This window comes from Ranitomeya imitator, chromosome 7 (genome assembly GCF_032444005.1).
Source record: "Ranitomeya imitator isolate aRanImi1 chromosome 7, aRanImi1.pri, whole genome shotgun sequence".
Lineage (NCBI taxonomy): Eukaryota > Metazoa > Chordata > Amphibia > Anura > Dendrobatidae > Ranitomeya > Ranitomeya imitator.
The window spans coordinates 63,630,158-63,774,336 of NC_091288.1; the positions used below are offsets into that span (position 1 = coordinate 63,630,158).

Consider the following 144,179-nt stretch of genomic DNA (forward strand, 5'->3'; position numbering starts at 1 on the left):
CAGACAGCCGTAAACGGCGCTGCAAGGCCCAAAAACCCCCCACTAGGTTATCCTATGTAGTGTTTTTTCACTATTTGGCTGGAGACGGGTGGAAAGACACTAATAGGAAATTTTAGAAAAAATGTGCAGCAGGCTGCACTATGAGCAAAAAAGGACAATGGATAGAACTGTATGAGGCAGTGTGAACCCCCGCTGAGCGGAATACAACCTGGTATATGGCTGCACTCAGACTACAGAGTGAGCTGCACACACACACACACACACAGAGACCTTGCAGAACGCTGTTAAAACAGCGCTGCAAGGCAAGAGCAAGGTGAACTGAACAGTGAACACAGCGTTTGCTAAATTAGCCTTGGAAAAGCAAAATAAAGCAATTAGCTAACTCAACTGGCCCTCAGTTAGAACACAGCGTCCTGTCCCTAACTGAAATCACAGCAGAGTGAGCGCAAAATGGCGGCAGCGTTTTTTATAGTGCAGAGTGACATCATTTCAGCAGCCAATCACAGCCTTGCTAGTACTTACATGCCCACCATGCTAAACAGGATGTGCCCACACTTCCATTCATTCCTCATTGGCTGCTGCGTGCAGTTTGAATTCTGGGAACTTCCGATTCCGGTATCCGATACGCGGGAAGCATCGGAATTCGGTATCGGAATTCCGAAACCGCAAGTATCGGCCGATACCCGATACTTGCGGTATCGGAATGCTCAACACTAATAATAATATTGGTTTTTATTAAGTTGCCTAATAATTCTGCACAGTAATGGTTACCTGCACAAACAGATATCCTCCTAAGATAGCCAAATCTAAAAAAAAAACCACTCCAACTTCCAAAAATATTAAGCTTTGATATTTATGAGTCTTTTGGATTGATTGAGAACATAACATAGTAACATAGTAACATAGTTAGTAAGGCCGAAAAAAGACATTTGTCCATCCAGTTCAGCCTATATTCCATCATAATAAATCCCCAGATCTACGTCCTTCTACAGAACCTAATAATTGTATGATACAATATTGTTCTGCTCCAGGAAGACATCCAGGCCTCTCTTGAACCCCTCGACTGAGTTCGCCATCACCACCTCCTCAGGCAAGCAATTCCAGATTCTCACTGCCCTAACAGTAAAGAATCTTATTGATCAACAACATAGCTGTTGATCAATAATAAAAATAATCCTCTAAAATACAACTTGCCTAATAATTCTACACACAGTGCAGATATCATTTACAGTACACAAATTTATGATGACAGACTGGTACAGAGGACCCTGTCCTTGCGGACTTACATTCTACATTCTAGAATCTAATATATCTACCCAGCTTTTGAACAATCCATGAGGGTGAGTTACTATATGACAAGAGTATACTGGTGAACTGAACACAGACACTTTTCACACAGCATATGGTGCACACATAGTAAACATTTGTCTGATATTTCAATCGCATCCATACACGCAGTACTTCTGTACTTTCTCGCTCCCCACATCTTATGAAAATGCTCTAGTACCAATGGAAAAAAACATAAATCACATCTATTTGTGAAATCTCTTGCTTGGCTCACTATATCCTCTTATTCATTTCCTATCTGAGTACCAGGTTGCATACAAAAATGAGCATTTATGTTCACATAGATTGTCTTCACATGATTTTTCCCACTTCGCTACAAAATCACATACCGCCAGACCTGAGAACAGACAGGGTGGCGGTGTTAGTTTGCTCCTTTCATCACAATGTGCTTTCCAGGTCATCCCCCTGGTTCCCTCACTTACATTTCCTTCCTTTGAAGTCCACGCTGTCAGACTCTTTAAGCCCTTCTCCTTGCGAGTGGCAGTTGTTTATCGCCCTCCAGGCTCCTCCTGCCAGTTTCTAGATGACTTTGCCACCTGGCTTACTCACTTTCTATCCTATGACATCCCCATCCTCATCATGGGAGACTTTAACATCCCCATCAATGATCTCCTCTCCCAATCTGCCTCTGATCTTCTTTCTCTAACTTCTTCATTCGGCCACTCACAGTGTACTAATTCTCCTACGCATGAGGATGGGAATACTCTGGACCTGGTTTTCTCCCATCCCGGCTCGCTGCACAACTTTAGTAACTCCCCTCTCCCGCTTTCAGACAACAACCTTCTTTCCTTCTCTGTCAAGAATTGTCTCCTCACCCGGAACACCCCCACTTCCACACTTATCGGAATACACGTACCATTAATACACAGCAGCCTACGGACAATCTCCACACATCTTTATCCCCATCTCCTCCCTCTCCTGTCCAGACTTAGACTTAGCACTGTCACACTTCAATAATGCACTGAAGAATGCCCTAGATGAAGCAGCACCTTCTACACGCAGAAAGACCCGACACAGACAATGGCAGCCCTGGCACAGAATGCAAACACGCTTTCTTCAGCGCTGCTCAAGGTGGGCAGAGCGGCAGTAGAGAAAATCTCACTTAGCAGAAGACTTCATCCACTATAAGTTCATGCTCAAAACCTATAACTCTGCCCTTCATCTGGCCAAACAATTCTACTTCACCACCCACATCACCTCACTATCCAACAACCCAAAATTACTTTTTGAAACCTTAAATTCCCTCCTGAAACCTTAAGTACAGGCCCCTATCACCAACCTCAGCGGTGAGGATCTGGCCACTTATTTCCTAGAAAAAACCACATCCATCAGGATATCTCAGCCAAATCTCCTCAGTGCTTGGATCCCCTTCCCTGCCGCACCTCAAGCTCACTATACATCTTTGAGCCTGTTTCAGAAGAAGAAGTTTCCAAGCTCCTCGCTTCTGCTCGGTCGACAACCTGCAACAGTGACCCCATTCCTTCACATCTCCTGCAGTCTCTCTCACCAGTGGTCACTACTCACCTGACTAAAATATTTAACCTCTCTCTTTCTTCAGGTATCTTTCCCTCCTCATTTAAGCATGCCATCATAACCCTTTTACTTAAAAAGCCATCCCTGGACCAGAACTGCACTGCTAACTACAGACCTGTCTCCAACTTTTCCTTCATCTCTAAACTCCTGGAAAGCTTGGTCCACTCCCGTCTAATCCACTATCTCTCATATAACTCTCTTCTCGACCCCTTACAATCTGGTCTCCGCTCTTTACACTCCACTGAAACTGCCCTCATTAAAGTCTCTAATGATCTAATAACAGCTAAATCCAAAGGTCATTGCTCCCTGCTGATTCTCCTGGATCCCTCTGCCGCATTTTACTCTGTGGATCACCAACTCCTCCTCACTATGCTCCACTCTATAGGCCTCAAGGACACAGCCCTCTCCTGGTTCTCCTCCTACCTCTCTGACCACTCCTTCACTGTTTCTTTTGTCGGCTCCTCTTCCTCTCCTTGTCCCCTTACCATTGGGGTTCTGCAGGGCTCAGTCCTAGGCCCCCTCCTCTTCTCTCTATACACTGCCCCTATTGGACAAAGAATCAGCAGATTTGGGTTCAAGTATCATCTCTATGCTGATGACACTCAATTATACACTTCTTCCCCTGACATCACCCCTGTCCTAATTCAAAATACCAAGGATTGTCTGCTGTCTCTAACATCATGTCCTCCCTCTATCTGAAGCTAAATCTCTCCAAAACTGAACTTCTTGTGTTTCTCCCCTCTACTAACCTCACTCTACCTAACATCGAAATTACCCTGGAGGGTTCAACCATAACTCCCAAGCAGCATGCCCGCTGTCTTGGGGTCATTTTTGACACCGAACTTTCCTTTACTCCCTATATCCGATCACTCACTCGCTCTTGTTACCTGCATCTTAAAACCATCTCCAGAATCCGACCTTTTCTCACCTTTGAAACTGCTAAGACTCTTACTGTTGCTCGTATTCATTCTCGTCTGGACTACTGCAACTCTCTACTGATCGGTCTCCCTATTACCAAATTTTCTCCTCTCCAATCCATCTTGAATGCGGCAGCCAGGGTCATATTTCTGTCCAGCCGCTTCACTGATGCCTCCATCTTGTGCCAGTCATTACACTGGCTACATGTTCGCTACAGGGTCCTGTATAAACTCATCTCTCTCACCCACAAAGCTCTCCATATTTCTGCACCACCTTATATCTCCTCTCTCATCTCTGTCTATCGCCCTACACGTGCCCTCCGTTCTACAAATGACCTAAGACTAACAACTCCCGTAATCTGAACCTCGCACCTCCGTCTCCAAGACTTCTCTGGTGCTGCACCAGCTCTCTGGAATGCACTTCCCCAGACTATCAGGCTGATACCTGGCCCCGACCTATTCAGGCACGCTTTGAAAACCCATCTCTTCAAACAAGCCTACCACATCAACTACTCAGCAAACTAACTTTGCCCTGTTCCTTCCTTCCAAATATTATTCTGAATCTGCACCCTACTATTCTTCTGTCTCCACGCCCTCCATGCACACGATAACTGCACTTGATACTTGACTATTGCACTTAAACACATGGGCTGTTGACTGGATCATGCAGCTTTATATGAAAATCCCTATTTACTAATTGCCAGACCTGAAATAACAAGCACTTTTCACCTATTGTGTCCCCCCATTTGCTTGTAGATTGTAAGCTTGCGAACAGGGACCTCACTCCTAATGTCACTGTTTAAATTGTCTTAACTCGTACCAAATTTATTGTTTGTACATGTCCCCGCTTAATTGTAAAGTGCTGCGGAATATGTTGGCGCTATATAAATAAAAATTATTATTATTATTACTTATCAATTAACAACTGACAAGGCACCAATAAACTACTGAGCTAATATAATTAGCTAGTAGTGTTGAGCATTCCGATACTGCAAGTATCGGGTATCGGCCGATACTTGCTGTATCGGAATTCCGATACCGAGTTCCGATATTTTTGTGATATTGGAAATCGGTATCGGAGTGTGCGGTGCGTATGGTTCCAAGGGTCTGGTGGAGAGGAAACTCTCCTTCAGGCCCTGGGATCCATATTAATGTAAAAAATAAAGAATAAAAATAAAAAATATGGCTATACTCACCCCTCCGAAGAACCCTGGCTGTCACCGCTGCAAGTGTCCGCCTCCGTTCCTGAGAATGTAGTGAGTGAAGGACCTTCGATGACGTCGCGGTCACATCAGCGGTCACGTGAGCGGTCAGGTGACCGGTCACCTAACCGCGACGTCATCGAAGGTCCTTCACTCTCTGCAACTCTCAGGAACGGGGGCGGACACTTGCAGCGGTGACAGCCAGGGTTCTTCGGAGGGGTGAGTATAGCCATATTTTTTATTTTTATTCTTTATTTTTTACATTAATATGGATCCCAGGGCCTGAAGGAAAATTTCCTCTCCTTCAGACCCTGGGAACCATCGAGGATACATTCCGATATTTGTGTCCTATTGACTTGTATTGGTATCGGGATCGGCCAGATCCGATATTTGCCGGTATCGGCCAATACCATCCGATACCGATACTTTCAAATATCGGAAGGTATCGCTCAACACTATTAGCTAGCCAAAGCAGAATAAAAGTAATAAAGAAGGAAAGACATAGAACAAACATAGGACAAGCATAGCATAGCATAGCATAGCAATCCTATAGTTTGTAAACTTGCGAGCAGGGACCTCATTCCTATTGGTATCTATTTTGAACTGTGATTTTTGTTATGCTGTAATGTCTATTGTCTGTAGAAATCCCCTCTATAATTTGTAAAGCGCTGCGGAATATGTTGGCGCTATATAAATGAAATTATTATTATTATTATTATTATTATTATTATAGCAGAGCAGGATCAAGACAATGTAATTACAACCCTCACAGTATTAACAAACATTGACATCGTTACAAACAGACAGAAACCCTTGTTATAGATACAGACAAAACAAATGATGGAAAATCATCGCACTTCATAATGAAACAAAAACAATTGTTAACAGCACTTAAACAACAGACAAACAAGAGACAACAAATAACACTTTTTTTTTCTGTAGAACTAACCTCAGGCATATCTATTCTTGGGTACCTAGAGATGGGAGAAATAAATCAGAGAGAAATACTACTTGTTGTCTTTCCAAAATAATCTGATCTTTATTGTCTGGGCTGATCTTTTATAGTGCAATATCAGAGGAAATGAAGCGTTACATAATAATTTGGCAAAAATATAGGTTATACAATGGGTTGTCAAACACCTCCTGGGATACAAGATAGATTACATGAGAAAATGTTGGGGTACTTCCCGCATGTCAATAAGTTCAGGTTCAAAAGTTAAAGTTCTCTAGAGAATTTGGCTGAAAACATAGAATTTTTGGGTTGTTACAGACCATGTCGGTAAATTTGACAAACAACAACAACACGTCCTTGACAATTTCTAGAAATGAAAAACTGACCGCTGGCCATATGGAATGTCCACACATTGACAGATGATAACTGTGTTCATAGGTCAAGCTATTTCCAGGTATTTTAGTCAGAACAGAAATTAACTATTTCTTTCACAATGCCCCTCTTTTTACCATCTGACCTACCTTGACCTAGTTGATCCCTTCCTGTCACTCAGGTCTGCAAGATAACCCTACTTCACAAAATACATTGCTTGTCCTGTGTGTATCATGGGATACCAGCCCTGCTGCGCATCCATTCAGATTATACTAGTGATTCAGAGCCACTATCCCTTCCTAACCCTATCTTTTAAAAAGTGCTAAATGAGGGAATATTATGTATATATATATTTCTATGTCATAATATAATAATGTTTTATTAATATATTAAAATATGTGTTAGAAAATAGAATATGGTTTTTATTTGTTAGTATAATTCATAAAGTCCATATTGTCAATGAGTCTTTGAGTTCTCTGCTTTTTCTTTGTCTTTTATCAGACCATCGGCCTTCCGCAGTGCATACTATAATCAGCCAAATCCACTGAAGTTTGCTTGTTGCAGAATATGCATTCAAGTTGAAGTGCAGTTATAAGGATAGTCATCACGTGGGTCTGCTTTATCTCAGAGTCAGTATCAATTTTAGATTTACTTTTACCTGGAAAACATTTGCAATTAGAGCTGAGGTTTTCTTGAAAAGCATCACAAATAATTTTATCATCTCTGCAATGATCAATATCACAAAAAACTGCCTGAATTAGGAAATGAATTACTTCCAGATATCCATCCACCTATTCCTTTGAACAAATTAAAGGGATTTAACCATGAGAGCCATTTGGGGAGGGCTAAATTATCGAGTGAATCAGATTTTCGCTCCCCTTCCTTTATCAATTTAGCTTGTTCTATATCATGAGAGACCCTCATTAGTCCGGTGGGATCTATGTAGTGACAGCAAGCTGGTCCTACCACTTGACAGAATCCCCCTTGAGATGCTGTAAGATAGTAAAGCACCATAGAATGCTGTTTAGTAATAACTATAAGCTGCTTCATACATGCAGATTCTACATTAAGGCCATCAAAAAGGTAATCAGTTACATTGTCAAAGATACCACCCAGTTCCTCTATCATCTGAGCATTTCTTATGGTTCCAAACATATCACCCAGAGGGCCAGTTAAAACCATTCCTGATTTAAGATACCATGGGGTGTGCATTAAATGTTTTTCCCGTGGAGATGGTATACTGCGCTTGGCTCTCATATGGCTTGGAATATTACTATAAGGAAAATCTTTTTCCTCCCACACTCAGATTGCTGGTTCTAATCTAGCCAATGTACATGCACCTTCAGCCCTTTTGGAATCCATCTATATGCATTGCTACCACATACTATGTATACTCCCTTGGGTAATTCAAATTGAAACTCATTAATAAGAGCGATTGCTATAGAAACTGTAAGAGAGCAGGAATGAGGGATGCAGTGATGAGCAGGAGGCAGAACAAGAGTTAAAGTGCTTATTACAAGGGATACTCCATGTAGGGAGAGAAAGGGTTAAGGGGAAAGTAAAACTTGATTGAGTGTCAGGGTAGGAACAAACGGTTATGAAACTGGTAAACTTATCAGACTGACGGTTTCCAGGCTGTGGAAGCTTGAAATCCCACGGTGGCGCCATAAGTGATGCGTGAAGTCTCTGGTTTGTTCTTGATTGAAGGTGATGCACTGCCTCGCGACTGAAGCAGCGTATCCTGATTCTCTGAAGTGAGGTACCGGATTACCAGGGCGATGTCCACAAGGTGAAGCAGTCTCTGACACTACCGGAAGATGTCTCCGTACAGTGCTGGTCATGGGAATGAAACTACCCGGCTCTCGACAATCCTTCTTGTCAGTTTTAGGCCGCGCACTCATGGCAGTCAGTGGAACAATGTGGGTAAAAGCTTCTGTAGTGGGAGTGAGTGGACACACGAATTCACGTCCCTCACGTTCAGTGTACGCAGAGTCTGAGAAGCTGCAGCGTGGGCCTGTACTATTGCGTTAGTCCCACTGAGAGTGAGTCAACCAGCTCCTCTTTAGCTCTGACTTCCTGCCAAGTGTCCTACTTTGCCGCGCACCGTGCCTTTTATCCCTGACACACCCCCTACAGTCGAGTGCAAAGGTCTGTCCGGGTTGGAAAGCTCTCCCCCCAGCAACAATGGTGACAGCCCCGATAGTACGGGAACTGGCATGAGAGAAGCATTCCCGGCTATCTTCCTACATACCCCTCTACTTTTACTCACCATTCCACTGGCGAGTGTTCTTGTTAAGCGCGTGGGCAGTCTTCTTTCTCCTGTACAGTCTGATGCCAAATAAATTTATCCTGATTGTATCGATTGGGGGATATTTCAGCTGTTGTTCGTTGGAGCGCTGTAAGTTAGAAGGAGTAGTTGAGTCACCTTGGGTGGTTGAGTCAGGTTGCATGGGTGAGGGCGGCGGGGCATCCGTTCCCCCTAAAGCAGGCTCTTCAGGGCCTTCGGCTACTGATATTTCCTGTGGCTGTGGCCATTCTGTTTTTACTTCATCTTCACAATCTACCACAACTAGTGAGAGTACTTCAGTCACATTGTGCACCTCTTCTACCTGATCTGGGTCCTTTGACAGAGGGCCGAATGGTCCGAATTCTGATGGACTATACGGGTAGCGAAATTTTCTTCCCCTTCAGGCTGGTTTTCATAAACAGGCCCCTAGGAGCTGATTCAGCGTTTAAATTGATATGGGTTCTTCTCCCTCCGGTACTCTAGATTATCTCGTGGGCGTTTTTCTCGTACTAGTACATGGTCCCCAGCTTGGAGTTCTACCCCTCACAGCAAAGTCTTTTCTGCATGTTCAATTTCCTGAAATCCGGTGCGCACCAATCGATGTAAAGTTTCTAAATGATGGCGATGTTCTCAAACCCAGGTGGACACCTGTTGTGAATTCTGCTTTTGGGCTCCCTCCGGTGGTTGTAGGTGGTAATGCAGTTGTCCCTGGGCTGCAGTCCTGGACAGGTGTATCTGCTGATTGCAATTCTGACTGGGGTATTTAGGTTTGCAGGATTCATTAGTCCTTGCCAGTTGTCAATGGTTCTTGGGAGGTGTTGGACGTCTGTCTGGTTTCTCCTGCTTAGCTGCCAATTCAGCAAAGATAAGTGTCTGTTTCTTTTTCTATGGCACACATGCTGTGTGCTTTATTTTTGATTGTATTTCCTGCTCTGAGTGTAGGATTCTCTGGAGTTGCAGATATACGTTCCACGTCTTTAGTTAGATGGAGGAATTTTTTGTATAATCTGCTGTGGATATTTTTGGAAGGGTTTTTATACTGACCGCACAGTACTCTGTCCTATCCTTTCCTATTTTAGCTAGAGTTGCCCCTTTTGCTAAATCCTGTTTTCTGCCTGTGTGTATCTTTCCTCTCCTACTCACAGCCAATATTTGTGGGGGGCTGCCTATCCTTTGGAGATCTGCTCTGAGGCAAGGTAGTATTCCTATTTCCATTTATAGGGGTATTTAGTCCTTCGGCTGTGACGAGGTGTCTAGGTTTTGTTAGGCACACCCCACGGCTACTTCTAGTTGCGGTGTTAGATCAGGATTTGCGGTCAGTACAGTTACCACCTACTCCAGTTATAATTTTCATGCTGCTCCAAGGTCACCGGATCATAACAGTACAACTGGTCCATAATGAGTTAAATGCATCTCAGAAGAAGGGAAAAAAGGTGTTGAGCCATTTTTTTTTCTGCAGTCTGCTTTGTCTTCTCTTCCCTCTTTATCTATGGGTGGCTGAGGAGTCTTGTGCTAGCATGGATGTTCAGGAATTAGCTTCTCATGTAGACCAGCTTGCTGCTAGGGTACAGGGTATTTCTGATTATATTGTTCAGACTCCTGTTTTAGAACCGAAGATTCCTACTCCTGATTTGTTTTTTGGTGACAGGTCCAAATTTTTGAGTTTTAAAAACAACTGTAAACTGTTTTTTGCTCTGAGACCTCGATCCTCCGGTGATTCCATTCAGCAGGTTAAAATCGTCATCTCCCTGCTGCGTGGCGATGCGCAGGATTGGGCGTTTTCCCTGGAATCTGGGTATCCGGCTTTGCTTAATGTAGACTCCTTTTTTCAGGCTTTAGGATTATTATATGATGAACCTAATTCTGTGGATCAAGCTGAGAAGACCTTGTTGGCCCTGTCTCAGGGTCAAGAGGCGGCAGAATTGTATTGTCAGAAATGCAGAAAATGGTCTGTGTTGACTAAATGGAATAATGATGCTTTGGCGGCAATTTTCAGAAAGGGTCTTTCTGAATCTGTTAAAGATGTTATGGTGGGGTTTCCCACGCCTTCCGGTCTGAGTGATTCTATGTCTCTGGCCATTCAGATTGACCGGCGCTTGCGGGAGCGCAGAACTGTGCGCGCTGTGGCGTTGTCCTCAGAGCAGATTCCTGAGCCAATGCAGTGTGATTGGATTCTGTCTAGAACGGAACGACAAGGATTCAGACGTCAGAATGGGTTGTGTTATTATTGTGGCGACGCTTCTCATATCATTTCAGTCTGCCCTAAGTGGACAAAGAGGATTGCTAGTTCATTTACCATCAGTACTGTACAACCTAAATTTCTGTTATCTGTGTCCTTGATCTGCTCATTGTCATCATTTTCTGTCATGGCGTTTGTGGATTCAGGCGCCGCCTTGAACTTAATGGACTTTGAGTTTGCCATGCGTTGTGGTTTTCCCTTGCAGCCTTTGCAGAACCCTATTCCTTTAAGGGGCATTGATGCTACACCCTTGGCTAAAAATAAGCCCCAGTTTTGGACACATGTGACCATGTGCATTGTTGTGAATTCTGTGGTCAAGCTCCCTCCTGTGGTCATGAGTGGTACTTCGGCTGGTTCTGTCTATGAGCTTCCTCTGGTGGATGTGAGTGGGGCTGCGGCTTCTGAGTTTCCTTCCTCAGGTGATGTGGTGAAGTCGTTAGGTGCTGCTCTATTTAACTCCACCTAGTTCTTTGTTCCTGGCCTCCAGTCAATGTTCCAGTATTGGTCTTGCTCTCTCCTGGATCGTTCTTGTGGCCTGTCTGCTCTGCATAAGCTAAATTCTGCTTGTGTTACTTTTGTTTGCTATTTTTTCTGTCCAGCTTGCTATATTGGTTTTTCTTGCTTGCTGGAAGCTCTGGGACGCAGAGGGAGCACCTCTGTGCCGTTAGTCGGTACGGAGGGTCTTTTTGCGCCCTCTGCGTGGTTGTTTGTAGGTTTTTGTGCTGACCGCAAAGCTATCTTTCCTATCCTCGGTCTATTCAGTAAGTCGGGCCTCACTTTTCTAAAACCTATTTCATCTCTGTGTTTGTATTTTCATCTTTACTTACAGTCATTATATGTGGTGGGCTGCCTTTTCCTTTGGGGAATTTATCTGAGGCAAGGTAGGCTTATTTTTCTATCTTCAGGGCTAGCTAGTTTCTCAGGCTGTGCCCGAGGCGCCTAGGTCTGGCCAGGAGCGCTCCACGGCTACCTCTAGTGTGGTGTGATAGGATTAGGGATTGCGGTCAGCAGAGTTCCCACGTCTCAGAGCTTGTCCTATGTTATTAGTAACTATTAGGTCACTTGTGTGCTCTTAACCACCAGGTCCATTGTGTTTCTGAATCACCAGTTCATAACAGTGCATGGCACCAGCCCATCAGGAAGATTGTCGATTTCTGGTGTTGCATAATGTGCATGATGCTATCGTGCTGGGTTTTCCGTGGTTGCAGGTACATAATCCTGTGTTGGATTGGAAGTCCATGTCTGTGACTAGTTGGGGTTGTCAGGGGGTTCATAATGATGTTCCTTTGATGTCATTCTCCTCTTCTTCCTCTTCTGAAATTCCAGAGTTTTTGTCTGATTTTCAGGATGTATTCGATGAGCCCAAGTCCAGTTTCCTTCTACCGCACATGGACTGCGATTGTGCGATTGACTTGATTCCAGGCTGTAAGTTTCCTAAGGGTCGACTTTTCAACCTGTCTGTGCCTGAACATACCGCCATGCGGAGCTATATTAAGGAGTCTTTGGAGAAAGGGCATATTCGGCCATCTTCTTCACCGTTGGGAGCGGGATTCTTTTTTGTTGCTAAAAAAGATGGCTCCTTGAGACCCTGTATTGATTATCGCCTCTTGTATAAGATCACGGTCAAGTTTCAATACCCTTTACCTTTGCTTACCGATTTGTTTGCTAGGATTAAGGGAGCTTGTTGGTTTACGAAGATTGACCTTCGGGGGGCATATAATCTTGTTCGTATTAAGCAGGGTGATGAATGGAAAACTGCGTTTAACACGCCCGAAGGCCATTTTGAATACCTTGTGATGCCATTCGGGCTCACTAATGCTCCATCTGTTTTTCAGTCCTTCATGCATGATATCTTCCGGACTTATATTGATAAGTTCTTGATTGTATATTTGGCTGATATTTTGATTTTTTCCGATGATTGGGAGTCTCATGTGGAACAGGTCAGGATGGTATTTCAGATCCTTCGTGACAATGCCTTGTTTGTGAAAGGGTCTAAGTGTCTCTTTGGGGTGCAGAAGGTTTCTTTTTTGGGCTTCATTTTTTCTCCCTCGTCTATAGAGATGGATCCGGTTAAGGTTCAGGCCATTCATGATTGGATTCAGCCCACATCCGTGAAGAGCCTTCAGAAATTTTGGGGTTTTGCAAATTTTTATCGCCGTTTCATTGCTAATTTTTCCAGCGTGGTTAAACCCTTGACCGATTTGACGAAGAAAGGCGCTGATGTGGCGAATTGGTCCTCTGCGGCTGTCTCTACCTTTCAGGAGCTTAAACGTCGATTTACTTCTGCTCCGATGTTGCGCCAACCGGATGTTTCTCTTCCGTTTCAGGTTGAGGTTGACGCTTCTGAGATTGGGGCAGGGGCTGTTTTGTCTCAGAGGGATCCTGTTGGTTCCTTAATGAAACCGTGTGCCTTCTTTTCCCGTAAGTTTTTGCCTGCTGAACGCAATTATGATGTCGGCAATCGGGAGTTGTTGGCTATGAAGTGGGCATTTGAGGAGTGGCTTGGCTTGAGGGAGCTAAGCATCGTATTGTGGTCTTGACCGATCATAAGAATTTGATTTACCTCGAGTCTGCCAAACGGCTGAATCCTAGACAGGCTCGATGGTCCTTGTCTTTTTCCTGTTTTGATTTTGTGGTCTCGTACCTTCCGGGTTCTAAGAACATTAAGGCTGATGCCCTCTCTAGGAGTTTTTTGCCTGATTCTCCTGAGGTCTTGGAATCGGTCGGTATTCTGAAAGAAGGGGTGGTCCTTTCTGCCATTTCCCCTGATTTACGACGGGTTCTTCAGGAATTTCAGGCTGACAGACCTGACCGCTGTCCTGTGGGGAAACTGTTTGTTCCTGACAGATGGACTAGTAGAGTGATTTCTGAGGTTCACTTTTCCGTGTTGGCTGGTCATCCTAGCATTTTTGGTACCAGAGACTGGGTTGGTAGGTCCTTTTGGTGGCCTTCTTTGTCGCATGATGTGCGTTCTTTTGTGCAGTCCTGTGGGACTTGTGCGCGGGCCAAGCCTTGTTGTTCCCGTGCTAGTGGGTTGCTTTTGCCTTTGCCGGTCCCTGAGAGGCCCTGGACGCATATTTCTATGGATTTTATTTCTGATCTTCCGGTTTCCCAGAGGATGTCGGTTATCTGGGTTGTTTGTGATCGGTTCTCTAAGATGATTCATTTGGTGCCTTTGCCTAAATTGCCTTCCTCTTCGGATTTGGTTCCGTTGTTTTTTCAGCATGTGGTTCGTTTGCATGGTATTCCGGAGAATATTGTGTCCGACAGAGGTTGCCAGTTTGTTTCTAGGTTTTGGCGGGCCTTTTGTGCTAGGCTGGGCATTGATTTGTCTTTGCCATAAAGTGAGACTTTGAACTCTAGTAACCTCTCAGTGATGCACTGCAGGAGCAATTGTCTCCTGTCAGTGTGTCACTGAGGGTCCTATAGAGCAGTGACATCACCCGATGTCACTGTTCTGTAGGGGAGATCGTCGTGGGACACTCGCTATTAATTGCACTACGGCGGACAGGTGTTATGTTTGCTAATGACAGGTGTTATGAAGGCAATCCAGAAACACAGTGTGCTTAGCGATCAGAGCGCACACAGTGATCTGACAAATACCCAAAAATACAAGAACGAGCTCTGAGACGTGGAAACTCTGTAGACTGCACACCTGATCCTATCCTAAACACAACTAAAAGCGGCTGTGGATTGCGCCTAACAACTACCTAGGCAACTCGGCACAGCCTAAGAAACTAGCTAGCCTGAAGATAGAAAAATAGGCCTGACTTGCCCCAGAGAAATTCCCCAAAGGAAAAGGCAGCCCCCCACATATAATGACTGTGAGTAAGATGAAAAGACAAAACGTAGGGATGAAATAGATTCAGCAAAGTGGGGCCCGATATTGTAAGACAGAGCGAAGACAGTAAAGCGAACTTTGCAGTCTACAAAAAACCCTAAAGCAAAACCACGCAAAGGGGGCAAAAAAAAACCAACGTGCCGAACTAACGGCACGGCGGTACACCCTTTGCGTCTCAGAGCTTCCAGCAAAACAAAAGACAAGCTGGACAGAAAAAAAGCAACAAAAAAGCAAAAAGCACTTAGCTATACAGAGCAGCAGGTCACAGGAACAATCAGGAGAAGCTCAGATCCAACACTGAAACATTGACAAGGAGCAAGGATAGCAGCATCAGGCGGAGTTAAGTAATGAAGCAGTTAACGAGCTCACCAGAACACCTGAGGGAGGAAGCTCAGAAGCTGCAGTACCACTTGTGACCACAGGAGTGAATTCAGCCACAGAATTCACAACAGACAGGTAGTGTACGGTTTATTATTTTACATTTTTTGCAGGCGCTGAAGTATGGTAAGTATGGTTAAATGAAGAATATTAAAATACTTTTCCTAATGTGTGTGTTTTATTAACCCTTTACTAGTATTGGATTAATAATGGATAGGCGTCTTATTGAACCATACTTACCATACTTGAGCGCCTGCAAAAAACATAAAATAATAAACCGTATACTACCTGTCCGCCGTAGTCCAATTAATAACGAGTGTTCCACGACGATCTCCCCTATAGAACAGTGACATCGGGTGATGTCACTGCTCTATAGGACCTTCAGTGACACACTGACAGGAGACCATGGCTCCTGCAGTGCATCACTGAGAGGTTACTAGAGTTCAAAGTCTCACTTTATGGCAATTGCTGTGTGGGAAACTTTCTCACACAGCAATGCCAAAAGTGAGACTAGGGACTCTTTTTTTTAACAGCGGCGGATGAATACAATGCAGAAGGATACCTTCCTCCCATCATTGTGTTCCTAGAGCCCCTAGAGAGCGATCGCATCAGCTGATGCTGCCTGTTATGACCTGGTGGTCAGGACAATAATGGACCTGGTGGTTAAGAGCACACGGAATGACCTGATAGTTACTAATAATACAGACAAGCTCTGAGACGTGGGAACTCTGCTGACCGCAATCCCTAATCCTATCAAACACACTAGAAATAGCCGTGGATTGCGCCTAACGCTCCCTATGCAACTCGGCACAGCCTAAGAAACTAGCTAGCCCTGAAGATAGAAAAATAAAGCCTACCTTGCCTCAGAGAAATTCCCCAAAGGAAAAGGCAGCCCCCGACATATAATGACTGTGAGTAAAGATGAAAATACAAACACAGAGATGAAATAGATTTAGCAAAGTGAGGCCCGACTTACTGAACAGACCGAGGATAGGAAAGGTTACTTTGCGGTCAGCACAAAAATCTACAAAAAGATGACGCAGAGGGCGCAAAAAGACCCTCTGCACCGACTCACGGTGCGGAGGCGCTCCCTCTGCGTCCCAGAGCTTCCAGCAAGCAAGAAAACAAATTAAATAGCAAGCTGGACAGAAAAATAGCAAACCAAAGAAATACAAGCTGGAACTTAGCTTCTGATGGGAAGACAGGTCACAAGAACGATCCAGGAGTGAACTAGACCAATACTGGAACATTGACAGGTGGCATGGAGCAAAGATCTAAGTGGAGTTAAATAGAGCAGCAGCTAACGAATTAACCTCATCACCTGTGGAAGGAAACTCAGAAACACCCACCAGAGGAAGTCCATGGACAGAACCAGCCGAAGTACCATTCATGACCACAGGAGGGAACAGAATTCACAACAGTACCCCCCCCCCTTTAGGAGGGGTCACCGAACCCTCACCAGAGCCCCCAGTCCGACCAGGATGAGCCAAATGAAAGGCACAAACCAGATCGGCAGCATGAACATCAGAGGCAAAAACCCAGGAATTATCTTCCTGACCATAACCCTTCCACTTGACCAGGTACTGGAGTTTCCGTCTCGAAACACGAGAATCCAAAATCTTCTCCACCACATACTCCAACTCCCCCTCAACTAACACCGGGGCAGGAGGATCAACGGATGGAACCACAGGCGCCACGTATCTCCGCAATAACGACCTATGGAACACATTATGGATGGCAAAAGAAGCAGGAAGGGCCAAACGAAATGACACAGGATTGATAACCTCAGAAATCATATACGGACCAATGAAACGAGGCTTAAACTTAGGAGAGGAAACCTTCATAGGAACATAACGAGACAACAACCAAACCAAATCCCCAACACGAAGTCGGGACCCACACAGCGCCGGCGGTTAGCGAAACGTTGAGCCTTCTCCTGGGACAATGTCAAATTGTCCACCACATGAGTCCAAATCTGCTGCAACCTATACACCACAGTATCTACACCAGGACAGTCTGAAGACTCAACCTGCCCTGAAGAGAAACGAGGATGGAAACCAGAATTGCAGAAAAACGGCGAAATCAAAGTAGCCAAGCTGGCCCGATTATTAAGGGCGAACTCAGCCAACGGCAAAAAGGACACCAAATCATCCTGATCAGCAGAAACAAAGCATCTCAGATATGTTTCCAAAGTTTGATTAGTTCGTTCGGTTTGGCCATTTGTCTGAGGATGGAAAGACGAGGAAAAAGACAAATCAATGCCCATCCTAGCACAAAAGGATCGCCAAAACCTTGAAACAAACTGGGAACCTCTGTCAGAAACGATGTTCTCCGGGATACCATGTAAACGAACCACATGCTGGAAAAATAATGGCACCAAATCAGAGGAGGAAGGCAATTTAGACAAAGGTACCAAATGGACCATCTTAGAAAAGCGATCACAAACCACCCAAATGACCGACATCTTTTGAGAGACGAGGAGATCCGAAATAAAATCCATAGAAATATGCGTCCAGGGCCTCTTCAGGACCGGCAAGGGCAAAAGCAACCCACTGGCACGAGAACAGCAGGGCTTAGCCCGAGCACAAGTCCCACAGGACTGCACAAAAGAACGCACATCCCGCGACAAAGACGGCCACCAGAAGGATCTAGCCACCAAATCTCTGGTACCAAAGATTCCAGGATGCCCATCCAACACTGAACAATGAATCTCAGAGATAACTCTACTAGTCCATTTTTGCAGCACCTGCCGCAAATCAGGGGAGATGGCAGACAAAATTACCCCCTCTTTGAGAATACCCGCCGGCTCAGGAACACCCGGAGAGTCAGGCACAAAACTCCTTGACAGGGCATCAGCCTTCTCATTCTTAGAGCCCGGAAGGTACGAAACCACAAAATCAAAACGGGAGAAAAATAACGACCATCGAGCCTGTCTCGGATTCAACCATTTGGCAGACTCAAGATAAGTCAAATTCTTGTGATCTGTCAAGACCACCACGCGATGCTTGGCTCCTTCCAGCCAATGACGCCACTCCTCGAATGCCCACTTCATGGCCAAAAATTCACGATTACCAACATCATAGTTACGCTCAGCAGGCAAAAACTTTCTAGAAAAGAAAGCACATGGCTTCATCACCGAGCCATCAGAACTTCTTTGCGACAAAACAGCCCCTGCTCCAATCTCAGAAGCATCAACCTCAACCTGAAACGGAAGCGAAACATCTGGCTGGCACAACACAGGGGCAGAAGAAAAACGACGCTTCAACTCCTGAAAAGCCTCTACAGCCGCAGAAGACCAATTGACCACATCAGCACCCTTCTTGGTCAAATCAGTCAACGGTTTAGCAACAGTAGAAAAATTAGCGATGAAGCGCCGATAAAAATTAGCAAAGCCCAGGAACTTTTGCAGGCTCTTCACAGATCTCGGCTGAGTCCAATCGTAAATGGCCTGGACTTTAACAGGGTCCATCTCGATAGTAGAAGGGGAAAAAATGAACCCCAAAAATGAAACCTTCTGAACTCCAAAGAGACACTTGGACCCCTTCACAAACAAGGAATTCGCACGAAGGACCTGGAACACCATTCTGACCTGCTTCACATGAGACTCCCAATCATCCGAAAAGACCAAAATATCATCCAAATACACAATCAGGAATTTATCCAGGTACTCTCGGAAGATGTCATGCATAAAGGACTGAAATACTGATGGAGCATTGGAAAGCCCGAATGGCATAACCAGGTACTCAAAATGGCCCTCGGGCGTATTAAATGCTGTTTTCCATTCATCGCCTTGTTTAATACGCACAAGATTATACGCCCCTCGAAGATCTATCTTGGTGAACCAACTAGCCCCTTTAATACGAGCAAACAAATCAGACAACAACGGCAAAGGATACTGAAATTTGACTGTAATTTTATTAAGAAGGCGGTAATCAATACAAGGTCTCAAAGAGCCATCCTTCTTGGCCACAAAAAAGAACCCTGCACCTAACGGTGATGACGACGGGCGAATATGGCCTTTCTCCAAGGATTCCTTTATATAACTCCGCATAGCGGCGTGTTCTGGCACAGATAAATTGAACAATCGGCCCTTAGGAAACTTACTACCAGGAATCAAATTAATTGCACAATCGCAATCCCTATGAGGAGGTAGGGCACTGGCTTTGGGCTCATCAAATACATCCCGATAATCCGACAAAAACTCTGGAACTTCAGAAGGAGTGGAAGACGAAATAGACAAAAATGGAACATCACCATGTACCCCCTGGCAACCCCAGCTGGACACAGACATAGATTTCCAGTCCAATACTGGATTATGAACCTGTAGCCATGGCAACCCCAAAACGACCACATCATGCAGATTATGCAACACCAGGAAGCGGATATCCTCCTGATGTGCAGGAGCCATGCACATGGTCAATTGGGTCCAATACTGAGGCTTATTCTTGGCCAAAGGCGTAGCATCAATTCCTCTCAATGGAATAGGATACTGCAAGGGCTCCAAGAAAAAACCACAGCGCCTAGCATACTCCAAGTCCATCAAATTCAGGGCAGCGCCTGAATCCACAAATGCCATAACAGAATAGGATGACAAAGAGCAAATCAGAGTAACAGACAATAGAAATTTAGACTGTACCGTACCAATGGTGGCAGACCTAGCGAACCGCTTAGTGCGCTTAGAACAATCGGAGATAGCATGAGTGGAATCACCACAGTAAAAACATAGCCCATTCCGACGTCTGTGCTCTTGCCGTTCAGCTCTGGTCAAAGTTCTATCACATTGCATAGGTTCAGGTTTATACTCAGATAATACCGCCAAATGGTGCACAGTTTTACGCTCACGCAAGCGTCGATCGATCTGAATGGCCAAGGACATAGACTCATTCAGACCAGCAGGCATGGGAAACTGTTGTGAATTCTGTGGCCAAGCTCCCTCCTGTGGTCGAGAGTGGTACTTCGGCTGGTTCTGTCTATGAGCTTCCTTTGGTGGATGAGAGTGGTACTGCGGCTTCTGAGTTTCCTTCCTCAGGTGATGAGGTTAAGTCGTTAGGTGCTGCTCTATTTAACTCCACCTGGTGCTTTGATCTAGTTCTATGTTCTAGTATTGGTCTTGCTTCCTCCTGGATCGTTCCTGTGGCCTGTCTATCCTGCATAAGCTAAGTTTTGCTTGTGTTATTTTTGTTTGCTATTTTTTCTGTCCAGCTTGCTATATTGGTTTTTCTTGCTTGCTGGAAGCTCTGAGACGCAGAGGGAGCACCTCCGTACCGTTAGTCGGTGCGGAGGGTCTTTTTGCCCCTCTGCGTGGTTGTTTATAGGTTTTTGTGTTGACCGCAAAGTTATCTTTCCTATCCTCGGTCTATTCAGTAAGTCGGGCCTCACTTTGCTAAATCTATTTCATCTCTGTGTTTGTATTTTCATCTTACTCACAGTCATTATATGTGGAGGGCTGCCTTTTCCTTTGGGGAGTTTCTCTGAGGCAAGGTAGGCTTATTTTTCTATCTTCAGGGCTAGTTAGTTTCTCAGGCTGTGCCGAGTAGCATAGGGAATGTTAGGCGCAATCCACGGCTACCTCTAGTGTGGTGTGATAGGATTAGGGATTGCGGTCAGCAGAGTTTCCACGTCTCAGAGCTCGTCCTTTGTTTTTGGTAATTGTCAGGTCACTTTGTGTGCTCTGGACTTCAATGTCCATTGTGGTTCTGAATTACCTGTTCATAACAGTACTGGAGGCCCAAAGTACTAATGCTTCTCAATAGAGGGAAAAGAGAAGTTCTGAGACCTTTTTTTTTCTTTGCACTGTGTTCTGTCTTTCTTTTCCCCTTTACATCAGGGTGGTTCAGAACACAGGTGTGGACATGGACATTCAAGGTCTGTTCTCTTTGATGGATAATCTCGCTATAAATGTACAGAATATTCAATATTTAGTGGTTCAGAATCCTATGTTAGAACCTAAAATTCCTATTCCTGAGTTATTTTCTGGAGATAGAGTTAAGTTTTTGAATTTTAAAAATAATTGTAAACTATTTCTGGCTTTGAAACCCCGCTCCTCTGGTGACCCAGTTCAACAAGTTAAGATCATTATTTCTTATTTACGTGGCGACCCTCAAGACTGGGCATTTTCCCTTGCGCCAGGAGATCCTGCATTATGTAATATTGATGCGTTTTTTCTGGCGCTCGGATTGCTGTACGACGAACCTAATTCAGTGGATCAGGCAGAGAAAAATTTGCTGGCTCTGTGTCAGGGTCAGGATAAGATAGAGATTTATTGTCAGAAGTTTAGAAAGTGGTCCGTGCTCATTCAATGGAATGAATGTGCGCTGGCAGCTATTTTCAGAAAGGGTCTCTCTGAAGCTCTTAAAGGGAACCTGTCACCTGAATTTGGCGGGACTGGTTTTGGGTCATATGGGCGGAGTTTTCGGGTGTTTGATTCACCCTTTTCTTACCCGCTGGCTGCATGCTGGCTGCAATATTGGATTGAAGTTCATTCTCTGTCCTCCTTAGTACACGCCTGCGCAAAGTAATCTTATCCTGCGCAGGCGTGTACTATGGAGGACAGAGAATGAACTTCAATCCAATATTTCGGCCAGCATGCAGCCAGCAGGTAAGGAAAGGGTGAATCAAACACCCGAAAACTCCGCCCATATGACCCATATGACCCAAAACTGGTCCCGCCAAATTCAGGTGACAGGTTCCCTTTAAGGATGTCATGGTGGGATTTCCTATGCCTGCTGGTCTGAATGAGTCTATGTCTTTGGCCATTCAGATCGGTCGACGCTTGCGCGAGCGTAAATCTGTGCACCATTTGGCGGTATTATCTGAGCATGAACCTGAGCCTATGCAGTGCGATAGGACTTTGACCAGAGCTGAAAGGCAAGAACACAGACGTCAGAATGGGCTGTGTTTCTACTGTGGTGATTCCACTCATGCTATCTCCGATTGTCCTAAGTGCTCTAAGCGGTTCGCTAGGTCTGCCACCATTGGTACGGTACAGTCGAAATTTCTTTTGTCCGTTACTTTGATCTGCTCTTTGTCTTCCTATTCTGTCATGGCATTTGAGGATTCAGGCGCTGCCCTGAATTTGATGGACTTGGAGTATGCTAGGTGCTGTGGGTTTGTCTTGGAGCCCTTGCAGTGTCCTATTCCATTGAGAGGAATTGATGCTACGCCTTTGGCCAAGAATAAACCTCAGTATTGGACCCAGCTGACCATGTGCATGGCTCCTGCGCACCAGGAGGATATTCGCTTTCTGGTGTTGCATAATTTGCATGATGTGGTCGTGTTGGGGTTGCCATGGCTACAAGTCCATAACCCAGTATTAGATTGGAAATCAATGTCTGTGTCCAGCTGGGGTTGTCAGGGGGTACATGGTGATGTTCCATTTCTGTCTATCACATCATCCACCCCTTCTGAGGTCCCAGAGTTCTTGTCTGATTACCGGGATGTATTCGATGAGCCCAAGTCCAATGCCCTACCTCCGCATAGGGATTGTGATTGTGCTATCGATTTGATTCCTGGTAGTAAGTTTCCTAAGGGTCGACTGTTTAATTTATCTGTACCTGAGCACGCCGCTATGCGGAGTTACGTGAAGGAGTCTTTGGAGAAGGGTCATATTCGCCCGTCATCGTCGCCATTGGGAGCGGGGTTCTTTTTTGTGGCCAAGAAGGATGGTTCGCTGAGACCTTGTATTGATTACCGCCTTCTAAATAAAATTACGGTCAAATTTCAGTACCCCTTGCCGCTGCTGTCTGATTTGTTTGCTCGGATTAAGGGGGCTAGTTGGTTCACCAGGATAGATCTTCGTGGTGCGTATAATCTTGTGCGTATTAAACGGGGCGATGAATGGAAAACAGCATTTAATACTCCCGAAGGCCATTTTGAGTACCTAGTTATGCCATTCGGACCTTCTAATGCTCCATCAGTGTTTCAGTCCTTTATGCATGACATCTTCCGAGAGTACCTGGATAAATTCCTGATTGTATACTTGGATGATATTTTGGTCTTCTCGGATGATTGGGAGTCTCATGTGAAGCAAGTCAGAATGGTGTTCCAGGTCCTGCGTGCTAATTCTTTGTTTGTGAAGGGGTCAAAGTGTCTCTTTGGTGTTCAGAAGATTTCATTTTTGGGGTTCATTTTTTCTTCTTCTACTATCGAGATGGACCCTGTTAAAGTTCAGGCCATTTATGATTGGACTCAGCCTACATCTCTGAAGAGTCTGCAGAAGTTCCTTGGCTTTGCTAATTTTTATCGTCGCTTCATCGCTAATTTTTCTAGCATTGCTAAACCGTTGACTGATTTAACCAAGAAGGGTGCTGATGTGGTCAATTGGTCTTCTGCTGCTGTGGAAGCTTTTCAGGAGTTGAAGCGTCGTTTTTCTGCCCCTGTGTTGTGCCAACCAGATGTTTCGCTTCCGTTCCAGGTCGAGGTTGATGCTTCCGAAATTGGAGCAGGGGCTGTTTTGTCGATTGGAGCAGGGGCTGTTTTGTCGCAGAAAAGTTCTGATTGCTCGGTGATGAAACCATGCGCTTTCTTTTCCAGGAAATTTTCGCCTGCTGAGCGAAATTATGATGTTGGCAATCGAGAGTTGCTAGCCATGAAGTGGGCATTCGAGGAGTGGCATCATTGGCTTGAAGGAGCTAAGCATCGCGTGGTGGTCTTGACTGATCACAAAAACTTGACTTATCTCGAGTCTGCCAAACGGTTGAATCCTAGACAGGCTCGTTGGTCGCTGTTTTTCTCCCTTTTTGACTTTGTGGTTTCGTACCTTCCAGGCTCTAAAAATGTGAAGGCGGATTGTTGTGAGTTCTGTTTTTGGGCTCCCTCTGGTGGTTACTGATGGTACTGGGTGACTTGTGTTCTCTGCGGTCTCTGGTGTCCACCTGTTCCATCAGGTTATGGGAGTTTCCTATTTAACCTGGCTTTTTTGTCATTTCCTCGCCGGCTATCAATGTAATCAGCGTGTCTTTTTACCTCTGCTCCCTGCGTCTGTTATCTTCAGGACAAGCTAAGTTTTGATTTTCCTGTTCCACGTTTTGCTTAATTTTTGTCTTAGTCCAGCTTGCAGATATGTGATTCCTTGCTGCTGGTTGCTCTAGTGGGCTGAAATTACTCCTCATGTTCCATGAGTTGGCACATGAGTTCAAGTAATTTCAGGATGGTTTTTTGAAGTGTTTTTCGCTGACTGCGCAGTTCACTTTTGTATCCTCTGCTATCTAGCTTTAGCGGGCCTCATTTTTGCTGATTCTATTTTCATAACTACGTATGTGCTTTCCTCTCATTTCACCGTTATTACATGTGGGGGGCTGCTATTTCTGTGGGGTGTTTCTCTGGAGGCAAGTGAGGTCTGTGTTTCTTCTTATAGGGGAAGTTACGGTAATCCTTCGGCTGGCGCGAGACGTCTAGGAATCATCGTAGGCACGTTCCCCGGCTACTGCTAGTTGTGTGTTTAGGTTCAGGATCGCGGTCAGCTCAGGTTCCATCACCCTAGAGCTTGATTTGTTTTTGTGCTTGTCCTTTTGTGATCCCCTGCCATTGGGATCATGACAGCGGATGCCCTGTCTAGGAGTTTTGTTCCCGATTCTCCGGGGTTGCCTGAGCCGGCGGGTATTCTCAAAGAGGGGGTAATTTTGTCTGCCATCTCCCCTGATTTGCGGCGGGTGTTGCAAAAATTTCAGGCTAATAGACCTGACCGTTGCCCAGCGGAGAAACTGTTTGTCCCTGATAGGTGGACGAATAAAGTTATCTCTGAGGTTCATTGTTCGGTGTTGGCTGGTCATCCTGGAATCTTTGGTACCAGAGATTTGGTGGCTAGATCCTTTTGGTGGCTGTCTCTGTCGCGGGATGTGCGTTCTTTTGTGCAGTCCTGTGGGATTTGTGCTCGGGCTAAGCCCTGCTGTTCTCGTGCCAGTGGGTTGCTTTTGCCCTTGCCGGTCCCGAAGAGGCCTTGGACACATATCTCTATGGATTTTATTTCGGATCTCCCTGTCTCTCAAAGAATGTCGGTCATTTGGGTGGTTTGTGATCGCTTCTCTAAGATGGTCCATTTGGTGCCCTTGTCTAAATTGCCTTCCTCCTCTGATTTGGTGCCGTTGTTTTTCCAGCATGTGGTTCGTTTACATGGCATTCCAGAGAACATCGTTTCTGACAGAGGTTCCCAGTTTGTTTCGAGGTTTTGGCGAGCCTTTTGTGCTAGGATGGGCATTGATTTGTCTTTTTCCTCGGCTTTCCATCCTCAGACAAATGGCCAGACTGAACGAACCAATCAGACCTTGGAAACATATCTGAGATGTTTTGTTTCTGCTGATCAGGATGATTGGGTGTCCTTTTTGCCTTTGGCTGAGTTCGCCCTTAATAATCGGGCCAGCTCGGCTACTTTGGCTTCGCCATTTTTCTGCAATTCTGGGTTCCACCCTCGGTTCTCTTCAGGGCAGGTTGAGTCTTCGGACTGTCCTGGTGTGGATACTGTGGTGGATAGGTTGCAGCAGATTTGGACTCATGTAGTGGACAATCTGACTTTGTCCCAGGAGAAGGCTCAACGTTTCGCTAACCGCAGGCGCTGTGTGGGTCCCCGACTTCGTGTTGGGGATTTGGTTTGGTTGTCATCTCGTTATATTCCTATGAAGGTTTCCTCTCCTAAATTTAAGCCTCTTTTCATTGGTGCATATAGGCTTTCTGAGGTCCTTAATCCTGTGTCTTTTCGTTTGACTCTTCCAGCTTCTTTTTCCATCCATAACGTGTTCCATAGGTCATTGTTGCGGAGATACGTGGCACCTGTGGTTCCATCTATTGATCCTCCTGCTCCGGTTTTGGTTGAAGGGGAATTGGAGTATATAGTGGAGAAGATTTTGGATTCTCGTGTTTCGAGACGGAAACTCCAGTATCTGGTTAAGTGGAAAGGTTATGGTCAGGAAGATAATTCCTGGGTCTTTGCCTCTGATGTCCATGCTGCCAATCTGGTTCGTGCCTTTCATGTGGCTCATCCTGGTCGGCCTGGGGGCTCTGGTGAGGGTTCGGTGACCCCTCCTCAAGGGGGGGTACTGTTGTGAATTCTGTGGCCAAGCTCCCTCCTGTGGTCGAGAGTGGTACTTCGGCTGGTTCTGTCTATGAGCTTCCTTTGGTGGATGAGAGTGGTACTGCGGCTTCTGAGTTTCCTTCCTCAGGTGATGAGGTTAAGTCATTAGGTGCTGCTCTATTTAACTCCACCTGGTGCTTTGATCCTGGCCTCCAGTCAATGTTCTAGTATTGGTCTTGCTTCCTCCTGGATCGTTCATGTGGCCTGTCTATCCTGCATAAGCTAAGTTTTGCTTGTGTTATTTTTGTTTGCTATTTTTTCTGTCCAGCTTGCTATATTGGTTTTTCTTGCTTGCTGGAAGCTCTGAGACCGTTAGTCGGTGCGGAGGGTCTTTTTGCCCCTCTGCGTGGTTGTTTGTAGGTTTTTGTGTTGACCGCAAAGTTATCTTTCCTATCCTCGGTCTATTCAGTAAGTCGGGCCTCACTTTGCTAAATCTATTTCATCTCTGTGTTTGTATTTTCATCTTACTCACAGTCATTATATGTGGGGGGCTGCCTTTTCCTTTGGGGAATTTCTCTGAGGCAAGGTAGGCTTATTTTTCTATCTTCAGGGCTAGTTAGTTTCTCAGGCTGTGCCGAGTTGCATAGGGAGCGTTAGGCGCAATCCACGGCTACCTCTAGTGTGGTGTGATAGGATTAGGGATTGCGGTCAGCAGAGTTTCCACGTCTCAGAGCTCGTCCTTTGTTTTTGGTAATTGTCAGGTCACTTTGTGTGCTCTGAATTTCAATGTCCATTGTGGTTCTGAATTACCTGTTCATAGCAGGAAACCCCACCATGACATCCTTAAGGGCTTCAGAGAGACCCTTTCTGAAGATTGCTGCCAGGGCACATTCATTCCACTGAGTGAGCACAGACCACTTTCTAAACTTCTGACAATATATCTCCGCTTCATCCTGACCCTGACACAGAGCCAGCAAGATTTTCTCTGCCTGATCCACTGAATTAGGTTCGTCATAAAGCAATCCAAGCGCCAGGAAAAATGCATCAACATCACGCAATGCCGGATCCCCTGGCGCAAGGGAAAATGCCCAGTCTTGAGGGTCACCACGTAACAAAGAAATAATGATCTTTACTTGTTGAACAGGGTCACCTGAGGAGCGAGGTTTCAAGGCAAGAAACAATTTACAATTATTTTTGAAATTCAAGAACTTAGATCTATCACCAAAAAACAAATCAGGAATTGGAATCCTAGGCTCTGACATCGGATTCTGAACCACAAAATCTTGAATGTTTTGTATCCTTGTAGTGAGATTATCCATCCAAGAGGACAGACCTTGAATGTCCATGTTTACACCAGTGTCCTGAACCACCCAGAGGTAAAGGGGAAAAGAGAGACAAAACACACTGCAAAGAAAAAAAAAATGGTCTCAGAACTTCTCTTATCCCTCTATTGAGATGCATTAGTACTTTGGGCCACCTGTACTGTTATGACCTGGTGGTCAGGACAATAATGGACCTGGTGGTTAAGAGCACACGGAATGACCTGATAGTTACTAATAATACAGACAAGCTCTGAGACGTGGGAACTCTGCTGACCGCAATCCCTAATCCTATCAAACACACTAGAAATAGCCGTGGATTGCGCCTAACGCTCCCTATGCAACTCGGCACAGCCTAAGAAACTAGCTAGCCCTGAAGATAGAAAAATAAAGCCTACCTTGCCTCAGAGAAATTCCCCAAAGGAAAAGGCAGCCCCCCACATATAATGACTGTGAGTAAAGATGAAAATACAAACACAGAGATGAAATAGATTTAGCAAAGTGAGGCCCGACTTACTGAACAGACCGAGGATAGGAAAGGTTACTTTGCAGTCAGCACAAAAATCTACAAAAAGACCCCGCAGAGGGCGCAAAAAGACCCTCCGCACCGACTCATGGTGCGGAGGCGCTCCCTCTGCGTCCCAGAGCTTCCAGCAAGCAAGAAAACAAATTAAATAGCAAGCTGGACAGAAAAATAGCAAACCAAAGAAATACAAGCTGGAACTTAGCTTCTGATGGGAAGACAGGTCACAAGAACGATCCAGGAGTGAACTAGACCAATACTGGAACATTGACAGGTGGCATGGAGCAAAGATCTAAGTGGAGTTAAATAGAGCAGCAGCTAACAAATTAACCTCGTCACCTGTGGAAGGAAACTCAGAAACACCCACCAGAGGAAGTCCATGGACAGAACCAGCCGAAGTACCATTCATGACCACAGGAGGGAGCCCGACAACAGAATTCACAACAGCTGCCGTTCTCCACTGGAGATAGTCGTGGGACACTCGTGGATTTCTGCGGATCAGAGAGTATATTGGTTGTTTGTTATTTTAATCTTTTTTACAGATTATACTGGCTTCGGGGATCAAAATGACAAGCAATGGTGAGTATGTACTCTATGTTATATGTACTGTATGTCTGTATGTATGTATTGTATGTAATGTATGAATGTATTGTAGGTCTGTATGTAATGTATGAATGTATTGTATGTAGTATGTATGTAGCATGTATGCAGGTAGTATGTATGTATGTATGTAGCATGTATGCAGTATGTATGTAGTATGTATGTAGTATGTATGTAGTATGTATGTAGCATGTTGAATGTATGTAGTATGTTGTATGTATGTAGTATGTATGTAGTTTTTTTTTACATTCAACACATTAGCCGGATGATGGGACTACTACTGTCCCATCATTGGCTAATGTGTCAATCACTGCCATTGTAGCAGGCATAGCCCGATGGGACTTGTATTCCCATCGGACGATGCCTGCACACCCGCACAGACCCCTGACAGGCCACACAGACCCCCGAGATGCCCGTACAGACCCCCGGCAGGCCGCACACACCCCAGAGAGGGCCGCACAGACCCCCAGCAGGCCGCACCGACCCCCGGCAGGCTGCACAGACCCCCGAGAGGTCCGTACAGACCCCCGGCAGGCTGCACAGACCCCCGGCAGCCCACACAGACCCCAGAGAGGGCCGTACAGACCCCCAGCAGGCCGCATAGACCCCTAACAGGCCGCACAGACCCCCAATAGGCCGCACAGACCCCAGAGAGGCCTGTACAGACCCCCAGCTGGCCGCACAGACCCCCGGCTGGCTGCACAGACCCCCGGCAGGCCGCACAGACCCCCGAGAAGCCCATACAGACCCCTGGCAGGCCGCACAGACCCCCAATAGACCGCACGGACCCCCGGCAGGCCCGCACAGACCCCCCCTCTCGGTCACGCACAGACCCCACACGCACACACAGATGCAGTCTCCGCCCACGCACTGCCCACACTCCATTATAGTGCATCATTGCACTATAGGAACTTCCGATTCCGGTATCCGATATCTTAAAAATATCGGAACTCAGTATCGGAAATCCGATGCAGCGAATATCTCGCTGATACCCGATATTTCTAGTATAGGAATGCTCAACACTAACAACAGTATAATCTCTAAAATGAATAAAAACGCAAAATGCATTGTTACAAATTATTAGGCACAGTAGAATTTCTAAACATTTGATGTTTTAAAGAACTGAAAATGCTCGTTTGTGGAATTTGCAGCATAAGGAGGTCATTCGTAGATTGTGAGCCCTCGCGGGCAGGGTCCTCTCTTCTCCTGTACCAGTTGTGACTTGTATTGTTTAAGATCATTGCACTTGTTTTTATTATGTATACCCCTTCTCATATGTAAATGGCCATGGAATATATGGTGCTATTATAATAAATAATAATAATAATGCTCCCTGAACTAAAAATGTATTTAACTCCAAAACATCCTAACAGGCCAACTTACATGTTAAAGGGAACCTGTCACCCCCCTTAGGTGTTTGTAACTAAAAGAGCCACCTTGTGCAGCACAAATGCTGCATTATGACAAGGTGGCTTTTTTAGTTATGATGCCTGCACACTCTGAAATAATCACTTATAAAATGTGCCCCCTCTTACCCTGAAATGTTCCTGGAGGTGGGTCTTTCCTTGCTAACAGACGCAGCACAGCCGTCACTCCGGGCCTGTGCGTGCCGGGCGCCGCCTCCTCAGCGCTGTTTTCAAATGAGCCGGCCCCTGCGCTCTTTTCTCATGCCTTGGGCATGCGCAGTGAGCTCTGCCCGTCCTCTGTTCTCATTTGCAGTCTAGCTGACTGCGCCTGTGCGGCCGCCCTGCCAGACATCCCGCTCCGCAGTGTCTTCTGATTTATTCACATTGCAGCAGCCACACAGGCGCAGTTACAAACGCCTGAGGGGAGTGACAGGTTCCCTTTAACATAGGAACCCTTCTTTGATATCACCTTCACAATTCTTGCATCGATTGAAGTTGTGAGTAGTGTTGAGCGATACCGTCCGATATTTGAAAGTATCGGTATCGGATGGTATCGGCCGATATCCGAAAAATATCGGATATCGCCGATACCGATATCCGATACCAATACAAGTCAATGGGACACAAATATCGGAAGGTATCCTGTAATGGATCCCAGGGTCTGAAGGAGAGGACACTCTCCTTCAGGCCCTGGGATCCATATTCATGTGTAAAATAAAGAATAAAAATAAAAAATATTGATATACTCACCCTCTGACGCGCCCTGGTCGTCACCGCTTCAACCGCCTTGCTTTCGTTCCGAAGAATGAGCGCGTTAAGGGCCTTCGATGACGTCGCGGCTTGTGATTGGTCGCTGAGCGGTCATGTGACCGCTCACGTCACCAATCACAAGCCGCAACATCATCAAAGGTCCTTAACGCGCTCATTCTTAGGAATGAGCGCGTTAATGACATTCGATGACGTCGCGGCTTGTGATTGGTCGCGTGAGCGGTCACATGACCGCTCAGCGACCAATCACAAGCCGCGACGTCATCGAAGGCCCTTTACGCGCTCATTCTTCGGAACGAAAGCAAGGCGGTTGCAGTGGTGACGACCAGGGCGCGTCAGAGGGTAAGTATATCAATATTTTTTATTTTTATTCTTTATTTTACACATTAATCTTAATCGCGATACCGATTCCCGATATCACAAAAATATCGGAACTTGGTATCAGAATTCCGATACCGCAAATATCGGCCGATACCCGATACTTGCGGTATCGGAATGCTCAACACTAGTTGTGAGTTTTTGGAGAGTTTCTGCTTGTATTTCTTTGCATGAAGTCAAAATAGCCTCCCAGAGCTACTGTTATGATGTGAACTGCCTCCCACCCTCACAGATCTTTTGCTTGATGATACTCCAAAGGTTCTCTATAGGGTTGAGGTCAGGGGAAGATGGTGGCCACACCATGAGTTTATCTCCTTTTATGCCCATAGCAGCCAATCACTGAGAGGTATTCTTTGGAGCATGAGAGGGTGCATTATCATGCATGAAGATGATTTTGCTCCTGAAGGCAGGTTTCTGCTTTTTACACCAAGGAAGAAAGTTGTCAGTCAGAAACTCGATATACTTTGCAGAGGTCATTTTCACACCTTTAGGAACCTTAAAGGGCCCTACCAGCTGTTTCCCCATGATTCTGGCCCAAAACATGACTTCTCCACCTCCTTGCTGACGTCACAGCCTTGTTGGGACATGGTGGCCATCCACCAACCATTCACTACCATCCATCTGAACCATCCAGGGTTGCTCTACACTCATCAGTAAACAAGACCATTTGTAAATTAGTCTTCATGCATGTCTGAGCTCACTGCAACCATTTGTGCTTGTGAACACTGTTTAGGGGTGGCCGAATAGTAGGTTTATGCACCACAGCAAGCCTTTGAAGGATCCTACACCTTGAGGTTCGAGGGACTCCAGAGGCACCAGCAGCTTCAAATAACTGTTTGCTGCTTTGTAATGGTATTTTGGCAGCTGCTCTCTTAATCAAATAAATTTGTCGGTCAGACACCTTCCTCATTATGCTTTTCTCTGCATGAACTCTTGTCTGTGTTCTGTTTCAGTCACAAATCTCTTCACAGTACGATGATCACTCTTAAGTTTTCATGAAATATCTAATGTTTTCATATCTTGACCAAGGCATTGCACTATTTAACGCTTTTCAGCAGCAGAGAGATCCTTTTTAGTTCCCATATTGCTTGAAACCTGTCGCCTGCTTAATAATGTGGAACATCATTTTTAAGTAGTTTTACTTTAATTAGAGTCACCTGGAAAACTAATTATCACATGTGTTTAAGATTGATTTCAGTGATCTATTGAGCCCCGAGACACAATACCATCCATGAGTTTATTTGAAAAACAAAACAATTAAATCTTTATGACACTTAAATCCAATTTGCATAATAATTTGGAACACAGTGTAGAGGCTGAAATTTTTGACCATTCTTCATTGCAAACTAGATTTAGCTCAGTGAGGTTGAATGGAGGCATCTGTGAACAGCAATTTTAACCTGGCTGACTAGGTACAATTGTAACTATTCCGTTTTTTAAAATTGCAATAACTTTTTTTCGAAAAGCCGCAGAGGGCTGAAATTTCGTGACATCTCTGCAGTTTTGGTCCAGAATATATTGGCCAAATATCACAGTGGAGGTATATATGAAGGTACCTCTGCAGCCTAACGTTGTAAAATTATGCAGCCTGACGAAGGTTAAAGTCTAGCCACAGGTTCTCAATGGGATTTAGGTCTGGACTTTGACTGGGCTAGTTAAAAACATGATTATGCTTTAATCTAATCCATTCCATTGTATCTCTGGCAGCAAGTTTAGGGAAGTCATCCTATTGGAAGGTGAACCTATGTAGGGGGATGGGCATGTTGCCTACACTCCTTGAGAAACCTTCATTTAATATTGTAGAGTGTAATGTGTGGTGTGTACTGCGTGATTCATAATATTATGTGATGTTAAGTATAATGGCCACAAGATGGCACTAACATTGTTATAGTCTGTCCAGCACCAGACAGTGAGTAGTGTAAGTCCATAGTTTAACCCAGAGAGGGAGGGTATATGCAGCAGCATCAGAAAGGACTTCCTGGTAGTCAGAAAGAGCCCAGAGTGTGCAGAGTAAAGACTTCAGGCAAAAGGAAGAGAATATATATACCATTGTAGCTACTAAGCATCTGCAGTAAAGAAAGTCAAGTGTTGTTATACTAGAACACATCTTCTCCTATGGAGAAATCAAAGGACGTGTTGCTACAGGATTGAGTCTATGACTGTTGTGGACTGGATACTAACAGTAGCTGTAAGGGGCCATAGCGTAACTCCTTGACCTGTGCGGTCGACACAGAGAAAAAAGTGACAGTAGTATTATACCTCAACCCGTTCAGTCCCCACACAAGAAAATGGAAGCTCCCAATATAGTGCAGTGCGCTGTGCAAAAAGTAGAGGAAGTAACTGAAGAAAATAGTGTTTTCAGGGAAGAAGGAGATGTGTGTGTTCATGTCGCTTGTGGGTAAAGAAATGTCTTTGAAGATAAATGCCCCCTCTCTGCTGTATATAGTTCATATCAAGTTATTCTGCAGTCAAAAGAAGTTTAATTTTAAATGGTGGTCTTCTTTCAGGCGTCCCGGTCCACTAGCCAAAACCTCATGGACCAGGGATAGCATAACGCTACTCAGACAACACAGAGTGAGGTTAAATCAGTGTGGCAATCCTTTATTGAGCCACAAAACAGGCAGATAACACGTAGAACAGTCCCAGCAAAATACAATAATGGTGCACATTGCAGAGTCTCACCCTTCTCCTGATTCGTCGGAATAAATGGCAGCTGTTACTTCAGAGCTTCCAGGGTCAGCTATCCCACCTGTGGCACACAGACACAGAGGAATTATCGACAATCATAGGAAGATGACAGTCCATTCAGGTACAAGGGCAGTTGACCTTAGGGTCACAACCTGGCTTCATCTTCCAGAGTCGACTATCCCACCTGTGGCATGCACACAGAAAGCAGGTAGCAGGCGTAGGAAGATGACAGTCCATTGAGGTATGAGGCCAGTTGACTCGAGGGTCATATCCAGGCTTCTCTAAATATTTCCATGGAGCCAGGTGACCGGTGTTCCCAATCCTGGTTTTCTCCAAATGTATCCATGGTTCAGCAACAGTCAATGGAGCAGATTTGTATTCTTCCAACCAGGGCCGAAGTCTTCTAGGCCAGCATCCTGTAGAATAATAAATCTGTGTCCCTTGAGATGGAGCCATGATGTCTTGGCTGCTGTCCTGTCTCTGGATGTTTGGATGTTTTGGTTGAATCTCTAACTTGCTCTCTCTCTCTGTCTCATAGAGGCATATCACCTCATTTTATGTTTAACAAGTGTCCTTCAGTCCAGCATCACAGATAAGGGGAAGAATGGTGATGACCAAGTTGCCTTGTTTGATTATGTAATCTATTTGCATAGATTTTCCTCCTCCTCACTGACTGTGGAAATTTCACATTAGACCTTGGAAATCAAGGTCCCAGAGTCTGGAGGAAGTGTGGAGATGAACATAATCCAAGCTGCTTGAGGTCTAGTGTGCAGTTTCCACAATCAGTGAGGTTTTGGGTAGACATGTCATCTGCTGGTGTAGGTCAACTGTGTTTTCTCAAGACTAAAGTGAGCACAGCCGTCTACGAGGAGATTTTAGAGCACTTCATGATTACCTCTGATCACCTCGATGCTATGCCGTATTGATGCAGTAATTGATGCAGCTCGTGCCAAAAAAACAAGCCCTCACATGACTCTGTCAGGTGAAATATGGAAAAATTATACTTAACTATTGTGAGGCAAAAACTAGTTTTCGCAATAAAAACATCTTTTAGTGTGTGACAGCATCCAAACATAAAAACGGGATATAAATCTGGTTTGGCTGTAATCGCTCCAACCCAAAGAATAAAGTCGCCTAATCAATTATACCATATGAGGAATGGCGTAAAATATAAATAAGCCCAATTCTTCACATGCGTTTGATTTCTTCATTCTGCCTCCCAAAGGTCACAGTAAGCCTCAGCGCACATTTATCCTGCGCTCCGTACTGAGCACTTACATCAGGGTTTCCATGTAAATATCTGAAATACGTGATTCATTCTGAACCTCTGGCGAAAGATTCCCTATAATGAGGCAGATGGAGGTACTGTGGACGCCATCTGACATGTGATCAGGCAGTGTCTGTCTTTTTAGGTGAGCATAAAAGTGCAGTCAACCACGGTTTTGTGCACTTCTGAAAAGAAAGGCAACACTGAATGGAGGCCGGATAGAGTCCATAGTAACTCTGCTGTCTAATTATAGTGAGTGGATACCTCGGGGGTTTCATCTGAATCACGTCAGTCAGAGATTCAGATGGAAACCCCAAAGTAAGTGCTCAGCGTAGAGCGCTGGATTAATGCGATCCTAAACATTATATAAAATGTTCCCAATTAAAGCTTCAACTCAATCCACAAAAAAGCAAGTCCCCACTCAGGTCCATCATCTGTTAATGGAAATATAGGGGCTTCCACCTTACTGGTAGCAAAAAGTCTCTTGAAAAGCCCCTCAAAAGAAATTCATCAAATTCCTAAATCCAAATGCCCCCTCCCTTCTGAGGCCCAATGTGTCTAAACCACATATAGCCCACGTTTGGCATTTCTGTAATTGTGAGAGCCCGCCTAATTTATAAGTGCATGTTTTCAGAAGTATGAGCTGGGCATAACATTCTAGTCACTACAATGTACTGGGCACTACAATGGAAGTTTGCAATTTTCACTCAGCAACATCCACTGCTGCTTGTTTCTGGAAAACACCCGTGGAGTCAAAATAATCACTACACCTGTAGATACATTCCAAAAGGGATAGAATTTCCAAAATGGTGTCATTTGTGAGGGGATTCTGCTTTTCTAGCACTTAGGGGCTCTGTATGTGAAGTTTGCAAACTATTTTAGGAAAATTTGTGCTCCAGGAGGCAAAAAACGCTCCGTCCCTCCCGAGTCTTTCTGTATGGCTAAGCAGTACAGCACAGCCACTTATTAGGTATTTCTACATTCAACAGAAATTGTGGAATACATTTTGGTGCCATTTTTCCCATTTCCCAGTATTAAAATGAAAAATTTGGTGCTAACACAATTTTAGTTGTAATTTTTTGTATTCACTGCCCAATGGTATAGATTTTTGTGACACATTTTTGGTGTCAATATGATCACTGCACCCCTAGATGAATTCATTGACAGGTTACATTTTTAAAATGGGGTCACTTATTGGTGGTTTTGGTGTTCTGGCACTTCAGGGGCTCTGCCAATGTAACATGACGCCATCAAACCATTTCAGCAAAAACTGAACTGAAAAATGGCACTACTTCCCTTCTGACCTTTGCACTGTGCCTAAAAAGTAGTTTTTGACCACATATGGTTTATCGATGAACTCAGGAGAAATTGCACAACACATTTTGGGGTACATTGTTTCTGCTACCCTTGTGAAAATACAAAATTTGGGGCAAAAAAAGCATTTTTTGTGGGAAAAATTTGATTTTTTTTTATTTTCATGGCTCAGTGTTATAAACGTCATGACTCTGGACAGGATGGTGCCGCCTCCATCCTGGTCAGGTCAGGGTTTATTTTAGTCTGCCTCTCTTTGGTTCTGGGGAGGCTATTTAATGTTGGCAGTTCCTGGATTGTGTGTCAGTGATACTTTCGTAAACTTGGCGTGTGGTTGCTGACCCAGGTTCTCGTCCGTAAACGTTGTGCCTCTGTGTTAGTGTGCCTTGCTGTGTATGACTCGGTTTTGTTCTCTGACTTCTGTCTTTGCATTCTGCTTTGTACTGCTCTGTCTCTCTTGGTTATCAGACCCCTTGTCTTGTCCCTGTTTACTCTTTGTCTTATCCCTAAGGTACTTCACTCCCTCCTGGCTTTTGACCCTCGGCTCTATTCGACTATGTTTTCTGTCTATGCCCTGCACACTGTATGTTCAGTGTCATTCCCTACACTAACGTGCTGTGGCTCTGCCCCCTGGTCACGTGACTGCTCTTTGTCAGGTCCTTGAGTTCGGCATGACTTGTTTCTGCACTCACTACTGCACTCACTACTGATAGCGCCCCTAGGCATTCCAAGTGACACCTTAGGTGTCATGACATTATCATCGACCCATACAATTCTTCAGGGGGGGTTTGTATTTGTTGTGGACCTGCTGCATGCTCTGACTGATCAGGTATCTAACCTCACTAAGATGATGCAGAATCTATCTGTTGAGCAAAGGGCGTTGGTTGCCTCTCACCAACAGGTACAGAGGGAGCTGGCAGATACTGTTAATACTGTTCAGGGTGCCTCTCTGTCTGGCAAATGGGAGGGTACGGTGTCTGATGTTTCCTTCTCCTCTCCTGAACCCTCTATCAAACTTCTGGATACCTTTTCTGAGGATAAGAAAAAATTCCGAGTATTAAAAGAAAGTTGTAAACTACTTTTTTCTCTGCGCCCTCGGTCCTCGGGTGATGAGAATCAAAGGGTGGGGATAGTTATTTCCCTGTTACATGAGGGGCCGCAGTCCTGGGCTTTCTCCCTATCTCTTACCTCTTCTGAGCGAATGTCTGTTGATCGGTTCTTCGAGACCTTGGGTCTTATATATGATAAACCTGATCGTGTGAGACTGGCAGAGGACACAGTTATGAGTCTGACCTAGGGAAAGCGCTCAGCTGAGTGGTACTGTTCTGCGTACAGGCAATGGGCTTCTGAGGTTTCATGGAATGACTCGGCACTCAGAGGGCTATTCCGTCGGGATCTCTCCAAGCATTTGGCCCTGCATCCAACACCCGACTCTCTGGAGGAGGCCATGATCCAGGCCGTCCATATAGACCACAGGCTGGGAGGGAGAGCGGTGTTGTACCACAAGATGCTCCTTTGTTGCTGGGGAAGTCAGAGCTTTCGTCGTCGGTTGAGCCCATGGAGGCGGGGGCTGTCTCCATGAAGGAAAGGAGAGGACACGCCACAGTGAGAAAAAACTCTGCTTCCATTGTGGAAAGCCAGGTCATTGGATTAAGGACTGTCCCTCATGTCCTCCGGATTCTAAGGTCTCTGGAAACAACTAGGTTTGGGTAACTGCTGAGGAGGTTACACAGACCCACAGGTACTTTCTTCTTCATCCTTCAGACTACTGTTAAAGGTGGAATTAGGTGTGAACTATGTTTTTTTCCCTCTTCTGCTTTTGTAGGTTGTGCGTCTTCAGGGACCTTGATTGACTCGAGGTTAGTGGCTCACTGTGAGATAGGGACAGTCAGGTTGGACAAACCCATGAAAGTGACTATTGGCTCAACCCCATTCACCAAGAACGGGATCCGCTCTGTTACTAAAGAGTTTGTCCTTAAGGTGGGATCTGTTCATTTGGAGCATATAGCCTCATTCTGGACAACCTCCCTGCTGGTCTGGTTTTGGGGTTTCCTTGGCTACAATGTCATAATCCAGTCAGTGACTGGGAGGCACGGGAGATTGTTAAATGGGGATCCAACTGTGCAAACAAATGTCTGAATTCTGTGTCTGTGTCATCCGTTGGTCTGGAGGGTATTCTGAAGTACCTGAAGGACTTCGAGGACGTGTTCTCCAAAAGTCAGGTCGAGGGGTTACCATCGCACAGCCCTTTTGATTGTGCCATTGACCTGATTCCTGGGGCTAAATTGCCAAAAGCCCGATTGTATAACTTTTCTGGTCCCGAGTGAAGGAATACATATCGGAGAGTCTCCGCAAGGGGCATGTTCACCCTTCCGTGTCTCCTGTTGCTGTACATAGTGGATGCTTTCCTGAAACGGAAAGTACTTGCAAGCAGCATAATACAAAGAATAGCAGGTTTACCCAGAATCCTTTGCAGTAGGCGGAGCTATGCAAATCATCTCTTTCCACCCCAGTCTAATCCACAGTGCTTGGAACCGCCAAGCGTGCAATGCTGCGGATAAGTTTCTAAATTTACACAGCCAACCAATTCCTACCTGTGGACATGTGTTTCGGGCTTTAGGCCCTCATCAGCACAGGGCTGGAATTGGTTGGCTGTATGGAGTGGGGCTCGGTGAGCAAGCGATACATATATGCTAGCCACCTTAGGGAGAGACCCAAGTTGCGTCCCGCTACATTTAGCCCAACTTGGGTCTCTCCCTAAGGTGGCTAGCATATATGTATCCTGTTGCTGTAGGGTTTTTTCTTTAAAAAAAAAAGAGATGATGGTCTCCACCCATGCCTTGACTTTTGGGAACTAAATAAGATTACTGTAAGAAACACATATCCCCTCCCACTCATTCCTGATTTGTGTAACCAATTGTCCAGGGCCAAATTTTTTTCAAAACTTGACTTGCGGGGGGCATATAACCTCATCCGGGTAGGGGAGGGGGATGAGTGGAAGTCTGCATTTCTCACCTCAGAGGGGTTGTTTGAAAACTTACTTATGCCGTTTGGTCTCACCAATGCCCCTGCAGTTTTTCAGAACTTCATCAATTATGTGTTCTCTGATTTTATTGAGCGGTTTGTGGTAATATAATTGGATGACATTCTAGCTTATTCACTTGACAAGCAGTCACATATTGGTCAACTTCGGGCGGTTTTTCAGAGACTCAGGGAGAACCAACTTTTCGCTAAGCTAGAGAAATGTTCGTTTTTCGCACAGGAACTGCGATTATCTCTAATGAGGGGTTTCGTATGGATCCAAAAAAGGTGCAGACCATTGTAGATTGGATTCAATCCCGGGACCTGAAGGGCCTTCAGCGCTTCTTGGGATTTGCCAATTACTACCGGAGGTTTATTAAAGGATTCGCTCAGGTGGTCAAGCCCCTCACTGACTTGACACAGAAGGGGTTGACATTAAGAATTGATCTGCCTTAGCGGTAGCGGTGTTTTTACTCTCAAAAAATGTTTTATGACTGCCCCGATTCTTATTCAGCCCCACCCATCTGAACATTTTGTGGTGGAGGTTGATGCCTTGGAGGTGGGGGTGGGGGTAGTGTATTTTATAGAAAAAAATTCAGATGCTTTAATCCACAAACAGTGCATTAATGGTAATTAGATAAGACAGAAGCTATGTTTTTCTACTTCTGTAAACCCCCTTTAATAGAGCCATATCCTACTGGCTAGGGTAATGGTAAAATCCAGTCATATATTTAAGAGGAAAGGGAATGCACCATGCAAAACTCAAAATGAAAAAATGCCCCAGAATCCTTATTTGATGGGAAATACAAGTAAATTATAAGGAAGATATGTGACATGAACTGACAGGTCTACCTTTTGCATAACTTATAATAGGATTGCAATACTTCACTCAATGGCTTACCATCTTATTATACTTACTTTTAGTTTTACATAGGATAAAACCATGTTAGTGATTTCATCGGAGGCTGGAATCATATGCTTTTGATATATTAAGGAAAATGCCTTCTTCTTGAATAAGTTGACTGCCATGATGATCGGTGCTTGATTTGAGTGTTGCTAGTTGTAATGTTAAAACCTGTTAAACAAATAGAATTATTATTGCAGTGTGGGAGTGGATAACTTTCGACCATTTTAAAAAAAAAATCACATCCTGTGAACCTATACAAACACATATAGATATATTAGTATTTTTCTAAACTGTAAAAAAAAAATCTTATTTTTTGGCACAGTTAGGCTAAGTGCACACGTTGCAGAATTGCCACGGAAATATCCGCGTCAATTCCGCAACTCCTTCCTCGAGTATATCGAATGCAGAAATGTCATGCGTATTCCCGCTAAACACTAGCATTTTGCAAGCGTAATTAGCTTGCAGAATGCTAGCATTTTCCAAGCGATCTTTAGCATCGCTTGGAAAACTGATTGACAGGTTGGTCACTCTTGTCAAACATAGTGTTTGAGAAGTGTGACCAACTTTTTACTATTGATGCTGCCTACGCAGCATCAATAGTAAAAGATCTAATGTTAAAAGTAATAAAAAAATACAAAAATGGTTATTCTCACCATCCGGCGTCCCGATCTCCTCAGCGGTGCACGCGGTGGCTTCTGTTCCCAGGGATGCTATGTGCGAAGGGCCTGCGATGACGTCACGGTCACGTGACCGCGATGTCATCGCAAGTCCTTTGCACTCAGCATCCCGGGGAACTGAAGGCGCCGCATGCCCCGCTGAGAGGCGGGAGGACTCCGGGGGCCATCAGAAGGTGAGTATATCACTATTTTTTATTTTAATTCTTTTTTTAACAATTATATGGTGACCAGTCCGTAGAGGAGAGTCTCCTCTCCTCCACCTTGGGTACCATCCGCACATGATCCGCTTACTTCCCGCATGGTGGGCATAGCCCCATGCGGGAAGTAAGGGAATCAATGCATTCCTATGTGTGCGGAATCCCCACGATTCTGCAAATTAATTAACATGCTGCGTTGTTTTCCGGAATGCGTTTCCGCTCAGGAAAAAAACGCAGCATGTGCATGCAAAATGCAGATTGCATTCTATTAATAGGATGCTGAATGTAAGCATTTTTTGTGGTTTTATCGCATTTTTATAGCGAAAAAACATGAAAAAAAAATCCGGAATGTGTGCACACAGCCTAAATGTTGTGGTAAAAAAGAAAGAGGGGTGGGCATGGTTTGGGGCTTTCCCCCCGAATGTGCGCAAAACATATTTAGAAGGTCACAGAAAAGAAAATATTATTTCTTAAAAGTACAATACTATAATGTAGTGGAAGCAATTCAGTTCCCACTGTGAGTTTTTGATGTTGCGCATTTTCACTGTGCACAAAATGCAGTTTCATACATATCCAGAAAAAAAGGTTGCATTTATTGAAATCTCTTGCCCACTGTGCTTTTTTTCATGCAGTGCAAACTGACCTACGGTGTGTTTTTTAAACTGTGATTTGTTGGCATTTTGACATGATCAGGGGTAATAAAAGAACAGGCGCCACACCGGCCGGCACACGCCATTGCACAGCTCAGTGACACTTTTTATGGAAGGGAGAGGGTGCTTGCCTATGATTGTGTGTGCACAGTATAATGATTCAGAGGTCCTTTAGTGTCAATACTGGTGCTGAATCTGGACCATCATACTCCATCATACTAATAGCCTTACTAAGGGCTAATTGTTTGATTTGCTGTTTGTATCACATACATTCTGCATTTACTACAGGGAGGTAGAGAGAGTGGCAGAACACAGGGATTGTGGCTGTGCAGTTCGTTGCCAAATATATAGCTGCATTTTTATTTGGAGGATGAAAATATGTAATATATTTTGATCCATCAAGTATTATGTGCTTTGTGTTTCTTTTTTCTGTTATGTAACACGCCAAAAAATAATTGAAAAATGTGTGTGGGTTAAATTTCGTACCCATAAACTATTCTGTGTTCTCTGGAATGTTTTATATATAACACTCCAAAATGGGTTAAAAAATTTGGCACAGTTACATTTCTCAGCCATTTTGATATAGGAAAGATATATATCTTGGTACCGTATTAGCCAGCCGATAGAAAAATAATTAGAATTGAGAATTCTCAGTGGTTGATACCTTTTAATGGCTAACTGAAAAGATGGTAACAAATTGCAAGCTTTCGAGACTACTCTGGTCCCTTCGTCAGGCAAGACTAATAGAAATTCTGAAGAATCACATATTTATGCATGACTGTTAGAAGGAACTAAACAAGTTGGTATCTTTTTTGCCTGACGAATCCACAAGAGCCGATGACCTGAAACCAGAAAGTAAAATAATAGGGACATTCTACATGCTTCCCAAAATCCATAAATCTGGAAATCCAGAAAGACCAATTATTTCTTGTGTGGGTACCCTTACTGAGCAGGTATCTAGATGGGTAGAGGGTATTCTTAAACCACTGGTAAAGGATACACACATCTACATTCAGGACACAACTGACATATCAGCAATAGGTCCTCTACCAGAAGGAACCATCCTGGCCACCATGGATGTGGAATCTTTGAACACTAATATCCCACACCAGGATGGACTAAATGCTTGCAAATTCTTCCTGGAAAATTCAGGGATTGATGCTGATTCTGTAGTGAAACTTATAAAATTCATCCTCACCAGAAATTACTTTGAATTTGACAACAAGATGTATCTACAGGAGAATGGTACAGGCATGGGAAGTAAAATGGCCCCACAGTATGCAAATCTTTTCATGGCCAAGCTTGAAAGCGACTTTTGTCCTCATGTCCCATCAGGCCTCAGGCCTACTACCGTTACATTGACGATATTTTAATCATCTGGACGGAGTCTGAGCCATAGCCAAAGATGTTCCATGAACAGTTTAATCAATTTCATCCCACCATCAACTTAACACACATCTACTCCAGCACTGAAATTTAGTTTTTGGACACCATCATTAGGCTGCAGAACAATGAAATAGAGACATCCCTGTATCAGAAGCCAATCGACCACCCAACATACCTTAAATGGGACAGTTTCCATCCAAAACACATAAAAACTCTATTGTCTACAGCCAAGCCATCAGATACAATCGTATATGTTCCAACCCCATGGATAGAGATGAACACCGTGGTGGCCTCAGAAAGACTTTTTTGAATCAGGGTTACCATCCAAGAACAATTCAAAACCAAATTACAAGAGCAACTAGAATATCAACGAATCACCTGCTACATTACAAAGCTAAAGAAGAATATAACCGGGTGCCTTGAGTAGTCACCTACAATCCAAATCAGGAGGTGCTAAGGGGAACTGCATGGAAATTACAACCTTTACTACAAAAAGATGCCTGAATACAATCCATTTTTCCAGACCCCCCACTACTGTGTTTTAGGCAGCCCCCAAGTCTAAGAAGTATCATTGTCAGAAGCTTCCTGTCCTCTCAATCAGCTGCAGGAACCTTTCCTTGCAATCAGAAAAAAAATAAAACCTGTCCATTCATAATGACCACGGACAAGATAAAGATGCCCAATTCACATCAGGACTACAAGATCCCAGGTACTTTTAGCTGCATCACATCTAATGTGGTGTACTTAATTATAAGTAACAAATGTCCATCTGGGGTCTGTATGTGGGGGAGACAGGGCAAAAACTGAAAACAAGGATGAACTCTCACCGCCACAGAATAAGAGAAAAAAGAATAGATGTACCTGTGGTAAGACATTTTTGTCTCCCTCATCATAGCACCAGGGACATGAGATTACTTGTGTTAAAGGGTAATTTCAAATCTCAGAGAGACAGAAGAGTTTGGGAGTATAAACTGATGATGACCTTTGACACACTCAGTGCAATTAAGGAATTTGCTCCTCAGACCATGTTTGGTCATCATAACACAGAACCAGACCAATTCAGAGGACCATAAGAAATTTAGACTTCCTTATCTATGAACTGTTGCAATATTTATGGACACAACTGTTTATCACTTTCACATAATGGTAGTTATGCTTCAGGTCACTTGCCTTATCTATGGCATTATTCCTGGGCTGTATTGTGCATAAATATGTTGTTCTTCAGAATTTGTGTTAGTCTATGCCTGATGAAGGGACCTGAGTAGTCTCGAAAGCTTGCAATTTGTTACCATCTTTTCAGTTAGCCATTAAAAAGTATCAACCACTGAGGTCTCTCAATTCTAAATATTTCCCAACCATACACTATTGTGTGGTATGGGGTACTTTTCTGTGATTTATAAAACTGAAAAAAGCATTAAACTATTTTGTAGGGTAAAGTTTCTTAGCCATACAGTATTCCATAGTCTGGTGTACATTTCTGTGAAATCTAACACTCCAAAATAAAGAGTTTATAAGTGTAGGAGTACCACTATGATACTTTGTTCACAATATTTGAATGAGGAAATACAGTTGGTGCCTTCAAGGATGTATGGATGACCCTGCTTGTAATTTTTGACAAGATTTGCAGTTAGTGCATAGTCTTTATGAGTCAAGGAGCACCAATACATGAAAATTTGAACAGAATGTGTATGAGGCCCTATTTTATGTCTAATACAGGGTGTATCTAAGTGACTCTGAGTCCCTTATTTTTTGCAGCTCTTGCCTTCCTCATAAATTACACTGAAATGTCCAATCTTTTAATAAAAAAAAATACATTTTGGTTTACCGTATATACTCGGGTATAAGCCGAGATTTTCAGCCCAAATTTTTGGGCTTAAAGTGCCCCTCTCGGCTTATACTCGAGTCACGGTCGGCGGCAGGGTCGGCGGCTGAGGGGGAGAGAGGTCTGAGGCATACTCACCTAGTCCTGGTGCTCCTGGCGCTCCTGGCGCTGTCCCTGCAGTCCCACGGTCTTCGGGTGCCGCAGCTCTTCCCCTGTTCAGCGGTCACGTGGGACTGCTCATTAAAGTCATGAATATGGACTCCACTCCCATAGGGGTGGAGCTGCATATTCATTCCTCTAATGAGTGGTGCCAGTGACCGCTGACAGAGGAAGAGGCTGCGGCCCCCGGAGACCAGCTGTCCGGGAGAAGGAGCCAGGGACACCGGGAGCAGGTAAGTATTGCATATTTACCTGTCCGCGTTCCACCCGCCAGGCGCCTCTCAGTCTTCCCGTCCTCTGGCTCTGACTGTTCAGGTCAGAGGGTGCGATGACGTACTAGTGTGCGCGCTGCCCTCTGCCTGAATAGTCAGTGTGGAGAGACGCCGACATGGGACGCTGAGGAGCTGCAAGCAAGAGAGGTGAGTATGTAATTTTTTATTTTATTGCAGCAGCAGCAGCAGCATTATAGATGGGGCACAGCTTTCTATGGCACATCTATGGGGCAATAATGAACGGTGCAGACAGAGCATTCTATATGGGGCACAGCTTTCTATTTTTTCCCCTGACGAAGCGGCCTTTTTCTGCCGCGATACGCGTTGGGCTCATCTGCCTCCCGGGCCTGTCACGCTTTTGGCTGCCGTTTTCACCCTCCCTATTTCAGGTGATTATTGGGTGATTGGGTTGCACACTGCCCTGTCTGGGGTATTTTTCCTCATGGGACTACGTTGGTCTTTGCCTCTATTAGGAGGTGGCATGGGTTACATCCTTTCCATCATACTCTGATTTTTAATGGTGCGCCTATTCCTGGGCTTATATCTTGCATCAAATAGGGATATTAAGGACCATTTATTTATTCATACTGAGTTTTGATGTTTCTTACTTGTGGTTGTACCCTTGTCTAGTAATATACTTTGATTCTGTGCAGTGTGTCCCAATATATGTATACATCCAATATTTTGTATAGCATTCGTTATTACTTTGGTGCCATATCTGCAGTACATGCAGTGTTGTACAGTAGGGTTGAGCGAAACGGGTCGTTCATTTTCAAAAGTCGCCGACTTTTGGCAAAGTCGGGTTTCATGAAACCCGATCCGACCCCTGTGCGGGGTCGGCCATGCGGTACGCGACTTTCGCGCCAAAGTCGCGTTTCAATGACGCGAAAAGCGCCATTTCTCAGCCAATGAAGGTAAACGCAGAGTGTGGGCAGCGTGATGACATAGGTCCTGGTCCCCACCATCTTAGAGAAGGGCATTGCAGTGATTGGCTTGCTGTCTGCGGCGTCACAGGGGCTATAAAGGGGCGTTCCCGCCGACCGCCATGTTACTGCTGCTGATCTGAGCTTAGGGAGAGGTTGCTGCCGCTTCGTCAGAAGCAGGGATAGCGTTAGGCAGGGTCCATTAACCACCAAACCGCTTGTGCTGTAGCGATTTCCACTGTCCAACACCACCTTCGGTGTGCAGGGACAGTGGAAGCTACTTTTTTTTTTTTTTTCCTCAGCGCTGTAGCTCATTGGGCTGCCCTAGAAGGCTCCCTGATAGCTGCATTGCTGTGTGTACGCCGCTGTGCAAACCAACTGCTTTTTTCAAAGCACAAATCCTCTTGTTCCTTCCTTTCTGCACAGCTATCTTGTTTGTTTGTCCACACTTTTTATTTAATTTGTGCATCAGTCCACTCCTTATTGCTGCCTGCCATACCTGGCTGAGATTACTGCAGGGAGATAGTAATTGAAGGACAGTTCCTTTTTTTTTTTTTTTTTGTGGGAGATTAAGATTGGCATTTCTGCTAGAGTGCCATCCCTGTCTGTGCCATCTCTCACTCAGTGGGCCATAGAAAGCCTATTTATTTTTTTGCTTGATTTGGGTTCTAAAATCTACCTGAAAAAATCACTACATCAATCAGTGGGAGAAAAATGTTGGCCTCAGGGCTTGTGTGCCACTCCTGACTCCTGTGTGTGCCATCTCTCAGTCAGTGGGCCATAGAAAGCCTATTTATTTTTTTGCTTGATTTGGGTTCCAAAATCTACCTGAAAAAATCACTACATCAATCAGTGGGAGAAAAATGTTGGCCTCAGGGCTTGTGTGCCACTCCTGACTCCTGTGTGTGCCATCTCTCAGTCAGTGGGCCATAGAAAGCCAATTTATTTTTTTGCTTGATTTGGGTTCCAAAATCTACCTGAAAAAATCACTACATCAATCAGTGGGAGAAAAATATTGGCCTCAGGGCTTGTGTGCCACTCCTGACTCCTGTGTGCATCATCACTCACTCAGTGGGCCATAGAAAGCCTATATATTTTTTTTGCTTTATTTGGGTTCTAAATTCTACCTGAAAAAATCAATAAATCAATCAGTGGGAGATTAATATTGGCCTTTGGGCTTGTGTGCCAGTCCTAAGCGTGCCATCTCTCTCTCTCAGATAGTGGGCCATAGAAAGCCTATTTATTATTTTTTTTATTGGGTTTATAAATTTTCCCTGAAAAAAAAAAAAAAAAGTGGGAAATTAATATTGGTCTCTGGGCTTGTGTGCCAGTCCTGAGCGTGCCATCTCTCTCACAAATAGTGGGCCATAGAAAGCCTATTTATTTATTTTTTTTTTTGTTTTATAAATTCTCCCTGAAAAAAAAAAGGGAGATTAATATTGGCCTTTGGACTTGTGTGCCAGTCCTAAGCGTGCCATCTCTCTCTCTCAGATAGTGGGCCATAGAAAGCCTATTTATTATTTTTTTAATTGGGTTTATAAATTTTCCCTGAAAAAAAAAAAAAAAGTGGGAGATTAATATTGGCCTCTGGGCTTGTGTGCCAGTCCTGAGCGTGTCATCTCTCTCACAAATAGTGGGCCATAGAAAGCCTATTTATTTTTTTGGTTGATTTGGGTTCTAAATCCTACCTGAAAAAATCAATAAATCAATCAGTGGGAGATAAATATTGGCCTCTGGGCTTGTGTGCCACTCCTGACTCCTGTGTGCGTCATCTCTCACTCAGTGGGCCATAGAAAGCCTATTTTTGTTTTATTTGTTTTCTAAATTCTCCCTGAAAAAATCATTTTATTTTATTTGGTTTCTAAATTCTTCCTGAAAAAAATCATTTTTTTTATTATTTTTTTTTTCTAAAGTCTCCCTGAAAAAAAAAAAAAAATCAAATCAGTGGGAGATTAATATTGCCCTTTCTACTTGTGTGCCAGTCTTGACTCCTGGGTGTGCCATCTCTCTCTCTCTCTCCAATTGTGGGCCATAGAAAGCCTATTATTTTTTTTACCTTGATTTGGGATCCAAAATCTACCTGAAAAAATCACTACATCAATCATTGGGAGAACAATATTGGCCTCTGGGCTTGTGTGCCACTCCTGACTCCTGTGTGCGTCATCTCTCACTCAGTGGGCCATAGAAAGCCTATTTTTTGTTTTATTTGTTTTCTAAATTCTCCCTGAAGAAATCATTTTATTTTATTTGGTTTCTAAATTCTTCCTGAAAAAATCATTTTATTCTATTATTTTTTTTTCTAAAGTCTCCCTGAAAAAAAAAAAAAAAATCAAATCAGTGGGAGATTAATATTTACATTTGTGCTTCAGTGACAGTCCTGCGTGTGTGGCATCTCTCTCATTTGTTGCCACCAAAAACAGAGTGTGTAACATTGTGCCTGATTTTCCTTGCGGTCTCACCCACCTGTAAAGGGGTAGCTAAATCATACTGAAGTTATAGCTCTCCGTGTAAGTTGTGTGACAGCAACAAATACCGTTAGTTTGGTTACGTTTTTAAAACAATGAGGAAGTCTGGTGGAAGAGGTCGTGGCCGGGGGCGTTCATTGTCAGCTGGTAATGAGGGTAGTGGTAGTGGTGGAGCATCAGGTGGTCGTGGGAAAAAAAATATTGCACCTAAGTCTGGAGCTGTGGAGCCAGGTTCGTCGTCTGGCTACACAAGGCCTCGAACGCTCCCTTTTCTGGGAGTAGGAAAACCGCTTTTAAAGCCGGAGCAGTAAGAGCAAGTTTTGGCTTATCTTGCTGACTCAGCCTCTAGCTCTTTTGCCTCCTCTCGTGAAACTGGTAAATGTAAAAGCAGCGCGTCATTAGTGGATGTTCACGGTCAGGGACAAGTCGCTTCCTTGTCCTCTTCAGCAAAAACAACAACAGAGAAGAATGCAGCAGGCGACACAACGGGTTACTCCATGGAGCTCTTTACACATACCGTCCCTGGCTTAGAAAGTGAAGCAGTTAACAGTCCATGCCCATTACAAGTTGAATCTGACATGGAGTGCACTGATGCACAGCCACAGCCAGACTACTATGCTGGTCCTTTGACTCAGACCACAACATTGCCCTCGCAGGGTAATGATCAAGAATCAGACCCTGATGAGACTATGTTGCCCCATCACGAACGCTATACCACCGACCGACACGGTGACACAGACGATGTTGCACACGAGCTACAAGAAGAGGTAATAGATGACCCAGTTCTTGACCCCGATTGGCAGCCATTGGGGGAACAGGGTGCAGGCGGCAGTAGTTCTGAAGCGGAGGAGGAGGGGCCGCAGCAGGCATCAACATCGCAACAGGTTCCATCTGCCGGGCCCGTATCTTGCCCAAAACGCGTGGCAAAGCCAAAACCTGTTGGAGGACAGCGTGGCCATCCGGTTAAAGCTCAGTCTGCAATGCCTGAAAAGGTATCCGATGCTAGAAAGAGTGCAGTCTGGCATTTTTTTAACCCCTTCGCGACACGCGCCGTACTAGTACTGCGCTGCCGGCACTGCATTAGTGCCAGCAGCAGTACTAGTACGGCGCACCGATCACCGCGGTCTCGCGCTGAGCGCCGCGGTGATCGGGTGCGGGTATCAGCTGTATATGACAGCTGACACCCCGCAGCAATGCCCACGATCGGCGCTATCGCCGATCGCGGGCATTTAACCCCTCTGATGCCGCTGTCAGTAGTGACAGCGGCATAGAGGGGGATCGCGCAGGGACGGGGGCTCCCTGCGCTCTCCCACCGGAGCAACGCAATGAGATCGCGTTGCTCCGGTGACCCGGAAGGAGTCCCCGGATCCAAGATGGCCGCCGGACTCCTTCCGGGTCATGAAGTGACCTGGCTAGCCGGCGCCTGCTGAGAGCAGGCGCTGGAAAGCCAGGTAAGCTGCCTGTCAGATCGTTGATCTGACAGTGTGCTATGCACAGTGTCAGATCAACGATCTGATCTAATACAGAGATGTCCCACCCTGGGACAATGTTAGAAAGTAAAAAAAAAAAAAAATAGAATGTGTAAAAAAAAATAAAAAAAAATCCCCAAATAAAAAAAAAAAAAACATTTCCCAATAAATCCATTTATTTATGTAAAAAAAATTAAAAAAAATAAATGCACACATATTTGGTATCGCCGCGTCCGTAACGACCCGCTCTATAAAACTATCCCACTAGTTAACCCCTTCAGTGAACACCGCAAAAAAAAAAAAAAAAAAAACAAGTCAAAAAACAACGCTTTACTATCATACAGGCGAACAAAAAGTGGAATAACACGCGATCAAAACGACGGATATAAATAACCATGGTACCACTGAAAACATCATCTTGTCCCGCAAAAAAAAAGCCGCCATACAGCATCATCAGCAGAAAAATAAAAAAGTTATAGCTCTCAGAATAATGCGATGCAAAAACAATTATTTTTTATATAAAATAGTTTTTATTGTGTAAAAGCGCCAAAACATAAAAAAAATTACATAAATGAGGTATCGCTGTAATCGTACTGACCCGAAGAATAAAACTGCTTTATCCATTTTACCACACGTGGAACGGTATAAACGCCTCCCCCAATAGAAATTCATGAATAGCTGGTTTTTGTTCATTCCGCCTCCCAAAAATCGGAATAAAAAGCGATCAAAAAATGTCATCTGCCCGAAAATGTTACCAATAAAAACGTCAACTCGTCCTGCAAAAAACAAGACCTCATATGACTCTGTGGGCCAAAATATGGATAAATTATAGCTCTCAAAATGTGGTGATGCAAAAACTATTTTTTGCAATAAAAAGCGTCTTTTAGTGTGTGACAGCTGCCAATCATAAAAATCCGCCAAAAAAACGCTATAAAAGTAAATCAAACCCCCCTTCATCACCCCCTTAGTTAGGGAAAAATAATAAAATGTAAAAAAATGTATTTATTTCCATTTTCCCATTAGTGCTAGGGTTAGGGCTAGGGTTAGGGCTAGGGCTAGGGTTAGGGCTAGGGTTAGGGCTAGGGTTAGGGCTAGGGCTAGGGCTAGGGCTAGGGTTAGGGCTAGGGTTAGGGCTAGGGCTAGGGCTAGGGCTAGGGTTAGGGCTAGGGTTAGGGTTAGGGTTGGGGTTAGGGTTTCAGTTATAATTGGGGGTTTCCACTGTTTAGGCACATCAGGGGCTCTCCAAACGCGACATGGCGTCCGATCTCAATTCCAGCCAATTCTGCTTTGAAAAAGTAAAACAGGGCTCCTTCCCTTCCGAGTTCTCCTGTGTGCCCAAACAGTGGTTCCCCCCAACATATGGGGTATCAGCGTTCTCAGGACAAGTTGGACAACAACTTTTAGGGTCCAATTTGTCCTGTTACCCTTGGGAAAATAAAAACATAGGGGATAAAATATCATTTTCGTGGAAAAAAAAATATTTTTTATTTTCACGGCTCTGCGTTATAAACTGTAGTGAAACACTTGTTGGTTCAAAGCTCTCACAACACATCTAGATAAGTTCCTTTGGGGGTCTAGTTTCCAATATGGGGTCACTTGTGGGGGGTTTCTACTGTTTAGGTACATCAGGGGCTCTGCAAATGCAACATGACGCCTGCAGACCAATCCATCTAAGTCTGCATTTCAAATGGCGCTCCTTCCCTTTCGAGCTCTGCCGTGCACCCAAACAGTGGTTCCCCCCAACATATGGGGTATCAGCGTTCTCAGGACAAGTTGGACAACAACTTTTGGGGTCCAATTTGTCCTGTTACCCTTGGGAAAATAAAAACATAGGGGATAAAATATCATTTTCGTGGAAAAAAAAATATTTTTTATTTTCACGGCTCTGCGTTATAAACTGTAGTGAAACACTTGTTGGTTCAAAGCTCTCACAACACATCTAGATAAGTTCCTTGGGGGGTCTAGTTTCCAATATGGGGTCACTTGTGGGGGGTTTCTACTGTTTAGGTACATCAGGGGCTCTGCAAATGCAACATGACACCTGCAGTCCATTCCATCTAAGTCTGCATTTCAAACGGTGCTCCTTCCCTTCCGAGCTCTGCCATGCACTCAAACGGTGGTTCCCCCCAACATGTGGGGTATCAGCGTACTCAGGACAAATTGGACAATAACATTTGTGGTCCAATTTCTCCTGTTACCCTTGGGGAAAAAAAATTGCGGGCTAAAACATCATTTTGTGGAAAGAAAAAAAGATTTTTTAATTTTCACAATGCTACATTCTAAACTTTAGTGAAACAATTGGGGGTTAAAAGTGCTCACCACACATCTAGATAAGTTCCTTAGGGGGTCTTCTTTCCTAAATGGGGTCACTTGTGGGGGGTTTCAACTGTTAAGGCACGTCAGGGGCTCTCCAAATGCGACATGGCGTCCGATCTCAATTCCAGCCAATTTTGCATTGAAAAGTCAAATGGCACTCCTTCCCTTCCGAGCTCTGCCATGCGCTCAAACAGTGGTTTATCCCCATATATGAAGTATCGACGTACTCAGGACAAATTGCACAACAACTTTTGGGGTCCAATTTATCCTTTTACCCTTGGGAAAATAAAAAATTTGGGGCAAAAAGATCATTTTTTGTGAAAATTAATAAAAAAAATTTTTTTACGGCTCTACATTATAAACTTCTGTGAAGCACTTGGAGGTTCAAAGTGCTCACCACACATCTAGATTAGTTCCTTAGGGGGTCTACTTTCCAAAATGGTGTCACCTGTGGGGGTTTCCACTGTTTAGGCACATCAGGGGCTCTCCAATCGTGACATGGGCTCCGATCTCAATTCCAGCAAATCTTGCATTGAAAAGTCAAATAGCGCTCCTTCCCTTCCGAGCTCTGCCATGTGCCCAAACAGTGGTTTACCCCCACATATGGGGTATCGGCGTACTCAGGACAAATTGTACAACGACTTTTGTGGTCCAATTTCTCCTGTTACCCTTGGTAAAATGAAACAAATTGGACCTGAAGTAAAAATTTTGTGAAAAAAAAGTTAAATGTTCAATTTTTTTAAACATTCAAAAAATTCCTGTGAAGCACCTGAAGGGTTAATAAACTTTTTGAATGTGGTTTTGAGTACCTTGAGGGGTGCAGTTTTTAGAATGGTGTCACTTTTGGGCATTTTCTGTCATATAGACCCCTCAAAGTCACTTCAAGTGTGAGGTGGTCCGTAAAAAAATGGTTTTGCAAATTTTGTTGCAAAAATGAGAAATCGCTGGTCAACTTTTAACCCTTATAACGTCCTAACAAAAAAAAATTATGTTTCCAAAATTGTGCTGATGTAAAGCAGACATGTGGGAAATGTTGTTTATTAACTATATTATGTGATATAACTCTCTAATTTAAGGGCATAAAAACTAAGAGTTTGAAAATTGCTAAATTTTCATAATTTCCGACAAATTTTTGTTTTTTTCACAAATAAATGCAAGTCATATCGAAGAAGTTTTACCACTATCATGAAGTACAATATGTCACGAGAAAACAGTGTCAGAATCACCAGGATCCGTTGAAGCGTTTCAGAGTTATAACCTCATAAAGTGACAATGGTCAGAATTGTAAAAATTGGCCCTGTCACTTAGGTGAAAACAGGCTTTGGGGTGAAGGGGTTAAACAACATCCAATTGATCAGCGCAAAGTCATCTGTCAAAAATGTTCAACTACCTTAAGCAGAGGGCAGAATCTGAAAAGTCTCAATACAAGTTGCATGCATAGACATTTAACCACCATGGATTTGCAAGCTTGGACTAACTACCAAACGTCCCTTAAGGTTGTAGCACCCTCGGCCAATGAAGCTAGTCATCAACGCAACATCCCTTCCGGCAGTGTAGGGCCACCATTTTCCGCACCACCTGCAGTATCTGTGCAGGTTTCTTTGCCAGGCCAAAGCAGTCAGGGTCAGGGAATCACCAGTTTCGTAGTAGGAAACACTGCATCTAGGGCACCGGCGGCAACAATACCATCTCCCACCGTCTCTCAGTCTGCCATGTCCACCGGCACCCCCGCTAGTTCCACGATCTCCAGCTCTCCAGTCCAGCTCACCCTACATGAGATTATGGTTAGAAAAAGGAAGTACTTAGCCTCGCATCCGCGTACACAGGGTTTGAACGCCCACATAGCTAGACTAATCTCGTTAGAGATGATGCCCTACCGGTTAGTTGAAAGCGAAGCTTTCAAAGCCCTGATGGACTACGCTGTACCACGCTATGAGCTACCCAGTCGACACTTTTTTTCCAGAAAAGCCATCCCAGCCCTCCACCAGCATGTTAAAGAGCGCATCGTCCATGCACTCAGGCAATCTGTGAGCACAAAGGTGCACCTGACAACAGATGCATGGACCAGTAGGCACGGCCAGGGACGTTACGTGTCCATCACGGCACACTGGGTGAATGTTGTGGATGCAGGGTCCACAGGGGACAGCAAGTTTGGGACAGTTCTGCCTAGCCCACGGTCTAGGAAACAGTTGGCTGTAGCCGTTCGCACCCCCTCCTCCTCGTCCTCCTGCAGAAGCGAGAGCTCGTCCACAGACCGCAGTCGCACAACTACTCCATCCGCAGCTGCCACTGTTGCACACCAGGTCTCCCATTATGGGGCAGCTACTGGCAAACGTCAGCAGGCTGTATTGGCTATGAAGTGTTTGGGCGACAACAGACACACCGCGGAAGTTCTGTCCGAGTTCTTGCAGAAAGAAACGCAGTCGTGGCTGGGCACTGTAGATCTTGAGACAGGCAAGGTAGTGAGTGATAACGGAAGGAATTTCATGGCTGCCATCTCCCTTTCCCAACTGAAATACATTCCTTGCCTGGCTCACACCTTAAACCTGGTGGTGCAGTGCTTCCTGAAAAGTTATCCGGGGTTATCCGACCTGCTCCTCAAAGTGCGTGGACTTTGCTCACATATCCGCCGTTCGCCCGTACACTCCAGCCGTATGCAGACCTATCAGCATTCTTTGAACCTTCCCCAGCATCGCCTAATCATAGACGTTGCAACAAGGTGGAACTCAACACTGCACATGCTTCAGAGACTGTGCGAACAGAGGCGGGCTGTTATGTTTTTGTGGGAGGATACACATACACGGGCAGGCAGTAGGATGGCAGACATGGAGTTGTCAGGTGTGCAGTGGTCGAAGATTCAAGACATGTGTCGAGTCCTTCAGTGTTTTGAGGAATGCACACGGCTGGTTAGTGCAGACAATGCCATAATAAGCATGAGCATCCCCCTAATGCGTCTGCTGATGCAAAGTTTGACGCACATAAAGGATCAGGCGTCTGCAGCTGAGGAAGAGGAAAGCCTTGATGACAGTCAGCCATTGTCTGGCCAGGGCAGTGTACAGGACGAGGTAGCGGGCGAATAGGAGGAGGAGGACGAGGAGGATGATGGGGATGATTATATTTTTAATGAGAAAGCTTTTCCGGGGCCACTGGAAATTGTTGGCGCGGCAAGGCCGGGTTCTGGTTTTTTGAGGGACACAAGTGACGTGGATTTGCCTGAAACTGCCCCTCAACCAAGCACAACCGCAGATTTGAGAACTGGAACTTTGGCCCACATGGCGGATTATGCCTTACGTATCCTCAAAAGGGACACATGCATTACTAAAATGATGAACGATGACGATTACTGGTTGGCCTGCCTCCTTGGTCCTCGCTATAAAGGCAAATTGCAAAATATAATGCCACATGAGAACTTGGAACTAATATTAGCATCCAAACAATCAACTCTTGTTGACCGTTTGCTTCTGGCATTCCCTGCACACAGCGCCCGTGATCGTTCTCACACGAGCTGCAGGGGCCAGCAGACCAGAGGTGTTAGAGGGGCAGAAATCAGAAGTGGCGTTGGCCAGAGGGGTTTTCTGACCAGGTTGTGGAGTGATTTTGCTATGACCGCAGACAGGACAGGTACTGCAGCATCAATTCAAAGTGACAGGAGACAACATTTGTCCAGTATGGTTGCAAACTATTTTTCATCCCTTATCGACGTTCTCCCTCAACCGTCATTCCCATTTGATTACTGGGCATCCAAATTAGACACCTGGCCAGAATTGGCAGAATATGCATTGCAGGAGCTTGCTTGCCCGGCAGCTAGTGTCCTATCAGAAAGAGTATTCAGTGCTGCAGGTTCAATACTAACAGAAAAAAGGACTCGTCTGGCTACCCAAAATGTAGATGATCTAACCTTCATTAAAATGAACCACAACTGGATTTCGAAATCTTTTGGCCCACCTTGCCCGGCTGACACCTAGCTTTCCTATGAAAAGGTCTTGCCTGTGGACTATTCTGAATGACTTTTCCAATCTTGTAATTTTCTGCACCTGATTGTCCAGCATACGACATGTTTACACCTCACTAAATGGCCAAACTCCCCACACGGGGCCGTGGTATCGCCACTTGGCGCCAGCACCCGTGAGAGTGCTGTTTGTCTGAAGAGGTGGGTGTGCCCGCTTTTGGTCGACGGCACTGCCACTGGGTCCCTCATAGTACAATAAAGTGTCTCTGGCGGTGGTGGTGCGCACCCAACGTCAGACACACCGTTGTAATATGAGGGGCCCTGGGCCTGTACCGCCGGCCACAAGACAGTTCCCCCCCCCAGCTCAAACAGTGCTCTACCACTTGCAAAATTATCTCTCACAGCTCCACCAATGTTTAGTCTATGCGCTGACATCCTTCAATGCCTGGCACTGACAATACCATTGTATTGACATTTTTGTTATGTTAGGCCTTCGAAGCCTGTCTGCGGTCCCTCCTTCCACTAGGCCTCCACTGACCATTGTACTGCTGCCCGTGTACCCCTGGAACCAATTTTAAATTGCCAACAGCCCTATTTTTTTATGTTAGGCCTTCGAAGCCTGTCTGCGGTCCCTCCTTCCACTAGGCCTCCACTGACCATTGTACTGCTGCCCTTGTACCACTGGAACCAATTTTAAATTGCCAACAGCCCTATTTTTTTATGTTAGGCCTTCGAAGCCTGTCTGCGGTCCCTCCTTCCACTAGGCCTCCACTGACCATTGTACTGCTGCCCGTGTACCCCTGGAACCAATTTTAAATTGCCAACATCCCTATTTTGTTATGTTAGGCCTTCGAAGCCTGTCTGCGGTCCCTCCTTCCACTAAGCCTCCACTGACCACACCACTGCTGCCCGTGTACCCCTGGAACCAATTTAAAATTGCCTACAGCCATCTGTTATTATGTTAGGCCTTCGATGCCTGTCTGCGGTCCCTCCTTCCACTAGGCCTCCACTGACCACACCACTGCTGCCCGTGTACCCCTGGAACCAATTTAAAATTGCCTACAGCCAGCCCAATTTTTTTATTTTAGGCCTTCGATGCCTGTTTGCGGTCACTCCTTCCACTAGGCCTCCACTGACCACACCACTGCTGCCCGTGTACCCACGGAACCAATTTAAAATTGCCTACAGCCATGTGTTATTATGTTAGGCCTTCGATGCCTGTCTGTGGTCACTCCTTCCACTAGGCCTCCACTGACCACACCACTGCTGCCCGTGTACCCCTGGAACCAATTTAAAATTGCCTACAGCCAGCCCAATTTTTTTATTTTAGGCCTTCGATGCCTGTGTGCGGTCCGTTCTGTCTACTACTACTACACTGACCAGGCCACTGCTGCCCGTGTTCCCCTGGAACCAATTTAAAATTGCCAACAGCCATGTGTTATTATGTTAGGCCTTCGATGCCTGTCTGCGGTCACTCCTTCCACTAGGCCTCCACTGACCACACCACTGCTGCCCGTGTACCCCTGGAACCAATTTAAAATTGCCTACAGCCATCTGTTATTATGTTAGGCCTTCGATGCCTGTCTGCAGTCCCTCCTTCCACTAGGCCTCCACTGACCACACCACTGCTGCCCGTGTACCCCTGGAACCAATTTAAAATTGCCTACAGCCAGCCCAATTTTTTTATTTTAGGCCTTCGATGCCTGTCTGCGGTCCGTTCTTTCTACTACTACTACACTGACCAGGCCACTGCTGCCCGTGTTCCCCTGGAACCAATTTAAAATTGCCTACAGCCATGTGTTATTATGTTAGGCCTTCGATGCCTGTTTGCGGTCACTCCTTCCACTAGGCCTCCACTGACCACACCACTGCTGCCGTGTACCCACGGAACCAATTTAAAATTGCCTACAGCCATGTGTTATTATGTTAGGCCTTCGATGCCTGTCTGCGGTCACTCCTTCCACTAGGCCTCCACTGACCACACCACTGCTGCCCGTGTACCCCTGGAACCAATTTAAAATTGCCTACAGCCAGCCCAATTTTTTTATTTTAGGCCTTCGATGCCTGTTTGCGGTCACTCCTTCCACTAGGCCTCCACTGACCACACCACTGCTGCCCGTGTACCCACGGAACCAATTTAAAATTGCCTACAGCCATGTGTTATTATGTTAGGCCTTCGATGCCTGTCTGCGGTCACTCCTTCCACTAGGCCTCAACTGACCACACCACTGCTGCCCGTGTACCCCTGGAACCAATTTAAAATTGCCTACAGCCAGCCCAATTTTTTTATTTTAGGCCTTCGATGCCTGTCTGCGGTCCGTTCTTTCTACTACTACTACACTGACCAGGCCACTGCTGCCCGTGTTCCCCTGGAACCAATTTAAAATTGCCAACAGCCATGTGTTATTATGTTAGGCCTTCGATGCCTGTCTGCGGTCACTCCTTCCACTAGGCCTCCACTGACCACACCACTGCTGCCCGTGTACCTCTGGAACCAATTTAAAATTGCCTACAGCCATCTGTTATTATGTTAGGCCTTCGAAGCGTGTCTGCGGTCCTTCCTTCCAATAGTTCTCCACTGACCAGACCAATGCTGGCCGTGTACCCCTGGAACCCAGCTGAAAGTGCATGTAGCCTCCTTTTTTTCTTTGTTTTATATTTAGAAAGCCCAGATGAACTACGCTGTGCAACGGTTCAAGCTACCCAGTCGACATTTCTTTTGCGAGAAAAGCCATCCCAGCCCTCCACCGGCATGAAAAAGTCTGCATTGTCATAGCACTCAGGCAATCAAACAGTAGAAAGGTGCACCTGACAAGAGACGCATGGACCAGTAGGCATGTCCACAAAAAGTTACGTGTCCATTACGGCGCACTGGGTTAATGTGTTGGATGCATGGTCCACAGGGGACAGCCTACAAAGTCTGTCTGCAGTCCCTAATTCCAATTTTCCTCCGCTGACCACACCACTGCTGCCCGTGTACCCCTGGAACCAATTTTACAGTGTCTACAGCCTAATTTTGTTATGTTAGGCCTACTACGCCTGTCTGCGGTCCCTCCTTCCAATACTCGTCCACTGACCACACCACTGCTGCCCGTGGACCCCTGGAACCTATTTTTAATTGCATAGAGCATCCTTTTTTTAATAGTAAGCGTACAAAGTCTGTCTGCTGTCCACTATTGAAATTGTCCTCCACGTATCCTCAAAAGGGACACACGCATTACTAAAATGATGAACGATGACGATTACTGGTTGGCCTGCCTCCTTGGTCCTCGCTATAAAGGCAAATTGCAAAATATAATGCCACATGAGAACTTGGAACTAATATTAGCAACCAAACAATCAACTCTTGTTGACCGTTTGCTTCTGGCATTCCCTGCACACAGCGCCCGTGATCGTTCTCACACGAGCTGCAGGGGCCAGCAGACCAGAGGTGTTAGAGGGGCAGAAATCAGAAGTGGCGTTGGCCAGAGGGGTTTTCTGACCAGGTTGTGGAGTGATTTTGCTATGACCGCAGACAGGACAGGTACTGCAGCATCAATTCAAAGTGACAGGAGACAACATTTGTCCAGTGTGGTTGCAAACTATTTTTCATCCCTTATCGACGTTCTCCCTCAACCGTCATTCCCATTTGATTACTGGGCATCCAAATTAGACACCTGGCCAGAATTGGCAGAATATGCATTGCAGGAGCTTGCTTGCCCGGCAGCTAGTGTCCTATCAGAAAGAGTATTCAGTGCTGCAGGTTCAATACTAACAGAAAAAAGGACTCATCTGGCTACCCAAAATGTAGATGATCTAACCTTCATTAAAATGAACCACAACTGGATTTCGAAATCTTTTGGCCCACCTTGCCCGGCTGACACCTAGCTTTCCTATGAAAAGGTCTTGCCTGTGGACTATTCTGAATGACTTTTCCAATCTTGTAATTTTCTGCACCTGATTGTCCAGCATACGACATGTTTACACCTCACTAAATGGCCAAACTCCCCACACGGGGCCGTGGTATCGCCACTTGGCGCCAGCACCCGTGAGAGTGCTGTTTGTCTGAAGAGGTGGGTGTGCCCGCTTTTGGTCGACGGCACTGCCACTGGGTCCCTCATAGTACAATAAAGTGTCTCTGGCGGTGGTGGTGCGCACCCAACGTCAGACACACCGTTGTAATATGAGGGGCCCTGGGCCTGTACCGCCGGCCACAAGACAGTTCCCCCCCCAGCTCAAACAGTGCTCTACCACTTGCAAAATTATCTCTCACAGCTCCACCAATGTTTAGTCTATGCGCTGACATCCTTCAATGCCTGGCACTGACAATACCATTGTATTGACATTTTTGTTATGTTAGGCCTTCGAAGCCTGTCTGCGGTCCCTCCTTCCACTAGGCCTCCACTGACCATTGTACTGCTGCCCGTGTACCCCTGGAACCAATTTTAAATTGCCAACAGCCCTATTTTTTTATGTTAGGCCTTCGAAGCCTGTCTGCGGTCCCTCCTTCCACTAGGCCTCCACTGACCATTGTACTGCTGCCCTTGTACCACTGGAACCAATTTTAAATTGCCAACAGCCCTATTTTTTTATGTTAGGCCTTCGAAGCCTGTCTGTGGTCCCTCCTTCCACTAGGCCTCCACTGACCATTGTACTGCTGCCCGTGTACCCCTGGAACCAATTTTAAATTGCCAACAGCCCTATTTTGTTATGTTAGGCCTTCGAAGCCTGTCTGCGGTCCCTCCTTCCACTAAGCCTCCACTGACCACACCACTGCTGCCCGTGTACCCCTGGAACCAATTTAAAATTGCCTACAGCCATCTGTTATTATGTTAGGCCTTCGATGCCTGTCTGCGGTCCCTCCTTCCACTAGGCCTCCACTGACCACACCACTGCTGCCCGTGTACCCCTGGAACCAATTTAAAATTGCCTACAGCCAGCCCAATTTTTTTATTTTAGGCCTTCGATGCCTGTTTGCGGTCACTCCTTCCACTAGGCCTCCACTGACCACACCACTGCTGCCCGTGTACCCACGGAACCAATTTAAAATTGCCTACAGCCATGTGTTATTATGTTAGGCCGTCGATGCCTGTCTGTGGTCACTCCTTCCACTAGGCCTCCACTGACCACACCACTGCTGCCCGTGTACCCCTGGAACCAATTTAAAATTGTCTACAGCCAGCCCAATTTTTTTATTTTAGGCCTTCGATGCCTGTGTGCGGTCCGTTCTGTCTACTACTACTACACTGACCAGGCCACTGCTGCCCGTGTTCCCCTGGAACCAATTTAAAATTGCCAACAGCCATGTGTTATTATGTTAGGCCTTCGATGCCTGTCTGCGGTCACTCCTTCCACTAGGCCTCCACTGACCACACCACTGCTGCCCGTGTACCCCTGGAACCAATTTAAAATTGCCTACAGCCATCTGTTATTATGTTAGGCCTTCGATGCCTGTCTGCAGTCCCTCCTTCCACTAGGCCTCCACTGACCACACCACTGCTGCCCGTGTACCCCTGGAACCAATTTAAAATTGCCTACAGCCAGCCCAATTTTTTATTTTAGGCCTTCGATGCCTGTCTGCGGTCCGTTCTTTCTACTACTACTACACTGACCAGGCCACTGCTGCCCGTGTTCCCCTGGAACCAATTTAAAATTGCCTACAGCCATGTGTTATTATGTTAGGCCTTCGATGCCTGTTTGCGGTCACTCCTTCCACTAGGCCTTCACTGACCACACCACTGCTGCCGTGTACCCACGGAACCAATTTAAAATTGCCTACAGCCATGTGTTATTATGTTAGGCCTTCGATGCCTGTCTGCGGTCACTCCTTCCACTAGGCCTCCACTGACCACACCACTGCTGCCCGTGTACCCCTGGAACCAATTTAAAATTGCCTACAGCCAGCCCAATTTTTTTATTTTAGGCCTTCGATGCCTGTTTGCGGTCACTCCTTCCACTAGGCCTCCACTGACCACACCACTGCTGCCCGTGTACCCACGGAACCAATTTAAAATTGCCTACAGCCATGTGTTATTATGTTAGGCCTTCGATGCCTGTCTGCGGTCACTCCTTCCACTAGGCCTCAACTGACCACACCACTGCTGCCCGTGTACCCCTGGAACCAATTTAAAATTGCCTACAGCCAGCCCAATTTTTTTTATTTTAGGCCTTCGATGCCTGTCTGCGGTCCGTTCTTTCTACTACTACTACACTGACCAGGCCACTGCTGCCCGTGTTCCCGTGGAACCAATTTAAAATTGCCAACAGCCATGTGTTATTATGTTAGGCCTTCGATGCCTGTCTGCGGTCACTCCTTCCACTAGGCCTCCACTGACCACACCACTGCTGCCCGTGTACCTCTGGAACCAATTTAAAATTGCCTACAGCCATCTGTTATTATGTTAGGCCTTCGAAGCGTGTCTGCGGTCCTTCCTTCCAATAGTTCTCCACTGACCAGACCAATGCTGGCCGTGTACCCCTGGAACCCAGCTGAAAGTGCATGTAGCCTCCTTTTTTTCTTTGTTTTATATTTAGAAAGCCCAGATGAACTACGCTGTGCAACGGTTCAAGCTACCCAGTCGACATTTCTTTTGCGAGAAAAGCCATCCCAGCCCTCCACCGGCATGAAAAAGTCTGCATTGTCATAGCACTCAGGCAATCAAACAGTAGAAAGGTGCACCTGACAAGAGACGCATGGACCAGTAGGCATGTCCACAAAAAGTTACGTGTCCATTACGGCGCACTGGGTTAATGTGTTGGATGCATGGTCCACAGGGGACAGCCTACAAAGTCTGTCTGCAGTCCCTAATTCCAATTTTCCTCCGCTGACCACACCACTGCTGCCCGTGTACCCCTGGAACCAATTTTACAGTGTCTACAGCCTAATTTTGTTATGTTAGGCCTACTACGCCTGTCTGCGGTCCCTCCTTCCAATACTCGTCCACTGACCACACCACTGCTGCCCGTGGACCCCTGGAACCTATTTTTAATTGCATAGAGCATCCTTTTTTTAATAGTAAGCGTACAAAGTCTGTCTGCGGTCCACTATTGAAATTGTCCTCCACTGCCCAGAGCACTGCTGCTTGTGTACCCCTGTAACTTTTTTAAGCTGCAGTGAGCCACATTTTTGGTTTAAGTCCTACTACCTGTGTCTGTCTGCGCCACTCAATTCAGCTGTGTTCCTTTGAAAATAGCTGAGCGTCAATAGTCTTGTTTTCAGCCTCTAGGAATTTTAAAACTGCATTGGGGGTACAACTTTGGTAGGGCCTACTAACGGTGTCTGCCTCCCCAAGGTGTGCCCCAGGTTTCCTCTCCATTGCTTCGGTCTTCCGACTCTCGTTTAGTAGTTGTAGAAAACTACACTGCATTAGGCCTACAAATTGGGTATGGGGTGTAGAGAGATGGTGTGTTCCACTCCAAGGTGTTCCCCAGGTTTCGTCCACATTGCTTCGGTCTTCCGACTCTCGTTTAGTAGTTGTAGAAAACTACACTGCATTAGGCCTACAAATTGGGTATGGGGTGTAGAGAGATGGTGTGTTCCACTCCAAGGTGTTCCCCAGGTTTCTTCTCCATTACTTCGATCTTCATGCTCTCGTTTAGTAGTTGTTGGAAACTACGCTGCATTAGGCCTACAAATTGGGTATGGGGTGTAGAGAGATGGTGTGTTCCACTCCAAGGTGTTCCCCAGGTTTCCTCCCCAATGCTTCGATCTTCATGCTCTCGTTTAGTAGTTGTTGGAAACTACACTGCATTAGGCCTACAAATTGGGTATGGGGTGTAGAGAGATGGTGTGTTCCACTCCAAGGTGTTCCCCAGGTTTCCTCTACATTGCTTCGGTCTTCCGACTCTCGTTTAGTAGTTGTAGAAAACTACACTGCATTAGGCCTACAAATTGGGTATGGGGTGTAGAGAGATGGTGTGTTCCACTCCAAGGTGTTCCCCAGGTTTCGTCCACATTGCTTCGGTCTTCCGGCTCTCGTTTAGTAGTTGTAGAAAACTACACTGCATTAGGCCTACAAATTGGGTATGGGGTGTAGAGAGATGGTGTGTTCCACTCCAAGGTGTTCCCCAGGTTTCCTCTCCATTGCTTCGATCTTCATGCTCTCGTTTAGTAGTTGTTGGAAACTACACTGCATTAGGCCTACAAATTGGGTATGGGGTGTAGAGAGATGGTGTGTTCCACTCCAAGGTGTTCTCCAGGTTGCCTTTCCTGAGTTTCGATCTTCCGGCTCTCGTTTAGTAGTTGTTGGAAACTACACTGCATTAGGCCTACAAATTGGGTATGGGGTGTAGAGAGATGGTGTGTTCCACTCCAAGGTGTTCCCCAGGTTTCCTCGCCATTGCTGCGATCTTAATGCTCTCGTTTAGTAGTTGTTGGAAACTACACTGTATTAGGCCTACAAATTGGGTATGGGGTGTAGAGAGACGGTGTGTTACACTCCAAGGTGTTCCCCCGGTTTCCTCTCCATTGCTTCAATCTTCATGCTCTCGTTTAGTAGTTGTTGGAAACTATGCTGCATTAGGCCTAGAAATTGGGTATGGGGTGTAGAGAGATGGTGTGTTCCACTCCAAGGTGTTCTCCAGGTTGCCTTTCCTGAGCTTCGATCTTCCGTCTCTCGTTTAGTAGTTGTTGGAAACTACACTGCATTAGGCCTACAAATTGGGTATGGGGTGTAGAGAGATGATGTGTTCCACTCCAAGGTGTTCCCCAGGTTTCATCGCCATTGCTGCGATCTTAATGCTCTCGTTTAGTAGTTGTTGGAAACTACACTGCATTAGGCCTACAAATTGGGTATGGGGTGTAGAGAGACGGTGTGTTACACTCCAAGTTGTTCCCCAGGTTTCCTCTCCATTGCTTCGATCTTCTGGCTCTCGTTTAGTAGTTGTTGGAAACTACACTGCATTAGGCCTACAAATTGGGTATGGGGTGTAGAGAGATGGTGTGTTCCACTCCAAGGTGTTCCCCTGGTTTCGTCCACATTGCTTCGGTCTTCCGACTCTCGTTTAGTAGTTGTAGAAAACTACACTGCATTAGGCCTACAAATTGGGTATGGGGTGTAGAGAGATGGTGTGTTCCACTCCAAGGTGTTCCCCAGGTTTCCTCTCCATTGCTTCGATCTTCATGCTCTCGTTTAGTAGTTGTTGGAAACTACACTGCATTAGGCCTACAAATTGGGTATGGGGTGTAGAGAGATGGTGTGTTCCACTCCAAGGTGTTCTCCAGGTTGCCTTTCCTGAGCTTCGATCTTCCGGCTCTCGTTTAGTAGTTGATGGAAACTACGCTGCATTAGGCCTACAAATTGGGTATGGGGTGTAGAGAGATGGTGTGTTCCACTCCAAGGTGTTCTCCAGGTTTCCTCGCCAATGCTTCGATCTTCATGCTTCAGGTGGGGGGAGGAATACTAGTTGGTGACGTCACTGGCACAGGGCCTCTCATAGTACGCAAAAGTGTTGCTGTCGGTGGGAGGCGCCCCCGCCGTGCAAACACACCGCTGTACTTTGAGGGGCCCTGTGCCAGTGCCAATGCCAACGAGTGGGCCCCCCCTGCTTGCTCAGGATCACAGCACTTGCAAAGTTGAAATACTTACCTCTCCCTGCTCCACTGCCGTGACGTGGTCCAGATTTACTGGGCCCACTAATTACTTGAACCAGCCCTACCCCCCACAACTTTAGCCAAATGACCCCCAATTTCAAATGCCTTCCAATTATTATAAGGTAAATTACGATTGACAAGCTTCTGTAACAAGAATGGATGTTTTTGCCATTAAAATGGGCAGTGTAGGTGTTTTCCTTGCCTCCACTCACTGCCGACTATGCTCCCCCATTGACTTGCATTGGGTTTCGTGTTTCGGGCGATACCCGACTTTTCGCCATAATCGGCCGATTCCACTCGACTCGACTTCTAAGATAGTCGGGTTTCGCGAAACACGGCTCGACTCTAAAAAGGTCAAGGTCGCTCAACCCTATTGTACAGGCCTTATGTGTGTGTGTGTGTGTGGGGGGGGGCAGTTGCTGTTTGTATTGGTTTTAACTGTTTTTAATTGTGCTTCCAATAAAGTTGTTCCTTTTTGATATGCATTATTGGGGGTGTGCGAATATGTTTCAGTGGCTCCTTTTTCTGTTTGTTCTGATATTATCTTAGCCACTTTGGTTCGCACCCCCATCATTCTCATATGAATATTTGATATTAGAGTGCGCCAGCTTTCTTCTTATGATTTTGGGGCACAGCTTTCTATGTCACATCTATGGGGCAATAATGAACGGTGCAGAGCATTCTATATGGGGCATAGCTTTCTATGGCACATCTATGGGGCAATAATGAACGGTGCAGAGCATTATATATGGCACAGCTTTCTATGGAGCATCTATGGGGCCATAATGAATGGTGCAGAGCATTCTATATGGCACAGCTATATATGGATCATCTTTGGGGTAATAATCAACGGTATGGAGCATTATATATGGCACAGCTTTATATGGAGCATTTTATGGGCAATAATGAACGGTATGGAGCATCTATTTTTATTTTTGAAATTCACCGGTAGCTGCTGCATTTCCTACCCTAGGCTTATACGCGAGTCAATAAGTTTTCCCAGTTTTTTGTGGCAAAATTAAGGGGGTCGGCTTATATTCGGGTCGGCTTATACTCGAGTATATACGGTACTTAAATTATGTTTTTTTTATATTCTTTTTAAATGTAGCCTTATATACAAGTTTTAATACAGGAAAAATGTTTCTTAACATTTTTTTGTAAAATGCAATTTCTCGTCGATTTGAAATGTTTCATTGTCACTCCTTAAAGTGTACTAAACTTGTGACATCATTTTTCTCTGCAGCGATCAGGGAGTCAGAAATGCTTCCAGGGGTCTTCCCCATCCTGTTCTCCTTCCATTCAGCATGCTTTCCATCCATTTGAAAATTTTCATTGCCCCCCTGACCTCTTTGTAGGGACTGCTCAGATTTCACATTCACTCCCATTATAGAAAAATATTTAGAATTGAGAGTCCTCAGTGGTTGATACCTTTTAATGGCTAACTGAAAAGATGGTAACAAATTGCAAGCTTTCGAAACTACACAGGTCTCCTCATCAGGCAAAGACTAAGAAATTCTGAAGAATCACATATTTATGTACAACATAGCACAGAAAAAAAAACATGGATAAGAAAGGTGACATGAAGCAAAATTACCATGAGTGATAAATAGAGTTGAGCGACCTTGACCTTTTTAGAGTCGAGCCGGGTTTTGCGAAACCCGACTATGTCCAAAGTCGGGTCGAGTGAAATCGGCCGATTATGACGTAAAGTCGGGATCGACCGAAACACGAAACCCAATGCAAGTCAATGGGGCAGCATAGTCGGCAGTGAGTGGGGGCCAGGAAAACACCTAGAGTGCCCATTTTAATGTCAAAACCATCCATTCTTCTTAATGAAGCTTGTCAAGCGTAATTTACCTTATAATAATTGGAAGGCATTTGAAATTGGGGGTCATTTGGCTAAAGTTGTGGGGGGTAGGGCTGGTTCAAGTAATTAGTGGGCCCAGGAAATCTGGACCACGTCACGGCAGTGGAGCAGGGAGAGGTAAGTATTTCAACTTTGCAAGTGCTGTGAACCTGAGCAAGCAGGGGGGGCCCACTCGTTGGCATTGGCACTGGCACAGGGCCCCTCAAAGTACCGCGGTGTGTTTGCACGGCGGGGGCGCCTCCCACCGGCAGCAACACTTTTGCGTACTATGAGAGGCCCTGTGCCAGTGACGTCGCCAACTAGTATTCCTCCCCCCACCTGATGAAGGAACCTGCACTTTCATCTGCACCTTCCTCTTTGTCCCCGTGTAAGGTGGTATGGTATGCGGGAAGAGCAACCTGACTTTCAGCAGGGTCACAATGTTGTTGTGTAGCGTGCACGGGGAATGTTGCGTTATGGGTCAATGTACCAGCAGACTCATCTATCACTGGCTGGGCAATGGGCATGATGAAGTGGAAACACAGATATAGGCCCAAAGAAGAAAGTGGGCTAAATGCAGTTCAAAATTGGTAACACAGGAATAACCAGGGGGCATTGCAGTGGAGGACAACTGGAATGAGAGGCTGACACAGAGAGTAGGGCCAAATCAGTAAGTAGTCGAAATGCAGTTCAAAATTGGCAACCGTAGTAAACAGGCGGCACAGCTTTGTTCAGTGGAGGAGAACAGCAAGGAGTGGCAGACACCGATAGTAGGCCCCAAACCAACTAGTACGCCAAATGCAGTTGTTCCATTTAACCACAATTTAATGAGAGCCTGAAGATAGAAGCTCAGGAAAGGCAACCTGGGGAACACCTTGGAGTGTAACACACCATCTCTCTCCACCCCATACCCATTTTGTATGGCCTAATGCAGTGTACTTTTCTACAACTACTAAACGAGAGTCGGAAGACCGAAGCAATGGCAAGGAAACCTGGGGAACACCTTAGAGTGTAACACACCCTCTCTCTACACCCCATACCCAATTTGAAGGTCTAATGCAGTGTAGTTTCCAAGAACTACTAAACGAGAGCCGGAAGATCGAAGCTCAGGAAAGGCAACCTGGGGAACACCTTGGAGTGTAACACACCCTCTCGCTACACCCCATACCCAATTTGAAGGCCTAATGCAGCGTAGTTTCCAACAACTACTAAACGAGAGCCGGAAGATCGAAGCTCAGGAAAGGCAACCTGGGGAACACCTTGGAGTGTAACAAACCCTCTCTCTACACCCCATACCCAATTTGTAGGCCTAATGCAGCGTAGTTTCTGACAACTACTAAACGAGAGCATGAAGATCGAAGCTCAGGAAAGGCAACCTGGGGAACACCTTGGAGTGTAACACACCCTCTCTCTACACCCCATACCCAATTTGTAGGCCTAATGCAGCGTAGTTTCCGACAACTACTAAACGAGAGCCGGAATATCGAAGCTCAGGAAAGGCAACCTGGGGAACACCTTGGAGTGTAACACACCCTCTCTCTACACCCCATACCCAATTTGAAGGCCTAATGCAGTGTAGTTTCCAAGAACTACTAAACGAGAGCCGGAAGATCGAAGCTCAGGAAAGGCAACCTGGGGAACACCTTGGAGTGGAACACACCATCTCTCTACACCCCATACCCAATTTGAAGGCCTAATGCAGCGTAGTTTCCAACAACTACTAAACGAGAGCCGGTAGATCGAAGCTCAGGAAAGGCAACCTGGGGAACACCTTGGAGTGTAACACAACGTCTCTCTACACCACGGAAGGGATGATTCTTAGGAAGGAAGGCTGTTGGAAATAAGCATTGCGCGTCCGAGGGTGATTAGATTCTTATTAGGTATATACTCACCCTCGGACGCGCCCTGCTTCTTTATTTGGAATGAATGTTTATTTGCAATGTGGTGTTGACTTTCTCTATTATTTTGGTAATTAATGATTTTATTATTTTCATTATTTTGCATCTTCTCGGCAATAATATAAAGAAGACGCGACAGGACAACACTCGGTGGATGCCATATGTGCGTTTTCAATTTAAAAAAACTTTCAGTTAACTACTTGCAGGAGAAAGTAATTGTAGCTGGTGGCCATTTTTAGTACTGTACCAGATTTTAGTTGTGTGTTTGTTTTTAATGTTAAAATGTCTGCATTTGATATCTCACCAGTATTTTCTTTTTTATAAGCAAAATACTTATTTTTATATTTTCTGATGTTGGTTCCAGGGGTACACGGGCAGCAGTGACCTGGTCAGTGTAGTAGTAGTTGAAAGAATGGACCGCAGACAGGCATCGAAGGCCTAAAATAAAAAAATTGGGCTGGCTGTAGGCAATTTTAAATTGGTTCCAGGGGTACACGGGCAGCAGTGGTGTGGTCAGTGGAGGCCTAGTGGAAGGAGTGACCGCAGACAGGCATCGAAGGCCTAAAATAATAACACATGGCTGTAGGCAATTTTAAATTGGTTCCAGGGGTACACGGGCAGCAGTGACCTGGTCAGTGTAGTAGTAGTTGAAAGAATGGACCGCAGACAGGCATCGAAGGCCTAAAATAAAAAAATTGGGCTGGCTGTAGGCAATTTTAAATTGGTTCCAGGGGTACACGGACAGCAGTGGTGTGGTCAGTGGAGGCCTAGTGGAAGGAGTGACCGCAGACAGGCATCGAAGGCCTAAAATAATAACACATGGCTGTAGGCAATTTTAAATTGGTTCCAGGGGTACACGGACAGCAGTGGTGTGGTCAGTGGAGGCCTAGTGGAAGGAGTGACCGCAGACAGGCATCGAAGGCCTAAAATAATAACACATGGCTGTAGGCAATTTTAAATTGGTTCCAGGGGTAGACGGGCAGCAGTGACCTGGTCAGTGTAGTAGTAGTTGAAAGAATGGACCGCAGACAGGCATCGAAGGCCTAAAATAAAAAAATTGGGCTGGCTGTAGGCAATTTTAAATTGGTTCCAGGGGTACACGGGCAGCAGTGACCTGGTCAGTGTAGTAGTAGTTGAAAGAATGGACCGCAGACAGGCATCGAAGGCCTAAAATAAAAAAATTGGGCTGGCTGTAGGCAATTTTAAATTGGTTCCAGGGGTACACGGGCAGCAGTGGTGTGGTCAGTGGAGGCCTAGTGGAAGGAGTGACCGCAGACAGGCATCGAAGGCCTAAAATAATAACACATGGCTGTAGGCAATTTTAAATTGGTTCCAGGGGTACACGGGCAGCAGTGACCTGGTCAGTGTAGTAGTAGTTGAAAGAATGGACCGCAGACAGGCATCGAAGGCCTAAAATAAAAAAATTGGGCTGGCTGTAGGCAATTTTAAATTTGTTCCAGGGGTACACGGACAGCAGTGGTGTGGTCAGTGGAGGCCTAGTGGAAGGAGTGACCGCAGACAGGCATCGAAGGCCTAAAATAATAACACATGGCTGTAGGCAATTTTAAATTGGTTCCAGGGGTACACGGACAGCAGTGGTGTGGTCAGTGGAGGCCTAGTGGAAGGAGTGACCGCAGACAGGCATCGAAGGCCTAAAATAATAACACATGGCTGTAGGCAATTTTAAATTGGTTCCAGGGGTACACGGACAGCAGTGGTGTGGTCAGTGGAGGCCTAGTGGAAGGAGTGACCGCAGACAGGCATCGAAGGCCTAAAATAATAACACATGGCTGTAGGCAATTTTAAATTGGTTCCAGGGGTAGACGGGCAGCAGTGACCTGGTCAGTGTAGTAGTAGTTGAAAGAATGGACCGCAGACAGGCATCGAAGGCCTAAAATAAAAAAATTGGGCTGGCTGTAGGCAATTTTAAATTGGTTCCAGGGGTACACGGGCAGCAGTGACCTGGTCAGTGTAGTAGTAGTTGAAAGAATGGACCGCAGACAGGCATCGAAGGCCTAAAATAAAAAAATTGGGCTGGCTGTAGGCAATTTTAAATTGGTTCCAGGGGTACACGGGCAGCAGTGGTGTGGTCAGTGGAGGCCTAGTGGAAGGAGTGACCGCAGACAGGCATCGAAGGCCTAAAATAATAACACATGGCTGTAGGCAATTTTAAATTGGTTCCAGGGGTACACGGGCAGCAGTGACCTGGTCAGTGTAGTAGTAGTTGAAAGAATGGACCGCAGACAGGCATCGAAGGCCTAAAATAAAAAAATTGGGCTGGCTGTAGGCAATTTTAAATTGGTTCCAGGGGTACACGGACAGCAGTGGTGTGGTCAGTGGAGGCCTAGTGGAAGGAGTGACCGCAGACAGGCATCGAAGGCCTAAAATAATAACACATGGCTGTAGGCAATTTTAAATTGGTTCCAGGGGTACACGGACAGCAGTGGTGTGGTCAGTGGAGGCCTAGTGGAAGGAGTGACCGCAGACAGGCATCGAAGGCCTAAAATAATAACACATGGCTGTAGGCAATTTTAAATTGGTTCCAGGGGTACACGGACAGCAGTGGTGTGGTCAGTGGAGGCCTAGTGGAAGGAGTGACCGCAGACAGGCATCGAAGGCCTAAAATAATAACACATGGCTGTAGGCAATTTTAAATTGGTTCCAGGGGTAGACGGGCAGCAGTGACCTGGTCAGTGTAGTAGTAGTTGAAAGAATGGACCGCAGACAGGCATCGAAGGCCTAAAATAAAAAAATTGGGCTGGCTGTAGGCAATTTTAAATTGGTTCCAGGGGTACACGGGCAGCAGTGACCTGGTCAGTGTAGTAGTAGTTGAAAGAATGGACCGCAGACAGGCATCGAAGGCCTAAAATAAAAAAATTGGGCTGGCTGTAGGCAATTTTAAATTGGTTCCAGGGGTACACGGGCAGCAGTGGTGTGGTCAGTGGAGGCCTAGTGGAAGGAGTGACCGCAGACAGGCATCGAAGGCCTAAAATAATAACACATGGCTGTAGGCAATTTTAAATTGGTTCCAGGGGTACACGGGCAGCAGTGACCTGGTCAGTGTAGTAGTAGTTGAAAGAATGGACCGCAGACAGGCATCGAAGGCCTAAAATAAAAAAATTGGGCTGGCTGTAGGCAATTTTAAATTGGTTCCAGGGGTACACGGACAGCAGTGGTGTGGTCAGTGGAGGCCTAGTGGAAGGAGTGACCGCAGACAGGCATCGAAGGCCTAAAATAATAACACATGGCTGTAGGCAATTTTAAATTGGTTCCAGGGGTACACAGACAGCAGTGGTGTGGTCAGTGGAGGCCTAGTGGAAGGAGTGACCGCAGACAGGCATCGAAGGCCTAAAATAATAACACATGGCTGTAGGCAATTTTAAATTGGTTCCAGGGGTACACGGACAGCAGTGGTGTGGTCAGTGGAGGCCTAGTGGAAGGAGTGACCGCAGACAGGCATCGAAGGCCTAAAATAATAACACATGGCTGTAGGCAATTTTAAATTGGTTCCAGGGGTAGACGGGCAGCAGTGACCTGGTCAGTGTAGTAGTAGTTGAAAGAATGGACCGCAGACAGGCATCGAAGGCCTAAAATAAAAAAATTGGGCTGGCTGTAGGCAATTTTAAATTGGTTCCAGGGGTACACGGGCAGCAGTGACCTGGTCAGTGTAGTAGTAGTTGAAAGAATGGACCGCAGACAGGCATCGAAGGCCTAAAATAAAAAAATTGGGCTGGCTGTAGGCAATTTTAAATTGGTTCCAGGGGTACACGGGCAGCAGTGGTGTGGTCAGTGGAGGCCTAGTGGAAGGAGTGACCGCAGACAGGCATCGAAGGCCTAAAATAATAACACATGGCTGTAGGCAATTTTAAATTGGTTCCAGGGGTACACGGGCAGCAGTGACCTGGTCAGTGTAGTAGTAGTTGAAAGAATGGACCGCAGACAGGCATCGAAGGCCTAAAATAAAAAAATTGGGCTGGCTGTAGGCAATTTTAAATTGGTTCCAGGGGTACACGGACAGCAGTGGTGTGGTCAGTGGAGGCCTAGTGGAAGGAGTGACCGCAGACAGGCATCGAAGGCCTAAAATAATAACACATGGCTGTAGGCAATTTTAAATTGGTTCCAGGGGTACACGGACAGCAGTGGTGTGGTCAGTGGAGGCCTAGTGGAAGGAGTGACCGCAGACAGGCATCGAAGGCCTAAAATAATAACACATGGCTGTAGGCAATTTTAAATTGGTTCCAGGGGTACACGGACAGCAGTGGTGTGGTCAGTGGAGGCCTAGTGGAAGGAGTGACCGCAGACAGGCATCGAAGGCCTAAAATAATAACACATGGCTGTAGGCAATTTTAAATTGGTTCCAGGGGTAGACGGGCAGCAGTGACCTGGTCAGTGTAGTAGTAGTTGAAAGAATGGACCGCAGACAGGCATCGAAGGCCTAAAATAAAAAAATTGGGCTGGCTGTAGGCAATTTTAAATTGGTTCCAGGGGTACACGGGCAGCAGTGACCTGGTCAGTGTAGTAGTAGTTGAAAGAATGGACCGCAGACAGGCATCGAAGGCCTAAAATAAAAAAATTGGGCTGGCTGTAGGCAATTTTAAATTGGTTCCAGGGGTACACGGGCAGCAGTGGTGTGGTCAGTGGAGGCCTAGTGGAAGGAGTGACCGCAGACAGGCATCGAAGGCCTAAAATAGTAACACATGGCTGTAGGCAATTTTAAATTGGTTCCAGGGGTACACGGGCAGCAGTGACCTGGTCAGTGTAGTAGTAGTTGAAAGAATGGACCGCAGACAGGCATCGAAGGCCTAAAATAAAAAAATTGGGCTGGCTGTAGGCAATTTTAAATTTGTTCCAGGGGTACACGGACAGCAGTGGTGTGGTCAGTGGAGGCCTAGTGGAAGGAGTGACCGCAGACAGGCATCGAAGGCCTAAAATAATAACACATGGCTGTAGGCAATTTTAAATTGGTTCCAGGGGTACACGGACAGCAGTGGTGTGGTCAGTGGAGGCCTAGTGGAAGGAGTGACCGCAGACAGGCATCGAAGGCCTAAAATAATAACACATGGCTGTAGGCAATTTTAAATTGGTTCCAGGGGTACACGGACAGCAGTGGTGTGGTCAGTGGAGGCCTAGTGGAAGGAGTGACCGCAGACAGGCATCGAAGGCCTAAAATAATAACACATGGCTGTAGGCAATTTTAAATTGGTTCCAGGGGTAGACGGGCAGCAGTGACCTGGTCAGTGTAGTAGTAGTTGAAAGAATGGACCGCAGACAGGCATCGAAGGCCTAAAATAAAAAAATTGGGCTGGCTGTAGGCAATTTTAAATTGGTTCCAGGGGTACACGGGCAGCAGTGACCTGGTCAGTGTAGTAGTAGTTGAAAGAATGGACCGCAGACAGGCATCGAAGGCCTAAAATAAAAAAATTGGGCTGGCTGTAGGCAATTTTAAATTGGTTCCAGGGGTACACGGGCAGCAGTGGTGTGGTCAGTGGAGGCCTAGTGGAAGGAGTGACCGCAGACAGGCATCGAAGGCCTAAAATAATAACACATGGCTGTAGGCAATTTTAAATTGGTTCCAGGGGTACACGGGCAGCAGTGACCTGGTCAGTGTAGTAGTAGTTGAAAGAATGGACCGCAGACAGGCATCGAAGGCCTAAAATAAAAAAATTGGGCTGGCTGTAGGCAATTTTAAATTGGTTCCAGGGGTACACGGACAGCAGTGGTGTGGTCAGTGGAGGCCTAGTGGAAGGAGTGACCGCAGACAGGCATCGAAGGCCTAAAATAATAACACATGGCTGTAGGCAATTTTAAATTGGTTCCAGGGGTACACAGACAGCAGTGGTGTGGTCAGTGGAGGCCTAGTGGAAGGAGTGACCGCAGACAGGCATCGAAGGCCTAAAATAATAACACATGGCTGTAGGCAATTTTAAATTGGTTCCAGGGGTACACGGACAGCAGTGGTGTGGTCAGTGGAGGCCTAGTGGAAGGAGTGACCGCAGACAGGCATCGAAGGCCTAAAATAATAACACATGGCTGTAGGCAATTTTAAATTGGTTCCAGGGGTAGACGGGCAGCAGTGACCTGGTCAGTGTAGTAGTAGTTGAAAGAATGGACCGCAGACAGGCATCGAAGGCCTAAAATAAAAAAATTGGGCTGGCTGTAGGCAATTTTAAATTGGTTCCAGGGGTACACGGGCAGCAGTGACCTGGTCAGTGTAGTAGTAGTTGAAAGAATGGACCGCAGACAGGCATCGAAGGCCTAAAATAAAAAAATTGGGCTGGCTGTAGGCAATTTTAAATTGGTTCCAGGGGTACACGGGCAGCAGTGGTGTGGTCAGTGGAGGCCTAGTGGAAGGAGTGACCGCAGACAGGCATCGAAGGCCTAAAATAATAACACATGGCTGTAGGCAATTTTAAATTGGTTCCAGGGGTACACGGGCAGCAGTGACCTGGTCAGTGTAGTAGTAGTTGAAAGAATGGACCGCAGACAGGCATCGAAGGCCTAAAATAAAAAAATTGGGCTGGCTGTAGGCAATTTTAAATTGGTTCCAGGGGTACACGGACAGCAGTGGTGTGGTCAGTGGAGGCCTAGTGGAAGGAGTGACCGCAGACAGGCATCGAAGGCCTAAAATAATAACACATGGCTGTAGGCAATTTTAAATTGGTTCCAGGGGTACACGGACAGCAGTGGTGTGGTCAGTGGAGGCCTAGTGGAAGGAGTGACCGCAGACAGGCATCGAAGGCCTAAAATAATAACACATGGCTGTAGGCAATTTTAAATTGGTTCCAGGGGTACACGGACAGCAGTGGTGTGGTCAGTGGAGGCCTAGTGGAAGGAGTGACCGCAGACAGGCATCGAAGGCCTAAAATAATAACACATGGCTGTAGGCAATTTTAAATTGGTTCCAGGGGTAGACGGGCAGCAGTGACCTGGTCAGTGTAGTAGTAGTTGAAAGAATGGACCGCAGACAGGCATCGAAGGCCTAAAATAAAAAAATTGGGCTGGCTGTAGGCAATTTTAAATTGGTTCCAGGGGTACACGGGCAGCAGTGACCTGGTCAGTGTAGTAGTAGTTGAAAGAATGGACCGCAGACAGGCATCGAAGGCCTAAAATAAAAAAATTGGGCTGGCTGTAGGCAATTTTAAATTGGTTCCAGGGGTACACGGGCAGCAGTGGTGTGGTCAGTGGAGGCCTAGTGGAAGGAGTGACCGCAGACAGGCATCGAAGGCCTAAAATAATAACACATGGCTGTAGGCAATTTTAAATTGGTTCCAGGGGTACACGGGCAGCAGTGACCTGGTCAGTGTAGTAGTAGTTGAAAGAATGGACCGCAGACAGGCATCGAAGGCCTAAAATAAAAAAATTGGGCTGGCTGTAGGCAATTTTAAATTGGTTCCAGGGGTACACGGACAGCAGTGGTGTGGTCAGTGGAGGCCTAGTGGAAGGAGTGACCGCAGACAGGCATCGAAGGCCTAAAATAATAACACATGGCTGTAGGCAATTTTAAATTGGTTCCAGGGGTACACGGACAGCAGTGGTGTGGTCAGTGGAGGCCTAGTGGAAGGAGTGACCGCAGACAGGCATCGAAGGCCTAAAATAATAACACATGGCTGTAGGCAATTTTAAATTGGTTCCAGGGGTACACGGACAGCAGTGGTGTGGTCAGTGGAGGCCTAGTGGAAGGAGTGACCGCAGACAGGCATCGAAGGCCTAAAATAATAACACATGGCTGTAGGCAATTTTAAATTGGTTCCAGGGGTAGACGGGCAGCAGTGACCTGGTCAGTGTAGTAGTAGTTGAAAGAATGGACCGCAGACAGGCATCGAAGGCCTAAAATAAAAAAATTGGGCTGGCTGTAGGCAATTTTAAATTGGTTCCAGGGGTACACGGGCAGCAGTGACCTGGTCAGTGTAGTAGTAGTTGAAAGAATGGACCGCAGACAGGCATCGAAGGCCTAAAATAAAAAAATTGGGCTGGCTGTAGGCAATTTTAAATTGGTTCCAGGGGTACACGGGCAGCAGTGGTCTGGTCAGTGGAAGTCTAGTGGAAGGAGTGACCGCAGACAGGCTTCCAAGGCCTAACATAACAAACTTGGGCTGGCTGTAGGCACTTTTAAATTGGTTCCAGGGGTACACGGGCAGCAGTGACCTGGTCAGTGTAGTTGTAGTTGAAAGAATGGACCGCAGACAGGCATCGAAGGCCTAAAATAAAAAAATTGGGCTGGCTGTAGGCAATTTTAAATTGGTTCCAGGGGTACACGGGCAGCAGTGGTGTGGTCAGTGGAGGCCTAGTGGAAGGAGTGACCGCAGACAGGCATCGAAGGCCTAAAATAATAACACATGGCTGTAGGCAATTTTAAATTGGTTCCAGGGGTACACGGGCAGCAGTGACCTGGTCAGTGTAGTAGTAGTTGAAAGAATGGACCGCAGACAGGCATCGAAGGCCTAAAATAAAAAAATTGGGCTGGCTGTAGGCACTTTTAAATTGGTTCCAGGGGTACACGGGCAGCAGTGGTCTGGTCAGTGGAAGTCTAGTGGAAGGAGTGACCGCAGACAGGCTTCGAAGGCCTAACATAACAAAATTGGGCTGGCTGTAGGCACTTTAAATTGGTTCCAGGGGTACATGGGCAGCAGTGTATGGTCAGTGGAAGTCTAGTGGAAGGAGTGACGGCAGACAGTCTTCGAAGGCCTAACATAACAAAATTGGGCTGACTGTAGGCACTTTTAAATTGGTTCCAGGGTAACACGGCCAGCAGTGGCCTGGTCAGTGTAGTAGTTGTAGAAAGAAGGGACCGCAGACAGGCTTCGAAGGCCTAACATAACTAAAATGTCAAAACAATGGTATTGTCAGTGCCAGGCATTGAAGGATGTCAGCGCCTAGACTACACATTGGTGAAGCTGTGAGAGATAATTTTGCTAGTGGTAGAGCACTGTTTGAGCTGGGGGGGGAACTGTCTTGTGGCCGGCGTTACAGGCACAGGGCCCCTCATATTACAACGGTGTGTCTGACGTTGGGTGCGCACCACCACCGCCAGAGACACTTTATTGTACTATGAGGGACCCAGTGGCAGTGCCGTCGACCAAAAGCGGCCACACCCACCTCTTCAGACAAACAGCACTCTCAAGGGTCCAAGCGCAAAGTGGCGATAGCACGGCTCCGTGTGGGGAGTTTGGCCATTTCGTGAGGTGGAAACATGTCGTATGCTGGACAATCAGGTGAAGAAAATTACGAGATTGGAAAAGTCATTCAGAATAGTCCACAGGCAAGACCTTTTCATAGGAAAGCTAGGTGTCAGCCGGGCAGGGTGGGGCAAAAGATTTTGAAATCCAGTTGTGGTTCATTTTAATGAAGGTTAGATCATCTACATTTTGGGTAGCCAGACGAGTCCTTTTTTCTGTTAGTATTGAACCTGCAGCACTGAATACTCTTTCTGATAGGACACTAGCTGCCGGGCAAGCAAGCTCCTGCAATGCATATTCTGCCAATTCTGGCCAGGTGTCTAATTTGGATGCCCAGTAATCAAATGGGAATGACGGTTGAGGGAGAACGTCGATAAGGGATGAAAAATAGTTTGTAACCATACTGGACAAATGTTGTCTCCTGTCACTTTGAATTGATGCTGCAGTACCTGTCCTGTCTGCGGTCATAGAAAAATCACTCCACAACCTGGTCAGAAAACCCCTCTGGCCAACGCCACTTCTGATTTCTGCCCCTCTAACACCTCTGGTCTGCTGGCCCCTGGAGCTCGTGTGAGAACGATCACGGGCGCTGTGTGCAGGGAATGCCAGAAGCAAACGGTCAACAAGAGTTGATTGTTTTGTTGCTAATATTAGTTCCAAGTTCTCATGTGGCATAATATTTTGCAATTTGCCTTTATAGCGAGGATCAAGGAGGCAGGCCAACCAGTAATCGTCATCGTTCATCATTTTTGTAATGCGTGTGTCCCTTTTGAGGATACGCAAGGCATAATCCGCCATGTGGGCCAAAGTTCCCGTTGTCAAATCTGCGGTTGTGCTTGGTTGAGGGGCAGTTGCAGGCAAATCTACGTCACTTGTGTCCCTCAAAAAACCAGAACCCGGCCTTGCCACGCCACCAATTTCCCGTGCCCCCGGGAAAGCTTCCTCATTAAAAATATACTCATCCCCATCATCCTCCTCATCCTCCACCTCCTCTTCGCCCGGTACCTCGTCATGTACACTGCCCTGACCAGACAATCGCTGACTGTCATCAAGGCTTTCCTCTTCCTCTGGTGCAGACGCCTGATCCTTTATGTGCGTCAAACTTTGCATCAGCAGACGCATTAGGGGGATGCTCATGCTTATTATGGCGTTGTCTGCACTAACCAGCCGTGTGCATTCCTCAAAACACTGAAGGACTTGACACATGTCTTGAATCTTCGACCACTGCACACCTGACAACTCCATGTCTGCCATCCTACTGCCTGCCCGTGTATGTGTATCCTCCCACAAAAACATAACAGCCCGCCTCTGTTCGCACAGTCTCTGAAGCATGTGCAGTGTTGAGTTCCACCTTGTTGCAACGTCTATGATTAGGCGATGCTGGGGAAGGTTCAAAGAACGCTGATAGGTCTGCATACGGCTGGAGTGTACAGGCGAACGGCGGATATGTGCGCAAAGTCCACGCACTTTGAGGAGCAGGTCGGATAACCCCGGATAACTTTTCAGGAAGCACTGCACCACCAGGTTTAAGGTGTGAGCCAGGCAAGGAATGTGTTTCAGTTGGGAAAGGGAGATGGCAGCCATGAAATTCCTTCCGTTATCACTCACTACCTTGCCTGCCTCAAGATCTACAGTGCCCAGCCACGACTGCGTTTCTTGCTGCAAGAACTCGGACAGAACTTCCGCGGTGTGTCTATTGTCGCCCAAACACTTCATAGCCAATACAGCCTGCTGACGTATGCCAGTAGCTGCCCCATAATGGGAGACCTGGTGTGCAACAGTGGCAGGTGCGGATGGAGTGTTTGTGCGACTGCGGTCTGTGGACGAGCTCTTGCTTCTGCAGGAGGACGAGGAGGAGGAGGAGGAGGAGGAGGGGGTGCGAACGGCTACAGACAACTGTTTACTAGACCGTGGGCTAGGCAGAACTGTCCCAAACTTGCTGTCCCCTGTGGACCCTGAATCCACCACATTTACCCAGTGTGCCGTGATGGACACGTAACGTCCCTGGCCATGCCTACTGGTCCATGCATCTGTTGTCAGGTGCACCTTTGTGCTCACAGATTGCCTGAGTGCATGGACGATGCGCTCTTTAACATGCTGGTGGAGGGCTGGGATGGCTTTTCTGGAAAAAAAGTGTCGACTGGGTAGCTCGTAGCGTGGTACAGCGTAGTCCATCAGGTCTTTGAAAGCTTCGCTTTCAACTAACCGGTAGGGCATCATCTCTAACGAGATTAGTCTAGCTATGTGGGCGTTCAAACCCTGTGTACGCGGATGCGAGGCTAAGTATTTCCTTTTTATAACCATAGTCTCATGTAGGGTGAGCTGGACTGGAGAGCTGGAGATCGTGGAACTAGCGGGGGTGCCGGTGGACATGGCAGACTGAGAGACGGTGGGAGATGGTATTGTTGCCGCCGGTGCCCTAGATGCAGTGTTTCCTACTACGAAACTGGTGATTCCCTGACCCTGACTGCTTTGGCCTGGCAAAGATACCTGCACAGATACAGCAGGTGGTGCGCTAAATGGTGGTCCTACACTGCCGGAAGGGATGTTGCGTTGATGACTAGCTTCATTGGCCGAGGGTGCAACAACCTTAAGGGACGTTTGGTAGTTAGTCCAAGCTTTCAAATGCATGGTGGTTAAATGTCTATGCATGCAACTAGTATTGAGACTTTTCAGATTCTGACCTCTGCTTAAGGAAGTAGAACATTTTTGACAGATGACTTTGCGCTGATCAATTGGATGTTGTTTAAAAAAATGCCAGACTGCACTCTTTCTAGCATCGGATACCTTTTCAGGCATTGCAGACTGAGCTTTAACCGGATGGCCACGCTGTCCTCCACCAGGTTTTGGCTTTGCCACGCGTTTTGGGCAAGATACGGGCCCGGCAGATGGAACCTGTGGCGATGTTGATGCCTGCTGCGGCCCCTCCTCCTCCTCTGCTTCAGAACTGCTGCCGCCTGCACCCTGTTCCCCCAATGGCTGCCAATCGGGGTCAAGAACTGGGTCATCTAATAACTCTTCTTGTACCTCCTGCGCAACTTCGTCTGTGTCACCGTGTCGTTCGGTGGTATAGCGTTCGTGATGGGGCAACATAGTCTCATCAGGGTCTGATTCTTGATCAGCACCCTGCGAGGGCAATGTTGTGGTCTGAGTCAAAGGACCAGCATAGTAGTCTGGCTGTGGCTGTGCGTCAGTGCACTCCATGTCAGATTCAATTTGTAATGGGCATGGACTGTTAACTGCTTCACTTTCTAAGCCAGGGACGGTATGTGTAAAGAGCTCCATGGAGTAACCCGTTGTGTCGCCTGCTGCATTCTTCTCTGTTGTTGTTTTTGCTGAAGAGGACAAGGAAGTGACTTGTCCCTGACCGTGAACATCCACTAACGACGCGCTGCTTTTACTTTTATCAGTTTCACGAGATGAGGCAAAAGAGCTAGAGGCTGAGTCAGCAAGATAAGCCAAAACTTGCTCTTGCTGCTCCGGCTTTAAAAGCGGTTTTCCTAATCCCAGAAAAGGGAGCGTTCGAGGCCTTGTGTAGCCGGACGACGAACCTGGCTCCACAGCTCCAGACTTAGGTGCAATATTTTTTCCCCCACGACCACCTGATGCTCCACCACTACCACTACCCTCATTACCAGCTGACAATGAACGCCCCCGGCCACGACCTCTTCCACTAGACTTCCTCATTGTTTTAAAAACGTAACCAAACTAACGTTATTTGTTGCAGTCACACAACTTACACGGTGAGCTATAACTTCAGTATGATTTAGCTACCCCTTTACAGGTTGGTGAGACCACAGCGAAAATCAGGCCCAATGCTACACACTCTTTTTTTGGTGGCTGCAAATTAGAGAGATGCCCCACACGCAGGACTGTCACTGAAGCACAAATGTTAATATTAATGTCACACTATTATTTTTTTTTTATTTTTATTTTTTTCAGGAACACTTTAGAAACCCCCCCAAAAAAAAAAAAAAGATTTTTGCAGGGAGAATTTAGAAAACAAATGTAACAAACTATATGCTTTCTATGGGCCACTGAGTGAGAGATGACGCACACAGGAATCAGGAGTGGCACACAAGCCCAGAGGCCAATATTTTTCTACCAATGATTGATGGAGTTATTTTCTCTGGTAGATTTTGGAACCCAAATCAAGGAAAAAAAATGTAGGCTTTCTATGGACCACAATTGGAGAGAGAGAGAGAGAGAGAGAGAGATGGCACACCCAGGAGTCAAGACTGGCACACAAGCAGAAAGGCCAATATTAATCTCCCACTGTTTTTTTTGTTTTTTGTTTTTTGTTTTTTTTTTCAGGGAGACTTTAGAAAAAAAAATAATAAAAAAAATATGATTTTATCAGGAAGAATTTAGAAACCAAATAAAATAAAATGATTTTTTCAGGGAGAATTTATAAAACAAATAAAAACAAAAATAGGCGTTCTATGGCCCACTGACTGAGAGATGACGCACACAGGAGTCAGGAGTGGCACACAAACCCAGAGGCCAATATTTTTCTACCAATGATTGATGTAGTTATTTTCTCTGGTAGATTTTAGAACCCAAATCAAGGAAAAAAAATATAGGCTTTCTATGGACCACAATTGGAGAGAGAGAGAGAGAGAGAGAGAGAGAGAGAGAGAGAGAGAGAGATGGCACACCCAGGAGTCAAGACTGGCACACAAGCAGAAAGGCCAATATTAATCTCCCACTGTTTTTTTTGGTTGTTTTTTTTTTTTTTTTTTCAGGGAGACTTTAGAAAAAAAAATAATAAAAAAAATATGATTTTATCAGGAAGAATTTAGAAACCAAATAAAATAAAATGATTTTTTCAGGGAGAATTTATAAAACAAATAAAACCAAAAATAGGCGTTCTATGGCCCACTGACTGAGAGATGACGCACCCAGGAGTCAAGACTGGCACACAAGCAGAAAGGCCAATATTAATCTCCCACTGTTTTTTTTTTTTTTTTTCAGGGAGACTTTAGAAAAAAAAATAATAAAAAAAATGTCATTTTATCAGGAAGAATTTAGAAACCAAATAAAATAAAATGATTTTTTCAGGGAGAATTTAGAAAACAAATAAAACCAAAAATAGGCGTTCTATGGCCCACTGACTGAGAGATGACGCACCCAGGAGTCAAGACTGGCACACAAGCAGAAAGGCCAATATTAATCTCCCACTGTTTTTTTTTTTTTTTTTCAGGGAGACTTTAGAAAAAAAAATAATAAAAAAAATGTGATTTTATCAGGAAGAATTTAGAAACCAAATAAAATAAAATGATTTTTTCAGGGAGAATTTAGAAAACAAATAAAACCAAAAATAGGCGTTCTATGGCCCACTGACTGAGAGATGACGCACCCAGGAGTCAAGACTGGCACACAAGCAGAAAGGCCAATATTAATCTCCCACTGTTTTTTTTTTTTTTTTCAGGGAGACTTTAGAAAAAAAAATAATAAAAAAAATGTGATTTTATCAGGAAGAATTTAGAAACCAAATAAAATAAAATGATTTTTTCAGGGAGAATTTATAAAACAAATAAAACCAAAAATAGGCGTTCTATGGCCCACTGACTGAGAGATGACGCACCCAGGAGTCAAGACTGGCACACAAGCAGAAAGGCCAATATTAATCTCCCACTGTTTTTTTTTTTTTTTTTCAGGGAGACTTTAGAAAAAAAAATAATAAAAAAAATATGATTTTATCAGGAAGAATTTAGAAACCAAATAAAATAAAATGATTTTTTCAGGGAGAATTTATAAAACAAATAAAAACAAAAATAGGCGTTCTATGGCCCACTGACTGAGAGATGACGCACACAGGAGTCAGGAGTGGCACACAAACCCAGAGGCCAATATTTTTCTACCAATGATTGATGTAGTTATTTTCTCTGGTAGATTTTAGAACCCAAATCAAGGAAAAAAAATATAGGCTTTCTATGGACCACAATTGGAGAGAGAGAGAGAGAGAGAGAGAGAGAGAGATGGCACACCCAGGAGTCAAGACTGGCACACAAGCAGAAAGGCCAATATTAATCTCCCACTGTTTTTTTTTTTTTTTTCAGGGAGACTTTAGAAAAAAAAATAATAAAAAAAAAAAGATTTTATCAGGAAGAATTTAGAAACCAAATAAAATAAAATGATTTTTTCAGGGAGAATTTATAAAACAAATAAAACCAAAAATAGGCGTTCTATGGCCCACTGACTGAGAGAGAGAGAGAGAGAGAGAGATGGAACGCTTAGTACTGGCACACAAGCCCAAAGGGCAATATTAATCTCCCTTTTTTTTTCCAGGGAGAATTTCTAAAACCCAAAAAAAAAATAAAATAGGCTTTCTATGGCCCACTATTTGTGAGAGAGATGGGACGCTCAGGACTGGCACAGATGGCACGCTCAGGACTGGCACAGAAGCCCAGAGGCCAATATTAATCTCCCTTTTTTTCTGGGAGAATTTATAAAACCAAAAAAATATTTAAATAGGCTTTCTATGGCCCACTATTTGTGAGAGAGATGGCACGCTCAGGACTGGCACAGATGGCACGCTCACAACTGGCACACAAGCCCAGAGGCCAATATTAATCTCCCTTTTTTCAGGGAAAATTTATAAAACAAAAAAAAAAAAAAATAGGCTTTCTATGGCCCACTATTTGTGAGAGAGATGGCACGCTCAGGGCTGGCACAGATGGCACGCTCAGGACTGGCACACAAGCCCAGAGGCCAATATTAATCTCCCTTTTTTTCAGGGAGAAATTATAAAACCCCCAAAAAAAATAAAATAGGCTTTCTATGGCCCACTATTTGTGAGAGAGATGGGACGCTCAGGACTGGCACAGATGGCACGCTCAGGACTGGCACAGAAGCCCAGAGGCCAATATTAATCTCCCTTTTTTTCTGGGAGAATTTATAAAACCAAAAAAAAATTTAAATAGGCTTTCTATGGCCCACTATTTGTGAGAGAGATGGCACGCTCAGGACTGGCACAGATGGCACGCTCACAACTGGCACACAAGCCCAGAGGCCAATATTAATCTCCCTTTTTTCAGGGAAAATTTATAAAACAAAAAAAAAAATTAAATAGGCTTTCTATGGCCCACTATTTGTGAGAGAGATGGCACGCTCAGGGCTGGCACAGATGGCACGCTCAGGACTGGCACACAAGCCCAGAGGCCAATATTAATCTCCCTTTTTTTCAGGGAGAATTTATAAAACCAAAAAAAAAAATAAATAGGCTTTCTATGGCCCACTATTTGTGAGAGAGATGGCACGCTCAGGGCTGGCACAGATGGCACGCTCAGGACTGGCACACAAGCCCAGAGGCCAATATTAATCTCCCTTTTTTTCAGGGAGAATTTATAAAACCCCAAAAAAAATAAAATAGGCTTTCTATGGCCCACTATTTGTGAGAGAGATGGCACACTCAGGACTGGCACACAAGCCCAAAGGCCAATATTAATCTCCCACTGTATTTTTATCAGGGAGAATTTATACACCCCACAAAAAAAAATACAGAAAAATGAAAAGGCTTTCTATGGCCCACTATGTGAGAGAGATGGCACACACAGGGATGGCACTCTAGCAGAAATGCCAAATTGCCAATCTTAATCTCCCACCAAAAAAAAAAAAAAAAAAAAAACAGGGAATGTCCTACAATTACTATCTCCCTGCCTGCAGTAATCTCAGCCAGGTATGGCAGGCAGCTACTATCTCCCTGCCTGCAGTAATCTCAGCCAGGTATGGCAGGCAGCAATAAGGAGTGGACTGATGCACAAATGAAATAAAAAGTGTGGACAAACAAAAAAGATAGCTGTGCAGAAAGGAAGGAACAAGAGGATTTGTGCTTTGAAAAAAGCAGTTGGTTTGCACAGCGGCGTACACACAGCAATGCAGCTATCAGGGAGCCTTCTAGGGCAGCCCAATGAGCTACAGCGCTGAGGGGAAAAAAAAAAAAAAAAAAACTTCCACTGTCCCTGCACACCGAGGGTGGTGTTGGACAGTGCAAATCGCTGCAGCACAAGCGGTTTTGTGGTTAATGGACCCTGCCTAACGCTATCCCTGCTTCTGACAAAGCGGCAGCAACCTCTCCCTAAGCTCAGATCAGCAGCAGTAAGATGGCGGTCGGCGGGAACGCCTCTTTATAGCCCCTGTGACGTCGCAGACAGCAAGCCAATCACTGCAATGCCCTTCTCTAAGATGGTGGGGACCAGGACCTATGTCATCACGCTGCCCACACTCTGCGTTTACCTTCATTGGCTGAGAAATGGCGCTTTTCGCGTCATTGAAACGCGACTTTGGCGCGAAAGTCGCGTACCGCATGGCCGACCCCGCACAGGGGTCGGATCGGGTTTCATGAAACCCCGACTTAGCCAAAAGTCGGCGACTTTTGAAAATGTTCGACCCGTTTCGCTCAACCCTAGTGATAAACAGTTATGTCCATAAATATTGGACCAGTTCTTAGATAAGTAATGTTTTATTGTCCTCTGATTGGGGTCTGGTTCTGTTGTGATGACCCCACATGGTCTGAGGGTCAAGTTCCTTAGTTCCTTAGTTGATGTAAAAAGACATAAATCCATTCATTCCTCTGCTAAGACTGTCAAAGGTCGTCATCAACTTATATTCCCACACTCTTCTGTCTCTCTTAGATTTGAAGCTACCTTTTAATACAAGTAATTTCATGTCCATAATGTTATGATTTGGGAGGCAAAACTGTATTGCCACAGGTAGATCCATTCTTTTTTCTCTTATTGTGTGGCGGTGAGAATTCATTCTTATTCAAAACTTTTGCCCTGTCTCCCCCACATACAGACCCCCAGGTGGACATTTAGTACAAATAATCAGGTACACCACTTTAGATGTGATGCAGCTGAAGGTACCTGGTATCTTGTAGTCCTGCTGTGAATTGGGGATCTTTATCTTGTCTGTGGTCATTATAAATGGACAGGTTTTACATTTTTTCTGATTGCAAGGAAAGGTTCCTGCAGCTGTTGGAGAGGACAGGGAGCTCTTGACAATGATGCTTCTTAGATTTGGGGGCTGCCAAAAACACAGTAGTGGAGGGTCTGGAAAAATGGATTGTAAGCCGGCATCTTTTTGTAGTAAAGGTTGTAATTTCCATGCAGCTCCCCTTAGCACCTCCAGATTTGGATTGTAGGTAACTACTAGAGATACCCGGTTATTTTCTGCTTTAGCTTTGTAATTTAGCAGATGATTCCAGATCTGATTTCAGATCTGAAATGTCCGCACTGGACCTGATCGGCCTTTACCTGCGCTTGCCTTTCCTGGCACCAAGGGAGTGATTCTGAAAATGCTCCAGGTACAGTTCGCATGTAATGTGGTCCTTTTTTTTTTTTTTTTTATACTCTTTGTACATTCAGGAGGCCATAATGGCACAACGTAAATAAAATACGTAGATTAGGACTGCCCCATTATGAGAATGCCGTGAAGTGGTGGGGTAGCTCAAAGAATTGATCAATTGCTTGCTAAATGTCTCATATTTGAAATACAGTTAGAATTTATGTGCAATTGCACTTCAGTTATTGCGTTCTGACCATAAGCAGTGCTGGCTTCTTCCCTTTTTTTGCTTTGCATTGGTATGTGGCTGACCACCACTGTTGCCGCGCACGCTGGGTTATGTGCGCCATTCTTTCTGTGTTCACTGTGATTGATAGGCTGCTGTGCACACACACAGCAGGCCTGCCCTGCCTCAGGCTCCAGTTAATTGTGCACCTGTGTCTCAGCCTGTCTCACCCTTCATCTTTGGTGCGGATTTGGCAGTGTGGAAGCCAGATCTGAAATGTCCGCACTGGACCTGATCGGCCTTTACCTGTGCTTGCCTTTCCTGGCACCAAGGGAGTGATTCCGAAAATGCTCCAGGTACAGTTCGCATGTAATGTGGTCCTTTTTTTTTTTTTTTTTTTTTTATACTCTTTGTACATTCAGGAGGCCATAATGGCACAACGTAAATAAAATACGTAGATTAGGACTGCCCCATTATGAGAATGCCGTGAAGTGGTGGGGTAGCTCAAAGAATTGATCAATTGCTTGCTAAATGTCTCATATTTGAAATACAGTTAGAATTTATGTACAATTGCACTTCAGTTATTGCGTTCTGACCATAAGCAGTGCTGGCTTCTTCCCTTTTTTTGCTTTGCATTGGTATGTGGCTGACCACCACTGTTGCCGCGCACGCTGGGTTATGTGCGCCATTCTTTCTGTGTTCACTGTGATTGATAGGCTGCTGTGCACTCAGGCTCCAGTTAATTGTGCACCTGTGTCTCAGCCTGTCTCACCCTTCATCTTTGGTGCGGGGTAGCTCAAAGAATTGATCAATTGTTTGCTAAATGTCTCATATTTGAAATACAGTTAGAATTTATGTGCAATTGCACTTCAGTTATTGCGTTCTGACCATAAGCACTGCTGGCTTCTTCTCTTTTTTTGCTTAACTACTAGAGATACCCGGTTATTTTCTGCTTTAGCTTTGTAGTGTAGCAGGTGATTCCTTGATATTCTAGTTGCTCTTGTAATCTGGTTTTCAATTGTTCTTGGATGGTAGCCCTGATTCAAAAAGGTCTTTCTGAGGCGACCAAGGTGTTCATCCCTATCTATTGGGTTGGAACATATACGATTGTATCTGATGGCTTGGCTGTAGACAATAGAGTTTTTATGTGTTTTGGATGGAAACTGTCCCATTTAAGATATGTTGGAAGGTCGATTGGCTTCTGATACAGGGATGTCTCTATTTTATTGTTCTGCAGCTTAATGATGGTGTCCAAAAAGTTAATTTCAGTGCTGGAGTAGATGAGTGTTAAGTTGATGGTGGGATGAAATTGATTAAACTGTTCATGGAACGTCTTTAGCTGTGGTTCAGACTCCATCCAGATGATTAAAATATCGTCAATGTAGTGGTAGTATGCCAGAGGCCTGATGGGGCATGAGGACAAAAAGTCACTTTCAAGCTTGGCCATGAAAAGATTTGCATACTGTGGGGCCATTTTACTTCCCATAGCTGTGCCCGTCTCCTGTAGATAGATCTTCTTGCCAAATTCAAAATAATTGTGGGTGAGGAAGAATTTTTAGAATTTTTACCACAGAATCACAATGTTTTTTTTCTATGCTATGTTGTGCATAAATATGTTATTCTTCAGAATTTCTTTTAGTCTTTGCCCGATGAAGAGACCTGTGTAGTCTCGAAAGCTTACAATTTGTTTCCATCTTTTCAGTTAGCCATTAAAAGGTATCAACCACTGAGAACTCTCAATTCTAGAGGTTTTCTGCAGAATAGAAAGGGAGGGTCTTTGAATATTATTTTTAACCAGTCAACTTTGTGTAGTATATGATGAAGTTATTTGACAGTTTTTCTGAGCACTTCAGGCTGTGGGATGTAAGTTACCAAAGATACACGATAATTTCCTCTTTTTATTCATATTGAAGTAGTTGACTGGTGGTAGCCTTGGTTTAAAATTGTCTTTTTAAAATGAGTTAAGTGTTCATCCCTTTCTATTGGGCTGAAACATATTATATCTGAGGGCCTGAATATAGACAATTACATTTTTAACATGTTTTAATTGAAAGCTGTCCCATCTGAGGTATGTGGCCGGTCAACTGGTTTCTGATATATGGATGTCTGGATTGAACCATTTTGAATTTTTAAGGTGGTATCAAGATTTCTGTATTTGAATGGTCCAATGTCAAGTTTATGGTTAGATGAACTTTATTGAATCTTTCATAGAATATTACGCTCTTTGCTTGGAAATAGGCCAAGGGTTTGATGGCGCAGGATGATAAAAAATCATTCTCCAGTTTAGTCATGAAACTTGGCATACTGGTGTGCAATTTTGCTGCCCATAGCAGTTCCATTTGGTTGTAGCCATAGCTTCTCACCGAAACATAAAAAGTTATGCATTAGGATAAATCTGTTAAGTTTTAATACAGACTCAGAAGGGATCCCATTAGCTTCCAGAAACATTTGGCAGATAAGTCGGTCTACATAATGGACGTTAGAATATATTGATTCCACATCCATGTTCACTAAGACGGCACCCTTGGGAGGGGACCTATTGTAGAAAGCTGTTTCAAAAGGTCCGTGGTATCCTGTAAATAGCTGGCTGCTTTTCTTACCAGTGGTTTAAGAATATTCTCTACCCATCCTGAGATTTTTTCAGTGAGTGTTCCCACCCCTGGGATGATTGTGCTCTCTGGGTTGCCTGGCTTATGCATTTTGGGATGAGCTTGATTACTCAAAGGCTCAAAAGCAGGTACAAGTTTTGTACATGTGGAAATACAGTTGTGCAATGTGCACACATTATACTGAGATGATTATTACTTTGATCAACCAAGCATAATGTGACTGTAGATGAAGGAAGCAGATTGGCTCACTTATTTAGAGTGGAAAATCACATTGCCCACCTATAGCACTCAAAGCCCAATATTAAAAAATACTAGTGACCAGCCGATGACAAGGGAATGTGTAATTAGAAAATTATCTACTGTTTACATCTAGTATTTACATTAAATGTAATTTTGCACATTTTTATATCTAATATCACAATCTACTGTATATAAAAAATGAGAAATCTTGCTATTTTTTTTTTCTAGCCACTTGGACTTTTTTTAGGTTCCAAATTTTCTAAAAAGGAAATGAAAAAAAATTAGGAAAGTCAATTGGAATTGACAACCGAATCATGCTCTCTAAAGCAGGGATTAGCCCAGCCCCTGAAACTGAAATCACTCAAGATGCTTCGTTTCAGGGTGGGGACAGAGGCTGTGGCAGTGACCACAGCTTCTAAGATCAGAAGAAGTCTTGTTTGAGTATCCCAGCATGAACTGGGGATTCTAAAACATAGAGTCATTAAAAAGAAAGTAGGTAATACAAGAAAAAAGTTTAGAAAAAGTAAAGAGTAAATTATATGGAAATTTTAATTAATCTATAATGGAAAAAAAATAAGATTACTATATTAATTAGATATTTAGGATTAAATCAATGTTAGTTTCAGACCACCCCTTTAGGCTATTTGTGGGAGTTAGGCCAAGAGACATTTTTTCAATATTAACTATAGATAAGACCATTCATGACAGTCAAAAGCCTTGGTAGTGTCTAGGGATAGCACAACTCTGTCACCTATGTTGACCGTTATGGGTATCCAATTTATCTAAAATCACTGACATTAACCCCGATGTCTCCTATGTGATTTCCTTTTCTCCAGCGCCAAACAGATTCCTGGGATTCACAGTGATTGGGCTGGCGATTCTGGTTTCCCAACCACCAGGCCTTTAATTCCTCTTTACACAGCGAGCACCTACAATGCAGCATTCACTGCAGATTGCTGAGCACCGATGCACTGCTATGTATACTACAAGCGTTCGGATGATTGCAGATTCATGTCCTCTAGTGGGACTATTGAATACAGTAAGAATAAAAAAAGGTTTTCAACCCCTTCATCCCAAAGCCTGTTTTCATTTTCCTGACCAGGCCAATTTTTTCAATTTTGGCACTTTATGTGGTAATAACTCTGGAAACCTTCTGCTGATCCTAGTGATTCTATTTTCTCATGACGTATGGTGCTTCATAATAGTGGTAACATTTGTTCTATACGACTTGCGTTTATATGTGAAAATATTGTAAATTTGGCAAAAGGTTTGAAAATTTGCCAATTTTTCTTTTCTACTCCCTTAAACCAGAGAGTTATGTCACAGAAAATAGTTCCTAAATAACATTTTTCACATGTCTACTTCACATGACCAGCGAGTTCTAATTTTTCCCCCAAAAATGTACAAAACCATTTTTTTAGAGACCACGTCACATTTGAAGTGATTTTGAGGGGTCTATATGACAGAAAATACTCAAATTACACCATTATAAGGCCATGTGCACACGCTGTGGATTTTGCTGTGGATCCGCAGCGTTTCCGCAGCGGTTTCCCATGCGTTTACAGTACCATGTAAACCTATGGGAAACGCAATCCGCAGTACACATGCTGTGGAACAAAACGCGTGGAAACGCAGTGGTTTTTTTTTCCGCAGCATGTCAATTCTTTGTGCGGATTCCGCAGTGGTTTTAGACCTGCTTCATAATAGAAAACCGCAGGTGTAAAACTGCAGTAGAAACCACACAAAAACCGAGGTTAATACGCAGTAAATCCGCGATAAATCCACAGGAAAAACACACTGTTTTTGCCCTGCGGATTTATCAAATCTGCTGCGGAAAAATCCGCAGTGGACCTTTCTACGTGTGCACATACCCTAAAACTGCACCCCTCAAGGTGCTCAAAACTAAACCACATTCAAAAAGTTTATTAACCCTTCAGGTGCTTCACGGGAACTAAAGGAATGTGGAAGGAACAAACTGTTTACTTTTTTGCACAAAAATCATACTTTTGACCCAACTTTTTTTTATTTTCACAAGAATAACAGGAGAATTGCACCCCGAAATTTGTTGTGCAGTTTCTCATGAGTACACCGATACCTCATATGTGGGGGAAAGCCTCTGTTTAAGCTAACAATGGGCTTGAAAGGGCAGGAGCACTGTTTGACTTTTTGAAAGCAAAACTGTCTGGAACTGAGAACAGACACCATGTTGCCTTTGGTGAACCCCTGAGGTCCCTAAGAAGTAGAAATCCCTATTATGGACCCTATTTTATAAACTAGACCCCTCAAGGAACTTTTCTAGATGTGAATGGATGTGTGATGGTAATGGATGTATGTACGTGTGTGTATGTGTGTGTCTGTCTGTGTGGTTGAGCCTACAATGTATGGGCTCTTGGTGTTGTATAAGGCCGGCGTTGTATAAGGCCGGCATCACACTAGCGAGTTTTACGGACGTATGAGAGGTGCAGAAAATACGGATTGCACACGGTACAATGATTCTCCATGGCCCAGCTCCTATCTGCCGTATTTTACTGATCCGTATTATACGGTCTTCTATGGCCATAGAAAATATATATATATGTCAGTGAGACACTGAAAAGTTCACAGGCTCGAGTTTATATGAGGACATCCAGCAGAGGGCGCATGACTGCGACTCGAGGTAACTACAGGTCATTCCCCTGCATTCCATTCATTCCCCGGGTTTTTACAGCCACGAGCACCGCTACATTAGCAGAGCTCCTGGGTGTAAAATGATTTAACCCCTTCAGATGTATTTACAGTGTGGGACAAGACTGAACGACGGAAGGTATGGAATATTGTTGTTTGTTTTTTAACTTTGTTCTAGGTGACAAGGGTCTTCAGGTGGATTAAGAGTATAATAAAATATTAAAACACCCTGTGTATTTATTTCATTAAAATACTTTGTAATAATGTGTGTGTGTTTTATTAACCATTTCGTACTATTGGATTAATAATGGATAGGTGTCATAATTGACGCCTCTCCATTATTAATCTGGCTTAATGTCACCTTACAATAGCAAGGTGACATTAACTCCTCATTACCCCATATCCCACCACTACACGGGAATGGGAAGAGAGAGGCTAAGTGCCAGAATAGGCGCATCTTCCAGATGTGCCTTTTCTGGGGTGGCTGGGGGCAGATGTTTTTAGCCAGGGGCAGGGGGCAATAACCATGGACCCCCTCCAGGCTATTAATATCTGCCCTCAGTCACTGGCTTTCCCATTCTGGCGGAGAAAATTGTGCAGGAGCCCACGCCAATTTTTTCCGCGATTTAAGCCTTTAATTTAATAGCTAGAGCCCCCAAATTTTACACCAATACACTTCTTACATTACTAAAGTGGAATATGTAATAAAAGAAGGGATATGAGATGGTTTACTGTATGTAAACCATGTCTCATATGATGTCGGGTTTGAGAAGGAGATAGGAAAAGCCGGCAATTGAATTACCGGCTTTTCTGCTACCTAGCGCTGTATGAAATGTTAATATATATTCATATATGTGTCTCACTGACATATACAGTACAGACCAAAAGTTTGGACACACCTTCTCATTTAAAGATTTTTCTGTATTTTCATGACTATGAAAATTGTAAATTCACACTGAAGGCATCAGAACTATGAATTAACACATGTGGAATTATATACTTAACAAAAAAGTGTGAAACAACTGAAATTATGTCTTATATTCTAGGTTCTTCAAAGTAGCCACCTTTTGCTTTGATGACTGCTTTGCACACTCTTGGCATTCTCTTGATGAGCTTCAAGAGGTAGTCACTGGGAATGGTCTTCCAACAATCTTGAAGGAGTTCCCAGAGATGCTTAGCACTTGTTGGCCCTTTTGCCTTCACTCTGCAGTCCAGCTCACCCCAAACCATCTCGATTGGGTTCAGGTCTGGTGACTGTGGAAGCCAGGTCATCTGACGTAGCACCTCATCACTCTCCTTCTTGGTCAAATAGCCCTTACACAGCCTGGAGGTGTGTTTGAGGTCATTGTCCTGTTAAAAAATAAATGATGGTCCAACTAAACGCAAATCGGATGGAATAGCATGTCGCTGCAAGATGCTGTGGTGGTCATGCTGGTTCAGTATGCCTTCAATTTTGAATAAATCCCCAACAGTGTCACCAGCCAAGCACCCCCACACCATCACACCTCCTCCTCCCTGCTTCATGGTGGGAACCAGGCATATAGAGTCCATACGTTCACCTTTTCTGCGTCGCATAAAGACACAGTGGTTGGAACCAAAGCTCTAATATTTGGACTCATGAGACCAAAGCACAGATTTCCACTGGTCTAACGTCCATTCCTTGTGTTCTTTAGCCCAAACAAGTCTCTTCTGCTTGTTGCCTGTCCTTAGCAGTGGTTTCCTAGCAGCTATTTTACCATGAAGGCTTGCTGCACAAAGTCTCCTCTTAACAGTTGTTGTACAGATGTGTCTGCTGCTAGAACTCTGTGTGGCATTGACCTGGTCTCTAATCTGAGCTGCTGTTAACCTGCGATTTCTGAGGCTGGTGACTTGGATAAACTTATCCTCAGAAGCAGAGGCGACTCTTGGTCTTCCTTTCCTCGGGCAGTCCTCATGTGAGCCAGTTTCTTTGTATCGCTTGATGGTTTTTGCAACTGCACTTGGGGACACTTTCAAAGTTTTCTCAATTTTTCGCATTGACTGACCTTCATTTCTTAAAGTAATGATGGCCACTATTTTTTCTTTACTTAGCTGCTTTTTTCTTGCAATAATGCAAATTCTAACAGTCTATTCAGTAGAACTATCATCTGTGTATCCACCAGACTTCTGCTCACCACAACTGATGGTCCCAACCCCATTTATAAGGCAAGAATTCCCACTTATTAAACCTGACAGGGCACACCTGTGAAGTGAAAACCATTCCCAGTGACTACCTCTTGAAGCTCATCAAGAGAATGCCAAGAATGCGCAAAGCAGTCATCAAAGCAAAAGGTGGCTACTTTGAAGAACCTAGAATATAAGACATATTTTCAGTTGTTTCACACTTTTTTGTTAAGTATATAATTCCACATGTGTTAATTCATAGTTTTGATGCCTTAGGTGTGAATTTACAATTTTCATAGTCATGAAAATGCAGAAAAATCTTTAAATGAGAAGGTGTGTCCAAACTTTAGGTCTGTACTGTATATATAGACAGTATATATGTTTTAACGAATATTTGAGACCATGGATCCATTGTATGTCCGTTTTGCAAACCTGCGAGAAAATCTCGCAGTACGGATGCCATACGGATAACATATGGAGGATGACATGCGCAAAATACGCTGACACACCCTGCCTATGGATGACTTACGGATCACTATTTTGGGAACATTTCCGCTTATTACGGCTGTAAAAAACAGACCGTATTTTCATACACTGAGTGTGACGCCGGCCTATATGTGAAGATATACATGTGCATGTATGTGCTCTGTATACATGTGTATATGTGTGTGTACGTGCTCTGTATATATATATATATATATATATATATATATTGTCTAAGGGTTTTTCCGTCTGTCTGTCTTTCTGTCTGTCTGTCTGTCTGTCTGTCCTGGAAATCCCGCGTCTCTGATTGGTCGAGGCCTGGCGGCCTCGACCAATCAGAGACCCGCACAGCATCGATGTAGAAATCCCACGTCTCTGATTGGTCGAGGCCGCCAGGCTTCGACCAATCAGCAACGGGCACAGCGACGATGATGTCATAAAGGACGTAGACATCCCGCATCTCTGATTGGTCGAGGCCACCAGGCCTCGACCAATCAGCAACGGGCACAGCGACGATGCTGATTGGTCGAGGCCGCCTCGACGATGATGTCATAAAGGTTGTAGACATCTCACGTTTCTGATTCAGCGACGGGCACAGTATCGACGTAGATGTCATAATGGTTGCCATGGCGACGATGATGTCATAAAGGTTGCCTCGACCAATCAGCGACGGGCACAGTCTGCCGCGAATTCTGGAATCATCATTGTCCATATACTACGGGGACATGCATATTCTAGAATACCCGATGCGTTAGAATCGGGCCACAATCTAGTATATATATATATATATATATATATATATATACATGCGTGTGTATCAGAGATCGTGTATGTAGCATCCACATTTATAAATACCAGCAGCGCAGAGAGTTAATAGGTGTAAACATGTCAGCAATCGCCTAACGAAGCAACAAAATACTGCTCATTTATGGGGTGTTTGGACTTTTTGTGGTGGAATAAAGATCACTGTTCTCAGCAGTGCATCTCTTGTTGTAAACTGCAGATGTGCTTCTGATAACATGATGCTGTATGGGGACAGACTGATCTATTAGTGATTGTTGTGTGCCCATCATTGTTCCTGAGCTGCTGTAAAAAGGCAGGTAAACAAGCACCAAACGAGTTGAATATTGTTGATAGCGCTTATTGAACAGCCTGAACTCAGCGTATGTAAATGCAACTTTAATGTTTCTGCGTGACTGTGCAATATGTTTAACATTTGAGGCTCAATTTAAACATTTGCCTAGGGCCCCACATTGTCTAAAAACCTGCCTTGAGCAGCTTGATTGGACCCGTCGAAGCACACACTGTGCGAAACGGCCGTTGTCCAGACTCCATGCCCGCACCCTCCTGTACACCTGATGTCCTAATGGATGTATTTATATATTCTTTCCAATAAAGAGCACGATTTTACAGCTACAAAAGAGTGAGAGCCGCACATACTTTTCTTCTTCTGCTTAGCTTGTAGTAACTGCCTGATTTATCACAGGAGATAGTGTTTCTGCTGGTCACCAGCCCTTTGAGCTCATCATAAATCAGGTCAATAACATCGAAGCTCAGTGGCCACTGGAGCTTGTTCCGCAAATTTGGCATGGACATTAGATTTTGCATCCATAATAATAGTATTTTGTGTTGAACTTTACTGTAAATTGTTCTGCTTAGTAGCTTCCATTGAAGCCTCACTAACACAAAGAACAGAGCAATGTAAATGATCTTTCTGATAGATACATTGATTTTTTGTCTTAAGCACACAGTTCTCAGATATAGACTATAGTAACATACCTTGTCATGCCATAGAACCTCGGTAGTACTTACCTTGGAGGAAACTGGCTGTTACTTGTTTTTCCAAGAAGGATAAGATGAAAATATTCCCTTCCAGCTTCTGTCACAAAATTCAGTACTTGCTTCTAGCGGAGTCTGAGTACAGATAACAAGGTGTGAAAGACAGAATGTGGTGAGCCAAGGGTGAGGCGCCGGATGTTGCAAGGGGGCCAGCTGGGACTTGTAGTTCCACAGGAAGTAGATTTTAATGCCACAGTAGCTGCGTTGTTGAACCCCTAAACACTTACCTCGTGTCCACAACAATTGTCAATGGAAGAAGATGGCACTTATGAAGATGGTATAAGACCCTACCTCGGCGCTCTTCTGTAGATATGATGTCTGGGTGCAGATGTTGGAGCGCCCGTGAAGTTTGTGCAATCTCAAGCAGCCAGACACACGTGTGAACTTGTAAATACAACACCTTACTGATGGAGAACACTATGTGCAGTCTCTCACTTAAAGGCAAAGTGATGATAATTTACAGTATATGTTACACTGCATATTGTGCGTATGAAGAAGTCTTCTCCTTATGAAACAAGCAAGTTTAGGGCCTCTCAGGGCGGCTGGAGCACGGTTCTCTTCACTTGCTATTGGAGGAAATGTTATGCACAGTCAAGGTAATGTTACACTGATGGAGGGACCGCCGTGTATTGCCCCCCACTATTAGGAAAAATAGTATGTGGGAAAGAACTTGTTCAGCTTTTTCTTTCCTGACCGTTGAGGCTCCACTCCTTTCATTCTAATTACTAGTAGAACCAATGAGGTTGCGAATATGGATGAGTGTTCACTGAATGCTCTGGTTGGCGCTTGTTGCTCAAACTGAGCAACTCCCAATACTCACATGCTCGTTTTACTGAGTATAATGGGAGTCAATGGGAAAGTCAAGCTTTTTTCTGTCAGACTACAAAGAGGTCTGGGGGCAGTAAAAATGTTTAAATGGATGGGAGAAGTGCTGAATGCCGTAACTTCTTTTTGTGAAGTGATACATTTCCCTGTCTGTTTGATTTATCACAGGATGAGTGTTTCTGCTGGTCACCAGCCCTGTGAGCTCATCATAAATCAGGTCAATGACATGGAAGCTCAGTAGCCACTTGAGCTTGTGCTGCAAATTTGGCGTGGACATTAGATTTTGCAGCCATATTAATAGTATTTTGTGTTGAACTTTTCTGTAAATTGTTCTGCTTAATAGCTGCAATTGCAGACTCACTAACATAAAGAACAGAACAATGTAAATGATCATTTTGATAGATATATTGATTTTTTGTCTTAAGCATATGTGGCACCCCAGGAGTCCGGTTGCCACAATGGCATTGCCTTCCTCACGGAGGATGGGGGGTGATGTCATGCCTGGAGGGAAGAAGGGATCCACTTAGCAAGTAACACAAACATACAACACCTTCCTAACTCCAGACCAGAGGGGGGGCTCTAAACCCAGTTTCAGGGTAGCTTCCCTATAAGTTCTGGTCTGGAGGTGGGGTTAGAGAGTTCAGTGTGAGACAATGAAGGGAGAGGAAGCGTGTGAGGAGAGAGACTGGGAGTAGAACTGTGACTGAGCTCTTCCCAGGATTAAGCGCACAAGAAACCGAACACTGGAGTCCATGGTTGCATGGGTACTAAAGGCCAGCAACTAGAACCAGAGTGCAGAGATTGCAGGTCTCCTGGCCTATCTAACACCTGGAGGCACCACAGTAGGTCAGGAGTCTGGGGCTGCCAGTGAGAAGACAGTGCTATCAACCATATGGGTTATGAGAAACAGACACTAAGAGGAGCTTGTGTAAAGCTTCAGGCAGCAAGGGACAGAGAGCACATCACAAAAGGAAGGCTTCCGAACTCACCTGACTAGGTGGATCCCAAGATGCTCCCAGGCTGCCTGGACCCCATCAACACCTGTAACCTGTGCCCAGGAATGCACCTGCAATTTCTCCAGTAAAAGGTAAAGGAAACTGCAATAACTGTGTCCTCCAATTATTTACTGCACTCTCAGTCTTGCACCCCACCATCTATCATCCCTTACCAATTGCACCTGTAGCCGCGGGGACTAAGCTCTACCTGTGGGGAGCTATACCAACTCTGCTGCAACACGATCCGCCCCAGTGGTCCCCTTTAAACAACGTCGGCAATCCCTGGCCGAGTACCACAGGAGGCGTCATGAACATTTCTCCATAGACTTTATTTTCCACTACACTTCATCCCCTTTAATTGGACGCCCAGGACCACGGACCGGGTCACGCTGCCATGACCTTCCCCCTTTAACCCCTTCACGACATGCCCCGTACTAGTACGGCGCATGTCGTGTCTCCCCCTTTGATGTGGGCTCTGGCGCTGAGCCCACATCAATGTCGCGACAAGTCAGCTGTTATGTACAGCTGACATGTGCGTGCAATAGCGGCATGTGGAATTGCGATCCACCTGCTGCTATTAACCAGTTAAATGCCGCTGTCAAACGCTGGCATTTAACTACCACTTCCGGCCGCGCTGCCGGAAATGAGCGCATCGCCGACCCCCGTCACATAATCGGGGGTCAGCGATGCATCAGGATAGTAACCATAGAGGTCCTTGAGACCTCTATGGTTACTGATAGCCGGCCTGTTGTGAGTGCCACCCTGTGGTCGGCGCTCATAGCAAGCCTGCAATTCAGCTACATAGCAGTGATCTGATGATAGCTGCTATGCAGCTGAGCCGATCGAGTTGTGCCAGATTTTAGCCTCCCATGGAAGCTATTGAAGCATGGCAAAAGTAAAAAAAAATGTTTTCAAAAATATGAAAAAAAAATAAAAATATTAAAGTTTAAATCACCCCCCTTTCACCTCATCCAAAATAAAACAATAAAAAAAATCAAACCTACACATAATTGGTATCTCCGCGTTCAAAAGCGCCCAATCTATCAATAAAAAAAGCATTAACCTGATAGCTAAACAGCGTAGCGAGAAAAAAAAATTGAAAAGCCAGAGTTACGTTTTTTTGGTTGCCGTGACATTGCATTAAATAGCAATAATGGGTGATCAAAAGAACATATCTGCACAAAAGTGGTATCATTCAAAACGTCAGCTAGGCCACAAAAAATAAGCCCTCACCCGAACCCAGACCACAAAAAATGGAGACGCTACGGGTATCGGAAAATGGCGCAATTTTTTTTTTTTAGCAAAGTTTTGATTTTTTTTTTCAACATTTAGATAAAAGAAAACCTAGACATGTTAGGTGTCTATGAACTCGTAATGACCTAGAGAATCACAGTGGCTGGTCAGGTTTAGCATTTAGTGAATCTAGCAAAAGAGCCAAACAAAAAAGTGTGGGATTGCACTTTTATTGCAATTTCACCACACTTTGAATTTTTTTCCCCGTTTTCTAGTACAAGACATGGTAAAACCAATGGTGTTGTTCAAAAGTACAACTCGTCCAGCAAAAAATAAGCCCTCACATGGCCATATTGATGGAAATATAAAAAAGTTATGGCTCTGTGAAGGAAGGGAGCAAAAAACAAAAACGCAAAAACAAAAAAGGGCTGCGGCATGAAGGGGTTAAGTACCCCATGGTCCTAGCGGGCGCTTCACAAGCAGTCCTCAGATATATAATTATCTGAGACAGAGCAAATTGTATAAAAACTAAGGGTCAAGCACAAAATGAATGGGGATTATATGAAAAAGTGCAACATACAACAACAAAAAGGAAGTAGAATAAAACATTTTTTTTATTAAAGATAGTAATAAAAGTATATTGTTAATAATAACAGCTGAATCAGGTAGTGGAGCACGTTACAAAATTAATACACTGAACCTCAGGTAGGCTCGTTAAAAAAAATAATACTGCAATAATGCCAAAAGGAAAATCCCATTAAAAATTAATGATAGCTCAGTTATAAGTGTCATAATAGCACCTTGATAGTATAACATATGTCAATTAAAGAATATATATAAACAGTGATAACATATCAAAGTGTTAATGTGTAAAAAAAATAATTACAAAGATATATAAATGTGTTAGCCTATATAAATAACTGATAAAGTGCTAAAGTGCACGAGACAAATATATGACAAAAGTTATAGGCACAATGTGCTAATAAGAAATATAAGGTCGGGGGCGGAAGAAGACAAGCGTGGAAACCCACATAGGGGACCTGCCAGCACGTTTCTTATAGGTATAAAACTGCCCTTTGACACTTGCTGATGCACTTCAATTATGCACCTTATGTTTCTTATTAAGGTGCTATTACCTCACTTATACAGATGCATCTCACAAAATTAGAATATCATCAAAAAGTTAATTTATTTCAGTTCTTCAATATAAAAAGTGAAACTCATATATTATAGAGTCATTACAAACTGAGTGATCTATTTTAAGTGTTTATTTCTGTTAATGTTGATGATTATGGCTTACAGCCAATGAAAATTCAAACGTCATTATGTCAGTTAATTAGAATGCTTTATAACACCAGCTTGAAAAAATCATTTTAAAATCCGAAATGTTGGCCTACTGAAATGTATATTCAGTAAATGCACTCAAATTCAATACTTGGTCGGGGCTTCTTTGGCATTAATTACTGCATCAATGCGGCATGGCATGAGGTGATCAGCCTGTGGCACTGCTGAGATGTTAGGCCATGTTCACACGTTGCGGATTTTACCGCGGATCCGCAACGTTTTTGACGCTGTGGATCTCCTGCAGTTTCCCATGCAGTTTACAGTACCATGTAAACCTATGGAAAACCAAATCCGCTGTGCACATGCTGCGGAAAAAAACGCACGGAAACGCAGCGTTGATTTTTCACAGCATGTCAATTCTTTATGCAGATCTGCAGCGTTTCTACACCCATTGACTTGCATTGAGTCGGGCACATCCGCAGCAAAACCCCAGATGTAAAACAGATCTGCGGTTTAGCTGTGGATGAAACGGAGGAGGGAGTGTGTGGGCGGAATGTTGGCAGTGACTGTGTGCGTGTGCGTTTATGTGTATGCGGGGTCTGTGGGCTGTCAGTGGGTCTGCGGGGCTGTTGGGGGCCTGTGCGGGGCTGTCAGGGATTTGCCGGGGCTGCCAGGGGTCTGTGCGAGGCTGCCGGGGGTCTGCTGGGGCTGCCGGGGGTCTGCTGGGGCTGCCGGGGGTCTGTGCCGGGCTGTCGGGGGTCTGTGCAGGGCTGTCGGGGGTCTGCCAGGGCTGTCAGGGGGGTCTGTGCGGGGCTGTTGGGGGGTTTGCTAGGGCTGTTGGGGAGTCTGCCGGGGCTGTCGGGGGTCTGGGGCTGTCGGGGGCTATGCCTGCTACAGTGACAGTGATTGACACATTAACCAATGATGGGACAGTAGTAGTCCCATCATCCGGCCAATGTGTTGAATGTAAAAAAAGAAACACATACAGTACATACAACATATAGCAAGTACATACAACATACCACATATGACATACTGCACATACAACAGAACATACAACATATAACATACAACATATGGCATACATAGCATACAACATATAACAAGAACATACAACAGTACATACTACATATGACATTCAGCACATACAACATACAACAGTACATACAACATGCAACAGTACATGCAACAGTACATACAACATACAACATATGACGTACAGTACATACAACATAGAACAGTGCATACAACATTACATACAACATACAACAGTACATACAACAGTATATACAACATACCACATATGACATACAGTGCATACAACAGTATATTCAACACATGACATACAGTGCATACAGTACATACAACATATAACAAGAACATACAACAGTAAATACAACATATGACATACAGCACATACCACATACAACAGTACATACAACATATACAAGTACATACAACAGTACATACAACATACAACAGTACATACAACATATGACATACAGCACATACAACATATGACATACAGCACATACAACATACAAAAGTGCATACAACAGTACATACAATATATGACATACAGTACATACAACCTACAACAGTACATACAACATATAACATACAACAGCACATGCAACATACAACATATGACATACAGTACATACAGCAGTACATACAACATACAACAGTACATACAACATACAGTACATACAGTACATACAGCATATACATATAGACATACAGTACATACATATAGACATACAGTACATACAACATACATACAACAGTACCTACATTACATACAACATACAACATTACATACAACATACAACAGTACATACAACATACAACATTACATACAGCATATGCCATACAGTACATACAACAGTACATACAACATATGACATACAACATTACATACAACATACAACAGTACATACAACATTTGACATGCAGTACGTACAACAGTACATACAACATACAACATTACATACAACAGTACATACAACATATAACATACAGTACATACAACAGTACATACAACATATGACATACAACAGTAAATACAACATACAACAGTACATACAACATACAACATTAAATACAACATACAACAGTACATACAACATATGACATACAGAACATACAACAGTACATACAACATATCACATACAACAGTACATACAACATACAACAGTACATACAACATATGACATACAGTACATACAACAGTACATACAACATATGACATACAACAGTGCATACAACATACAACAGTACATACAACATATGACATACAGTACATACAACAATACATACAACATGACATACAGTACATACAACATGCAACAGTACATACAGCAGTACATACAACATTCAACAGTACATACAACAGTACATACAACATACAACATATGACATACAGTACATACATTACATACAACAGTACATACAACAGTACATACAACAGTACAAATAATATATGACATACAGTACATACAACATACAACAGTACATACAACATACAACAGTACATACAACATACAACATACAACAGTACATGCAACATGCAACATATGACATACAGTACATACAACAGTATATACAACATACAACAGTACATACAACATACAGTACATACAGCATATACATATAGACATACAGTACATACATATAGACATACAGTACATACAACATAGAGTACATACTCACCATCACCTTGATCCCTGAAGCCATTGCTCACCTGTAAAAAATATTAAAATAATAAACAAACAATATACTCCCTGTGTCCACAAATATCCAATTAATACAAGTGTCCCATGACGATCTCCCTTGAAGAGCAGCCACATCAGGAGCTCCGGAAATACAATGAAAGAAGGTATCCTTCTGCAATGTATCCCTCTGCTGCTGTGAGAAATAGTCCCTATACTCACTTGTGGCACTGCTGTGTGGGAAAATTCCCACACAGCTTTGCCATAAAGTGAGACCCTGAACTCAGGTAACCTCTTCAGTGATGCACTGCAGGAGCCATTTTCTCCTGTCAGTGTGTCACTGGAGGCCCTATAGAGCAGTGACATCACCCGATGTCACTGTTCTATAGGGGAGATCGTCGTGGGACACTAATTATTAATTGGACTACGGCGGAAAGTGAGTATACGGTTGGTTTATTATTTTTAACTTATTGCAGGCGATCGAGTATGTTAAGTATGGTGAAATTAAGAATATTAAAATACTTTTTTCTGGCTGTGTCTTTTTTTTTATTTAACTCTTTCACTACTATAGGATTAGTAATGGATAGGCGTCTTATTGACGCCTCTCCATTACTAACCAGGCTAAATGTCACCTTACAATACAAAGGTGACATTAACCCCTTATTACCCCATATCCCACCACTACAAGGGAGTGGGAAGAGAGGGGCTAAGTGCCGGAATTGGTGCATCTTACAGATGCACCATTTCTGGGTTGGCTGCGGGCTGGTATTTGTAGCCAGGGGGGCCAATATCCATGGTTCCTTCCTAGGCTATGAAAATCAGCCCACAGCTGTCTGCGTAGCATTTCTGGTTACAAAATATAGGGGGACCCCACATCATTTTTTTGGTGGGGTCCCCCTATTTTAATAGCCAGTAAAGGCTATGCAGACAGCTGTGGGCTGTTATTCATAGCCTAAGAGGGGGTCATGGATATTACCCCCTTCCCAGGATACAAATATTGGCCCCCGGCTGTCGGCTTTCCCCCTCTGACGCAGAAAATTGCACGGAGTCCACGCCATTTTTTTCCCTTTTTTTTAAATAAACATGTTCATTAATCAACATTGGCCTTGCTTTTATATATCTATGGATATATCTATGGATAAATCTATATATCTATAGATGGATATCTATCGATATATCTATAGATATAACTATGGATATATCTCTCTATAGATATATTTATAGATAGATATATCTATAGATACATAGATATAACTATACATGTATCTATCTGGCTACTTTCACACATCAGATTTTTGCCGTTAGGCACAATCCGGCAAGTTTGGAAAAAAACAGATCTGTTTTTTTTCCGCATGATCCGTTTTTTTCTCATAGAGTTGTATTAACGCCGGATTGTGCCTGATGGCCACACGTTTCATCCGTTTTTTGCCGGATCCGTCAAAAAAAGCTGTTTCCGGTGGATGGAGAAAACGTACAGAGGAACGTTTTTTCTGTCCGGCGAAAAAATGCCCAGCGACTGATCCGGTGAAAAACGTATGAAACTGAGATGTGAAATGATGAATCTGGCCTCCAAATACTGTTTTTCATGCATTTTGCCATTCAAACCATGCACATTTTCCGTTCTCTCGCTCTCTAAAAAAAAAACGGATCAGTTGCATCAGTTTTTCACTATTTGCAACGGATCTGTTTTTTCAAAAATTCGCCGGATCCTGCCTGACATAAGAAAACTGATGTGTGAAAGTAGCCTAAGGCCTCTTTCACACTTCAGTTATTTGGCGTCAGTCTAAAACCGCCATTTTCCTCAAATAACGGATCCGTCATTTTTTTTGACGGATCCGTTATTTTCCCATAGACTTGCATTAGTGACGGATTGTGACGGGTGGTCGTCCGTTCCATTCGCCATGCGACGGATCCGTCGAAATTTGACGGACGTTTTCTGAAAATAGACGGACATTGTAACGTTTTTTGTCAACGCCGAAATGGCGGATCGCGACGGATCCGTCGCGTCCGCCATTCCATAGAATGGGCGCCTATGGGCGACGGATCCGCCGCAACTGTTTTTTCGGCGGATCCGTCGCCCCAATCCGTTTTTTCAATTGCGCATGCTCCAAAAAGTAGATACTTCTCCCAGACAACCCCCAAGTAACTGATCCGTCAAAAAAACGGATCCGTTAGAACCGTTTTCGCAACAATTGTGACGGATCCGTCAATCCGTCACTATGTCGGTAGTGACTGACGCCAAATAACTGAAGTGTGAAAGAGGCCTAACTATCCATATATCTATCTACAGCTATCCATAGATAATCTATAGATAGATACATCGATCTATCTATTCATCTATCTATCTATCTATCTATCTATCTATCTATCTATCTATCTATCTATCTATCTATCTATCATATCTATTTATCTATCTATCTATCTATTTATCTATCTATCTGTGTGTAATGGAGTGTGGGTTGGACAAATGTAAAAGAAGAGGTGGGACAAGAAATCACATCACAATATTTTTTTTTGCTCAATAATACATCTTTATTTAGCTTTCAAAAATGCATAAAAAACACATAAAAAATGCATCAAAAACGCGCAAAAAAAGCATAAACGCGCCTGCGTTTTCTGCCAAAAGCTGCGGATTTAGTGCAGAAAAATACGCAGGCAAATCGGCAATATGTGCACATACCCTTATGGAAGTCCAGGTTGCTTTGATAGCAGCATTCAGCTCAACTGCATTGTGGGGTCTGGTGTCTCTCATCTTCCTCTTTACAGTACCCCACTACAGTTTTTATAAAATCCACTTACTGCATCATGCATATTACATGAGACAGGGATTGGATTATAACCAATTTGGGTTATGTAATCCATGCTTTACACTACACCTCTTCTCTCCGACGTCAGTGCTATGGTAGATGACGTTGGATTAGCTTCATTGTCTCTTCAGTCTGCGTTTCTATATTTCTATATATTAATGCAGACTGATGAGATGGAGCTAATCCACCTCGTACTTACCTGCTCGTGTGTCAGAACTAGTGCACTCAGGATGCAGAAAACACCGCATCCTGAGTACACTAGTGCTGACACCTGGGGAGGTGAGCATTGCTGACCCCTGACCTTTTTTTGCTGTATTAATATATATTTTTGGAGGATTTTCAGTCTTCTTTGTGTTTTTGCCACCTCATAGCTCCATGACAGACACAAGAAGCAAAGCTGCAGAGTAAAGCAAATAAAGAATAAGATTGTGTGTCATGGAGCTATCAGGTGGCAAAAACACAGTGTGCGTACACGGCAACATGTGTGTTGACGGCGCACAGTGTGTGTTGCCGGCGACAAAAGAGACAAAGATCAAGCAGTGATTGGGGAAAAACAACACAAATTTTTTTTTTTTCTAAATTAACTTTTACAAACCGATGAGGGGGAAATGTTATGGACCTGGAGGTGTGCAGCTGGGAGGATTGGCTACAGGTGGACGATGAAGGAGTTCCAGGGGAAGGGGTAACTAAACTTGTGGGGTCTAGATGGTCAAGGATGGAAGTAGACCCATTAGGAGTGGAAGCATGGGATGGGAGAGACACATTTGAAATGAGAGAAAAATTGGACAACAAAGACACATTGGGAGGTGTGGGTGGAGGTAGCACGACACTTCTGCTGCCATGAGTCCTTTTGGCATTCTGTCCAGTTTTATGTGGCAGCTTCTTTTTTTTGTGTCTCCTTGGGAGGGTAGGAGTGGTGGGATCAGCAGGTCATTCACAATGTCATCCCAGCCTGGTAGTGGTAGTGGACAGCCGTGCAGGATCTTTAGGCGGCCTAGTGCTGGTGGCGATGGTCAGTCGTGCAGGAGCAGAACTTGGCATGGTGGTGGTGGTGGAGTAGCTTTGAGCAGCACCCAGCATGGTGGTAGTGGTGTGCGTCAGGACTGAGCATGGTGGTGGCCGTACAGTGGTATTCAGCAGAACTCTGTATTGATGTTAAGTCTGCTGCTTAGCCTGAACATAAGCAGCATTGCAGGCCTGCATCACGTTGAGCTGGAGTTCAGACATAAGGTGTTCCAACATGCCCTGCTTTATCTTATTAAAAAATGGTGTGCTGTTCTCTGGAGGTCGGCTTCCAGACAGTTAAGGCGTTGGCTGACATCCTGGAAAAGTGTGTTAATATGGATCAGACCACTTTCCAGTCTATCTCCCAGCGCTTTCAAGCCATTCTGGAAGATCGAGCTCAAGTGAATAAACTCGGGCATGAGTGACCTGTCCGAGGCCTTCTGCCACTGGCGGGAAGAGCCCCCCAAAAAAGAGGCAGAGGACTGGGATAGGGGAACACCTGAATGACCAGCTGCCTGTTCTCCAGCCTGTGATGCCGGCCCACTTGCTGCTACGCTGGTGACTGGTCTGTGGCTGTTCAATGAGGGACCGCTCCAGAGGACGATATAGGTTTGAGGGTGCTGCTCCAGGTTCTGAGAAAAGAAAAGTAAAACATTACACCCAAAAAAATAACAATTGTAAAAGCACCAACTCCTGTGGAATAGAAATACTCAGATTAGGGAATACAACACAATGGAATACAACACAAAAAGGCTTACGTTCTCTGAGCAAGGACAGGCCTCAGGTAATCCAGCAGCTGGTGGTACTTGTATTTCCCTATCCTTGCTGCAGTACCCCTGCAAACTTGGATCTCCTGTCTCAGGTCCTTGTTGAAGCGATCCTTCATCTTACGCCAATGGGTTTTGACTTTGTTCACTGTGAACAGGGAAAAAAAATTGTTAAACTATGCACTTTAGGCTGGGATCACACAACCGTGTGTGATGTGAGAAACTGGTAGATTTCAATTGGCTCACTTAGCATCACATGAGCAGAGCAAGCTGCTCCATAATTGATTATTTTTCAAGTATGAGTTCACACCAGTCAGATGCGAGTGTCCTGCAGGTGTGTCAGTTTATAGCTCGTCCAATCTGCTTGGGACTCATCGTCACTGTATTGAGATGACGTGGCTAATTTTCAATTGGCTCACTTGACATAACATGAGACAAGCAAGCTGCTTCCTGATTGGTTATATTTCAAGTATGTGTTCACATCAGTCAGATGCGATTGTCCTGTAGTCGTGTGTTAGGTGTCGAGTTCCCGCCGCTACACAAGGGGAGTCTCGAACCATGTCTGCTGTGGTCTCCCATTCTCCTCCAGTCACAGTGGAACCTGCTCAGCAGAGACGTCTGTCCCAGTGTCTGGCTCAGTCTGATACTGTTTTAATGGTTACTGCTGCCTTTCCAGGCTCTGCCTTTTTAGCCAGCACTGGTCAGCGGCGAACAGGCTTTTCTGGGACTAAGTCCTGCTTTTCACGCACTGAGCATGCCCACGGGAGGACCTCTCATTGGAAGTTGGGGGTCACATGCTCAGGTCCTATAGCAGCTCCCATTGGTCCACCAGGAAGGTCCTGAAAGAGCTGCAACTATAAAAGGTTTGCATGGCCGCACGGCCGTGCGCTTATGTCAAATATGTTTGGCTTATGCCAGTGGATACTATACCACTCTATTCATATGTGGTGTGAGGCTGTAGCTTTGGGACTGTACACTCAGGCAGGCAGCTAGCGTCAGTGGGGGCAATTAGCCTTGGCTTAGCATCTAGTTCCTTCATGTGTGCGGTTAGATGAGAAGAGTCCCAGTGCAAGCATAACCCTTAGGGTAATAGTTTTGTGTACAGCGCGACTCTGTGAGTCAACAGAGATCGCTTCCAGTCCACACTGGGTGAAGCTTATCCCACGTGTGAGCTCAGAGGTTATCCGCCGTTACTTTGCAGCAGATATCTCTGCACGGTGGACCCCGGGCTGCGAACGCACCTTGTAGCTACCTATCTATACTCGGTGTGTTCCGCTAGCCCTAACGGCGTGTCAGCATCTGGCTCATCCAATCTGCTTGGGACTCATGATCTCTGTATTGAGATGATGTGGCAGATTTTAATTGGCTCACTTAGCATCACATAAGCTGAGCAAGTTGCTCCATGATTGGTTATTTTTCAAGTATATGTTCATATCAGTTAGATGTGTGTCCTGTTGGTGTATCAGCATCTAGCCCAGTGTTCCCCAACTCCAGTCCTCAAGAGCCACCAAAATGTCATGTTTTCAGGATTTCCTTAGTATGACCCAGGTGATGGAATTGTTTCCCGTCTAAATGATGGAATTCTCACCTGGGCAATACTAAGGAAATCCTGAAACATGACCCGTTGGTGGCTCTTGAGGACCGAAGTTGGGGAACACTGACTAGCCCATCCAATCTGCTTGGGACTCATCGTCTGTGAATTGTGATGATGTGGCAGATGTCAATTGGCTCACTTAACATCACATGAGCAGAGCAAGCTGCTCAATGATTGGTTATTTTTCAAGTATGAGTTCACATCAGTAAGATGCGAGTGTCCTGCAGGCATGTCAGTATCTAGCTCATCCAATCTGCTTAGGACTCATCATCTTGGTATTGAGATGACGTGGCAGATTTCAATTGGCTCACTTAACATCATATGAGCGGAGCAAGCTGCTCCATGATTGGTTATTTTTCAGGAGAGTTCACATCAGTCAGATGCGAGGGTCCTGGAGGCTTCTCAGTATCTAGCTCGTCCAACCTGCTAATAACTAGTCAGTGTATACACTAAGATGATATAGAAGATTGATTGGTTCAAGAGAGGCCTGGATGTCTTCCTGGAGCAGAACAATATTGTATCATACAATTATTAGGTTCTGTAGAAGGACGTAGATCTGGGGATTTATTATGATGGAATATAGGCTGAACTGGATGGACAAATGTCTTTTTTCGGCCTTACTAACTATGTTACTATGTTACTATGTTGTAATTGGTTCAATTAGTCACATGATGAGAGCAAGCTGCTGTTGTTTTTCAAATATGAGTTCCCATCCAATGAGCAATAGAACAGAAAAGTGATTTATTTAAAATTTGATCTATTTGTGGAGTAAGCTTTGTTGGAAAACATAATTTAACTAACTCAATATATACTATTAAAAAGCAATAGTATTCATCTCTATATAGCTGTGTGCTATTAATATATGTAATATATTTATAAGCTTAGTAATAGTTGTTAATAAATGACATTATTACTCCCTCTTAGGTTATATGCCATTATTATAGAAAGTACTAGAAAATTTACACGCTTAATTAAATAATAAGGTTCAAGTTATTTTAGAAAACAGATTGAGTAATGTTATGTATTATACATCTTGAGAGCGTTTCAGATATACGGTAAGTATTGTAGAAAGTTAAACAGCTATTCTTCCCAATTCCTCTCAGATATAATTAGTCAGACACCATTAAAGTTATGTATAAAGAAAACAGAACCATAATAAAGTGTACATAACATTATTTTTTACATGTATACATTTTTTAGATGTTATACACAAAGTGCTCTATCTATTAGAGATAGCTTACCAAGAGTTTCGCAATTGTAATATTTCCTTAAATAACTTATATGTAGCTTATTTATAGATTATATGTAGCTTATATATAGCTTAACCATAGACTACATGTAGCTGACACATAGCCTACATATACATCTTCAAGATGTTAAACACATAGTGACCCATATATTGAAAGAGGCTCAAATAGGATTCAGCAGTAAAAAATATTTCCTTAAATAGTTTAAAATTATACTGAGAATAGTGGGAGGAAATGATTTAAACCATTGTTACAAGTTTATTTTAATTAGAAAATGAGAGAGAATTATTCATGATATCTGCCAAACTCAAAATCAGCTTGTTCAATCTTAATCAAATAATAAATTGTTGTTTAGTCATGTCCTCAAAGCAGAAGCAGCTACACAAGACAAACATAATAGTGCACTTTTAAAAACAAAAAAGTTAAAATCATATACCCATATGTTATAAATTTTCTATCATTTTAGTTATAAACTCCTTAGGATCTGGAATTAAAGCAAAGTGTTGAACGAAAACCTTCATTCAAGCCAGTTGGGCTCATGGTGGGAAGGCAATGTATCAATCTAGCTTCTTCTTTTAATAATAGTTAGTCAAGGTTCCCTTTTCTCTGTTTAGTATATATTTTCAAATATCCCCAAAACATAATGCCAGAGGGCCCAAACTGTGATGAAAATGCATATAACGTATCATAGCCATTTCTGTTATGAACAGGTGATTCAGAACCACAATGGACCTAGTGGTTAAGAGCACACAAGTGACCTGATAGTTACTAACATAGGACGAGCTCTGAGACGTGGGAACTCTGCTGACCGCAATCCCTAATCCTATCAAACCACACTAGAGGTAGCCATGGAGCGCTCCTGACCAGACCTAGGCGCCTCGGGCACAGCCTAAGAAACTAGCTAGCCCTGAAGATAGAAAAATAAGCCTACCTTGCCTCAGAGAAATTCCCCAAAGGAAAAGGCAGCCCCCCACATATAATGACTGTGAGTTAAGATGAAAATACAAACACAGAGATGAAATAAATTTTAGCAAAGTGAGGCCCGACTTACTGAATAGACCGAGGATAGAAAAGATAGCTTTGCGGTCAGCACAAAAACCTACAAACAACCACGCAGAGGGGGCAAAAAGACCCTCCGCACCGACTAACGGTACGGAGGTGCTCCCTCTGCGTCTCAGAGCTTCCAGCAAGCAAGAAAAAACAATATAGCAAGCTGGACAGAAAATATAGCAAACAAAAGTAACACAAGCAAAACTTAGCTTATGCAGGGCAGACAGGCCACAAGAACGATCCAGGAGAGAGCAAGACCAATACTGGAACATTGCCTGGAGGCCAGGAACAAGGAACTAGGTGGAGTTAAATAGAGCAGCACCTAACGACTTAACCTCGTCACCTGAGGAAGGAAACTCAGAAGCCGCAGCCCCACTCACATCCACCAGAGGAAGCTCATAGACAGAACCAGCCGAAGTACCACTCATGACCACAGGAGGGAGCTTGACCACAGAATTCACAACACATTTCTATTAGACCCAATGTGTTGCAAAATCCATCTTCTAAACTGTTTGCTTGTTTTGCCAACATATAGAAGGAAACAGGGGCTTCTGGCAGCATAACCAATACCTGAGGATGTACACTTTATAAAGTCTCTCATGTCCTAATTTTTCCCTGACTGTTTGGGATTATTAAACTTTTTAGTTGTTAAAATAATATTGCACGCTGTTACGCTGGGGGGGGGGGCAAGAGACAAGAGTGGACCCACTGGACCATAATACCGAACCTCCCTCGAGCGAGCGACCCAGATAGACCAACCCCTGTACAGGGATAGTTAGGGAGCAAGCTCGAAGGTAACTAGTACTACGGATGCCAGGACCAGGGATCGGCTACAGAGGAGAGGAAAGGGAGTTATGAAGGAGAGGACACAGGGAGACGTGGGGAAGAACCTCGGAAAAGGTAGCAGCAGGATAAGGAGCTCCTAGGATTAGTAGACAAGGAACACAGAGCAGGAAGGCAGGGAACCAGGACTAGACTTTGGTGGACTAGAACTACCTTGGAGAATTATGTCAGCCAGGAGATTGTACCCAGAGGATTAAGAGTTCAACTTTACCCCACCTTTGAACTAAAAGACGAAAAATTAATAAAACGATGGTCCAGTGCTGCCACAACTTGCTCTCTTGAATTTTTGAAAATAATTATTGACAGTACTATTCAGGCAATATCTGAGATAGAAAAAGAGTTAGAAAAGTTGGAGGAGACCATGAAAAAAGAAATCAAAAAAGAACTATTGGAAGTATGGTCGAAAGACCTTAATAATGACTTGGAAAAATGGGAAAATGAGATATGCCAGAGGAAAATCAAAAAGTATCAAAGAGATGTGAAAGATTACGAGGAAAATATGATCTATAGATGGCAATGGAAAAAGTACAATACAGATACCAACAGACAATGACAATCGTCATTTAGTTCCATGTCATCTACATCAGAGACGAGTGGCGCTGGCAATGATCGGGGGGCCAAAATGACCACCAGATTTGGGGGACGTAAATATACTTACAAAGGACAGACTGATATCTTCCCTAGGACACCTAGACATAGGGAAGACAACTTTAAGGTAATTAATTTATCTAACCATTCCCTTACAGAGATCCAAGACAGAGTGTTGGCAAAGGGATTGACATTTTCCCCCTCTCGATATCTTGATCCTTTTACAGTGATTAAGGACCTTCATCTTTTTTCGAGGAAAATGATCCTGAGAAGAATGCACTATAGAGTAGAACTGGATGATCTTTTTCCATCTACACAAGAGAGAGAAGCACTAGCCAATTTAGAAGCCCTGCCTGAGGAAAATGACTCCACATCGGTAAGCCAAAAATTTCCGACATCCCTATTGGGTAAATCAAAAAAATTTCCACCTCTCAGTCTCTGTCCTGCAGTTGAGGTCTTTACTAAATTGGTCACAACTGAGATTGAAGAACTAAGCCAGCAAGGTTATGGCAGTTCCAACTGCAGCAGAGAAGAGAGAGAGGCTATCAGGACCCTATCAAAGCTTACTGATGTGGTGTTTAAGCCCTCAGACAAGGGTGGAAATATAGTCATTTGGCCGAATGCCATGTATGAGAGGCAGGCAATGAAGTTGTTAAACGATAAAGATTGCTATCGAAAATTGTCTAGTAATCCTGTGCATTCCTTTCAGGATCAATTGGTCAAGATTTTGGAGGATGCTTTCTCAAAAGGAATAATCCCCAAAAAATTTGTTGATGTCATTAGGGAAATGCACCCTCGATTGCCGACTCTGTATTTGATTCCAAAAACCCACAAAAGTCTCATCGACCCGCCCGGTAGACGAATAATCTCCGGCAATGGAGGATTATGTGAGATGGTCACTAAGATCATTGACCATTACTTAAAACCCCTGGTAAGTGAGTTACCTTCTTATATTCAGGATACAAATTCAGCATTGCGTAGAATTGAGGGTGTACAATTGAATGATACAGCAGTAATGGTGACAGCGGACGTCGAAGCGCTGTACACCTCAATTCGGCATGAAGATGGTCTCCGAGCGGTGCGGTGGTTTTTGATTTTGAGTAATATGGACAGGGATATGGTGTATCTCTTGATGCAGTTGTTGGAATATTCGTTGACACATAATATTTTTGTGTTTAAGAACAATACATACCTACAAATACAGGGAACGGCCATGGGGGCCAGCTGTGCCCCATCATATGCCAATTTGTTCCTTGGAGCCTGGGAACGTGAGATATTTGTCAGTGAACCAATGCCTCAATCCAGCCTGGTCACAGGCTGGATGAGGTATATTGATGACATTTGGTTCATTTGGGAGGGCTCCAGGGACAATTTGGATATTTTTATGAACAGCCTTAACAACAACTGTGTCAATTTAAAACTTACCTTTACAGTGGGTAGAAAGGTTGAATTCTTGGATCTTAGCATTGGGGCGGATCAAGATGGATATTTCTACACTAATCTATACAGAAAACCAACTGCTACAAATTCCTTCTTATACGCAACATCATCCCATCTGCAAGCCACCATTAAGGGCATTCCGGTGGGCCAGTTTCTTAGGGCCAAAAGGATATGTTCCAAACCAGAGGACTTCCTAGAACAATCAAAGGATCTCGCTGAGCGATTCCAAGAAAGGGGATATAGTAAAAGGAATATTAGGAAGGGATATATGAGGGCATCTCAATGTGCCAGATCAGATTTATTGTATGGGAGATCTAATCATAATACCAACAAAAATAGTGATCCTGATGAAATTAGGATGATTACAACTTATCATAACAAATGGCATAAATTTAGAGAAGTTATCAACAAACATTGGAATGTTCTCTTCACTGATCCAATTCTAAAAAAAGTGTTACCGAAAAAACCCCAAATAACAGCAAGAAGATCCAAGAATTTGGCTGACACTTTGGTACACAGTTTTTACAATCCAAGTCCCAGATCCATCAATGAAAGTAATGCTGGCTTCTATCCCTGTGGTATATGCAAGGCATGTGCCAATACAGTCAAAACTAAGACCTTTACAAATTTTGATGGCACCAAAAAATATAACATCAGAAAATACATCACATGTTCAACCTGAGGGGTCATATATCATGCCACCTGCCCCTGTGGAAAAATTTACATCGGCCTAACCACCCGTGAACTCAAAATACGTATAAGGGAGCATTGTAGAGATATAGAAAGAGCTAAAATCACGGAAGATGAAATGGTCCTCAAAACCTTGCCCAGACATTTCAAAAAATATCATGCCTGCAGTGCCCAGGGGTTGAAGGTAAGGGGAATAGACTCAGTTACAATGGGTATACGGGGTGGTAACATAAGTCAAATGTTATCACAAATTGAGAGCCGATGGATCTACAGATTGGGCACTATGGCCCCGCAGGGGTTAAACGAAAGTCTAGGTTTTGGGGCCTTCTTATAATTATATCAGAAAACTATACTGTCATAATTTAGTATTTGCTCTGGTACAGTTTTATGGGTTTAAGTGGGTATTCATGTATGTTTTATGTCAATATTTTGTTTGGGTTTGTTCGATTTTAACCTTATTCATTTATTTATATCCATATATTTAGCCACCAGTTCATAACTAGATTCACCGCTCATTGATGTAACAACTTTCGATTCGTGGATAAAGTCATGGCTGCTTTCAAGAATGAAGTGTCATCAAGTCCATTAAAGAGTTGGGATTCATGAACACGGACTCGTGACTCTGTGGTTATCAACATGGTTCTTCTTTGCACTTGAGTCATCTCAGCACTTAGCACTTTATTTATTACAATAATTGAGATAGTATATGACTGATGTTGCACTATATCATCCAATTGTACACACGTATTGTAGCACATTATTTATACATGTTAATATAAATATACATATTGTTTGCTTATAAGTATGTTAGATATTTAATAGTATATTAAGTTGACTCACTGAACACATATTTGGTATATAATGTTGTTATTTTAGTTACTAATCATGTGGGGCGGCAGGTAGTGCGCACGCGTCGTGATATTCCGGCCGGACCCTCTCGCCGGCGGCACGGGTTGCGGCTTCCGTCTTCTTCCAAAAAATTTTTTTGGGCCAAGGCGTGAGTTGGGCCATCGCCGCGGGTGCGTGGATCTGTGGCTTGGATCCCATGGGCTCGTGCGCCATTTCAACCTGTCAGCCCAATGATTTTAGTTTTGGTATCTTATACATTGAAACACCGTCACGGTATCCTATTAGTAAGACGGGCCCCTTTTTGTTTTGGGTCTGTTGCACCTTATAGTTGGCAACGGACAGAGGTCCAGTTTTAATTTATATAGTACCATGTTGGAATATTTAAGGGTTGGTTGCCCGGGTTATGATCCCAGCTTGAATCATTTGAAATCTTGATTATTTAGTAATGTGTTCCAACATCATGGAATTTATTTTGTCTCCGGTATTTAGCACTTGGTATAATATATCTTTTTTTGCACAATTGCACTTTCATGCTTAATGGTTGCTCAGCAACGTATTTCCGTGTTATAAGCGGGTTATTCAATTTTTTGAATTGTATAAATACTTACCGGTTTATGTCCAAATTATGGATGGAGGGTACGGTGCTGAGCTGTAAAATTAGCAATATACGTGGCATGGAACCTTGGTTACTATGACAATGCGCCTTGGAAATTAACATAGAGTCCTCTCTGCGTTTGGAGCTGTGTACTCCCCTTTTGACAGGTTGCTAGGCAACGTATTTAAATGTGGGAACAAGGTAATCTCACTCTTGGTATTGCGTAATAGGTACAACACATTCAGCCATTTAGTAACGAATAAGATCTTTAAAATTGGCACATTAAATTCGCTGCTGCCCAGCAATATATTTTCACACTATAGGTGGGTTATTTAAACTATATAAACCACTTTGTGTCTAAATTACGGAAGGTAGGCACGACGTTGAGCTGTAAAATCAGTAGTATGCGCGGTATATAAGCTTGGTTACTATGACAACATGTCTTTGAAATTAACATGGAGCCCTCCCTATTTCCGGAGCTGCGTACTCCCATGCAATAGGCAACGTATCTAAGCGTGAGAAAAAGTCATCTTATTTTGTATTATATATTTAATTATACCTCTTCACTCCAACAACGGAGGTGTGCGCATTTTTGATACGTTAATCGGGGGATAGGTTTTGATATCCACCGTGGGATGACCCGGGATAGTATGTCAAGGTATCGGCCGCGTATACCGGAAGTTGAGGCGGATTTCCAACACGCGAATTGTAATTGGATGACGGTAGAACAGCAGTGATTGGCTGGCGGCTGGCTTAAATAGACCCACCTTCTCCCTCCTAAGTACACGCCCCCGGAAGAAGATAATATCAAAACGCGCGTAGGGGTTCCTGGTTTCACATGTGTTTGGCAAGGTAAATATGCCCGGATAGTTATAATATCATACCATCACTTCTTAGCCTTATGATGCACACGGTTAACATATAGAAGCCTTATCCTTAAGTTGTAAGGGAAAAATCATTTGCTAATTAGGCTCATTAGTGAGAACTACTTTATATTTAAACCGTGGTGCATGTATTATCATATTTGGTCAATATATGCATGTGCCCACTGTGCATGGATATTATTGTAGGTAGTTTTTCATCAATTTAGGTACATGGCTATTAATGCATGCATATTGGCACTCTGATAATTTAGGAATGCAGCAGATGTAACTATCTGGGGGATATATTTAGATTCTGCCTATTGGTAAATTTTCATCAAATCTATTCATGTATGTAATATATGTAGATATATAGAATTTTTTGTTAATACATCTAAATTATTAATCAAGCACATGTGACCAGTTGTTTTTTGGTTCGGAGGTATTTACACATTATGTATTTATGGATGTTAAAGAAATGAAATAATTTTAATTATGGATGAAAAAATAAACTTTATATATTTGAACTAAACATTCTTTGGCCTACACAGTGTTTTTTTGGGGGGCCTTTTGTTATATCAGTTTTGCGAATGTGTTCTTCTAAAGATTTATAAGGACTAATATGTATAAAAAAAAGGAGTAAGAGAAGAGATGGATCTGGGTGCAGAGCCAAACACAGAGGAACTCTGTAAAGTTTAACTTAACAATCAGGCGCCTTCACAAAGGAAGCGCGGCCTGAAATACTAAGTGGCTGTTTGCTATTGGCCCAGCAATGCTGCCGGGTCAGGTCGTAGCCAGAAATTAAGTGGAGGAGTGTGCGCACGCCCGGCCCTAAGGAGAAGATGGGAGGAGACCGAGTGCGTGACAGGCAGCAGAGGGGAGGCGCACCGACGAGCACACAGAGACATGCGTTGGGACCCAGACCAGGAAGGAGCCGGGAGTTACGTGGAAGCGCCGGCCAAAGAGGAGGGAGAAGCGGTGACCACGGCGCTGACAGGGGTAAGTATAGATGCAACACACGCCTTACATTGACCACATTTGCACCAACCCACTGTCTTATTTCTAAGACTAACACAGCCCAATTCATTATTAGATAGGAAGTGGCTAGGTACCAGCATTTTCTTTAAGTTAGGACCTCTTCGGTATGTGATGGTGACATGTTGTGAAATTTTCTCACTTAAATCTCTATCCTCTCTCAAGAGATATCAACAACAAATTGTATGGAGCAATTTCACCTGTTACCCTTATGAAAATGCAAAATATGGAACTAAAAATATTTATTTTGGGAAAAATGTGATTTTTTTTTTATTTCCACAGCTCTACATTATAAACTTTTGTGAAGCACATGTGGGTTCACAGTGCTCAATACACATCTAGATAAGTTCCATAAGATAAGGGGTCTAGTTTCCAAAATGCTGTCACTTGTGTGGGGTTTCCACTGTTTAGGCACATCAGGGGCTCACCATACGTGACATGGCATCCGCTAATAATTCCAGCATATTTTAAATTCAAAAAGTCAAATGGCACTCCTTCCCTTCTAAGCCCTGCACCCAAACAGTTGTTTTCTTCCACATATTGGGTACCTGTGCAGTCAGGAGTGTAGTGCAGCGGTAGCACCCTATGCCCTATGCCGTGATGAGGCACTGACCCAGCAAAGTTCAAAACAAACGTCTCGTTAATGTCCAACTCACAGCATTCCACAGTACACGATATCCTCTGGATCACAGCTGGGAAACATATCCTCTGGATTGCAGCCAATAAACACTCCAGTCCACCTCCATGACATGTTCCCATGGGCGACTGCACTGCTGTGTATGCTGTGGGTGCCAGGCCCTTCAGCTGCCTTGGCTGTTTGGCTCTGCTTGCCTGTGTTGCCTTACACAGGTGGAGCTCTGCAGAGCTTCTCGCTCTGCACTCCTGCAAACACAAGACTGACACTGAACCTGACACACCCAAACCCTTTACTGCAGGGCTTTTTACAAGCAAGCCTTCAGCCAAAGGAATGAAATGGACTGCACCACTACCATCCTGTAGTCCATTTCAAAACACAAAAGCCCAGCAGGGTTTCTTAAATCTGCCCTGTACAAATAGCTTGCAAAAGACTTATACTCACTTTTATTCTACATTGCTATCACAGCTACGCCTGTGACTGCAATGCACTTCCATAGCCTCAATATGCCTCTGGGCACATGCTGGGGGGAACAAACAGTGACCCCTACATGTGACATCCGTCACTGCCTCACATATCCCCCTCTCTGTTTAAACCTGTGTGGTTGAACACTTGTCACACAACATGGGAGCATGACAGGGCATCCACATGTTCCTGTGACAGCCCCGCCTGACACTGTACTGAGAAACCTAAGTACGGACCGGAACCATTGGTTGATGCAAGCATCCCCCCTCTTCGTTTCTCCTCCTTACTTTGTTACCCTACCAACCACCTCCCCGTTCTCCGTTGCAGATGACACGCCCCTGACTGACAGTAAACTTAGGCCAGTTTCGAGTGGCCTCGACCCAGTTTACTTGAGGTTCACTAACCCCTCAGCTCATCCCATAACTTATGTACCTGCCTTCTGGCCCTTGGTACCATTTCCTCCAGTCCCTTACCTATGCCTTGGTGACTACATCCCATCAAAGCGCCGAGGTCCGCTCCAGCAACTTCGGGCATACATCGTACCATGTCGCATCCAAACCTGAGCCTCCCGATGCTGCTGTCCAGCGAAAGCTCTATTAATTTTACCCTGACCCCCGGCCACATCCTTGGCTGGTGCCAGAGGGTTCCTCATGTGTACATCCCTAGTTGCCTCCGTGACCACACACTCCCGGTTCCTCCAGGCTTTCTTTTTATTCATGCATCTCTGCTTAGGTCTCATCATCTGCGTATTGAGATGGTAGATTTCAATTGGCTCACTTAGCATCACATGAGCAGAGCAAGCTGCTCCATAATTGATTATTTTTCAAGTATGAGTTCACACCAGTCAGATGTAGTGTCCTGCAGGTGTGTCAGTTTATACTTCGTCCAATCTGCTTGGGACTCATCGTCACTGTATTGAGATGACGTGGCCAATTTTTAATTGGCTCACTTGCCATAACATGAGAGGAGCAAGCTGCTCCCTGATTGGCAATATTTCAAGTATGTGTTCACATCAGTCAGATGCGACTGTCCTGTTGGTGTGTCATCATCTGGCTCATCCAATCTGCTTAGGACTCATCATCTGCGTATTGAGATGAAAATTTCAATTGTCTCACTTAGCATCATATAAGCGGAGCAAGCTACTCCATGATTGGTTATTTTTCAAGTGTATGTTCACATCAGTTAGATGTGTGTCCTGTAGGCGTATCAGCATCTAGCCCATCCAATCTGCTTGGGACTCATCGTCTCTGAATTGTGATGACGTGGCAGATGTCAATTGGCTCACTTAGCATTGCATAAGCGGAGCAAGCTGCTCCAAGTGAGGAGGTTTCACAACATGCCACCATCACATACCGAAGAGGTCCTAACTTAAAAAACATGCTAGTACCTAGCCACTTCCCATCTAATAATGAATAGGGCTGTGATTGGCTTAGAAATAAGACAGTGGGTTGTTACAAATGCGTCCTCTGTAAGGTGCGCAATTTTATTTTAACAACTAAACAGTTTAATAATCCCAAACAGTCTGGGAAGATTTATGACATAAGAGACTTTATAAATTGTACATCATCAGTAGTGATGAGCGAGTATACTCGTTGCTCGGGTGATCTCCGAGTATTTGGAAGTGCTCAGAGATTTAGTTTTCGTCACCTCAGCTGAATGATTTACGGCTGCTAGACAGGCTGAATACATGTGGGAATTCCCTAGCAACCAGGCAACCCCCACATGTACTTAGCCTGGCTAGTAGCTGTAAATCATTCAGCTGAGGTGACAAAAACTAAATCTCCGAACACTTAGAAATACTCGGAGTTCACCCAAGAGTGCTCTTGAAAACCCGAGCAACGAGTATATTTACTCATCACTAGGGTTGAGCGACCTTGACCTTTTTAGAGTCGAGCCGTGTTTCGCGAAACCCGACTATCTTAGAAGTCGAGTCGAGTGGAATCGGCCGATTATCGCGAAAAGTCGGGTATCGCCCGAAACACGAAACCCAATGCAAGTCAATGGGGGAGCATAGTCGGCAGTGAGTGGAGGCCAGGAAAACACCTACACTGCCCATTTTAATGGCAAAAACATCCATTCTTGTTAAAGAAGCTTGTCAATCGTAATTTACCTTATAATAATTGGAAGGCATTTGAAATTGGGGGTCATTTGGCTAAAGTTGTGGGGGGTAGGGCTGGTTCAAGTAATTAGTGGGCCCAGTAAATCTGGACCACGTCACGGCAGTGGAGCAGGGAGAGGTAAGTATTTAAACTTTGCAAGTGCTGTGATCCTGAGCAAGCAGGGGGGGCCCACTCGTTGGCATTGGCACTGGCACAGGGCCCCTCAAAGTACAGCGGTGTGTTTGCACGGCGGGGGCGCCTCCCACCGGCAGCAACACTTTTGCGTACTATGAGAGGCCCTGTGCCAGTGACATCGCCAACTAGTATTCCTCCCCCCACCTGATGAAGGAACCTGCACTTTCATCTGCACCTTCCTCTTTGTCCCCGTGTAAGGTGGTATGGTATGCGGGAAGAGGAACCTGACTTTCAGCAGGGTCACAATCTTGCTGTGTAGCGTGCACAGGGAATTTTGCGTTATGGGTCAATGTACCAGCAGACTCATCTATCACTGGCTGGGCAATGGGCAGGATGAGGAGGAAACACAGATATAGGCCCAAAGAATAAAGTTGGCTAAATGCAGTTCAAAATTGGTAACACAGGACTAACCAGGGGGCATTGCAGTGGAGGACAACTGGAATGAGAGGCTGACACAGAGAGTAGGCCCAAATCAGTAAGTAGTCGAAATGCAGTTCAAAATTGGCAACCGTAGTAAACAGGCGGCACAGCTTTGTTCAGTGGAGGAGAACAGCAAGGAGTGGCAGACACCGATAGTAGGCCCCAAACCAACTAGTACGCCAAATGCAGTTGTTCCATTTAACCACAATTTAATGAGAGCCTGAAGATAGAAGCTCAGGAAAGGCAACCTGGAGAACACCTTGGAGTGGAACACACCATCTCTCTACACCCCATACCCAATTTGTAGGCCTAATGCAGCGTAGTTTCCAACAACTACTAAACGAGAGCATGAAGATTGAAGCTCAGGAAAGGCAACCTGGAGAACACCTTGGAGTGGAACACACCATCTCTCTACACCCTATACCCAATTTGTAGGCCTAATGCAGCGTAGTTTCCAACAACTACTAAACGAGAGCATGAAGATCGAAGCAATGGAGAGGAAACCTGGGGAACACCTTGGAGTGGAACACACCATCTCTCTACACCCCATACCCAATTTGTAGGCCTAATGCAGCGTAGTTTTCAACAACTACTAAACGAGAGCCAGAAGATCGAAGCAATGGAGAGGAAACCTGGGGAACACCTTGGAGTGGAACACACCATCTCTCTACACCCCATACCCAATTTGTAGGCCTAATGCAGTGTAGTTTTCTACAACTACTAAACGAGAGTCGGAAGACCGAAGCAATGTGGACGAAACCTGGGGAACACCTTGGAGTGGAACACACCATCTCTCTACACCCCATACCCAATTTGTAGGCCTAATGCAGTGTAGTTTCCAACAACTACTAAATGAGAGCCAGAAGATCGAAGCTCAGGAAAGGCAACCTGGAGAACACCTTGGAGTGGAACACACCATCTCTCTACACCCCATACCCAATTTGTAGGCCTAATGCAGTGTAGTGTCCAACAACTACTAAACGAGAGCCAGAAGATCGAAGCTCAGGAAAGGCAACCTGGAGAACACCTTGGAGTGGAACACACCATCTCTCTACACCCCATACCCAATTTGTAGGCCTAATGCAGCGTAGTTTCCAACAACTACTAAACGAGAGCATGAAGATTGAAGCTCAGGAAATGCAACCTGGAGAACACCTTGGAGTGGAACACACCATCTCTCTACACCCCATACCCAATTTGTAGGCCTAATGCAGTGTAGTTTCCAACAACTACTAAACGAGAGCCAGAAGAAAGAAGCTCAGGAAAGGCAACCTGGAGAACACCTTGGAGTGGAACACACCATCTCTCTACACCCCATACCCAATTTGTAGGCCTAATGCAGCGTAGTTTCCAACAACTACTAAACGAGAGCATGAAGATTGAAGCTCAGGAAAGGCAACCTGGAGAACACCTTGGAGTGGAACACACCATCTCTCTACACCCCATACCCAATTTGTAGGCCTAATGCAGTGTAGTTTTCTACAACTACTAAATGAGAGTCGGAAAACCGAAGCAATGTGGACGAAACCTGGGGAACACCTTGGAGTGGAACACACCATCTCTCTACACCCCATACCCAATTTGTAGGCCTAATGCAGTGTAGTTTCCAACAACTACTAAACGAGAGCCAGAAGATCGAAGCTCAGGAAAGGCAACCTGGAGAACACCTTGGAGTGGAACACACCATCTCTCTACACCCCATACCCAATTTGTAGGCCTAATGCAGTGTAGTTTCCAACAACTACTAAACGAGAGCCAGAAGATCGAAGCTCAGGAAAGGCAACCTGGAGAACACCTTGGAGTGGAACACACCATCTCTCTACACCCCATACCCAATTTGTAGGCCTAATGCAGTGTAGTTTCCAACAACTACTAAACGAGAGCCAGAAGATCGAAGCAATGGAGAGGAAACCTGGGGAACACCTTGGAGTGGAACACACCATCTCTCTACACCCCATACCCAATTTGTAGGCCTAATGCAGTGTAGTTTCCAACAACTACTAAATGAGAGCCAGAAGATCGAAGCTCAGGAAAGGCAACCTGGAGAACACCTTGGAGTGGAACACACCATCTCTCTACACCCCATACCCAATTTGTAGGCCTAATGCAGTGTAGTTTCCAACAACTACTAAACGAGAGCCAGAAGATCGAAGCTCAGGAAAGGCAACCTGGAGAACACCTTGGAGTGGAACACACCATCTCTCTACACCCCATACCCAATTTGTAGGCCTAATGCAGCGTAGTTTCCAACAACTACTAAACGAGAGCATGAAGATTGAAGCTCAGGAAATGCAACCTGGAGAACACCTTGGAGTGGAACACACCATCTCTCTACACCCCATACCCAATTTGTAGGCCTAATGCAGTGTAGTTTCCAACAACTACTAAACGAGAGCCAGAAGAAAGAAGCTCAGGAAAGGCAACCTGGAGAACACCTTGGAGTGGAACACACCATCTCTCTACACCCCATACCCAATTTGTAGGCCTAATGCAGCGTAGTTTCCAACAACTACTAAACGAGAGCATGAAGATTGAAGCTCAGGAAAGGCAACCTGGAGAACACCTTGGAGTGGAACACACCATCTCTCTACACCCCATACCCAATTTGTAGGCCTAATGCAGTGTAGTTTTCTACAACTACTAAATGAGAGTCGGAAAACCGAAGCAATGTGGACGAAACCTGGGGAACACCTTGGAGTGGAACACACCATCTCTCTACACCCCATACCCAATTTGTAGGCCTAATGCAGTGTAGTTTTCTACAACTACTAAACGAGAGTCGGAAGACCGAAGCAATGTGGACGAAACCTGGGGAACACCTTGGAGTGGATCACACCATCTCTCTACACCCCATACCCAATTTGTAGGCCTAATGCAGTGTAGTTTCCAACAACTACTAAACGAGAGCCAGAAGATCGAAGCTCAGGAAAGGCAACCTGGAGAACACCTTGGAGTGGAACACACCATCTCTCTACACCCCATACCCAATTTGTAGGCCTAATGCAGTGTAGTTTCCAACAACTACTAAACGAGAGCCAGAAGATCGAAGCTCAGGAAAGGCAACCTGGAGAACACCTTGGAGTGGAACACACCATCTCTCTACACCCCATACCCAATTTGTAGGCCTTATGCAGTGTAGTTTCCAACAACTACTAAACGAGAGCCAGAAGATCGAAGCAATGGAGAGGAAACCTGGGGAACACCTTGGAGTGGAACACACCATCTCTCTACACCCCATACCCAATTTGTAGGCCTAATGCAGCGTAGTTTCCAACAACTACTAAACGAGAGCATGAAGATCGAAGCAATGGAGAGGAAACCTGGGGAACACCTTGGAGTGGAACACACCATCTCTCTACACCCCATACCCAATTTGTAGGCCTAATGCAGTGTAGTTTCCAACAACTACTAAACGAGAGCCAGAAGATCGAAGCTCAGGAAAGGCAACCTGGAGAACACCTTGGAGTGGAACACACCATCTCTCTACACCCCATACCCAATTTGTAGGCCTAATGCAGTGTAGTTTCCAACAACTACTAAACGAGAGCATGAAGATCGAAGCTCAGGAAAGGCAACCTGGAGAACACCTTGGAGTGGAACACACCATCTCTCTACACCCCATACCCAATTTGTAGGCCTAATGCAGCGTAGTTTCCAACAACTACTAAACGAGAGCCAGAAGATCGAAGCAATGGAGAGGAAACCGGTGGAAGACCTTGGAGTGGAACACACCATCTCTCTACACCCCATACCCAATTTGTAGGCCTAATGCAGCGTAGTTTCCAACAACTACTAAACGAGAGCCAGAAGATCGAAGCAATGGAGAGGAAACCTGGGGAACACCTTGGAGTGGAACACACCATCTCTCTACACCCCATACCCAATTTGTAGGCCTAATGCAGCGTAGTTTCCAACAACTACTAAACGAGAGCATGAAGATTGAAGCAATGGAGAGGAAACCTGGGGAACACCTTGGGGAGGCAGACACCGTTAGTAGGCCCTACCAAAGTTGTACACCCAATGCAGTTTTAAAATTCCTAGAGGCTGAAAACAAGACTATTGACGCTCAGCTTTTTTCAAAGGAACACAGCTGAATTGAGTGGCGCAGACAGACACAGGTAGTAGGACTCAAACCAAAAATGTGGCTCACTGCAGCAGAAAAAAGTTACAGGGGTACACAAGCTGCAGTGCTCTGGGCAGTGGAGGACAAGTTCAATAGTGAACCGCAGACAGACTTTGTACGCCTACTATTAAAAAAAGGATGCTCTATGCAATTATAAATAGGTTCTAGGGGTACACGGGCAGCAGTGGTGTGGTCAGTGGAGGCCTAGTGGAAGGAGTGACCGCAGACAGGCATCGAAGGCCTAAAATAATAACACATGGCTGTAGGCAATTTTAAATTGGTTCCAGGGGTACACGGGCAGCAGTGTCCTGGTCAGTGTAGTAGTAGTAGAAAGAACGGACCGCAGACAGGCATCGAAGGCCTAAAATAAAAAAATTGGGCTGGCTGTAGGCAATTTTAAATTGGTTCCAGGGGTACACGGGCAGCAGTGGTGTGGTCAGTGGAGGCATATTGTAAGGAGTGACCGCAGACAGGCATCGAAGGCCTAAAATAATAACACATGGCTGTAGGCAATTTTAAATTGGTTCCAGGGGTACACGGGCAGCAGTGGTGTGGTCAGTGGAGGCCTAGTGGAAGTAGTGACCGCAGACAGGCATCGAAGGCCTAAAATAAAAAAATTGGGCTGGCTGTAGGCAATTTTAAATTGGTTCCAGGGGTACACGGGCAGCAGTGGTGTGGTCAGTGGAGGCCTAGTGGAAGGAGTGACCGCAGACAGGCATCGAAGGCCTAAAATAATAACACATAGCTGTAGGCAATTTTAAATTGGTTCCAGGGGTACACGGGCAGCAGTGGCCTGGTCAGTGTAGTAGTAGTAGAAAGAACGGACCGCAGACAGGCATCGAAGGCCTAAAATAAAAAAATTGGGCTGGCTGTAGGCAATTTTAAATTGGTTCCAGGGGTACACGGGCAGCAGTGGTGTGGTCAGTGGAGGCATATTGTAAGGAGTGACCGCAGACAGGCATCGAAGGCCTAAAATAATAACACATGGCTGTAGGCAATTTTAAATTGGTTCCAGGGGTACACGGGCAGCAGTGGTGTGGTCAGTGGAGGCCTAGAGGAAGTAGTGACCGCAGACAGGCATCGAAGGCCTAAAATAAAAAAATTGGGCTGGCTGTAGGCAATTTTAAATTGGTTCCAGGGGTACACGGGCAGCAGTGGTGTGGTCAGTGGAGGCCTAGTGGAAGGAGTGACCGCAGACAGGCTTCGAAGGCCTAAAATAACGAAAATGTCAATACAATGGTATTGTCAGTGCCAGGCATTGAAGGATTTCAGCGCATAGACTAAACATTGGTGGAGCTGTGAGAGATAATTTTGCAAGTGGTAGAGCACTGTTTGAGCTGGGGGGGGGGGAGGAACTGTCTTGTGGCCGGCGGTACAGGCCCAGGGCCCCTCATATTACAACGGTGTGTCTGACGTTGGGTGCGCACCACCACCGCCAGAGACACTTTATTGTACTAGGAGGGACCCAGTGGCAGTGCCGTCGACCAAAAGCGGGCTCACCCACCTCTTCAGACAAACTGCACTCTCACGGGTGCTGTCGCCAAGTGTCGATACCACGGCCCCGTGTGGGGAGTTTGGCCATTTAGTGAGGTGTAAACATGTCGTATGCTGGACAATCAGGTGCTGCAAATTACGAGATTGGAAAAGGCATTCAGAATAGTCCACAGGCAAGACCTTTTCATAGGAAAGCTAGGTGTCAGCCGGGCAAGGTGGGGCAAAAGATTTCGAAATCCAGTTGTGGTTCATTTTAATGAAGGTTAGATCATCTACATTTTGGGTAGCCAGACGAGTCCTTTTTTCTGTTAGTATTGAACCTGCAGCACTGAATACTCTTTCTGATAGGACACTAGCTGCCGGGCAAGCAAGCTCCTGCAATGCATATTCTGCCAATTCTGGCCAGGTGTCTAATTTTGATGCCCAGTAATCAAATGGGAATGACGGTTGAGGGAGAACATCGATAAGGGATGAAAAATAGTTTGTAACCATACTGGACAAATGTTGTCTCCTGTCACTTTGAATTGATGCTGCAGTACCTGTCCTGTCTGCGGTCATAGCAAAATCACTCCACAACCTGGTCAGAAAACCCCTCTGGCCAACGCCACTTCTGATTTCTGCCCCTCTAACTCCTCTGGTCTGCTGGCCCCTGCAGCTCGTGTGAGAACGATCACGGGCGCTGTGTGCAGGGAATGCCAGAAGCAAACGGTCAACAAGAGTTGATTGTTTGGTTGCTAATATTAGTTCCAAGTTCTCATGTGGCATTATATTTTGCAATTTGCCTTTATAGCGAGGATCAAGGAGGCAGGCCAACCAGTAATCGTCATCGTTCATCATTTTAGTTATGCGTGTGTCCCTTTTGAGGATACGTAAGGCATAATCCGCCATGTGGGCCAAAGTTCCAGTTCTCAAATCTGCGGTTGTGCTTGGTTGAGGGGCAGTTTCAGGCAAATCCACGTCACTTGTGTCCCTCCAAAAACCAGAACCCGGCCTTGCCGCGCCACCAATTTCCAGTGGCCCCGGAAAAGCTTCCTCATTAAAAATATAATCATCCCCATCATTCTCCTCGTCCTCCTCCTCCTCTTCGCCCGCTAACTCGTCCTGTACACTGCCCTGGCCAGACAATGGCTGACTGTCATCAAGGCTTTCCTCTTCCTCAGCTGCAGACGCCTGATCCTTTATGTGCGTCAAACTTTGCATCAGCAGACGCATTAGGGGGATGCTCATGCTTATTATGGCGTTGTCTGCACTAACCAGCCGTGTGCATTCCTCAAAACACTGAAGGACTTGACACATGTCTAGAATCTTCGACCACTGCACACCTGACAACTCCATGTCTGCCATCCTACTGCCTGCCCGTGTATGTGTATCCTCCCACAAAAACATAACAGCCCGCCTCTGTTCGCACAGTCTCTGAAGCATGTGCAGTGTTGAGTTCCACCTTGTTGCAACGTCTATGATTAGGCGATGCTGGGGAAGGTTCAAAGAACGCTGATAGGTCTGCATACGGCTGGAGTGTAAGGGCGAACGGCGGATATGTGATCAAAGTCCACGCACTTTGAGGAGCAGGTCGGATAACCCCGGATAACTTTTCAGGAAGCACTGCACCACCAGGTTAAAGGTGTGAGCCAGGCAAGGAATGTGTTTCAGTTGGGAAAGGGAGATGGCAGCCATGAAATTCCTTCCGTTATCACTCACTACCTTGCCTGCCTCAAGATCTACAGTGCCCAGCCACGACTGCGTTTCTTTCTGCAAGAACTCGGACAGAACTTCCGCGGTGTGTCTGTTGTCGCCCAAACACTTCATAGCCAATACAGCCTGCTGACGTTTGCCAGTAGCTGCCCCATAATGGGAGACCTGGTGTGCAACAGTGGCAGCTGCGGATGGAGTGGTTGTGCGACTGCGGTCTGTGGACGAGCTCTCGCTTCTGCAGGAGGATGAAGAGGAGGAGGAGGGGGTGCGAACGGCTACAGCCAACTGTTTCCTAGACCGTGGGCTAGGCAGAACTGTCCCAAACTTGCTGTCCCCTGTGGACCCTGCATCCAGAACATTCACCCAGTGTGCCGTGATGGACACGTAACGTCCCTGGCCATGCCTACTGGTCCATGCATCTGTTGTCAGGTGCACCTTTGTGCTCACAGATTGCCTGAGTGCATGGACGATGCGCTCTTTAACATGCTGGTGGAGGGCTGGGATGGCTTTTCTGGAAAAAAGTGTCGACTGGGTAGCTCGTAGCGTGGTACAGCGTAGTCCATCAGGGCTTTGAAAGCTTCGCTTTCAACTAACCGGTAGGGCATCATCTCTAACGAGATTAGTCTAGCTATGTGGGCGTTCAAACCCTGTGTACGCGGATGCGAGGCTAAGTACTTCCTTTTTCTAACCATAGTCTCATGTAGGGTGAGCTGGACTGGAGAGCTGGAGATCGTGGAACTAGCGAGGGTGCCGGTGGACATGGCAGACTTAGAGACGGTGGGAGATGGTATTGTTGCCACCAGTGCCCTAGATGCAGTGTTTCCTACTACGAAACTGGTGATTCCCTGACCCTGACTGCTTTGGCCTGGCAAAGAAACCTGCACAGATACTGCAGGTGGTGCGGAAAATGGTGGCCCTACACTGCCGGAAGGGATGTTGCGTTGCTGACTAGCTTCATTGGCCGAGGGTGCTACAACCTTAGGGGACGTTTGGTAGTTAGTCCAGGCTTGCAAATGCATGGTGGTTAAATGTCTATGCATGCAACTTGTATTGAGACTTTTCAGATTCTGTCCTCTGCTTAAGGTAGTTGAACATTTTTGACAGATGACTTTGCGCTGATCAATTGGATGTTGTTTAAAAAAATGCCAGACTGCACTCTTTCTAGCATCGGATACCTTTTCAGGCATTGCAGACTGAGCTTTAACCGGATGGCCACGCTGTCCTCCAACAGGTTTTGGCTTTGCCACGCGTTTTGGGCAAGATACGGGCCCGGCAGATGGAACCTGTTGCGATGTTGATGCCTGCTGCGGCCCCTCCTCCTCCGCTTCAGAACTGCTGCCGCCTGCACCCTGTTCCCCCAATGGCTGCCAATCGGGGTCAAGAACTGGGTCATCTATTACCTCTTCTTGTAGCTCGTGTGCAACTTCGTCTGTGTCACCGTGTCGGTCGGTGGTATAGCGTTCGTGATGGGGCAACATAGTCTCATCAGGGTCTGATTCTTGATCATTACCCTGCGAGGGCAATGTTGTGGTCTGAGTCAAAGGACCAGCATAGTAGTCTGGCTGTGGCTGTGCATCAGTGCACTCCATGTCAGATTCAACTTGTAATGGGCATGGACTGTTAACTGCTTCACTTTCTAAGCCAGGGACGGTATGTGTAAAGAGCTCCATGGAGTAACCCATTGTGTCGCCTGCTGCATTCTTCTCTGTTGTTGTTTTTGCTGAAGAGGACAAGGAAGCGATTTGTCCCTGACCGTGAACATCCACTAACGACGCGCTGCTTTGACATTTACCAGTTTCACGAGAGGAGGCAAAAGAGCTAGAGGCTGAGTCAGCAAGATAAGCCAAAACTTGCTCTTGCTGCTCCGGCTTTAAAAGCGGTTTTCCTACTCCCAGAAAAGGGAGCGTTCGAGGCCTTGTGTAGCCAGACGACGAACCTGGCTCCACAGCTCCAGACTTAGGTGCAATATTTTTTTTCCCACGACCAGCTGATGCTCCACCACTACCACTACCCTCATTACCAGCTGACAATGAACGCCCCCGGCTACGACCTCTTCCACCAGACTTCCTCATTGTTTTAAAAACGTAACCAAACTAACGGTATTTGTTGCTGTCACACAACTTACACGGTGAGCTATAACTTCAGTATGATTTAGCTACCACTTTACAGGTGAGTGAGACCACAACGAAAATCAGGCACAATGTTACACACTCTGTTGTTGGTGGCAACAAATGAGAGAGATGCCACACACGCAGGACTGTCACTGAAGCACAAATGTAAATAATAATCTCCCACTGATTTGATCTTTTTTTTTTTTTTCAGGGAGACGTTAGGAAAAAAAAATAATAGAATAAAATGATTTTTTCAGGAAGAATTTAGAAACCAATTAAAATAAAATGATTTTTTCAGGGAGAATTTAGAAAACAAATAAAACAAAAAAAGGCTTTCTATGGCCCACTGAGTGAGAGATGACGCACACAGGAGTCAGGAGTGGCACACAAGCCCAGAGGCCAATATTTATCTCCCACTGATTGATGTAGTGATTTTTTCAGGTAGATTTTGGAACCCAAATCAAGCTAAAAAAATAATAGGCTTTCTATGGCCCACAATTGGAGAGAGAGAGAGAGATGGCACACCCAGGAGTCAAGACTGGCACACAAGCAGAAAGGGCAATATTAATCTCCCACTGATTTGATTTTTTTTTTTTTTCAGGGAGGCTTTAGGAAAAAAAAATAATAGAATAAAATGATTTTTTCAGGAAGAATTTAGAAACCAAATAAAATAAAATGATTTTTTCAGGGAGAATTTAGAAAACAAATAAAACAAAAAAAGGCTTTCTATGGCCCACTGAGTGAGAGATGACGCACACAGGAGTCAGGAGTGGCACACAAGCCCAGAGGCCAATATTTATCTCCCACTGATTGATGTAGTGATTTTTTCAGGTAGATTTTGGAACTCAAATCAAGCTAAAAAAATAATAGGCTTTCTATGGCCCACAATTGGAGAGAGAGAGAGAGATGGCACACCCAGGAGTCAAGACTGGCACACAAGCAGAAAGGGCAATATTAATCTCCCACTGATTTGATTTTTTTTTTTTTCAGGGAGACTTTAGGAAAAAAAAATAATAGAATAAAATGATTTTTTCAGGAAGAATTTAGAAACCAAATAAAATAAAATGATTTTTTCAGGGAGAATCTAGAAAACAAATAAAACAAAAAAAGGCTTTCTATGGCCCACTGAGTGAGAGATGACGCACACAGGAGTCAGGAGTGGCACACAAGCCCAGAGGCCAATATTTATCTCCCACTGATTGATGCAGTGATTTTTTCAGGTAGATTTTGGAACCCAAATCAAGCTAAAAAAATAATAGGCTTTCTATGGCCCACAATTGGAGAGAGAGAGAGAGATGGCACACCCAGGAGTCAAGACTGGCACACAAGCAGAAAGGGCAATATTAATCTCCCACTGATTTTTTTTTTTTTTTTTTTCAGGGAGACTTTAGGAAAAAAAAATAATAGAATAAAATGATTTTTTCAGGAAGAATTTAGAAACCAAATAAAATAAAATGATTTTTTCAGGGAGAATTTAGAAAACAAATAAAAGAAAAAATAGGCTTTCTATGGCCCACGGAGTGAGAGATGACGCACACAGGAGTCAGGAGTGGCACACAAGCCCAGAGGCCAATATTGTTCTCCCAATGATTGATGTAGTGATTTTTTCAGGTAGATTTTGGAACCCAAATCAAGCTAAAAAAATAATAGGCTTTCTATGGCCCACAATTGGAGAGAGAGAGATGGCACACCCAGGAGTCAAGACTGGCACACAAGCAGAAAGGGCAATATTAATCTCCCACTGATTTTATTTATTTATTTTTTTTCAGGGAGACTTTAGAAAAAAAAAATAATAAAAAAAAAATTGATTTTTTCAGGAAGAATTTAGAAACCAAATAAAATAAAAATGTTTTTTTCAGGGAGAATTTATAAAACAAATAAAACAAAAAATAGGCTTTCTATGGCCCACTGAGTGAGAGATGACACACACAGGAGTCAGGAGTGGCACACAAGCCCAGAGGCCAATATTTATCTCCCACTGATTGATTTATTGATTTTTTCAGGTAGATTTTGGAACCCAAATCAAGCTAAAAAAATAATAGGCTTTCTATGGCCCACAACTGGAGAGAGAGAGAGAGATGGCACACCCAGGAGTCAAGACTGGCACACAAGCAGAAAGGGCAATATTAATCTCCCACTGATTTTATTTATTTATTTTTTTTCCAGGGAGACTTTAGAAAAAAAAAATAATAAAAAAAAATTGATTTTTTCAGGAAGAATTTAGAAACCAAATAAAACAAAAATGATTTTTTCAGGGAGAATTTATAAAACAAATAAAACAAAAAATAGGCTTTCTATGGCCCACTGAGTGAGAGATGACACACACAGGAGTCAGGAGTGGCACACAAGCCCAAAGGCCAATATTTATCTCCCACTGATTGATTTATTGATTTTTTCAGGTAGAATTTAGAACCCAAATCAACCAAAAAAATAAATAGGCTTTCTATGGCCCACTATTTGTGAGAGAGATGGCACGCTCAGGACTGGCACACAAGCCCAGAGGCCAATATTAATCTCCCACTTTTTATTTTTTTTCAGGGAAAATTTATAAACCCAATAAAAAAAATAATAAATAGGCTTTCTATGGCCCACTATCTGAGAGAGAGAGATGGCACGCTTAGGACTGGCACACAAGCCCAAAGGCCAATATTAATCTCCCTTTTTTTTTCAGGGAGAATTTATAAAACCAAAAAAAAATAAATAAATAGGCTTTCTATGGCCCACTATTTGTGAGAGAGATGGCACGCTCAGGACTGGCACACAAGCCCAGAGGCCAATATTAATCTCCCACTTTTTTTTTTTTGTTCAAGGGAAAATTTATAAACCCAATAAAAAAAATAATAAATAGGCTTTCTATGGCCCACTATCTGAGAGAGAGAGATGGCACGCTTAGGACTGGCACACAAGCCCAAAGGCCAATATTAATCTCCCTTTTTTTTTTCAGGGAGAATTTATAAAACAAAAAAAAAATAAATAAATAGGCTTTCTATGGCCCACTATTTGTGAGAGAGATGGCACGCTCAGGACTGGCACACAAGCCCAGAGGCCAATATTAATCTCCCACTTTTTTTTTTTTGTTCCAGTGAAAATTTATAAACCCAATAAAAAAAATAATAAATAGGCTTTCTATGGCCCACTATCTGAGAGAGAGAGATGGCACGCTTAGGACTGGCACACAAGCCCAAAGGCCAATATTAATCTCCCTTTTTTTTTTCAGGGAGAATTTATAAAACCAAAAAAAAATAGGCTTTCTATGGCCCACTATTTGTGAGAGAGATGGCACGCTCAGGACTGGCACACAAGCCCAGAGGCCAATATTAATCTCCCACTTTTTTTTTTTTTGTTCCAGTGAAAATTTATAAACCCAATAAAAAAAATAATAAATAGGCTTTCTATGGCCCACTATCTGAGAGAGAGAGATGGCACGCTTAGGACTGGCACACAAGCCCAAAGGCCAATATTAATCTCCCTTTTTTTTTTCAGGGAGAATTTATAAAACAAAAAAATAAAAAATAAATAGGCTTTCTATGGCCCACTATTTGTGAGAGAGATGGCACGCTCAGTACTGGCACACAAGCCCAGAGGCCAATATTAATCTCCCACTTTTTATTTTTTTTCAGGGAAAATTTATAAACCCAATAAAAAAAATAATAAATAGGCTTTCTATGGCCCACTATCTGAGAGAGAGAGATGGCACGCTTAGGACTGGCACACAAGCCCAAAGGCCAATATTAATCTCCCTTTTTTTTTTCAGGGAGAATTTATAAAACCAAAAAAAATAAATAAATAGGCTTTCTATGGCCCACTATTTGTGAGAGAGATGGCACGCTCAGGACTGGCACACAAGCCCAGAGGCCAATATTAATCTCCCACTTTTTATTTTTTTTCAGGGAAAATTTATAAACCCAATAAAAAAAATAATAAATAGGCTTTCTATGGCCCACTATCTGAGAGAGAGAGATGGCACGCTTAGGACTGGCACACAAGCCCAAAGGCCAATATTAATCTCCCTTTTTTTTTCAGGGAGAATTTATAAAACCAAAAAAAAAAAAATAAATAGGCTTTCTATGGCCCACTATTTGTGAGAGAGATGGCACGCTCAGGACTGGCACACAAGCCCAGAGGCCAATATTAATCTCCCACTTTTTTTTTTTGTTCCAGGGAAAATTTATAAACCCAATAAAAAAAATAATAAATAGGCTTTCTATGGCCCACTATCTGAGAGAGAGAGATGGCACGCTTAGGACTGGCACACAAGCCCAAAGGCCAATATTAATCTCCCTTTTTTTTTCAGGGAGAATTTATAAAACCAAAAAAAAATAAATAAATAGGCTTTCTATGGCCCACTATTTGTGAGAGAGATGGCACGCTCAGGACTGGCACACAAGCCCAGAGGCCAATATTAATCTCCCACTTTTTTTTTTTTGTTCCAGGGAAAATTTATAAACCCAATAAAAAAAATAATAAATAGGCTTTCTATGGCCCACTATCTGAGAGAGAGAGATGGCACGCTTAGGACTGGCACACAAGCCCAAAGGCCAATATTAATCTCCCTTTTTTTTTCAGGGAGAATTTATAAAACCAAAAAAAAAAAATAAATAGGCTTTCTATGGCCCACTATTTGTGAGAGAGATGGCACACTCAGGACTGGCACACAAGCCCAAAGGCCAATTTTAATCTCCCACTGATTGATTTATTGATTTTTTCAGGTAAAATTTAGAACCCAAATAAAGCAAAAAAAAAAAAAATAGGCTTTCTAAGGCCCACTGAGTGAGTGATGATGCACACAGGAGTCAGGAGTGGCACACAAGCCCTGAGGCCAATATTTTTCTCCCACTGATTGATGTAGTGATTTTTTCAGGTAGATTTTAGAACCCAAATCAAGCAAAAAAATAAATAGGCTTTCTATGGCCCACTGACTGAGAGATGGCACACACAGGAGTCAAGAGTGGCACACAAGCCCTGAGGCCAATATTTTTCTCCCACTGATTGATGTAGTGATTTTTTCAGGTAGATTTTATAACCCAAATCAAGCAAAAAAATAAATAGGCTTTCTATGGCCCACTGAGTGAGAGATGGCACACACAGGGATGGCACTCTAGCAGAAATGTCAATCTTAATCTCCCACAAAAAAAAAAAAAAACAGGGAGTGTCCAACAATTACTATCTCCCTGCAGTAATCTCAGCCAGGTATGGCAGGCAGCAATAAGGAGTGGACTGATGCACAAATTAAATAAAAAGTGTGGACAAACAAAAAAGATAGCTGTGCAGAAAGGAAGGAACAAGAGGATTTGTGCTTTGAAAAAAGCAGTTGGTTTGCACAGCGGCGTACACACAGCAATGCAGCTATCAGGGAGCCTTCTAGGGCAGCCCAATGAGCTACAGCGCTGAGGGGAAAAAAAAAAAATGTAGCTTCCACTGTCCCTGCACACCGAAGGTGGTGTTGGGCAGTGGAAATCGCTACAGCACAAGCGGTTTGGTGGTTAATGGACCCTGCCTAACGCTATCCCTGCTTCTGACGAAGCGGCAGCAACCTCTCCCTAAGCTCAGATCAGCAGCAGTAACATGGCGGTCGGCGGGAACGCCCCTTTATAGCCCCTTTGACGCCGCAGACAGCAAGCCAATCACTGCAATGCCCTTCTCTAAGATGGTGGGGACCAGGACCTATGTCATCACGCTGCCCACACTCTGCGTTTACCTTCATTGGCTGAGAAATGGCGCTTTTCGCGTCATTGAAACGCGACTTTGGCGCGAAAGTCGCGTACCGCATGGCCGACCCCGCACAGTGGTCGGATCGGGTTTCATGAAACCCGACTTTGCCAAAAGTCGGCGACTTTTGAAAATGAACGACCCGTTTCGCTCAACCCTACTCATCACTAGTCATCAGGAATTGTTTATGCTGCTAGATATCCATGTTCACTTCTATATGTGGGCAAAACAAGCTAACAATTCAGAAGACAGATTTTGCAACACAAAATGGCTATGAAACGCCAATATCACAGCATATGCATTTAAATCACAGTTTGGACCCTCTGGCATTATGTTTTTTGGGTATTAAAAAATATATACTAAAACAGAGAAAAGGGAACCATGACCTACTATTAGAGTTGAGCGACCTTGACCTTTTTAGAGTCGAGCCGGGTTTCGCGAAACCCGACTATCTCAAAAGTCGGGTCGAGTGAAATCGGCCGATTATGACGTAAAGTCGGGATCGACCGAAACACAAAACCCAATGCAAGTCAATGGGGCAGCATAGTCGGCAGTGAGTGGGGGCCAGGAAAACACCTAGAGTGCCCATTTTAATGTCAAAACCATCCATTCTTCTTAATGAAGCTTGTCAAGCGTAATTTACCTTATAATAATTGGAAGGCATTTGAAATTGGGGGTCATTTGGCTAAAGTTGTGGTGGGTAGGGCTGGTTCAAGTAATTAGTGGGCCCAGGAAATCTGGACCACGTCACGGCAGTGGAGCAGGGAGAGGTATGTATTTCAACTTTGCAAGTGCTGTGAACCTGAGCAAGCAGGGGGGGCCCACTCGTTGGCATTGGCACTGGCACAGGGCCCCTCAAAGTACAGCGGTGTGTTTGCACGGCGGGGGCGCCTCCCACCGGCAGCAACACTTTTGCGTACTATGAGAGGCCCTGTGCCAGTGACGTCGCCAACTAGTATTCCTCCCCCCACCTGATGAAGGAACCTGCACTTTCATCTGCACCTTCCTCTTTGTCCCCGTGTAAGGTGGTATGGTATGCGGGAAGAGCAACCTGACTTTCAGCAGGGTCACAATGTTGTTGTGTAGCGTGCACGGGGAATGTTGCGTTATGGGTCAATGTACCAGCAGACTCATCTATCACTGGCTGGGCAATGGGCAGGATGAGGAGGAAACACAGATATAGGCCCAAATAATAAAGTGGGCTAAATGCAGTTCAAAATTGGTAACACAGGAATAACCAGGGGGCATTGCAGTGGAGGACAACTGGAATGAGAGGCTGACACAGAGAGTAGGCCCAAATCAGTAAGTAGTCGAAATGCAGTTCAAAATTGGCAACCGTAGTAAACAGGCGGCACAGCTTTGTTCAGTGGAGGAGAACAGCAAGGAGTGGCAGACACCGATAGTAGGCCCCAACCCAACTAGTAGGCCAAATGCAGTCTAACATTAACAACTACTTAACGAGCGCCTGAAAACGGAATTTCAGGACAGGAAACCAGGAGAACAGCAAGGAGCGGCAGACACTTTTAGTAGGCCCCAAACCAACTAGTACGCCAAATGCAGTTGTTCCATTTAACCACAATTTAACGAGAGCCTGAAGATAGAAGCTCAGGAAAGGCAACCTGGAGAACACCTTGGAGTGGAACACACCATCTCTCTCCACCCCATACCCATTTTGTAGGCCTAATGCTGTGTAGTTTTCTACAACTACTAAACGAGAGTCGGAAGACCGAAGCAATGGCAAGGCAACCTGGGGAACACCTTGGAGTGTAACACACCATCTCTCTCCACCCGATACCCATTTTGTAGGCCTAATGCAGTGTAGTTTTCTACAACTACTAAACGAGAGTCGGAAGATCGAAGCAATGGCGAGGAAACCTGGAGAACACCTTGGAGTGTAACACACCATCTCTCTCCACCCCATACCCATTTTGTAGGCCTAATGCAGTGTAGTTTTCTACAACTACTAAACGAGAGTCGGAAGATCGAAGCAATGGCGAGGAAACCTGGAGAACACCTTGGAGTGGAACACACCATCTCTCTCCACCCCATACCCATTTTGTAGGCCTAATGCTGTGTAGTTTTCTACAACTACTAAACGAGAGTCGGAAGACCGAAGCAATGGCAAGGCAACCTGGGGAACACCTTGGAGTGTAACACACCATCTCTCTCCACCCGATACCCATTTTGTAGGCCTAATGCAGTGTAGTTTTCTACAACTACTAAACGAGAGTCGGAAGACCGAAGCAATGGCAAGGCAACCTGGGGAACACCTTGGAGTGTAACACACCATCTCTCTCCACCCGATACCCATTTTGTAGGCCTAATGCAGTGTAGTTTTCTACAACTACTAAACGAGAGTCGGAAGATCGAAGCAATGGCGAGGAAACCTGGAGAACACCTTGGAGTGGAACACACCATCTCTCTACACCCCATACCCAATTTGTAGGCCTAATGCAGTGTAGTTTCCAAGAACTACTAAACGAGAGCCGGAAGATCGAAGCTCAGGAAAGGCAACCTGGAGAACACCTTGGAGTGGAACACACCATCTCTCTACACCCCATACCCAATTTGTAGGCCTAATGCAGTGTAGTTTCCAACAACTACTAAACGAGAGCCAGAAGATCGAAGCTCAGGAAAGGCAACCTGGAGAACACCTTGGAGTGGAACACACCATCTCTCTACACCCCATACCCAATTTGTAGGCCTAATGCAGTGTAGTTTCCAACAACTACTAAACGAGAGCCGGAAGATCGAAGCTCAGGAAAGGCAACCTGGAGAACACCTTGGAGTTGAACACACCATCTCTCTACACCCCATACCCAATTTGTAGGCCTAATGCAGCCTACTTTCCGACAACTACTCAACGAGAGCATGAAGATCGAAGCTCAGGAAAGGCAACCTGGGGAACACCTTGGAGTGTAACACACCCTCTCTTTACACCACGGAAGGGCTGATTCTTAGGAAGGAAGGCTGTCGGAAAGAAGCAGGGCGCGTCCGAGGGTGATTATATTCTTATTAGGTATATACTCACCCTCGGACGCGCCCTGCTTCTTTATTTGTAATGAATGTTTATTTGCAATGTGGTTTTGACTTACTCTATTTTTTTGGTAAATAATGATTTTATTATTTTCATTGTTTTGCATATTCTTGGCAATAATATAAAGAAGACGCGACAGGACAACACTCGGTGGATGCCATATCTGTGTTTTAAATTGAAAAAAACTTTCAGTTAACTACATGCAGGAGAAAGTTATTGTAGCTGGTGACCATTTTTAGTACTGTACCAGATTTTTGTTGTATGTGTTTGTTTTTAATGTTAAAATGTCTGCATTTGATATCTCTCCAGTATTTTCTTTTTTATAAGCAAAATACTTATTTTTATATTTTCTGATGTTGGTTCAAGGGGTACACGGGCAGCAGTAGACAGGTCAGTGGAGGCCTAGTGGAAGGAGTGACCGCAGACAGGCTTCGAAGGCCTAACATAAGAAAAATGTCAATACAATGGTATTGACAGTGGCAGGCATTGAAGGATGTCAGCGCATAGACTAAACATTGTTGGAGCTTTGAGAGAAAATTTTGCAAGTGGTAGAGCACTGTTTGACCTGGGGGGGGGGACTGTCTTGTGGCCGGCGGTACAGGCCCAGGGCCCCTCATATTACAACGGTGTGTCTGACGTTGGGTGCGCACCACCACCGCCAGACACTTTATTGTACTATGAGGGACCTAGTGGCAGTGCCGTCGACCAAAAGCGGGCACACCCACCTCTTCAGACAAACAGTACTCTCACGGGTGCTGGCGCCAAGTGGCGATACCACGGCCCCGTGTGGGGACTTTGGCCATTTAGGGAGGTGTTAACATGTCGGATGCTGGACAATCAGGTGCTGCAAATTACGAGATTGGAAAAGTCGTTCAGAATAGTCCACAGGCAAGACCTTTACATAGGAAAGCTAGGTGTCAGCCGGGCAAGGTGGGGCAAAAGATTTCGAAATCCAGTTGTGGTTCATTTTAATGAAGGTTAGATCATCTACATTTTGGGTAGCCAGACGAGTCCTTTTTTCTGTTAGTATTGAACCTGCAGCACTGAATACTCTTTCTGATAGGACACTAGCTGCCGGGCAAGCAAGCTCCTGCAATGCATATTCTGCCAATTCTGGCCAGGTGTCTAATTTTGATGCCCAGTAATCAAATGGGAATGACGGTTGAGGGAGAACGTCGATAAGGGATGAAAAATAGTTAGTAAACATACTGGACAAATGTTGTCTCCTGTCACTTTGAATTGATGCTGCAGTACCTG

General features: G+C 44.6%; 1 long non-coding RNA gene across 3 annotated transcripts; it reads right to left on the minus strand.

Annotated features, from left to right (window-relative positions):
• Positions 1-6,016: 6,016 nt before the first annotated feature.
• LOC138644707 (uncharacterized) lies at positions 6,017-98,904 on the minus strand. 3 transcript variants are annotated; one of them, XR_011314643.1, is made up of 5 exons: positions 98,753-98,904; positions 98,499-98,600; positions 40,273-40,429; positions 28,283-28,406; positions 6,017-6,981 (listed from the first exon to the last, which is right to left on the minus strand). It is a non-coding gene; the product is annotated as an uncharacterized lncRNA (long non-coding RNA). The 3 variants fall into 3 exon arrangements; XR_011314645.1 differs by having other exon boundaries at positions 98,817-98,845; XR_011314644.1 differs by lacking the exon at positions 28,283-28,406.
• Positions 98,905-144,179: the final 45,275 nt, after the last annotated feature.